The sequence below is a fragment of the Babylonia areolata genome, chromosome 2, assembly GCF_041734735.1.
Source record: "Babylonia areolata isolate BAREFJ2019XMU chromosome 2, ASM4173473v1, whole genome shotgun sequence".
Classification (NCBI taxonomy): domain Eukaryota; kingdom Metazoa; phylum Mollusca; class Gastropoda; order Neogastropoda; family Buccinidae; genus Babylonia; species Babylonia areolata.
The window spans coordinates 31,776,562-31,920,740 of record NC_134877.1 but is presented as its reverse complement, the minus strand read 5'-3'; the positions used below and the strand labels follow the sequence as shown (position 1 = coordinate 31,920,740).

At 41.3% G+C, this 144,179-nt stretch overlaps 4 protein-coding genes across 9 annotated transcripts in view; 1 reads left to right on the top strand and 3 right to left on the bottom strand.

Annotated features, from left to right (window-relative positions):
* The window catches only part of LOC143279399 (uncharacterized), a 15,892-nt gene extending 2,840 nt beyond the window's left edge, over positions 1 to 13,052 (bottom strand). Inside the window, exons 1-3 of the mRNA XM_076583440.1 lie at positions 12,839 to 13,052; positions 5,078 to 5,584; positions 1 to 156 (exon numbers count right to left, since the gene is read on the bottom strand). The exon at positions 1 to 156 is cut by the window's left edge and continues 30 nt beyond it. Coding sequence (XP_076439555.1) covers positions 1 to 156; positions 5,078 to 5,584; positions 12,839 to 12,980 — 805 coding nt within the window. The 5' untranslated portion in view covers positions 12,981 to 13,052. The remainder of the gene's footprint in view (positions 157 to 5,077; positions 5,585 to 12,838) is intronic.
* A 32,808-nt stretch (positions 13,053 to 45,860) lies between these two features.
* On the bottom strand, positions 45,861 to 92,220 carry LOC143300392 (uncharacterized). The gene is made up of 19 exons (XM_076614024.1): positions 92,188 to 92,220; positions 86,166 to 86,263; positions 85,624 to 85,669; positions 84,677 to 84,775; positions 82,836 to 83,016; positions 81,969 to 82,072; positions 81,220 to 81,370; positions 79,098 to 79,623; positions 77,521 to 77,701; positions 76,711 to 76,798; positions 76,051 to 76,155; positions 74,630 to 74,727; positions 73,547 to 73,794; positions 72,609 to 72,783; positions 71,055 to 71,193; positions 68,103 to 69,178; positions 66,362 to 66,478; positions 64,393 to 64,481; positions 45,861 to 50,206 (listed from the first exon to the last, which is right to left on the bottom strand). The coding sequence occupies exons 2-19, from the start codon at positions 86,177 to 86,179 to the stop codon at positions 50,161 to 50,163; spliced, it is 3,483 nt and encodes a 1,160-aa protein (XP_076470139.1). The 5' UTR covers positions 86,180 to 86,263; positions 92,188 to 92,220; the 3' UTR covers positions 45,861 to 50,160.
* A 3,336-nt stretch (positions 92,221 to 95,556) lies between these two features.
* On the top strand, positions 95,557 to 120,261 carry LOC143300358 (uncharacterized). 6 transcript variants are annotated; one of them, XM_076613970.1, is made up of 26 exons: positions 95,557 to 95,696; positions 99,210 to 99,299; positions 99,712 to 99,811; positions 102,044 to 102,106; positions 102,525 to 102,590; positions 103,050 to 103,091; positions 103,777 to 103,818; positions 104,126 to 104,191; positions 105,513 to 105,554; positions 105,953 to 105,994; positions 106,481 to 106,528; positions 106,851 to 106,892; positions 107,601 to 107,636; positions 108,183 to 108,227; positions 109,046 to 109,154; positions 109,867 to 109,994; positions 110,988 to 111,029; positions 112,029 to 112,160; positions 112,522 to 112,639; positions 113,076 to 113,251; positions 114,809 to 114,929; positions 115,585 to 115,763; positions 117,255 to 117,390; positions 118,407 to 118,516; positions 119,245 to 119,439; positions 119,813 to 120,261. In XM_076613970.1, the coding sequence occupies exons 1-26, from the start codon at positions 95,667 to 95,669 to the stop codon at positions 119,878 to 119,880; spliced, it is 2,268 nt and encodes a 755-aa protein (XP_076470085.1). In that variant the 5' UTR covers positions 95,557 to 95,666; the 3' UTR covers positions 119,881 to 120,261. The 6 variants fall into 6 exon arrangements, with proteins under 6 accessions (XP_076470085.1, XP_076470093.1, XP_076470109.1 ...); XM_076613978.1 differs by lacking the exon at positions 103,777 to 103,818; XM_076613994.1 differs by lacking the exon at positions 104,126 to 104,191.
* Positions 120,262 to 130,111: 9,850 nt separating this feature from the next.
* The window catches only part of LOC143300350 (uncharacterized), a 77,262-nt gene continuing 63,194 nt past the window's right edge, over positions 130,112 to 144,179 (bottom strand). Inside the window, exons 10-14 of the mRNA XM_076613959.1 lie at positions 143,611 to 143,706; positions 142,208 to 142,366; positions 140,472 to 140,567; positions 139,059 to 139,473; positions 130,112 to 138,451 (exon numbers count right to left, since the gene is read on the bottom strand). Coding sequence (XP_076470074.1) covers positions 138,423 to 138,451; positions 139,059 to 139,473; positions 140,472 to 140,567; positions 142,208 to 142,366; positions 143,611 to 143,706 — 795 coding nt within the window. The 3' untranslated portion in view covers positions 130,112 to 138,422. The remainder of the gene's footprint in view (positions 138,452 to 139,058; positions 139,474 to 140,471; positions 140,568 to 142,207; positions 142,367 to 143,610; positions 143,707 to 144,179) is intronic.

Sequence of the window (144,179 nt, the reverse complement as noted above, 5' to 3'; positions counted from 1 at the left end):
GTGTGGAGACTGCCTGGTCGTTGACCTTGACCAGCGAGGTGCCGGTACTGTTGCACGTGCTCTCTGCCTGGTCCCAAAACGAGGGCACGGAGTAGTACTTGTAGCACAGCGCTAAGGGTCGGTACAACACGTAGCCCTCCGTGGTCGGACAGTCGGCTGTGAAGGAGTTAATGAGTAACTGCATGAACAAGCACAGCAGCTTACTTTTTTTTTTTTTAAAGGTATTTATCAGAACGAACGAATGAAGTGTGCGTTGTCATTTATTGTTACATAAACCATTGCTGAATGAATGGAAGGACAGGTACACGGATGGATGGATGGATGACTGAATGAATGAATGCCACACGACATTTTCTTCATCATTGTCATATCATATGACATGTGGATTGAACGAACGAATGAATAAATGAACGAATTAATAAATAAATGAATGGAAGAGGAAAGGAAAAAAATGAACAAAGGAAAAAAGTAATGAATGACGATTGAATGAATTTAGTAAATGAGTGAATGAATAGCATAGACAATTCTTACTTATTGTCAGGTTATATTCAATGATATCTGAACGAATGATCCAACGAGTGAATGAATGAACGAACGAGGGAACCAATGACTTAGTGAACGTATGGGTAGTAGACTGTGCGCTTGCCATTTATTTTCAAACTAATGTTGTTGAATGAATGAATGAATGAAAATGAATTGGTGAATTAATGGAAGCATTAGCAGTATATAATGTTGTTTGCTTGTTGTTGTTGTTTTTTCTGATTATCTATAATTTTGTTTAAATGAAGAAACGAAAAAATGAATGAATCAGTGAACAAACGGCATTGTGCAGTTGCCATCTATTGTCACACAAACAATGATGTACAAATGAATGACTTGATAGATGGGTGGAAGCACAGATGGATGAATAAATGGATCAACTGATGAGTGAATGAATACCACAACACATCGTTCAATCACTATCTGGTTATATCCAGTGTTATCTGACTGACAGGACGAATCAGTGACTGAACAGTACATTCTGTTCTTTCTATTAATTTTCATATTTCATACGAGAGGCGCTCATTGTTTACCCGAACAGAAAAAAGTACGGGAATAATAGAATCATAAATTACGCTGTCAAATAGAACAATGACATTAAAGCCATGATGTCGAATATCATTGTTCCTAGATCCTGTTCTGCCCAGGAGGCAAAATATGGAGTAACGGAGATGTCCCTCCTTCATGTAACGTGGTTCTTTTACAGCGTGATTTTCGTGCCATGATCCATCATGACTGCTACCAAGAAACATCGTTCAGTGAAAGCTTTTTTCACTCTGTTACATTGCTTTAGCATGAAATCTCTGCTGTTTGAACTGATTCAAAGAATTCAAGTTTGGAATTTCAACGCTCGAAGATGATGACCGTTGTGGTCGTTCAGTAACCGTCATCACTTCACAGAAGGTATCCAAAGTAAGGTCAGTGGTTGAGGAGAATCCAAGAATTACCCATGATAGAGCAGAGAATACACTGAACATTTCATCGAGAAGTGTCTACATCATTTTCTATGATCACCATGGCTTTGGGAACAGTTGTGCCCGTTGGGTCCCTCATAAATGGAATGATGAACAAAAGAAAGTAAGTTTTTATTGGAGCACACACATACAAAAAGAAAAAAAAAAGACTGAGGAAGATGGAATCGCGTTTGCGGGAACATCGTAAACAGAGGCGAGGTGTGGGTATTTCAGTGTGATCCCGAAACAAAGCAACAGTTAGCTGTCTGGGTATTTCCGGGTAAGATTCCACACTTAAAACTTACAAAAATCAAGGAGCGCAGACAAACAAATGGTGGTGTACTTCTTATTCAAAAACCGACCACGTAGCCACCAAACCTCTTCAGGACAGAAAGACAAACTGATAGATAAACCACTGCCTACCTACAGTATCTATGGCATGATACAGACAAACTGTTAGATCAACCACTGCCTACCTAAAGTATCTAAGGCATGATACAGACAGACTGGTATGTCAACCACTGCCTACCCAAAGTATCTATGGCATGATAATAACAGACTGGTATGTCAACCACTGCCTACCTAAAGTATCTATGGCATGATACATACAGACTGGTATGTCAACCACTGCCTACCCAAAGTATCTATGGCATGATACAGACAGACTGGTATGTCAACCACTGCCCTACCCGAAGTATCTAAGGCATGATACAGACAGACTGGTATGTCAACCACTGCCTACCTAATGCATCTAAGGCATGATCCAGACAGACTGGTATGCCAACCACTGCCTACCTAAAGTATCTAAGGCATGATACAGACAGACTGGTATGTCAACCACTGCCTACCTAAAGTATCTATGGCATGATACATACAGACTGGTATGTCAACCACTGCCTACCCAAAGTATCTATGGCATGATACAGACAGACTGGTATGTCAACCACTGCCTACCTAAAGTATCTATGGCATGATACAGACAGACTGGTATGCCAACCACTGCCTACCTAAAGTATCTAAGGCATGATACATACAGACTGGTATGCCAACCACTGCCTACCTAAAGTATCTAAGGCATGATACAGACAGACTGGTATGCCAACCACTGCCTACCTAAAGTATCTAAGGCATGATACAGACTGGTATGTCAACCACTGCCTACCTAAAGTATCTAAGGCATGATACATACAGACTGGTATGTCAACCACTGCCTACCTAAAGTATCTAAGGCATGATACAGACTGGTATGTCAACCACTGCCTACCTAAAGTATCTATGGCATGATAATAACAGACTGGTATGCCAACCACTGCATACCTAAAGTATCTAAGGCATGATACAGACAGACTGGTATGTCAACCACTGCCTACCTAAAGTATCTAAGGCATGATACAGACAGACTGGTATGTCAACCACTGCCTACCTAAAGTATCTAAGGCATGATACAGACAGACTGGTATGCCAACCACTGCCTACCTAAAGTATCTAAGGCATGATACATACAGACTGGTATGCCAACCACTGCCTACCTAAAGTATCTAAGGCATGATAATAACAGACTGGTATGCCAACCACTGCATACCTAAAGTATCTAAGGCATGATACAGACTGGTATGTCAACCACTGTCTACCTAAAGTATCTAAGGCATGATACATACAGACTGGTATGCCAACCACTGCCTACCTAAAGTATCTAAGGCATGATACAGACAGACTGGTATGTCAACCACTGCATACCTAAAGTATCTAAGGCATGATACAGACTGGTATGTCAACCACTGTCTACCTAAAGTATCTAAGGCATGATACAGACAGACTGGTATGTCAACCACTGCCTACCCAAAGTATCTATGGCATGATACAGACAGACTGGTATGCCAACCACTGCCTACCTAAAGTATCTAAGGCATGATAATAACAGACTGGTATGCCAACCACTGCATACCTAAAGTATCTAAGGCATGATACAGACTGGTATGTCAACCACTGTCTACCTAAAGTATCTAAGGCATGATACAGACAGACTGGTATGCCAACCACTGCCTACCTAAAGTATCTAAGGCATGATACAGACAGACTGGTATGTCAACCACTGCCTACCTAAAGTATCTAAGGCATGATACAGACAGACTGGTATGTCAACCACTGCCTTCCTGAAGTATCTATGGCATGATACAGACAGACTGGTATGTCAACCACTGCCTACCTAAAGTATCTATGGCATGATACAGACAGACTGGTATGTCAAACGCTGCCTTCCTGAAGTATCTAAGGCATGATACAGACAGACTGGTATGTCAACCACTGCCTTCCTGAAGTATCTAAGGCATGATACAGACAGACTGGTATGTCAACCACTGCCTTCCTGAAGTATCTATGGCATGATACAGACGGCGTCCCCGCATCAGAAACCTGGTGTCACCTACTGCATCATGACAATACCAGTGCACACACTGCAGCAGCAAGAATTGACTTTCTGATGGAAAACAGTGTACTGTTGTTATCGTTATCCCCAATATTCCCTCGATTTGTCCCTTTGTGATTGGTTCCTATTCCCTTTTGTCAAGCAACAGCAAAGAAGAAGGCAGTTCCAGAGCGCCCAAGATGCTTGAACTTTCATCGAGGTTATTTTGGGGATAACTTAACTGATCAGCTTCGTTGGATGCCATGGACACGTGGTAGGATACCTTGATAAGGAGGAATACTGATTTCATGTAACTACGCCTTCATGGCTGCGTTCAGTTGTTTATCGAGCGTCCCTCAATGTTCTACCGAACAAAGGAACAAAGGAAGTGTTGATCTTCTGTACAGCTGCCATTTATTGCTAGACAAATTAAAGTTAAATGATTATTATCACTATCATCATTATCATTACTACCACAACCATTATCAGCATTATCATTAGCCTCATAATCATCGTATTGACGGGCGCAATAGCCGAATGGTGAAAGCGTTGGACTTTCAATCTGAGGGTCCCGGGTTCGAATCTCGGTGATGGCGCCTGGTGGGTAAAGGGTGGAGATTTTTCCGATCTCCCAGGTCAACATGTGTGCAGAGCTGCTGGTGCCTGAACCCCTTTCGTGTGTATATGCACGCAGAAGATCAAATACGCACGTTAAAGATCCTGTTATCCATGACAGCGTTCGGTGGGTTATGGAAACAACAACATACCCAGCATGCACACCCCCGAAAATGGTGTATGGCTGCCTATATGGCGGGGCAAATAAGCAAAACGGTCATGCACATAAAAAGTTACATGTCTGTCTGAGAGTGTATGTGTGCGTGCCTGAAATCTGACTGAATGACACAGAAAACGAACGATGAGCGCTCAGTGGCAGCCGTCAGTCGGCTCTACCCATGTTGGCAGACTGTTGTGCAAAAGACCCCGTATTTGTAAAGTGTTCAGAGCTTGGTCTCTGACCGAGGATAGGCGTTATATAAGTATCCATATCAATCAATCAATCATAATGATCGTCAGCATCAACAACAACAACGTCATCATCATTATCATGATCATCACCACCATCATCAAAACTAGCATCATTCTTTGTTTCGTCCGCTTCTTCCTCCTCCTCCACCTTCACCTTGACTGATGACCCAGTAGGTGGTCCCGGGCAGGGCGGAGGCCTCCTCGGGTCCCGGGAAGACGATGGAGTGCATGAGGCACTGCTGGCCCCTCTGGTCGTGGAAGAAGGAGGAGCAGGTCTCCAGGTCCACACAGGCCAGGGCGCATTCGGTGGGGGTCCTCACCGGGCTCTTCTGTCTCACCAGCGTGTTCTCCATGGGGCCTGCGTCCGTCTTCACCACCTTGTCGTCCATGAACGACTTCCGGTGGAACTTGAAGTGGCGAGTCCCTCCTGATGCTGCTGCTGATGAAGTCGCTGGGAGAAGGAGTGGGACGATGAGGAAGGCTGCCCAGCATGGGAAGAGGAGGAAGAGAGGGCTGTGGATGGGGAGGAGGGAGAACTGGGTGGTGGTGGCGGGGGCTTTAGGCATGACTGCTTGATGCTGGTTGAGAAGCGGGTCTTCTTGAACGTCTCTTTCCTCTCGAGGTTCTTTGACAGCTGTGGTTATGGTAGTGGCTGTTGCGGCTGTTTTGGGAATGGAAATGATAGAATCAGCGACAAAGGCAGCAACGGTTAAAGCACGTAGAATAGTAGTAGTAATATGAATAGCAGTAGCAGTGGTGGTAGAATATGTAGGAGAGGAGGAGTAGCAGCATTAACAGTAAAAACTGCAGCAGTATCGTCAAAACTATGTGATATAGTAGTAGTGGCAGTATTAACAGTAGTAGTAATTGTAAAAGGAAGAGAAGAAGCACCACCACCAGCAAAATTACGTTGTAATAGTAGTAGTAGTAGTAGTAGTAGCAGTAGTTACAGCAGCAGCAAAAGTACGTAGTAGTAATTGTTGTAGTAGTAGTTGTTGTAGCAACAGAAGCAGCAGCAGCAGCAAAAATACGCGTAGTTTTGTAGGAGTGGCAGAAGTAGTAGGGATAAGTGGAGTCTGGTCTGGAGAAGGCGGTGCAAAAGTAATGGGTCTCTAGTTGTTGACCTCTTTTGGGAAAGCGCTGCTTGGAGAGGGCCCAGAAAAGCTGGTCGAATGTAGACGGTTGGGCAGGGTTCTCTCACCACATCAGTACAGGTTCTTTTCAAGTCTTTATTGAGGACGGGGAACGTATCGGGACATGGGTAACGGGAACAGGAGAGCGGGGAGGGTTAAAGGGCAAGGGACTGTACTCGTACAAAGGGGGAAATAAATAAATAAGTAAATGGATACCCCTATCAAGTTGACAGAGGCCCACACACAATGCTGTTGCCTTTTCCCTTTTCCAGCGAACTGAGAACTGATGAAATTACCGTTACTGGTTCTACAAGGAAAGGTAGGAGAACTCACTTCGTAAAAACATACCAAGATGCAGCATGTCCACCCAACATGAATATTATTTTGCACGTAAAGTAATCACGCTAAAGCTAACACGGACCCGAACGTGCATACTCTCTCTCTCTCTCTCTCTCTCTCTCTCTCTCTCTCTCTCTTCTCTTCTCTCTGCGGGGCAAAGAGAACGTGCATACTCTTCTCTCTCTCTCTCTCTCTCTCTCTCTCCCCTCTCTCTCTCTCTGCGGGGCAAAGAGAACGTGCATACACTCTCTCTCTCTCTCTCTCTCTCTCTCTCTCTCTCTCTCTCCTCCCTCTCTCTCTCTCTCTCTCTCCTCTCTCTCTCTCTCTCTCTCTCTCTGCGGGGCAAAGAGAACGTGCATACTCTCTCTCTCTCTCTCTCTCTCTCTCTCTCTCTCTCTCTCTCTCTCTCTTTGCGGGGCAAAGAGAACAATTTCACCCTGTTACACGAACACCGCTTGTCTCACCCTCACCTGGTTCGATAGTCGCGCCCATCGGGTCTCTCACTCAAGAGAGAGAGAGAGAAAAAAAACAGAACAAAGAAAACAAAAATGCTTAAAAAGTAGCAAGCTGGAACGTTTGCACATTGCAAGACCGACGACAGCGAATGACCACAGAGACGCACAGCTCTTGTGGCCAGAGAGCTCGCCAGGCTTGATATTGACATCGCACCCCTTGGTGAAGCGCGATTTGCTGATCAAGGCTCCCTTTCAGAGCATTAGTTGGTAACACCCTTCACTGGTCTGGAAAAAAGGAGGGGGGTGAAGGGAAGGTGGGTACGGGGAGGGAGGTGTGGGGGGAGCAGACTTTCAGATGTGGGCTTCATGATAAAGAACTGCATTGCCAGCAAACTCCAAAGCCTCCAGTTGGACATTCTGACGGGCCTCATGTCTCTACGATTCCCGTCACGTGAGGACCAGTCTGTCACAGTCAAAGTGTATATGTTCCTACATTACAAACGGATCCTTCTATGAAAGAAGCTTTCTGTACATATATGCGTTGTTTTTTCATGTGCAGGTGTATGTTATTACGCACTGTTGTGCATGAATTGTTTCATTTGAGGTGTTTTGAGCCCATTATATGGGGAGTCTGCGCTACGTAAGTACTAACTATTAGTTTTGGTATTATTACAGGGTTGAAACTCCTTCTTCAGAAAGGCAAGCAGAGAAGTTCCTTATTATAGGCGACTTCAATGCCAGGGCAGGCACATTCTTAAATGTATGGCCAAGTGTCTTTGGCCCTCATGGGGTGGGCAACTGAAATGAAAATGGAAGGCTGCTCCTAGAGCTGTGTGCAGAGATAGGACTGAGCATCACCAACCCCTTTTTCCACAAGAAAGTTCGGTTTAAAACAACATGGCGATACCCACGCTCCGAACATTCTCACAGGCTGGATTAAATCCTTGTGCGCCAAAAGGATGCGTCAAATGTCCCACAAACTCGTGTCATGCCTAGACCACCGGCTGGTCAGAGCCAAACTACGACTGATCGTCAAGCCACCACCAAAAATGAAAGGGCCTCAAATCAAGAAACTGAAGGTGGGGAGACTCGTTGGGCTGAAGGAGGTGTTTCAGAACAAACTAGAAGAGTATCTGAACAACACTAGTGTTGACATGTTAGAGGAGGATTGACATCTTGAGTCACAATGACAGCAGTTGTAGAGCGTTCTCCAGGAGACAACTGCCGTAGTATCAGGTTACACAACAACGAAGAATAAAGACTGGTTTGATGGAAATGATTCTCAGATTCAGGACCTACCCCAAAGGAAACGCGCCATGAAAGAACTCTCGCCAAGCCAGATGATCAGGCGGTCATAGGCGCTTACAGGAATGCATACCATACTGTGCAGCACAAGCTGAGACAAATGCTAACAAGTGGTGGGTATCACTAGCAGAGCAATATGTAGACACTGTCAACACCTTTCCTTGCTATGAGGCGCTGCGCTGAGTATATGGCCCAGCCCATCAAGTGCAGGCACCTGTCCGATCATTCAACAGCACTGGCCTTCTTCTTGACAAGAAAGCTGTCCACCACCGTTGGACAGAGCACTACGTAAACCTCTTGGGGGACAAACGCCAGATGCAAAAAGTATGCTGAGAGAGTCTGTTTTCTGTGCGTGTTGAATGTATCGTTCGCACGAAGCTGGTAAAAATAGACGTGCGACTGTTTGCCATTTGAAAATGTTGTAATGTGACAAGAGCAGGGCGATGGACAAGCAGCATGCCGCAAAGGAAAACGGGACCGTTCATCAACTGACCTTGACCCGGAAGTTGATGCTATGCGCTCAGTTTATGGGAATGGAAGCCACCTCAAACTTCCACCAAATATACACTGTGCCCGTTCTACAGACCCTGGGGATGCCACTAAGCTTGTCGTTTATCGCAGGCCTGGTTTCTGGACCCTTCTCCATCCTCATCCTCCCTGTCCTCAGCTGGCTCATCGACTTTTGGCAACCGGTATCCAAACAGACCCTGGGGATGCTGTGTCTCCTTGTGGCCAATGGTGTGCACCTGATACACCTGATGAACTACAACGGTACTGTTCGCAACGAAACTGGCTCTGACGATGCACCGACGCTTGCTGTCTGCCAGTGAACTCGGGAAGGAGCTGGGTGGTTCTGGCCAGGACTGGAACAACTACGTCGTCTTCACAGAGTCTGAAGGAACAAGCTCCACAGCGAATGGTTCAGGGGATGCGTTTGACTCTGACGGTCCAACAGTACCTGCCAAGGCAGGACTTGGAATGCATGGATCTCAGCTTCGATTTTTCCAACTGCTTCGTCAAGGCCCTCCTGGTCACGTGCAGTGCGCGCGCGGAGCACACGTCCTTGATGACGACGGCGGTGGTGATGGGGGCAGTAGGGGGAGTGATCAATGCAGCTCTGGGGGCTGTGAATCTTCCCCTGCTGCTGGGCCTGAGTTCTATACACGGGGCCAAGCTGACCATACAGATCAGTGTCCAGGGTATTGTGCTCGTCCTGTTGGTCGTCCTCGGGTTTCTCTCTGCTCTGATCAGCAGCCGTAAACAACTTAGCCAGCTCCAGGTAAACCAGAGTGAAAGCATCTCCACAAAACACTGCGAAACGACCAAGAATCATACAGGCGTAAAGGGACTCCCAGAAAATGGCACTGCCACTTACGAAGACATCGTGTCTTCAGCGCCTGATGGTGCTCCAAACACCAACCACCCCATGGGTGATATATCTAAGAACAGACTCCGACCTTTCGCAGGAGGCAGCAACTGTCTGGGTCAATCTGTCAATCTGGAGGAGGAGGAGGTGGAAGAGGATCTGTCGTCCATGACTGAAGATCGTCCTCTCCTGGAAGACGACATTGTGGACAAGGAAGAGGTGGATGGAGACCACGGGACATCACTGCCTGATTACGGCGCAACAGAATCTGCTGCCCACGGTCACAGGAGAACATCCGTTGAAAAACCCGCTGGAGATGCTGGAGGTCTGATTAACTCTGGAAAGGCTGAGTCAGGGTGTCTGTCCTGGCTGCAGAACCCAAATGTCAGGATCGCCTTCGTCTGCATCACGACGTTCTTCAATGCTGATGTCGTGATGATGTATGCGATGACCGTGTCTGACTGTGGGTAAAACGATGTATGGGGGAGACCCGAGAGCAGCGCCTGTGTCGGACAGTGTCAGCAGATACCACGAAAGAATGAAGACGGCATCCTGGGCCCCGCTGCTCCATTTCTGCACCTACCTCGTCAGCAGCATCCTTCATCCCAGAATCCTGGCCTGTCTGGGTTTCCGTGCGGAGTTCCTGTTCCTGCAGTTGCTGATGGTGATCGCCATGGTAACGGTGGCTTTGACCTCTCGACTAGAGGCCGTCTTTGTGCTGAGCACGGTGGCCGGAGTGCATCGCACGTGCTCTTTTAGCATGCCCTATGCCGTCACCAACGACATCGCTCAGAGCATAGTCAGCAAAGGTACCGGCAAGAGTCCCGTGGGCCTGGCCCTGTCCCTGGTGGCCTCCTGCACGCCCCTGTCCTACTGCCTGCTCTTCACCTGGGTGGGCGCCGTGGAGGACCTCACCAGGGACGTCTCCGCCCCGCTGTGGCCGGGGACCGGATTCGCTTTCCTCAGCGTTGTCGCCTTCCTTTTCGTTGGCAAAGTGTAGAATTGTTGGGGGGGCGGGCGGGGGAGGGCTTTTAAGTTCCGATACAATGGGGAGGTTGTGCACACGCTTTCGTCGGGAACATTTCGTAGGGACTCCCCGCGGGTTATTTTTAGCGAGAACCGCGTGAGTATGCGCGTCTCCATTGCCGGTTTTTCTTGGCCACAGAAATACTAAAATATCTCAGCGGAAATTGCTTGACGATGTGATCGAACTCTGCCGAAAAGTTGTCCGAAGAAAGGCACCTCACACCCAAAAAAGTTATTTACGGTGATGGGATGCCCATGACGTCACATGACCTTTTTTTTGTCTCTCTGCAAGCGACGAAATGCTCCCGGCGCGGGCGTGAGCACAGCCTCCCTTTTTCGTTGGCAAAGTGTAGAATTGTTAATTGGGAGGCTGATAAGTTTTAAAAAGGAAAAAAAGATTTGGAGATACACACACACACACACACACACACACACACACACACACAGATGTATATATATATATATATAGAGAGAGAGAGAGAGAGAATATGGTAAAAACTTAATCATGTCCAATGTTATCACTGAATAACGTAGATCTGGAATGCGAACCTCACCATACATGACTGTGTTGGAATGGTTTGAATGGGCAAAGGTACAGATTGCTTTTGTTGTTGTTGTTGTTTTTCAAATTTTGAAATGTAAATTACACAATGATGAGAGAGGGACAGAGAGATTTGTTATCAGCAGTTGTTGACATTAACAAGTTTGATCTATCGTGGTGGCTGCCCAATTGAATTACTGATTTATTGATTAGGTGGGTTGTCTGTTGAACAGAATAAATGATTTGGTCCATTTGAATTACTGATTTATTAATTAGGTGGGTTGTCTGTTGAAACATAATAAACGGTTTTGTTCATTATCATAAAAAAATATAAATAAATAAATAAATAAATAAATAAAGTATGCTGAAAGAGAGAGAGAGAGAGAGAGAGAGGACTTGTTCTACAAGATTTCCGCGACGTTGTCACTGTATTGTATTGTATTGTATTGTATTACTCTTTTTTGTCATAAAATATTTCTCTATGTGAAATACGGGCTGCTCTCCCCAGGAAAAGCGCGTCGCTACACCGAGAGCGCCACCCTTTTTTTTTTTTTTTTTTTTTTTCTTTTTTTCTTTTTTTTTCTTTGTTTCTGCCTGCAATTTTGTTTGTTTTGTTATCGAAGTGGATTTTTCTACATAATTTTGCCAGGGACAATCCTTTTGTTGCCGTGGGTTCTTTTACGTGCGCTAAGTGCATGCTGCACACTGGACCTCGGTTTATCGTCTCATCCGAATGACGAGCGTCCAGACCACCACTCAAGGTCTAGTGGAGGGGGAGAAAATACTGGTGACTATGGGATTCGAATCAGTGCACTCAGATTCTCTCGCTTCGTAGGCGGACGCGTTATCACTATGCCAAAACTTTCTATGTACAAAAACAAAGGAAAGAAATCAGTCCACTCAAATTAAAGAGGGGCACATTGCTGTCTGTAGCAGGGAAGAAACTTGCCAGAGTCATCTTGGACAGAGTCCTGCCCACGGTTGCTAAGGAAAACCTTGAAAACCACTATGGCTTTAGAGCAAACTGGGGAATAGCAGATGTGATCTTTGTTTTGGGACAAATAGTAGTAATCTAAATCTTTATCCCCGACATATTTGTGAACGAATAGATCTCATTTAACGTGTGTTCACCAAGTATGCATAAAACTTATATAACAACACCGCAATTGCAAGAAAATATAATAACAATTTACTACATCCAGTAGGTATATCACACAAATTTTGCGATTGACCGGTTAATGATTAAATAAGAAGAAGAAGCTTAAAACGGGAGATTTATCTCGAAAGTCTCAACTTATTTTTCTGTTGAACGGGAAGATATCCAGAAACAGGCAGTTAGAAGAAAAAAAAAAGGAAATTTCTTCTGCATCAGGCTGACGAATTAACATTTTTTTGTTGTTCTATATTTTTTCTCCTTAGTTTTAAATCTCACTCGGTGTATCAAACTTACAATATGTCTTGCTCTAACAAAACGATCGCACAGTCACCACAAATAACACTTAAAAAAGAAACCTACATACAGAGAGAGAGAGAGAGAAGAACTCAATTATGTTGAACAACCAACATGTAACACCAATACAAAGGAAACCAACAACCGAAGAAAATAAGCCAGTTATCCTTGTCCAACCAAAATATTGCTAAAAACAGAGAGAGACAGAGAGAGAGAGAGAAAGAGAGAGAGAAGAAAGAAACGAATTCAATAACAACGATCGTTTCATCATACAAGTTTTGAGATCGTAACAATACTAACCGTTGACAATGCCACACAACCGGAACTCCCGGAGAAAAGAAGCAGACTGGAAGCTATGTGACACAAATCTCTCAGACCTGTCAGCAGTGTTTCTGTGAGTGGTGCCAGACCAGACCTGCACAGACTGGGTGTCTGTGGGCATCAGACTGTTCTCTTCTTCTCGTGACCACCCGGCCCACCACCCGTATCGCCTCAGAACCGCTGATTGGTGGAGACACGCACCCACCACACAAGCACAAGGTGTTCAGATATATTGCAACGATACGCACCAGAGAAAGGACAAGAAATTGTGGACACGCCACTCTCTCTCTCTCTCTTGAAAAATCAATTTCCCGTGCCCTGTTGTCAGCCAAGCGTTTGTGACGTCGTTTTTCGGAAGGAAAGTTGATTCCATTTTCAGCATTTGATAGAAGGCTATAACTGCTGCTGTTCTGGAATTTCAGATTGGTTCTCATGTCGCGAGAGTGTCAGTTTCGATTTCTCAAAGGGGCGTCACTGCGTTCGGACAAATCCATATGCGCTACACTACATCTGCTAGGCGGAAACCTGACAGCAGCATAACCCGACACGCTAGTCAGGCCTTAAGTGTATGCATAAATATTTCTATTTACCTACCAATCAGAGTGGATTTTTTTCTACATATTTTTACCAGAGGAGAGAACTTTTATTGTCATGGGTTCCTTCTCCTGAGCGCGCCAAGTGTGTGGTGCACATGGGACTTCGGTTTATCACCTCATCCGAATGGCTAGACGCTCAGTTTGTTTTTTCCAGTCAAACTTTGGAGAAAAGGCGAATGCAGGGTTCGAACTCAGACCCTCAGGGCCACTGTAATGGCAGATTAGCGTCTTTCCCATTCTGCCACCACCTTCCTCCCTCGTAGAAAACAAAAGGTCATAATTTATGGACAAATGGTTAATCTCCTCACTCTTTTTCTCCCCCCCCCCCTGCCCCCCCCCCCCCCCCCCCCCCTCATCCTTCCTATTCCTTTATCTTCGCTTTTTTTCCGTTTCTGTCTCTTTTTTTTCTTCTTCTTCTTTCTCTTTCTTGGGGATGCCGGTGGCTCCTTTGGTGTAAATAGTATCCACACCTGAATATTCTGTGCCAGAAATTTCTGAGCTATCACCCTCTTTATCTCTGGCTTTTTCCTTTTCTTTCTGTCGTCTCTTTCTTTTCTGTTTTGCTCGTGTGTGTTTGATTGTTTTGTGGGTTTTTTGTGTTTTTTTGTTTGTTTGTTTGTTTTTTTGTTTTTTTATCATTCAGTTCTTTTGGGGTTATATTTTGAAATTTGTCCCTTTGTATTTGGAACATTGGGTTTGTTCCTCTGGGTTAATTTGTTTCTGTGGATTTGTTCCCCTCTGCCTGTTCCTCTGGGTTTGTTTTATTGGATCTGTTCCTCTGGATTTGATTCTGTGTGTGTGTGTGTGTGTGTGTGTGTGTGTGTGTGTGTGTGCATATAAACTGTGTGTCTGTAGTGTAAATACTCTTAAAGATCGCGCGCGCGCGCGCGTGTGTGTGTGTGTGTGTGTGTGTGTGTGTGTGTGCTTCAAATGCGCTCTTGAGATTCTTTATGCCGACAAGGTAATCATGCGTGTGAGCGTGTATACGTGCATTGGGTTGGTTTGTAATCTGGATCTCTTTGTTCACTTTCTTTCCTATTCACTTTTCGTGTGTGACAGCCTGATGTTGCGTATTCAATGCTACTGGCTTGTGTTCATCCTTGTGCACATGTACCCTGTTGTTCACCTTCGGGTTCACTGGTTGGGTCTGAGGGTGGGTGGGGCAGGGAGGGGGTTTTAGTGGAAGGGGGGGAGGTCATGAACGGACTGTGATGAGAGAGAGACAGAGAGAGAGAGAGAGAGAGAGAGAGAATTGTACGGACAGTTCATTATTGGATATTGGATACCTGGATGGGTAGGCTACGTGTGCTTTGCCGGCCCCGACATTTCCAAACAAAGGCTGGCTTATCTATCGACTGTGTAGCGTGATCCTTTGCCTGCCGCATCTAACGGAGGTGTTATTAGATGATTCTTATCCCTCACTCCCTGCTGATCGATTTGGAGAAATCAGTCCGGCCACTGCTGCCGTTGCCTGCCGCATTGATCAGCAAGAAAGAGAGAGACACTTTTGTGGCGTTGTTTGTTGCGGTGTGGTTGATTAAAATCAGAGAGAAAGGGGGTGAGGGGGGAGGTGGGGGGAGGTCTGGGAAAAAGACAAAGAAAGAGAGATGGGGGATATCGGGAGAGAGAGAGAGAGAGAGAGAGAGAGAGAGAGAGAGAGAGAGCAGACATACATACGGACAGGCAGACAGTTGTATTTGTTCAGTTTGCTGGTCTTGCTCCTTGCCCCCGCACCCCCCTCCTCCCCCTCCCCCTTTCTGTCTTTCTTTTCTTTCTTTTTCTTGTACCTTAAGTTTTCTTCTTCTTTTTCTTCTTCTTGTGCTTGTTACTGGTGTAGGTGTTGTTGTTTCTGTCATTACTTTTACTGTTACGGTTGTTACAATAGTTACTGCTTGATGAAGCAGAGTCTGCACATCAGTTCAACAAACCTCATTCACTCACAGTCTTCTTTCAAGTCACATCAATGTCTGTTATTCATACCCAGGCGCAAGGCACACCGATTTCTTCCGGAAGCGGTCATGGTGTTTTCCCTCGGATATCCGGCAGCTCGGGGGCATGCGCAGCCATTTACCATCGACCCCCACCCCCCACCCCCACTCCCGAAAGCCAGTCCCGCTATTGATTTCAATGACACAGAGAATGATTTGGGAAGGAGAGGGTGAGTGGAAATGGGGGAAACGGGGAGGAAGGGCGGGGAAGGAAGGCTGGGGAACATTATTGTCTGACCAATTATTGTCGTCGTCGTCGTCGTCGTCATCATCATCAGTCTTCATCATCATTATCAGTAGTAGTAGTAGTAGTAGTTGTAGAAATTGTTGTTGTTGTTGTTGTTATTGTAATGCCAGCAGCAACAACAGCATCGCTATTGTTATTGAAGGTGGCAGAATGGTTAAGACGCTCATCTGCCAATACAGCGAGTCCGTGAGGGTCTGGGTTCGAATCCCGCTTTCGCCCTTCCTCCCAAGTTTGACTGGAAAATCAAACTGAGCGTTTAGTCATTCGGGTCAGACAAGACAAAACAAGACAAAATTCTTTATTTTCGAGGATAATAGATAAGCACTGGCGCGCTTATTTTCATCCAGTCCGAGCCCTGAAACAGGGTTTATCAGACAATAAACCGAGGTCGCGTATGCAGCAAGCACTTGGCGCACAGAAAAAGAACCCATGGCAACAAGAGCGTTGTCCTCTGGCAAAATTCTGTTGAAGAAATCCACCCTGATAGGTACACAAATATATAAGCATGCACTCAAGGCCTGACTAACTGCGTTGGGTTATGCTGCTGGTCAGGCATTTGCCAAGCAGATGTGGTGTAGCGCATATGGATTTGTCCGAACGCAGTGCCGCCTCCTTGAGAAACTGAAACTGCTGTTTGTTGTTGTTGTTCTTGCTATTATCATTTGTTGTTGCTGTCATGTGATGCTTGTCGTCATTAGTCACACCACACATGTTGCTTCAGATCCGACCCCACTGACGTCCAGGTGCGAGGTCCGCGACAAAGAACAGAACCCCGACAAGGTACAGAACTGGACTCTCCAGCCTTCCAAGATGGATGCAGCTGTTCAAGATCCACGCTGCGTGTGTAATTCCAACAGGCGTCAATTATTGCAGACAGAACACTTGTCACGCGTGCTAAAGCGGACGTGCACCCGCCCCAAGATACCCCACTACAGACGCCACAACACAACAAGCCCACGCAGAGATGAAATTATGTAATGCATTTAATGATTGTGTGTATATATCTATAGATGTATGTGATAATAATTTAAAAAAAGATTATCAAGAGCAAACAAACAAAACAACAACAAAAAACCGGCAGCAGAACAACAGCCTTATTCTTCCCACTTTGTACCACAAGGGCACTGATTAGTGAGATCACACAGTCATTCTAAACCACCATCAGGTCCACTTGGAGGCACTGCATCTCTGTTTCACTCTCACCAATATCAAACAGGCATGTGGGTTGTTATTTTCAGTCCAACTTTCTCTCACTCTCTCCGCAGGTAAGTGTAATGGAAAAAAAGAAAAGAAGACAAACGTCAGGAACGACAACTGACCGGGAGGCTTTAGAAAATAAAATAAAATAAAATAAACTGGAAGCACAGGATAGTCTGTTCACATTAGAACTTCAGACACATGAATAATTATAGAACTGTTGCTGACGCTAGCGGACTGAAGACAGGCCCTCAGTAAGGAATGTCAGTGGAGTCCTCGGAGGATCCGTCGCCGGCACCGAGAGGGGGGTGGTCTGGAACCACCATGTTACAACTAAAATTTCAACCAAACTAGCGGCAACCAGCGAGGAGCGCATCGAAAGACACATTGGCAACCCAAAACCATTGATGAATAATGATATTTCAATCGGTATCAAATTTCTGACAACTATTAAGAAAAACATAGGCTTACAGTTGCTATTTTATCAATGGTTGCCCGCATCTTCCCGCGCGCCTCACCGCTTCGACGCCGTAAAAATAGACCAACAATTATCTCCCTTTCTTTCCAATGTTTCACATGTCATAAATACAAATCATTTACCATATTCAGCAGTATTGTTTTTTCCACAAGCATGAACTTACTACCAATATTAACTCATGGCGTCTAGTTGGACGCGCTCCTTAAACCTTAAAATATCCAATAAAATTGTCGTGAACATGTGAAAATCAAGATATATTCCCCCCTTCCATTGAAAAAACTACCACTTGGGCAGACAATGTCATAAAAATGTAGCTCCTCCCCAATTCTCAAATTTCAATATTTATTCCTTACATTTCCATTCATATTATATAAAGATAACATTTAAGCAAAACGTGACAATTCATCGCCACTTCACAAGCTCATAACTTTCACAATAAATAACCATTGCAGAAATGACCAAAGGTAGGTCACGACATATTAATAGGCGACAGAGAATACTAATGTAACAAAGAAACACGAGGAAAAACAATACATAGACAACAGGTCAGGAACACAAGCTCCTACCTAGAGCGATGTGACGTTGCACCACGACTGGAACAGAGGCACCAACACCTCGAAGACGCGCGCCAGGCAGAACCCCAGACCACGATGCTGTCAACTGTGGAGACTCACTGACGGGACTAAGGACAAAACCACCCACTGGCCAACGCACAGTGTTCTGTAGATGAACGAACGGCTGCTAACACAGAAACAGAGAAACGAAGAACAGTCTCATCTGGCGGACATGAAGTCGTTTACAGAGGGTAGAACGAATCGCAGCCGCTAAGCGGTGGTTCCATCACCGTCCTTCTCCAAGAACTGACTCCCTTCCAGTGAAGATAGGGAAAACCGGCGAGGAGCATTGGAAGTACTAGAACTCCGCACACTCTGCTCACTCAGCTTCCTATATATTTTTTTTTCTCGTTCAGTTGCACGAGACACTTATGAAAGAAAACATGACACAACAACACGATCTCTCTCTACGCTCGAACGCCCAACCACCATATATAGTAGTTACACTAATTACGTCGCTGAGGAAGGTCCAAGACCGAAAATTTCTTTCTTTTACAAAAATCTTGTTTGTTTTTCTTTTTATTTCTAGTTAGAGAAGAACTATGAGCATTATCGGTTCACAAACGTCGATACATCGAATTAACAAAGGAGCAAATGGCAACTACTGCATGTATACAAACTACATTTGATAGAGAGAAAGGAAAGAAACGAAGATAAGAAGCAAACAGAAGTAATATGCATTACAAACGAACGAAATATTATAAAATGATACTTCAATTTACTCAAATAAACAGGAGAGCAATATGATGGTGTGGGGGAGTGGGGGGTCTTGGGCAACTGTACACAGCAAGAGTCTATCAGTATCAACTAGGTGGACGTACATTACACTGGCATGAGGTGGGAAAGGTAATGTTGTTTTTTGTTTGGTTGGTTGGTTGGTTGGGTTTTTTTGTTTTTGTGTTTTGGGGTTTTTTTTCGTGTGTTTTTTTTTTAAGGTAGATGGGCAGTGGTGGTGTTTAATTGTTTCTAGGCGTGAGTTCCCCAGAGTGGCGCCTGAGTAAACCAAACTAGATTTGAACAAATCAATTCTTGGGATTGGGATGTGGACGTTTGGGGGATTCATTGATGAATTTACAGAAAATTAATTTGTTTATTACTGTTGGTGGTGCATTTCCTGCCATAATCCTGTGCATTATCGTTCCTTTGTTGTACTCAAATCTACGGATCAGAGGGAGAATATTCGCTTCTTTATAGTCTGAGTCCAAAAGGGAAGCCTTTTTAGGAGTACCAGCTTGAGCCCCGTTAATGAAGATTTAGTCGTGGATTCATGGTGTTCGCACTTGTCCCGTAGTGTTGATGCGTAATCTATTGTAGACTGGGTATGTGCTTGAAAAAACAATTTCCGTGAGTGGGGGTCAAGGAAGTGCTTAATTTTGGACAGTTGATAGGTTTTCTGGGCTGTCTTTTTGCAAAGGGAAGTAATGTGAGGAATCCAAGTGAGAATGTTATTGATTATGACTCCCAGAACCTTATTATCACTAACCTGTTCAATAGGCTCTTTAGTTGGATGAAAAGAAATGTATCGAAAGTGTTTTGCCTCTTTTGTCAGGTGGTGATCAACATGCATATTGTTTTTTGTGGATGAAGACACATGTGGTCAAGTTCATTCCATTGAACGAGTTCGTCAGTACTTTCTTGCAAGTCTTTTGCAAGAGCGCTGATATAAGTATGGGATGTGTGGATTGTAGTATCATCCGCAAAGAGTTCGCACACGGATTTTATATGGCGAGGCAGGTCATTTATATATATTGAGAATAGTATATGGCCTAAAACAGACCCCTGAGGAATGCCATAGTCAAATGTTGCTAGTGCGGAGACTGATGAACCCATTGTTACGCATTATTGCCTGTTTGTGAGATATGATTCAAGCAAACCAAGACTACTGGTTGCCAGTCCATATAGTTCGAGTTGTTTAGTTTAGTTAAGAGCTTATGGCCTGTCACATCAAATCCTTTTTATGAAATCAACAAATAGAACACCACAATATCTGTTGCTATTGATATTTGCAAGCCAGTCATCTGTAAGATTGACAAATGCTGTGTGGCATGAATGTTTTTGTCTGAAGCCAAACTGAGCTGTATGTAAAAGCTCATTGACATGTAAGTGATGAGAAATATGTTTGTTTATGTGCTTTTCTAGTGGCTTCGAAAGAACAGAAATAATGGAAAATGGCCAATAGTGTGAACGATCGTGTGTCCCCTGGTTTGTAAATGGGAATAACTTGCTTTCTTAAATGTGTTCGAAAAGTAGTTTTTTGTCGATACACAGATTATAAATGTACGTTAATGTATCCGTAATAACTGGAGCGGCTAGTTTAAGAATTCTGTTGTTGCCATCCAGTCCGCGGTCTCCTGTCTGTTTTAGATGGATAAGGTAGTTATAAACTTCAAATACTGTTATGGGTGGAATATTCGTCTTGACTGAGGTGTTTTTATCACAACAGTATAATTCTGACTTTTCAAGGTGATTCAATTTTGTATGATCTGTAGTAATAACTTTCTTGGCTTTTGTGGACAAGTGTGTATTTGGCTGATTCACCGAAATGCCTTTCATCACGGCTGATGTTGGCGAAGATTGTTTGTTCTTGAGTTGATTTATAGCTTGCCACACTGATTTGGGGTGAAGATTGTTTGTTCGTGAGTTGATTTATAGCTTGCCACACTGATTTGGGGTTTTCTTTTGAGGATGATAAGTCTCGGTAATATTTCTTCTTTTCTTTGCGCATATGTGAGTTTATTGCTTTTCTCTATTGTCTTGATTCTTCGTGTTCTTTAAGAAAGTCTCAAATGTATCCTGCTTCTTCCAACTCTTTGGAATACCAAGCTGGTTTCGGATTGTGTTTCACTCTGAAAGTTTTCAGCGGAACATTTTATTATATATTCCTGTAAATATTTCAATCCATGCAATATTCAGTTGCTGAATCGGGATATGTCGTATGTAGAAGAAAGCTTGGAGTTTTTCATGTCATCTATGAATAGCTGTTCATTGAATTTTGAGAAGCATCAATAGGTTATCGTTTTGTAACCTGGTTTGGGATTTTTTACTCCTTTTTCCCCCATGTGACACAAATTGGATAGTGATCACTTGAGTTAAAGACAGGAACACGAGTTTCTAAAATGTTGATTTTACTGGAAGTGTATATGTGATCTATGAGCGTATGTGAGTTGGGTGTATTGATTAACTGGTGTAGATTATGATTAAAGAAACTCATTGTTTGATTCCACTGCTTATTTACCTTGATAAGGTCAGTATTGAAGTCACCAAGCAAGATAATTTCCTTTGACTCTAAAGTGACAGCAGTGAATCTGTCTGACCAGTTTACCCGTTCTGTGGGATTTCTATAACAGAAACCAGTTAAAATGGAGGGGTTGTTCTTCAGCTCGACTTCTATCCACAATGATTCTACATCATGTTGTTCAAGATATGGAAGACGCTTGAAGGTGAGGGATTCGCTGAAAAAGACAAGGAGACAGTGTCTCTGGCTTTCGTGGGGTCATTTCTGATTATATTATAACCTGATTTGTAAATGTCAGCATCACTGATATGTTAGGGAAGTCTTGATTCTGAAAGCCCGAGTACATGAAACGGCTTTCCATTGTAAGTAGGGAGAATATTTCAGCAGTTTTAGTAACTGCATTGTTGATATCTAAATGGGCGATCCGTAGACCTTTTGATGGCCATATTTTAAGTTTGTGATCAATCTTATGTGCATTATGGGGGATTACAGGTAATTGTCAATGGAAGGGTGAAAACTGAAATAAACAGAAGAAAAAAAATTAAAGAGCAAGCGGAAACGCAATCAATGTGATAATAAACAAAATAGTTCAATCCAAAAGCGAGAAGATGTGATAATAAACAATTGTTCAATTCAAGAAGCGAAGCGAGAAGAGAGAGAGAGAGAGAGAGAGAGAGAGAGAAAGTAATGCGACAGACAGGGAAACAGACAGAGAGGTAGACAAACAAATGAAGGTGTGCTCACTGAAGGACAGACAGAGCATGTGGACGTCCCTGTTTTAACTCTGAGATTTATTCATAAAGGGGTACCAACAGTGTTGAGAGCAATAAAGCGTTTATCATCTGACATAATGATGATTATGATGATGTCAGTAAGGATAACGATGATGGTGATTCTACTACTACTACTACTATTAATGATACGATGATGATGATATTGATTATGATGATGATGTTGATGACGATTTTGTTTCACGTATTCGTTCTATACAAACGGCAAACTGAAGTAATAATCATCGCATTCATAATGCTCAGCGTCATCATACTGCTCTCTACATCAGATCGTGCGCTGACTTTTTGACTCACTTGCTCGGGAACTGAACATGCATGGTTCCATCCCGCTGGTACGTGGAGTGTGTGTGTGTGTGTGTGTGTGTGTGTGTGTGTGTGTGTGTGTGTGTGTGTGTGTGTGTGTTGTTTGTTTTTTTTCTACCAAGCTTATTTTATATATCATATTTAATACAGAGCACTTTTCAACGTTTTTTTAAAATCTCTTCTGTTGTTTTTTTGTTTGTTTTTTTTTTGTTTTTTTTTGTTGTTTTTTCTCATCGTGATTCCTTTACTAAATAAATCGGGAAAAACAAGTGAGTCTTGAACGCTTTGCCTCTTGCTGTGCAATATTGTTTCCTCGTCGCATCTCTTGATGAAGTATGTTTGATTTCCTTTGTTTTGTTTTCATAAATGGATATAATTAGTCAAGAAGACAAAAGCACAAACTGAGATGGAAATGTACACCTTTCCCCGCTCTCACCCACTTTCCAAACATCTCTCTCTCTCTCTCTCTCTCTCTCTCTCTCTCTCTCCCCCCGCTCTCTCTCTCTCTCTCTCTCTGTATTGCAATGAAGAGAACAAATAGGTACAAATCGAATCAACTCGAAAATGTACACCCCTCTCATCTTTTCTCTCCACCCCCACTCCTACTTTCTGTCACATTGATTCTATCTCTCTCTCTCTCTCTCTCGTTCTCCTTTCACAGAGTGCTATGAATGTTTTAACCTATTCATATGTTTTGATTTCATTATGCCGTGTTGTTTTTTCCTCATTGATTTTCTTTCTTCTTCTTCTTCCTTGTTCTTTTTTTCTCCGAGAGATGACTGGGAAAGTAACGCGTGCATGAAAAAATTAAGTTTTTTTCTTTCTTTCTTTCTTTCCAATATACTGTAGAGAGAGACAGCTCTCGTGTGTGTGTGTGTGTTTCTGTGTGTGCGTGCGTGTTTGTGTGGTGTGGAGAGGGGCGTGCGAGCGTGTTTTGTGACAGACCGACCACCCTACAGACAGGCAATTATCGTTTATCCAGTGCACCGGATATCAGCCAGAAACAGGGGAGATCACAGACGCAGATCAAAGCAGTAAGCGGAAGTAATCGGCCTTGTCCCAGAGCTGTTCTGCCCGAACAGCTTCAGCACCTGATAATGATCAGACACACTTGCAACTGTAGCAGCAGCCAGCTTTGGATACAAGGATATCATGTACAGGATGTTGACACTGTCGTCTGCTTAGTAAACCACCGACATGTCCAATGAGGGTGTTTATAAATAATAAATGTGAATTACTTTTCTGTATGAACAGATGTGTGTCTGTGAATAGAATACAATATTTTATTGTGATATACAACCTTAAGGTTTATAGGACACAATAAAACGTGTGTGTGTGTGAAATAATTCTGTATTCCATTTGTACTTCTAAGTTCATCTTCTCCCCTGTACAGTGCTCAAATACTTTTTTTGCTCTGCAGAAAAAAAAGGAAGACAAGAAAGGAAACACTGAGTTTTGACTGAATGGTGTGTCTTGGTGGCAGCTAGACTGGCAATGTATGTGGAGGGATCTTGTGAGAGGAGACCCAGAAAGACTGTGTGGTGTGTCTTGGTGGCAGCAAGACTGGCAATGTATGTGGAGGGATCTTGTGAGAGGAGACCCAAAAAGACTGTGTGGTGTGTCTTGGTGGCAGCAAGACTGGCAATACAAATACTTTTTTTTTTCGCTGACTGGTAGGCCCCCCTTTCATAACAGCGACATAAGAATCAGAGGGTTGATTGTGGTCGCTCAATGGAAGAAGAAGAAGAAGAAACAAAGAATAAAGACAGAAAAATAAAGTCACATGTGTGTATGTTCTTTGAAATAAAATGAAGTGTGTGTGTGTGTGAGAGAGAGAGCAAGAGAGAGAGAAAGCAAGAGAGATCAGGAGAGGGAGAGAGAGCAAGAGATACTCCTTTTCAAACTCCAAAAATATGTCTTTTGTTTTTTGTTATTTATATATATTTCAATGCTGCCTTCACATCTGACATCCAACACACCACCAAAAAACTGATCATGACAATCACATTTTTAAAAGTATTCTCATATCTTAAAAAAAATAAAATAATAATAATAATAATAATTACAGAACACACTCGGAGACAAAAATAATTTCATTCAAACAGAAGCAACTGAATTACAGATCCTGAAATGGAAACCCAAAAGACCTTTTGTTCAAACAATCAAAAAATAATGAAATAAAATAAAAAGGAAACATTAAAAACATCTCAAATTACCTCGAATTAAACAAACCAAGGCTATGGAACAAGAGAATATAATATGTGTGTCTGATATATTTATAATATAAGGAAAGAAGTGAAAATATCCTGAAAAAACAACAAAGGAACGTCACCTGAAAAAAACAAAGGGGTGAGTGGGGAAACAATCAACCTGTGGACAAAATCCATCAAGCTGAAAAGAAAATCTCAAAATCCAGTTAACCTGAAAGATAAAAACATCCGATTTATTCGTAAATAAAATCAGAGCAAGAAATACAAAGACATATAACCTCAGATTAGAACAAAAATCTGGATCCCATCTTTGGTGGAAGGCAAACTCAGGCAACCTGGAAACATCCCTTGTGTTCTTGTAATTAATCCGATCATGTTTATTTCCACTATCAATCAACCTGGAAGAAGTCACATCTAAAAGAAAGCAAACTTCAAACCATTTGAAGGAACAGCATGTATTCACTGCACAAACACACATACAAATTTACAAAAGAGCATCACACCTCATCAGAACGAGGATTACAAAAATCAAAACAAAAACTGACAGCAGTGTAGAGGGCTGCTTGGGACGGGAGAGAATGAAGCAGTTATGTTTACTTAACAGAAAAATAATAACAATGATGTCTGGAAGGAAACACAAATATAAACAAGCTGAACAACACAATCAGACAGACAGACGTATTCTGTGTAACTGAACAAGATGAATTATAAAATTGTAAACTGAATTAAAACAAAACTGATATGTGCTACCTGATGAATGCAGTGAAAAAATAACCAGTGTTCTAAAATCCGTATTTGAAAGACAGTGTGAAGTTTTACAACTCCTCTTCACATCCCCACACTCCCACAAGAAAACAACCAAACCACAAACATATCTATTCAATACAAACACACTAAAGCCAAATCAGTAAAATGGTGGAGAGATTTGAGAACTGGTGGGAAAAGAAACAAAAAAGAAAGACAAATACCAAACACACGACTTGGGGGGAAAAAAAAAAAAAAAAAAAAACAACCAAAGAAACAAAAATTCAAACACCACACGTCCCATACTTACCAATTACAATCAACTCAAAATAATTTGGATCTTCAGCATAAAAGATAGTCTGTAACAGGAACACACACACACACACACATTCCTCCACACATCAAGATGCAGAACTGGAACATTGTCTGCAAGGCTGTGAAACAGAATCCAACATCAGCAACAAGAGGTCTTTCTAGTTTGGAATGAAAAGAAAAATATGACTCCCTCTAATGGTTCATAATAAAATGATGAGAAAAAAATATCAACGTTGCTTAAAACCCAGCCAACAGCACCAGGCCATATCAGGACAGCAAAACTAAATAATAAATTCAACCATGTTAAACACAAAACTCTGTCAACTCAGCCAACTAAAATCAAGACCTATCAACAAAAACTGAAAATATTCTTTTTAAAGTAAACTACATCTTGCCCATCCACATTAATAAGTGTGTTGTGAAGGAATCATAAATTATCTGCAAAAGAATAAAAATGGTATACTCAATATGATTTGCACTATGAACAGTGTGTATTATTTTTCTTTTTTCACTGCAGGCTATGTGCTTCAACAGTATACATTTCAAGTGACTGTACTGATTTTTCCTGACTTATGCATGCCATAAAGATCTTCATTCTTTAAATTCAAATTCAGCAGAGAGAAACAGAGGGAATGAGGGGGCTGTAGAATATAAATAACAAAAGCAGTGTAAATAGTTGCTACCTGAACACTTTTCATTTTATTAAAAAGAAACATGATAAGAACAAGCAACAACAACAAAACAAACAACAGCCACACAAGAATAATAACATAAACAGCTGCCTGCAAATTGTTTGGATTAAAAGAAAAATGAAAGCTTCAGATACTGGAGTAAACAAGGCACTGCAAGTATAAAAGATCTGCCTGTAAAAAAACAACAGCAACAAAAAGCACAAAAACTAAATCAGTCATGCTATTTGGGGCACTGCTGACAGTAAAATTTCTGCTGGCATAACACAGGCTGCAGATCCAAAACTAAAAAACTACTTCACAAATCTTAATGGTAAGGAGAGACGAGGGGGAAATGGTAGTTGAAGGAGAGAGAGAGAATGTAAATCATAAGTATAAATCTGTTTATCCTTTACTGAAACAAATTATCCTTTACTGAAACAAAGGAAAAAATACAGCTGGTCACGTCCTGCTCAGTAGAAAATGTGAGTATCAGAACACCTTGTAAAGGTGAAAAAGAAACAACAACAGTAACAATAAACAAAAGAATGACAACAACAAAAAAGGTGGGCTTGATAAATAATCAAAAAAGAATTAATGACGATCATTTACCCTGAAAATTAATCTGAAGAAAATTGTCTGCAGGGTGCCTGCAGGGAATACCACTCAGCATAATGGCATAATGGTTTAGAATGCACAATTCAAGGAAAGAAACACGTTCCTTTTCAAAGTGGACCCTCTCCAAAAAGGTCAATGATCTGGGGCAGTTTAGCAGACACAGATGAATAGAATCGTTTCTCAGGTTCTTCACATCACTGACAAAACAACCGTGTTTATTCTTTAGCTTAGAATTGCAAGTTGGATTTGATTATGACCTGACTGCATCCGAAATATGATTTTTTTTAAATGTAAGCCTGACTGGTTCTGAATCTGAAACTCCATTCTGAACCATTAATGCATATGCTGAATGATGATCATAATAACAACTTATAACAATAATAAGTAGTAGTAGTAATAGAAGGAGTATTATGGTAGTAGTAGGAGTATTATGGTGATCATCATGTCTGCATTCAGCTGACCTGCAGAGGTGGTGGAACCTGAAACAGTGAAAATGCCTGTTATTATTTCACCATGGCTGCTGCACATCCTTTCCAGTGAGTTATGAAAATGCTTCCCTCAGTGAATAAGCAACTTGCATTTTTTCCCCATAAATACAAAACTTAAAACCATTTGCTAGGCTGGCGCTGCATATATAAGAAAAAAAATTATCTATTATTGTCAGAGAATTAATGTGAAATGTGAACAAATCCAAGACATAATACTGCTTCTACTGTATCTAAGTATGTAAAAATGTATTTTCATACTTCTGCATTTATTATCATATGCAGATATGATTTCCTGGTTTCCTTATGAGTAGAAAACAGCGTTAAGAAATCAGATAATTTATTGCTGGAGTAAAAGGAAAAAAACCTAACTTATTTACAGACAGAAAGCTCCCATCTGAACACAACATTAGTACATTGAGCAACTGCATAGGTCTTTTTTTTTTTCCCTGTTCATCAAACTTCCTATCACCATCATGCAAATCCACTGACAAACACAAAAATGAATCCACAACCCACTTCACAGGTATTCACTCCAACAAGATCCATGCTAAAAGCAGCAAGAACATAGACGACCAAACAGTTCACATTCTCTGCAGGGCAAATTTTGTGCTGTCAAGATGAGATCAAACCTTTTATAGGCTAACAACTGCAAGCAACAACAGCATCCAAGAAGCTTTTTTCTTTCTCTCTTCTTTTTTTTTTTTTTTTTTTTTAATTTTTTTTTAAAACAAAGTAATGCTCTGACGTGAGGCATGACAGAAAAAATAAAGACACATCACAGATTTCAATATTGTTAACAATAAGCAGAAGCTTAAAAAAAGAAATTTACATATATATATATATATATATATATATGTGTGTGTGTGTGTGTGTGTGTGTGTGTGTGTGTGTGTGTGTGTGTGTGTGTGTGTTGTGTATCTTCACACTGAAATTTAAATAACATGACCGAGGAAGCATGAGAGGAAAACTTACAGGTGCATCACAGAGAGCAATACAGTTGACAGATCAACAGAAGCTGCAAAAACTCCTCTGGCTTTTGTTGGCACCCATTTAACTTTTCCTCATCAACCACAGAAGCAGGAATCAATTTGCCAGCTACGACCACAGCATTGTTTCATAGGCCTGTAGGATCTAAAGGCAATTTATCTCTGCTGCTTGATCAGCACACTGAGACCACCTGCCATGGACACGGGGACACTTTCCATTCATCAATGCTGCTGCTAATTTCTATAATGTTATAATAATATTGATTCTAGTATTCCTGCATGTGAAGCACATAGAAAACCTAGAAGCATCAAACAACTCATTGCCTCTCAGCACAACAAAGAACTCTTTCAACACTGCAGCCAGTTTCTTGAAGCTCCCTTGAATGGAATAAGTTAGCTGAGTTCCCATCTTTCACATCCACTAGAACAACCTCAGACACAACCGTAGGTTAGAATGCAATTAAGGACAGAACAACACACCAGAATCAAACACAGACTACAAACTGATGACCTGTCTCCATAAAACACGAAAGTATGTTTTTTTTCTGTTATCAACTTTCTTTCTTTTTTTAAGCAGATGTGGTGTAGCATATAGTTGTGGATCAGTCTTTTAACGCCTCCTTGAAACTAAACGTGAAACCAATGGTGGCTTCTTGCTGAACTAAACAAAGCAGCCAAGATAAATGTCAACACAGCTGCCCCATAATGGGAACATCAACCCAGTTACCATGGGTTGGTGGTGTGAGGGTAAAAGTCTTATTATATCATCATCATCATCATTATTATCATATCACTATCATCATCCTTGCTTATAGCCCAGCTGATCAGATAGAGCAAATAAAGTCTCATAACATCAAGGAGGAAGGTGGCAGAATGGTTAAGACGCTCAGCTGCCAATACAGAGAGTCCGTGAGGGTGTGGGTTCGAATCCCGCTCTCGCCCTTTCTCCTAAGTTTGACTGGAAAATCAAACTGAGCGTCTAGTCTTTCGGATGAGACGATAAACCGAGGTCCCGTGTGCAGCACGCACTTGGCGCACTGAAAAAGAACCCATGGCAACGAGAGTGTTGTCCTCTGGTGAAATTACGTAAAATGAAATCCACTTTCATAGGTACACAAATATGTAAGCATGCACTCAAGGCCTGACTAAGCGCGTTGGGTTATGCTGCTGGTCAGGCATCTGCTCAACAGATGTGGTGTAGCGTGTATGGATTTGTCCGAACGCAGTGACGCCTCCTTGAGAAAGTGAAACTGAAACATAACATCAATATCGACAGTGCTGTTTCAACGATGATTATCAACATGGTTTCTGAATCCCTAAATGCACATGCCACTGCCCCGCTTTCTTATCATTATGAGACGCAGACTTTTTCTTTTTTACTTCACAACATACCTCCGTAATTTAAAAGAGGTCAGTGACCAATTAAAATGAGAGAAAAATGTCAGATGCCACATTATTTTTTCAAAAGTCTGGAAAAAGATAGTGAAATGAAGTGGAGATTGGAGGATGACTTCAATTTTGTTCTACGATATTTTGTTTTCATAATTCAGACTAATGACTTTTTAATGGCACAATTCATGATTTGCTCATGAATCAGTGGGGTTTGGTATCCCCTGTCCACAGCAAAGATGATCTCATCTCAAGCAGGCCACAAAGATGACTACAGATTCTGACTTACTTATGTAATTACTACACACAGATTACAGTACCCTTTTCCCTTCACGTGCCAACTAAACCAGAAAAAACAACCAACAACAAAATACTGCACAAAACAAACTACAGAAGTACTACAAACATTAATAAGGAAATTATAACTGTATACTGACTTCTAATATAACACCACATTTATCACTATCACATCAGCGATTCTGCACATTAACAAACAAATTTATTTTTTTTAAACAAATTAATCGCAAGATTTGAAAGAGTCAGACAAAACAAATTTGTATCTGCTCTTCAAAGGCACGCATGATTCTGCCTGTGGAAGCAACATTTCACATCACTTCAAGAAGCACATCACAAAAGACACACACATCAGCCACACCAGCGCACATGAGTCAGTGAAATGAACCACTGTGAGCTGACTGAGAAACATCTACATTCATGACTAGATTAACGTGTGGAACGATTCATGATGTACTTATTTTTATTTCTCTAGCCCTGCTATTTCTTCAGGTTTCTTTCACCAAAGCCATCTGTTACACCCACTGCTCACAATTTATCCCAAGAACTAGAAGCACCTGTTCACAAACACTTTGTAGAAAGGCTGAATATATAACAAAAAAAGCTGATGGGAGAATAAAGACAAGAATCATTCAACAGGCAGTTTTCTTTACGTCCCCCATTTGAAGGTATGTTCCACAATGCCTCTTTGGTACTCATAAAGGGTGCTTAAAAAATAATGCTGGTGGACTTGGGAGAGAGCATCTGACTACACTTTCTGCCCACAGTTGGACTTGCCTCTATAACTTCTACAAACATGTATGTTTCATTTGCAATGGAAGATGGCAAGAAAGAAGGCGCAAGCATCTTAGTCAGCTCACAGGTTGGTTCGCATAATAATGAACCACATACTTTAAACTTTCCTGAGGGATGGGTATCTACACAGAAGGTTCATTGCTATGAAATCTTACCCGCAAAATTTAAAGGCTTTTCCTGAGAACTAAAAAAAAGAGACAATAAATGTACATTACGAACAACACTGCAGGAATCCCTGAGCAAAATAATACATTAAAATGCATAAAGCGGAGATCCAAAAACATTGCATGTAATCATATGACCATAGTAATATATACAAATACCAAATATAATCATCTGGCTTATCTTGCAACCAACTGCAGTTGCAGTTTTTGGGCTGTTGTAGCTACATGATAAGTAAATTGTCAATAGAAAAGTATCATTTGCCACAAAAACCATGGCATTCAAATAAGAACGTTGTACAATGGCACATACATGAAAACAGAATGATTAAAATCTTGCACTATGGCACATACATTAAAACAGAACTGTTTTGGGGTAACAGGTGCTGTTTAAAAAGCCTGAACAGACCCAACAAATGATATGATCACATTCAATGATCTAACATTTTTGTTTATTTGTTTAACATGAATAAGCCTTGGGTAAAGTCCTTGGCAACATTTTATCTTACATGATTAAAATAATCTCTGAAATAAAATATATCACAGATCACAAATGAAAGACAGCGCATTTCCACCTCTAAAAACATTATGCGAGTACCCTAAAAAAAAAAAAAGAGAACAAAACATTCAACAATTTTCAATAATCGTCAACAAACAGCATGTCCTCATTTCATGATCGAAAGTCAAATGGGTCTCAAGAACATATATCAGCTGTCACACACACACACACCTTCCTCCCCCCCCCTCCCTGCAACAAGTGAAGTACATACTTCCCACAAAGAAAAAGACATTTCACATTTTCCAACAATACAACTGTCATATACCAGGGGGTAAGGGGAAGGGGTATTGGGAGGGGTAATATTCCAAACATCTACAAAAACATACATGCCAGTAAATCTAATGGAACAAAGTCATATCACAAATAACAACAAAATCAAACATATATCATTACATGCCTGTGAATCCATCCTGGTTCAGAACATTCAATGACCCGCTTAATAAAGGTCAACCTCTTCCAAGCCTGTCTCACCAGAATATTTCTTGAAAAGTTTTTTTTTTACTAGCATATAACACATTAAACACATTCAACATAACACACCCAACAACTCCTGTCACATCATATTACCTTCAAACATGTTCTTACCACAATACAAACCTTTCCCTCTAGTTCAGAAATAACTTCAGGATTATCCCACACAGCTGTACCAATGCTGGTACACGTGGAAACCATGTTGTCAACCTTGCCATGCCTGCTCTCTCTCTTGTCTTCCCTGAAATGCTGGATCTTCAATATTTGCTTCATTCAGACATTAAATGTACCAAGTTTATTTGTGAAAGTTAAGAGACTCTCACAAGACTACAGGTAAAAAATTTTAAAAAATTTAATTTTAAATTTAAAAGAAAAGAAAAAATTAAAGACTATTCTTCAATCGGTGACACCATCATCACCACACAAGTAAAGCAAATACAAGTCTGTATGTCACTGTTGACAGTTTTGTTATTTGCTTGTTTCTCTTCTAATCTATGCTCAAAGTAAAATTTCTACCCACCAAAAATTCACACACACACACATACTTTCACAAACAACACTCCAAAAGAAGAAAATGTTTATCCCAACAGGTGAACAAAAATGAGATTTTGGATCAAAAACAGCCAACGCTGGTTCCTTAATTAACCACCTTCCCTGTGCATTCAGTGATTCCCAAAGCCTGGTTGTGTTTAACTTCAAACCAAAGGATGAGTCAGAAAAATAGTATTTGATACAAACAAAACTGCCCATGTTCTATGCAGGCTTTACCATCCCATAGACCATCACAGTTCTGACCCAGCCCTCCACACACAAGGGGCCTCAAAGTAGATTTTCAAGTCCTGAACTGGTAAGTAAGCAAATTATATGTTCCTCTGTGATAATTGTTTTCCCTTCCTGCTACACCATCAAATTCTTGTCTTAACAGCCAAAAAAGAAGTGGAAGCACAAATGCTTTAGCACAAATTGGAAACATTCTATTGCACAGCAGACTAAATATCATGCACACACATCCTCGCTTTATATCACCACAGACAAAAGAAGACTGAAGCACAAATATAGAGAAAGTACTATGCTCATCTCTTCATACTTTAAAACACCAAATTAACAATAGCAAAAAAAAAAAAAAAAAAAAAAGAAAAAAGAAAAAAGAAAAAAAAACTCAGTACATAATCAAGATTGATATATGTTCTGTCCTGGCTGCGAGTTGGGTGTCTTATTTTGTATGTGAGTATGTGCACATGCATGTGCGTCACTGCATGCAAACAAGTACATAGTCACCAATCACTCCACACAGGCGTTTTCACAGTTACATACAAAATACACAAACGGAAGTCTTTCCACACCATACAAAGGACACTTGTAACACACCATTCATCTCTGCTTCCACCATCAGCTCTGTGTTGACTCATTCTAAACTGTTCTTTCCTATTAAAAAAATAAATAAATAAATAAATTATAAAAAATAAAAAATAAACAACTCACACACAGACACACAAAAACCAGAGCTGAAAACAAAACCAAAAACAAAAAACAAAAAAAAAATTTTTTAATACAAGTAAATAAATAAAAAGTTGGTGTGGGATAGGGCAGGGGATGGAGAATAAGCTGAAATACAACAATTCAGGTATCTATCCATCCTCCATGCCAGAGAGAAGATACCAAAGAATGTTTCAAAGAGTGAGGGAGATAGGAGAGAGAAAGAGAGGAGGAAGAGAGAGAGCGGGAGAGGAAAAGAGAGAAAGGAGAGAGTGGGGATGAGGTGGGATGTAAAGAAAGAAATATGGAGGGGTGGTCTTTGAGGGATTCTAGAAAAATGAAGGAAAAGGTGGGTGTGGACGGGGAGTTGGCTGTGTAAAACATGACCCACAAAATAAACAGAACAGGTCCAATGATGATTCGTACTATATAACTTATATAGCTCAGGACACTCACTGACAATATGTGCATGAAACATGCCAAGGTTTTAACCAGTCACTTGTTCAGACAGGTTTTGCAAACCAACTATAATAAATTATTTGCGACTGTTTGCGCCATGTGTGCTACTTCTTTTGTTGTTTTTTTGTTGTTGTTTTTCAGTTTTACTTTTTTCAAATGGGAAATTAAAACTTCAAAGGCTATATTATGTTGTCAAAGATAGCTCCGAGAAATGGCAAAACACACACACAGAGACACACACACACACACTCACACACACACACAAATGCTAGTGGAGTCTATTGTAAAAAGGAAAAAGAATGAGAAGAGACAAAGTCACCTGCCTCTCTGCATGCTTATCTATCACATTGCTATATATCACAATTAAGTATTTTGATTGCACAGCACTCGGAAGAATGACAATCTGCCCTACTTTCCTCAGTTTTGACTATGGGCAATGTTCTCTGATCCACATCCTGTTGGCAAGTCACAACAAAAACCAGACAGAAGGGTCCACTGAATGCACAACGTCAGCTGTCTACACACATCTATATATATACAAAAAACACAAACTGAAGTGGTAAAAAAATATATTTTCAATTAAAAAGTTTTCTAATTTCCATTTTGAATACAACAATCGAGCAAAATTTGCACTCATACTGAGTGACAGTGCTTGACAATGTTGTGTTTCATGAACAAATTGCTTGGTGGGGAAAAAAAAAGCGTTCACCTTAACAATAGACACCCTTTTCATAATTGTACATTTGTGTAACAGACATCATGGTGACATGTCTCCAATGCTGTGACTGACCGATCATCAGTGTACAAAACCCAAAACAATGCTCCAAAACATGTTCTTAACTCTATCTATACTCCACAGTTTCTTTTCATACGTAACATTCCCGTCAGATTTGACAGCAAATTCCAAACTTTTCCAGACAAAAAGCAAACTGTTTCCAAGACAAATGTTTTCAAATAAGGAAGAGTATACAGGCTATTCATTCATTCATTCTTTCTTTTTTTCCCCCAATTAACTCATCTCTTGACTAGCATTTGAATGAGCCTAAAGATAATTTTCTGTTTTAGTCTTCAGTGCCGGCTGATTCATGGGGGACTGTCGTTGGAGGGACGTCGTGGCGATCTCCACTCTTGGGGAGACGTTCAGTCTGGCTCCACGATTAAGCCATTATTGTTGTCAGTGGAGGGCTTAGTAGGTGGTGTCCTAACTACGTTTAATCAGAACAGGCTACTATGGAACACCACCGAAGTGACTCAGCAGCAATGCAGGGTCTCCTCTGGTGTGTGGCCTCCTGGCAACCTAACATCAATGATTCCCTGTGAACTGCCGACACTGGGACTGCAACAGATGAGCCCAGGTGTGGCTGTGTATGGGGCACTCAGAACGAGCGGCGTGGGAGTAATGCCACTGAAACGGTGAAGATGATGGGACAGCAAAAAAAAATTTTTTTTAAAATCTGTTTTTATTGTTTAAAGCAGAAATTATAGTCTTTTGAATTGAACTAAAACTATGGACTCCATCTCTGAGACTTTTCAGCCTGCTCAAACCAAGAACTGAAGACGGTCTTGTCTCAGGACATGATCTGCCCTGTATGAAGAGAACTGGTGTCCTTACATTCCTCTTTCTCATCCTTTCCTTTCTAATCACCTTTTCCTCAGTCACCCATTGGTTTGAGCAAATGGAAAAGACTTGAGCGACAGAGTTGATAGCTGCTGAGGACAAGTCAAGTGCTACAGATCCTGAAGGATAAGTTTCTTAATTTTCTTGTATACTGTAGACTATGGGAAAGCGTCATTTTTCTTAACAGTCAACTTTGTTTGTTTTTTGGCTTTTGGGGGGTTTTTTGTTTGTTTTGTTTTGTTTGTTTCTTTATATTCTTCTATAAGGTGGGGTGTGGAAAAACACATTTTTGCTTGCATTTCATCTTTGTTAAAATCAAGTCCTCTTGAATGCGATGTACCTTATCAACAAAAATGGATCAAAGTTCTGAATCTGTCAGACCATCTTTTTTTGTGATCAAATTCTCCTCATAATTTGTTTTTGTCTCTCTAAACATTTGGACAAGTACCAGTTTTGCTTGAGTTCAAATATTTCCTCTCATTGCATTAACTTTTCCCCAAGTGTCTGAAAGTTGAAAGTTATTGAAGCAAATCCTGTCTGATATATTTCTGCTGCTGAAAAACACATTATCTGATTTTGTATTTGAAAGTGAAACTATGAAGGCAGAAAATTATTTTTATTTTTTAAATCTAAAGACCAAAAGTGAGATGCATAAATAATATATTATAATGGAAATCACTTTGTTGGTTTTAAAGTATGATGGAAAGCAGTGCTGAGATAATGCACCAAACTTGCAAGTTTCTATCACTGCCTTTCAGATACAGTCTCTATTCACTGTTTTCATTTGACCCAATTTCCCTCAGATGCAGACAAGCATCCAAATTCTGAAATGTGTATTCCATACTTTTCAACAGTGATATTCTTCAGTTGCAGTTTTTACACACTAGTGGTAGACTTGGAAAACACTATAAAAAGAAATCTTACCTGATTTTACTGCTTCTGTAATCTGAATTTTGCCAACATGGACTGTTCTGGTTGGGTTTTTCTTTTTAAAGCATTGAAATTGCTATAGAACCTGGCTAGGGCTGAGTTGCACAAGCTATCTTAAAGCACTAATTTTGCTTTGTGTTATGAATTTCCCTAAATCTACGGAATGAGCGTAAACTGAAGACAATTCTCAATGCATAGCAAACCAGCATTCTGTATGAAGCCACAAATACCACAATGCCATACTGATCCCCCCACCCTGACTGTCTTTTAACATGGCATAGTCCAGGGTTCATTCAGGTTTGTCAGGAATTACCACCGTCTTCCAGTACCAAGGAATTGATTCAATCAGCCTCCTCCCCCTTTAAAAACAAAACATTAGAAAAAAAAGAAAAAAAGAAAAAGAAATAAACAGAAAAAGAGAAAAGCACACTGAAACCTGCTTGCTGAAACACAAATACAAAATCAAAGAAAGACATACACACACAATAATACAAAATATGTATACACATATACTGACAGAAAAAAGAACCAAAACAAAACATGTTTTGACCCAATGATCTTCATAAAACATGTTTTGACCCAATGATCTTCACAAAACATGTTATGACCCAATGATCTTCACAAAACATGTTTTGACCCAATGATATTCAACAGACTGATAATGGATTCCTTTCACCTTCAAAACAACAGCTTTCAGATAAGACAGCTGAGTGTTCTATTTCATTCTGTTTGTTCCTTTTTTTCAGTTTAGCTTATAATTATAATCATGTTCAACTTCGTATCAGATTATACAGGGTCAAAGTGGTGTGTGTGTGTGTGTGTGTGTGTGTGTGTGTGTCTGTCTGTATCTCTGTGCCTGTGTCTGTGTGTGTGTATGTGTGTGTGTGATACAGACAGAGTGTCTATGTTCTTCTCTTCCGCAGAGCTGCTGAGTGCAACAATGTTCTTTTTAAAGATTTTCTCTTGAAATAAATTATGTGGTCAATATCTTCAACAGATTCCAATGTTTTCAATCAACCGTTTTCATCAAATGTCCGCGAGGAACACAGGACATAATTGTGCTGTTTGGAAAATGTTGTACTGGGGTGAACAGGTTATTATGGCAAGAGATGTTTTTAAGGCACTAATTTATAGTTAGTGAATATGGAAAGAAAATTTATATATTAGCTTTTACTTTACACACCTACCACACCCAACTGTGGCAAATTAGGTAGATGACACCAACTCTTTGCTGAAAGAATGCATGGCAATGAGAAATGTCCCTTGCAAAATTCTGTTGTAAAAATCCACCCTGATATACATGTGTGTGCGTGTGTGTGTGTGCACACACACACACATGACTGAAGCCTGACTGAATGACATAACAAATGAATACTAAGCCCTAAAGGCAGCCATCAGTTGGCTTTACCCAGATAGTCACCCTTTTAAGCATGTGACTCCTTGTTTCAAAAGCGTTTAGAGCTTAGTCTCTGACTAAAGATAGTCACCATAAAATCAAAAGTATGAATAATAAATTGAAACTATCAGAAAACTTAGGTCAGCTGTCCCTGCCCAATGCCTCAATCCAAGAAGTATTGGTCCAGCTTTCTGCTTTTCTCCCAGCACCATGTAAGCCAATGTATGTCTTTTTAAATTTATGTTGGAAATGTTACGACAATATTGATTTCACAAGTCAACTGCAGAGACCTAGACTTTGACACAAAACTGGCAGACCTGAAGGAATCTGGAGAACAGTTCTTCAGTTCAATGCTCCAATGACTTCAAGATTTATGGGTGAAGAAGATGATAATTCATTACACTGATTTTGTGCAATTTCAAAATGGCACCAACCTTCATCAGTTCATGGGAACAATTGTTATTGTAAATGAAAAATATTTAAGGCACAGACCATTGTCTACCCACATCAGCTGCCCTTCTAAAATCCCTGAAAATGAAGTATGGCTGCCAACAAAGCGGAGTAAAGATGGTCTTACCAATAAAAGTGACTGGTTTACTACAGCACAGAAGCAACTGTTTGAAACTTTCCATACTTCAACCAACAACACTGAATTAACAGTCACACTGGCATCATGACAAATGCCTGAACTGGACACAGTACCTGTTCCCTGATGACTAAGGTGGGAAAACTTTCCAGCTGACACAGACGGCCACTCAGTTTGTGGGTAACAGGACAAATGCCTGAACTGGACACATGTTCCCTGCTGACTAAGGTGGGAAAACTTCCCAGCTGACAGAGATGGCCACTCTATGGGTAACAGGACAAATGCCTGAACTGGACACATGTTCCCTGCTGACCAAGGTGGGAAAACTTTCAAAGCTGACATTGATGACCACTCAGTTTGTGGGTAACAGTCAGATGCTACCTGGACATCCAGCCAGCCCCTTCTGGCTATCACCGTGGAAGATGACAACTGGAGTTCTTGTTGACTGAACTTTGGAATAAAATCAAAAACAAAGAGGCAAAGGCTTCGTGACTCACGTGTGATTCCCACTGAACGAAACTGAGGGCTGTTCAAGTGGAGAGATGACTACCCCCTCTGAACCATTTTCTGAAGCAATTTGCCAATTTTGGGGAGGGGGAGGGGAAGCTAAGGGAAACATTACTTTTTTTTTTCTTTTTTTTTTTTTAATAATATTCAGACCCTCAGAATACAATGTTTTACACAGCATACATACAATGCTTACCTGCAACAAAGTTGAGCAGCTCACAACAAAGAAGGATGGTGACCCTTGCGAGCTGAAAATGAACTCCTCAGAACAATTTTCACATCTGCACAACATTGCAACAAGCTGCATTTGTATTTGTAACAAAATAATGGCAGAGTCATTGACACATCTTCCAAGATTTGGAAGAAGCAAGCACCAAACTGCAGCTGTTCTTCTGTTTCCACAACCATGATGATGTTACCAATCCCCACCCCCCCACCCCACCCCCCAACCCTTTCTCTCCCCCTAGAACACTATGTCTGCCTAAACGGCATAGTACAAATGGTCACTCATAGAAGTCCACTGAATCAATACATGAGTGATCATGAGCGGTACAGCCCACAAATACAGTAGACTGTTTTTTGATAACCAGCTGGTTAATGTGGCTTCAGACATCTTCACTGAGCACTAAGTCATCAATCCCAGTTGCTGCTCAAAGCAAAAAAGTATGGCTGACTGACACTAGCGGTTAACATGGTTCGCATACTAGCACTCACAGCCTTGATCCATAAAACTGTGTGATGAGGGGTGAAGTGCAAAGGAAGGGGTGCTTGGAGGTGGGGGGGGGGGGAGGAGTACAGATCGGGTCCATAAAATATGGAACAGAATGCATCAAGAACAACATACATTCCCTTATATACCCTGGAGCAGTAAGAGCTGTGAAATTACACTGTCACAGCAATGGAGACACATCACCATCATTAGCAAAGGTCAAAGCCACTTTGCATAACCATTCACAGAATCACAATGGAAAAAACCTGGTTATGTACAGCAAAATAATTTTTGACCAGTTACACATCAATCATGTACAATTTCAAGTTGACAATCATCACATCTTTTAAAGTCTGCATTACACAAGCTTTACAATTACAAAAAGGATGTACAATCGTAAATCAGATCAACATTTTCTTCTTTGATGAACATGACACACTCTGGACAGAATGACTCAAAAAAATGTTCCTGTGCACTTGAAACGTTTGGTTTATTTCTCTCTGCTTTAATTGCAAGGAAACAATCATAGCACAATAACACTCTACATATATCCATGACAATCTTTTGGAAAACTTCAACTTTCAAGTCGTTGGTATCTACTACCAAAATTCAACTTCCCAAATAAAATAAAAACAAAACAGAACATGAATACTTAAACATTTAAGAATACAACAATGTGTTTTCAAAGCAACACTTAATTTGTTCAACGTCTTGTTGCAAAATGTTCAGAAAATTATAATGGAGAGAGAGAGAGACAGAGAGCGAAAGAGAGAGAACCTGCTTCACCCCATGAATATATTTATAAAATAATAACAATTATGATAATAATGATAATGGATAATTTACTTGTCGCGCATAATCTTGCAGGAATGCAACTTTACACTGTGAACCAAAACATATATATATATGTATATTTTTTTCACCCATCACTAAATATCCAAACTGCAACATACCACATGACAGGGAATGACGATGAACGCAGAGAGAGGATCAATGGGGGAAGAAAGGAAGGTGTTCCCTCCAACAAGAAAGCAGAGGCGAGGGAACACATGAAGCGAGTTTCATGGAGAGCGTCTTCTGGAGGGACAAAATTATAATAGCCACCTATAAGTCTATTGTAGGTCTACTTTGAGAAAAGATATGAGAGGGCATCAAGAAAGGATGGCTCGTGTTCTCTGTCAACTGTCAATGCACAGTTAACCCACCTATGAGTAATATATTATGATTTTCTAGAGAACATGATTACAAATTGTCTGATATTGTAATCCACGCTTCATGACTCGTCATCTACTTTCAACTATAGGTCCTCCACACAGAACAATTATTCATCTGCTTGTATCTTTATGCATGTCTTCCACAGCCCCAAATCAATTTTTTTTTTTTTTTTTTTTTTTTTACAATGCTTATGATGCAGTACTGGAACTGAAAATTTCTGCAACATCCTTCTGAACCAGCAATCTGTATTGCTGTTTCACAGTAAAAGTAACTATTATGAGTGCATGCCACCTGTTACATAACTGTGACATGTCATACTGATGTTTATGATATATGACTCCCATAACAAATATAAAGTAAGATCCCCACAATAACAGATGAGTTGAATTCAAACCACTCTCCCAACCCCCCCCCCCCCCTCCTCACCCCCTCCCCTCCTCCACCACCCCCCAACCCCCCCAAAAAAAATCAGGACATGATCAATTTGACTATATTCCCACCCCTTAATGAAAAGCTAAAGAAAACAACAACAAAAAAAAGAAAAGAAAGGAAAGTTAATTGGGGGGTGTGAGGGAAGAAGGGGGGAGTGAAATAGGTGAAGGGCAAAAAGAGGTATGAGTGGACATACTCCCAAAGCCTATACTTCAAATCTTCGTTTAAAATCACTGACCCATTTGACATTACTGATGAAGGTCTTTTGGGGGTGGGGATGGGGGTGGGGCGAATAATAGGAAAAAGTTGAATTCTAGTGATTTGATTTTTTTCTTCTTTTTAATTCAATCCATGAAGAAGCCTCACCAAAAAAAAAAAAAAAAAAAAAAACAACCACACTTGTTTACCCAGCAGTTCCCATTTTCAAATGTCCTATAACAAATACAGAAATATTCCTAAGTAAAAAATAAAAATAAAAATAAAATTAAGATTAACATTGAAAATAAATCTAAAATCTGATTTTTAAAAAGGTGTATAAAAATACTGAAAGACCCCCGTCACACCCCATACCCCTGCACATCACACCCCCTAAAAAAACAAAAACAAAAACAAAAAAAAACCAGTCAAGCTACACAGTGGGACTGATATCAGTAGATTCATCAAAAGCCACAACCCCCACCACATACAATGATTTTACACTCTCGTCACAGTTTATCATCATTGCTTATTGCCCAGACGACCACACAAGCCGTATCAGGGTATACTGATACTGACTGGGTCACTGCAGTAAAAGAAACATATTCTCACTCATACGGCTTTTGTTAAAATGATGACTTCCTGCAGTTCTGTAATGCGGTAACAATGCACTGATGATGTTACAAGCTTCCTCCCATCCACAACTCTTATGTTAAGTCCCTACTCACCCCCCAGAATATTCAATTTCTGTTCATATCGGATCTCCTTTGTTTTTCAATCTCTACCTCACAATCTAATTTAATAAATAAATAAAAAGTCAGCACTGTCATATTTCATAAGCAATATTCCACTCCTTGATAAATCCTCATTTTACTGATTTTCAAATGGTTGAAGAAGTGGACAAGAACCACCTCAGCATAACTATGCTGTGATATTTTTATTGAGTGCATGGCTGCTCAATGATACTGGACTGGCAAGTCTATTGATCATGTGAGTCTATCGAGTATATAAGCAACACTTCAGGAAGCATATCAAATTATGTTAAAATTAATTCTATATCTATCAGCTTTCAGTCGTCAAAAAGAAAGTCAGCCTTTTAACAATTCATTTAATCAATGAAAATACAAATATGATTTTTTTCAAAGGGTACCACTCATTAGAAATGTTAGGAATTGTTTATAAAAGATGTTCACACTAAAAAAAAAATTCTTACTAAAAAAAAAAAAAAAAGTTCAGATATTAAGATCTTAGATGGTCAAACTGCATTTGACATTATTACTAAGCTAGAGCCTTCTGATACTGACAAACGAACAGTGGTAAAACATAGAAGTATCAGAACAAAAGGTGACCTTCCCCCACCTGAAGAAAAAAAAAGGAAAACCTTATTTCAAAGGACGAAATTAAAATAAAAACTACCTGAAACTGATGTTATTGGCTTATTCCCATTAAAATAATAAATACCTTAACTTTCAGCCTAAAAGGCGCTATGTTTTAAAATAAGGTACAAAAAGACTGGTAGACTAATGCCTTATGGCAACTGCAGTTACAAAAATGTGTGTGTGTGTATGTGTCTGCATCTGCACGCACTTGTGCGTGTGAGTGTGCGTGTATGCATGTTTTTGTGCATTTACTCCCATGTGAGTGCCTAAGAGTGTCCGTTCAATATTTAGTAATACCAACCTAGTGCATCTGTGCACTGATCCTTTCATACTGCTAGCATAACTGAACACAGATTATGTGTGGAACTATATTACCGATGAATTAATATAGATAGTCTTAAAAGATATTTACCAAGTCTAAGATATCCTCCCAAATTTTCTTCTATTCACGTTCCATAGTTAACAGTCAAAATTACTGTGAAGCTACTGGTATGATGGGTCAACCATGAAGGTACAAATATGAAAGAGGTGATGCAAGTCTGGGGAGAGAGAAAAGGGAGATCAAGAAGAATCATCTTTGAAAAAATCAAAATAAAGGTTCTACTAGTTACAAAACAGTAACACTGTCATGAACAATGAACATGGGTGGAAATACTGGAATCTTAAGAAAGCGATTAACAAAGTGTCAGAATAAAGACACAAAAAACATGTTGTTGTCAACAACAATCAAAACAAAATCTTATCTATGTTTTTCAGTGAAATTTAAAACACTGTCAATGACAACTAATACCAATTGTATCCATAGCCAAAAATGTGAATCAATGTATTCCCATGCTAATATATTACGTTGATCATATGCAAACAACTTGCAGAACCTTTCTTTCCCCCTTTTTTGGTGCACCAATGTATTAAACTCATACATTAATAAAATGTCTTCAACAAGCACAACACTTGTTCAGTTGCAGGGATTTCAGTCTCAACTACCTTCACTCTGTAAGACATCGCCACCAAGGTTTCTTCTGATTTTTATCCTTGGAGAACTAGCCACTCATCTGCTTGCAACATGGGTCTTTTCCAGTCCTACTGGTTACTGACAACAAAACTTACTCTTCAAAAATGGTCTACCAAAATACTGTCTAAATCTACCACAGTTAAAACCATAAGTATGAGCATGAGTGTGAGAGTATGTAAGTACTTGCATGTTTGTGTTGTGTGTGTTTATGTATTCGTGTGTGCACTACTTATTTGCATATAGTATTTCCATGTCCAAGTACGTGTGTGTGTACCAGCTTCTTTGTGTATAGTATTTCATGCATGTCTAATTATCAGGTATTACTTTCATTGTAAACCTACAGGCTACCTGACTGGGAGTGGGCGGTGTGAGGATTAGCCTGTATTATTATCATCATTATGTGTGAGCCCGTTTCGTACAAACTGCTCGTTTCAAAATGCTCCTTTGCTTCTGTTTTGTTGCTTCCTTCTCATATACTCTAATACTGCCTTGTGGAAGCATGCTTGTAACACCATGACTGACAAGACTACAATGCAATGTGATGATACTCTTTCATCAAAATGATTGAAAACTTACTGGCTTTGACCGTAAAGTGTGTGTGTGTGTGTGTGTGTGTGTGTGTGTGTGTGTGTGTTTGCATATATGCTAAAGCATGTGGATGTTCTAGGAACACATCATGTCTCATAATCTTGCATGGTAAAATAATGTGCCCAATCACATAAATAACCATCAACAAAATTATCTTTCAATAAAGACATATCGCTGCATTAACTGTTTCCCTTTGCCATCACTGCCATGAGAATGACTGATATCCATTGCTACCATCAGCAGGAAAAATGACTAATTGAATACAATTGCTATCATTACCATAAGAATGACTCATTGTTTACGACTGCTATCATATTGATGAGAATCCTAAAGTAACTGTTTACCACTGTTAAAATTACTTGAGAATGACAAAATAACTGCCTACCATTGCTGGCATTAATGAAATAATCAAAAACATTCACCACTGTTAACATACCATGACTGAGAATGAGTAAATAATTGTTTATCATTGCTATCATACCAATAAGTAACATTATCATGTGATTAACTAAACAACTGCCTACCACTGCTATTAATGAAATAATGAAAAGCATTAACAGCTGTTAACTATACCATCAGGATGACTAAATAACTGCCTAGTATCACTCTTACAATATTGTTCATGAATTATTGAATAGCAAATAGGAACCAAACAAATGACAAGCAAATAGCAAGCAAACAAATGACACCTGCTTGAATGTGAGGCTGGCCTCCTGTAGCTTAAACAATAAAGAGTAACACGTCTACCATGTGATCACAATGAAATGCTCTATGTGCTTGCTGCCACAAACTCACCAATACTCTGCCGCACTCACAATCAATTAATTACAACACTTAATTAAGAGGAATATTTCCTTTCAAAAAGCCAACAGGTTTCATTGACAAACGACCACCAACAAGCACCAAGCAGACCAAGCAAGTTCGGCAGTTCTTAAGACCAACTCTCACACAGTTATAAACAGGTGTTTTCAACACATAATGTAACTGTCTGCTTTTCTGTGGATGCACAACTGTTTATACTACAACTGCAAATTAAACATGATGTGAAACAGTGCAATAAAAGCCTGGTAAGCACTGGCTGAAAAATATACTAAAAAATAAATAAATAAATAAACAAAAGAGACACGGAGAGTTTTTCAAGCAGGATGTGGTAAGGTGGATGTCTATCAGATGTATCGTGGGATAGGAGAAAGGGGAGGAAAGCAAAGAACAGGAGAGAGCGAAACACTCTTAAAGATGTGGTCTGAGAGAGAGGAGACAGAGAAGAGAGAGAGAGAGAGAGAGACACACACACACACACACACACACACACACACACACACACAGAAGAAAGACAGGGGAGACGGAGAGAGAGAGAGAGAGAGAGAGACAGACAGACAGAGTGAGATAGAAAGAGAGAGAGAGTGAGAGAGAAGAAAGAGAGACGCAGGAGAGATGGAGAAAGAGACAGGGGAGACGGAGAGAGGTAGGGGAGACAGAGAGAGAGATATGGCAGCTATATCAAACTGGAAGCAAATTCTGCTTTGTCATAACTCTACTTCACACAACAGTGTTTTTCTCTTGTGGTAAATTTTCATGATCTCTACATAACAAATCTACTTTGTCTTATTTACTGATAAAATGCTTCTTCGTTTTAAGATCATCCCAAACAGAATATAAAAAAAAGGAAAAAGGGTAACAGATCCCTGGCAGTTTAAATAGTGAACCGACAATCTGTGAATTACGTTTAATATAAGGTTTAGGCATTTTGCACTTCAAGCTTAAAAAAAGTGTCAAAAATGATCCCTGACCCATCTTTAGTCTTTGTGGCTGAGTGTACAATCTATGTTGTTATGTGTGTGTGTGTGTGTGTGTGTGTGTGTGTTGTACGTGTGTGCGTGAGTGCATGTGTGCATATGTGTGTGTGTGTGTGTGTGTGTGCATGTATGTGTGCATGTGCACATGTGCAAGTACATTTTTGAGCAAGTGTTTGTATTGAGTGTGGTCTGTATACATTTTCACTGATTGTGCATGAGTGTATACATATGTGTGTTTCTTTTCAAAACTGTTCTTCAGTTCAGGTAAGCACTCTTGGTGTGACTCCAATGGAGTTGTCATCCAGTAAACTTAGCTACAAAAGAAACAATGCACAAAACGCAGCAAACTGACAAATCTGATTTTCAAAACTATTCGAGTTAATCGCTTTATATGAATTAAAACATAATTTTCTCTCGCTTTTTGCTGGCTGTTTTCCAGTAGACAACACATTGCTCTGGCATAGTTCTTAAGAATAAAACTAAAGTCACGGGTCACGGAAATTTACCATGAAATCTTGTGAAAAAGACACAAAAAAAGCTGTTTGCATTTCCATAACAGGAGTGAAAATGGGAAAACTACCTGGAAATTCTATTTCATAATGTTTTGCTGTCCTAACCGCTATCAATAAAAACCAAAAAACAATACTGAATACCTAAACAGTATTGATGTCACCAAAGTGGTCTGTGTTATTAACAACTCTGCCTATAGGAAGAGATATTGGAAGACTGGAAACCAAAATTCTGGTGTGTGTGTGTGTGTGTGTAAAACCCTAAACATCATTCTAGAGATTCGTCTGAAATGAAAATACATCACAAGTGCTAACAGATCTTAAACTCCTACAGTCCTACCTACACACAGGTCTTAGCCGTGTGATCTTCATAAAGATCATGGTCAATTTGCCAGAGATTGCTGTTCAGCTGGACAGAGAGGACATCCACCACTGTGACCTTGGCCTTTCATCAAAGGAACTAGATTGGCTCTGATTTCGGGTACTGACCTTTCTGGCAAATGTACCTACTGCAGGCTTTATGACGGTTCAATAAAAAAAAAAATTGTTTAAAACAAAACACCACTGATAGTTTCTTTCACTTTAAATGAAGGTACAGGTCTAAATTGATCTTGTTTAAAGATATTCAAACTCGGTATTATTCACACACACACACACACACACACACACACACACACACACACACACACACACACACACACACACACGCACGCCACTATGTTAAAAAGTAGCAAACTAAAGAATACGACCAGACTGCGCGCACACACACAACACAAACACGCACAGAGTCACAAACACTGACATGGCAATATGTTAAAAAGGAAAGTGGCAGACAACAGTACGACAACAGAATGCACACTTAAACACACACACTCACTCATGCCACAATATCAAAAAGTAAAGTGGCTGATATATACAAACAGATTGCACACATACACACACACTGACACACACACATACCACTATGGCAAATAGAAAAGTGGCAAACAGCCTGCCAACAGTATACTTAAAGACTTCTGTGTGGGCTGATACCCCTACATTCACTCACATGTACACAAGTTGGCTTTTACGTGTATGACCATGACTCACGACAGAGTACTAATTAATGACACTATGTGGGTCAGACAAACTTTATAATGATGTACACATCAAAACTATTAATATGATTAAGCTCTGCCAGCTAGCGTATCGGAGACCAGCCTCAGTTAAATCTTTAATCATTTGTATAATTACAATCCTACAACAAACAAGAAAAACTAACCAAAAAACATAGACAATCGATTAACTGTTACCTGCAGTTGAAATAGTGTACTAACACTACATACTGATCTTGGTCAGCTCAGCGTTCTCTATCCTTCATCACTGCGACAAGCTGAAGGTTGAATCAAAAACAAGTCTGACATTAAGGAATGACACCAAATCCCTCTCTCCCTTTACACAATATACTAGACTGCAAATCATCAGGCTGACAGTCACCTGGTCTGGAACATTTTCAAATCAAGGAATGGAGGAAAAAAACTGAAGCCAGACCCATATCATTGCTTTTAGCCCAGCCGACCACACTGTGCCATATCAGGGCTAACCCACGCATTGTAACTGCTATTAGGGTAACTCCACTGCACTGGAGACACAAGCAGTACCTCTGACCACAGCAGATGGATACTTCTGATTCACCTATCTACTTGGCATCCTCTTAGTATTTCTACTTATCTAAAATCAGTTCTCATCTATGTATCTTCAGAGTGCAAAAATTGCTATCCCATGCGCAAGCAGTGAGCAGTTTCTGTAAAACCCATCCAGAGTTGTATTTTGATGCATCAGCATTTAGTGACTATCTGGCGTTAAAGATCAGTGTCCAAACACATCGTGGTCCTTGTGGAAGCCGTCTAGATGTCTGACAATCCACCAGTTGCCCCTTGAAGAACCTCAGCAAGCTGGGATGTCTATGATGAACACAGGTCTTGGTGTGAACAGCAGACAGAAGAATCTTTGATGAACAGCCGTATCAGATGAAAGATGATTTCTCCCAGCACTATGATAATGAAGGCATGAATCCTGCAGCATTTCAAACAGGCTGACTACACAATTTCCCTGCAAACACACAGCTCTTGCTGAATGGAACAGACACACAGGTCAGGGAGAGTCTCTGATAAAATAAAAAAATTGAAAAAAAAATTGTTCACACAAAGTCAGCAGACTAGATGTCTTTGCTGGATGAACAGACATAGTCTTCACCAGACAGCAAAACAGGAGGGTCTTGATAACAGAGGAATACATGTCTCCATCATACATTTCAAGGAGATAATGAATGGTCTTGATAATGAACATATGTCAACTCTTTTCAGATATCACCATCAAATAGTGATAACAAAAATAAAATAAATGCATTCATTTCAGAACAAACATCCTTATATAACATGACAAAGCACTCAGTAACAATGCAAACGAGGGATATAAACTATTTGGAAACATCACTGATCAAAGGCGCAGGAGCGTTGGAAGGCAGAAGAACATCTTTTTACAACTGCCCACTGCACTCTTTTAAAACAATCAAATAAAAAAAAAAAAAAATCAAGAACCACCATCAACATGTTCATGCCTTCTTCTGTAGCAACATCTCTCATTTCAGATTCTGGCAAGCAATGACAAACTGAACATGTAATAGTGTAGTGTTGCTCCTTCTGTCAGTACGGTGTTGATGACAAACATGATGCACAGCTGAAAACTCCGTCTATAAAAACCATCATCTTCATAAGATTTCTTCAGTCCATGCCTTTTTTGCCATGACAAATACAAAATGTCTAACAGTTTTCCTGGCATGAAGAAGCTATACTTCACTCCCTTAATAAGAATTACACACAACAGGTGACAACTCTATTCACCTGTGCTGTCACTTAAAATTGGTTAAACATAAACACCATGACTTGTACACTGATCCCACCCAACAAAAAAGCAAGCAGTGTCCTTAAACAATACAACCATAGCACTCTGATACCAATCACACTGACTGGTTTCCATTGAGTGTGAAACTATGGCAACATCCTGACAAAGTATTATAAAATAATCACCAAAAAAAACCAACCAAACATGAATCAATTATAACCTCAATGTCCAACTGAAGGGCAGAACTAGATACATGCTATATGCACATCAGAGGTTTCCCTCTAGCAGAAAGTCTGGTGGGAAAACATAGTAGAAAGCCAGCAAAAGCCTCACTCATCATGCCTCTGTAAGTGACCATTATCTGCACATCCCCACTGCTGCAGAACAATGTGAAGGGAAGCTGCTGGGGAATAATGTTGGACCATGGGGAAGAGCAGGGGCGTCCACAGCATGCACTGACCGTTTCAAGGTAAGATGGTGACTATCACCATTGACATGTTCACCATTCGTCTGAAACAATCACAAACACCATCCGCAACTTTTAGGGCTTATCTTGGGCATCCCTGGTTGTATTTTTCTTAAAATATTGAATTATTACAAACAAGCAAACAACAACAACAAAAACAAAACAAAACAAACAAACAAAAAAAACGAAAAGAAAATCCCCTTCCAATCAAAACCAAACAAATCAAGAACAACCATCCTCATTACATTACAATAATTATTCTTACACAACATACAAACATGTATATGGGCACACACATGTGCACACACAAAAAAAAAGAAAGTATAAGAATGCAAAACCACACACAGCTTCCATGTAATAATAATAAACAAAAAAACACACACACACACACACATATATATATATATATATATATACACAAATGTACATAAACAAGCACATCATGATGCCCAATAACTTCACTTAGTTTCGTTCTAGCAATAATAGATAGTGGCCATTTTGCAATCTTGTTCTAACTCCATCACAACACTCTGCAAACCTGCCAGAATAATGTAGTCACAAGAGCTCTGCCAACATGTCAACAAGAGAACTGGAAACAATGGGGGTCACAGCTCAAGCAAGCTTACTGAGAGTGTTGGTGGCAAATAAAACTTTGAAAGTCATAAGAAGAGAGGTTACTTTTAATATTCAACAAGCCAGTATCGTAGAAGAAAGAACGAAGAGAGAAAGGGTGAAGATGTAAAAGATGGAGATAAGAAATGAAAGGAGGCAGGAAGACAGAAAAATTACAGAGATTGAAAGACAACAGAAAAGCCCTGAAACAGAAAGCTAACTTGAATCTGCAAGTCAAAGTGAAGTATTTCGGTTAACAGGTGAATAAAGCACTGGGAGGGGGCTGGGGGGAGGGGGGGAAGCAATTTTCAACCCCTCATGTATGCCAGCCATTGGTCAATCATCTTACATCTGACTTTCTCAAGATATGAACTATAAAAACATCTGACTCTCTCAAGATATGAACTATAAAAATGGACAGTCTCAGTGGCAACATATACAAATGTCGGGTCCGTGCAACCACTAAGCCAGACACAAGCATATGTCAGAAATATGAGAACTTCTAAGCATAACATTCTGATACGTCGACTGCATTAGTACACATGCAAATGAAACAGCAGCTTAAATAAGTGAGTAAAATTAACAAGCAAACAAACAACCATGCAAGTTAAGTAACTTCTGGAGAGAAAAAAAGAAAAGAAAACCAGTACCCTACAGCCTCTCTTTCCTGCTATTTGTGGGCATCAATGTAGGAGGGGGAAAGTGGGGCACAGAGTACAAGGTCAAACTCTGCCACCAAAAGAACCTCCTTTGTTGTTGTTGCACACTGTCTTTACCATGACAACACCGCTGTCCCCATGGTTCGTTTTACAGGTGCTGGGTTCTCTCCACTCTGTCAAAGAATCTTCATCCCCATCTCAAGCTCTTTTGTGTTTGTAAGCCATGGCCTGTTTTCAGCTATGCTGTGCTAATTTAACTGAAGCTGGCCAATGGAGCTTGAAAACACAACAGCCACATCCATGATTCTCTTTTTTTACTTCTGATTTTTGTCAACTCGGTGATGGAGTGTGGGAGGGGCAAAGTGGGGCACAGAGTACACGGCAAACTCTGCCACCAAAAGAACCTCCCTTGTTGTTGTTGCACACTGCCTTTACCATGACAACACCAATGTCCTCATGGTTCGTTTTACTGGTGCTGGATTCTCTCTGATCCATCACAAGATTTCACCTCTTCTCACACAGTTTTATCTGCAAACCATGACCTGTTTTAAGCTGTGGTACCCTAATTTAATTATTTTGCTGCCTTGGAAACAAGATTTAAGTGAAATCCAATTGCCAGTTATTGTTGGGGTTGTTTTTTTTCCACAAAAAGAGGGTATATATTTTCAAAAAATTCTGAGGTCTTTGCTATTGCAGACCCATAAAAGTGTATATTTTCTGAAAGGTAAATGAATAAAGAATCAAAAGACATTATGTTTTCCAATTTTGCATTTTTGTCAAATTCAATTGTTCCGAAGTATTTTGTTTTTGGTCAGATTTTCAACTTGTTTATTGCAAACATATTTTCTGGACAAATGGATCATAACTGTACGCACAAATTTTACTGGAACAACCACAATAAAAAAAAATTTTTAAAGCAACATATACTTGATTCAATGTGACTGCCCTTACTGATAGCAACATAAATGTGATTGTCCAATCCTTTCAGTCAAATCAGTTTTCCTGTTTAAAAAAAAAATAAATAAATAAATAAAAAAAGATATAAAACAAAATATATATATATAAATCATTATGCCTATTAGTAGACCCAAGAACTGTTTCATTTCAAACACATTAATTTTGTACTGGTCTATGCTGATAGTCTGGAGTACTTTTTTTTCTGCCTGCCTGGATTTGCCTATATGTTAGTGTCTGTTGTGCATATATATTGGTTTCCTCAACTAATTTCTGATTTAGATTATCATCTGCAAAAAGAGAGAAAAAGTCAATGCAGTCTGTGCTGTGTGGGTCTTTTTTTCAGTCCACCAGTAAAGTCAAGAATAACAGGCTGAACATTTTTGATGGCTCTACATTGATCCCCTCGAACACACTACGACCACGCCCCCTCCTCTTCCCCTCTCTGACCTGCTACAGTATCCAGTTCCCCTCTGCCTCACCTCACCCTACTTCTACACCTACCCCTCTCCTGCATTGGCTCAGAGCTATCTCCGTCAGCATCACTGTCAGTGATGTGGTCAGAGTCTCTGCTCTGCTCGAGTCGCTATTTGCTTGTCGATTGTGCCAATCTCTTTATTGCTCCATTCATCTTCTATCAAATCGTCTGATAATGGTTCATTACTATCTTATTCTTTGAGTTAACACTCGAAGTCTTTCTGAGCATTAGCTAAAGAAAACAATTTAGGTCGTTCAGGTGCACCTCAATCACAGAGCTTGGGCCAGGTGTCAACATTTTGCTGAGCGTGTGATGAGTGAGTCAAAACACAGCCAGTAACTCGAATCATGTGAATAAAGGACTACCTCATGATGTAGATGGGATTATCAATAAAATCTAAAAGTAGAAAGATTCCCCAAGCTAAAGCTACTAGTGTTTTGTTAATGAACTCAATACAAACCAGGGAAAAGTGAATATTTCAGTGATAACTTATCACTATGGCAAAGAAGAATACACATCTGTACTGATGAGTTATCTCATCAGCCATGTGGCCATGGGGTTGGGATGGCCAATCAAACTCCTGGAAAGAGCTAATATCTGGTATCTGAATCAAAGGAGACACTGCTAAAAGGAAATTTTCTATCTAAAATTATGTTTAAATAACATACTTACCGTGACCCAACTAGTGCAGACTCCGGCAGGGGTCTGACATTCCTGTCCTGTGCAACCTACTATCTGCCTATGCGGAGAAAACGAAAGCAACTACGGCTGATAACCTCCCGGAAGTAGGTAACCTCCCCTTTGTCCTGCTGGCTAACACCCTCTTTTGACGGCAGCCATCATGACTCCTGTTCACTGTGCTCTTCGTACAGCTAAGTTTTTTCTTATTTTCTGTCTGTCTGTCGATTCTCTGGTGTTCTTGTTTTTTGTCCAATTATGTCTCCAACCAGGTCACATAATTATGTAGCTCGATTGGGCGATCGGGCTAAAATTAAGGCGCGATCGCAATCGATTCTCTGACACTCTGGGCCCTCTACTCCTGGCCCTCTCAACAACGCCAACCCACCGCCTCCTCCACTTCCTCTGCTCCCTCCGGTCGACTCCAGACCTCCACCACCTCCTACACCTCCTCTGGTGACTTCTAGAGGTTTGTTGCCACACACTCAGGTCAGTGTTGCCTTTAATGTCATTTTTATCGATCCGCGAATGCACTCAACGCGATCCGCGCTTTCACACCCTGCCAGCTGGCAGTGTACGAGTCGACCTCCTCTATCTCTTTACCCATACCCACAGTTGCACCAATGGAATGTGCCACAATCCCTTTGGGAAAACAACACCAAAAAAAAAAAATGCTTGTTTTGGATCCGCACACTAGACTGGGCCCTATGTGCGATGCGTCCGTGGTGGCGGCCGTAACATCGGATCACGCGACCCCCCACGCGGCATGCCTCAACTGTCTCGGATCCAATGGCGACCGAGGCGCATAGGGATGCCCTCCCCTGGTGTAGGGAGAAAGGTGGACCACTAGGGGACACGCTCGCCCATACGCGTGCACCCCTCTCCTTGTCCGGAGCGCCCGATCCAAGGGAGGCAACCCCTGCTTCAGCACCCTTGCCAGTATTTTTCTTGTTTTTTGTTAAATTTTCATGGAGTGTTGGAGGGGGAAAGTGGGGAAAAGAGTACAAGGTCAAACTCTGCCACCAAAAAAACCTCCCTTTTTGTTGTTGCACACTGTCTTTACCATGACAACACCACTGTCCCCATGGTTCGTTTTGCAGGTGCTGGATTCCCTTAGCTTTCATCCACTACCAAAGCCAAGCAAACGTGTTTTTGCAAGTCATGGCCTGTTTTAAGCTGTGTTATTTTGATTTAAAGCGAGCTGACTTATTTTGTTGCTATGGCAGCAAAGCATGCATGTCTGTGCCAATAAGTTATCTCATCAGCCAGGTGGCATAGGGGTTAACCCTTTCGCTGCCAGGAAAATGAAATTTAATTGAAATGTATTTGCCAGGGTTTTTTCACAAAAAACGGGTATAAATTTTCAAAAATTCTGTGCTCTGGACACAATCCCTTTGGGAAAACAACACCAAAAAAAAAAAATGCTTGTTTTGGATCCGCACACTAGACTGGGCCCTATGTGCGATGCGTCCGTCTGTACAGCCGGCATCACTCACTGACAGTCGCATCTTGGCCACTCTCTTGATTGCTCCCTTTATTTTCTATCAGATCGTCCTATAAATGTTCATCACTATCTACCCATAAAAGTATATGTTTTCTGAAAGGTAAATGAATAAAGAATACAAAACACATGCTGTTTTCCCATTTTACGTATTTTTAGTGTCATGCTGTTGTTTTGAAATTAGTGTTTTGTTTTTTGTCACATTTTCAACTTGTTCATTACAAACATTTGTCAGGTAATTTGCACAAAAACATCATATTTTCTGGACAAAGGGATATCTGCAAACACAAAATCATACTAGAACGACCACAATATATATATAAGAGATAGATACACAATACATTGTGACTTCTCCAAGTGATACGATGGATGTGAGGCCACGCCCCCTCAGTCTTCACCCCCTCCTCCTCACCCCTCTCACACGGTCACTTGATTCAGTTCTCATCAGACCGCGTTGGCTGCGTGCCAAGAATATCGCTCTGCTGCTAATTCGGTCATCTGTCGACTGCTAACATCTGTACAGCCGGCATCACTCACTGACAGTCGCATCTTGGCCACTCTCTTGATTGCTCCCTTTATTTTCTATCAGATCGTCCTATAAATGTTCATCACTATCTTCTCCTTCGAATTTACGCTTCAATTCTTTCTGAGCATCAGCTAAAGAAAGAAATCTTGGTTGATTTAGTTCGTCACGATCGCATGTCTTGAGCACAGCGTCAGTCCGACATTTTGTTCAGCGAGCGAGGAGAGAAGTCAGGCAAACACTTGGACAGTGACCCAACCAAAACGTTCAAATAAAGGACTGCTTCATGACGTAGATGGGGTTTCTAGCTATGAATAGAATCTAGAGAGATTCCCCAGGCTAAAGCTACCACTATTTTTGTCAACGAAGTGAATGCAAACCAGGGAAAAGTCAGAATATTTCGATGACGAGTTATCTCGTCATTGTGGCAGCGAAACATACATGCTTGCCATGACGAGTTATCTCGTCATGCAGGCAGCCTAGGGGTTAAGATGGCAGCTGAAACTCCTACTCAAAGACAGAGGTAATAGCTGGTAAGATTATCAAAAGATAGACAACCAGAATTCTTTCTTTTTTCCCCCTTGTTTTTTTTGTTTTGTTTTGTTTTGTTTTTTGTCAAATTGTCACGGAGTGTAGGAGGGGGAAAGTGGGGAAAAGAGTACAAGTTCAAAACTCTGCCACCAAAAGAACCTCCCTTCTTGTTGTTGCACACTGTCTTTACCATGACAACACCGCTGTCCCCATGGTTCGTTTTGAAGGTGCCATATTCACTTAGCTTTCATCCACTACCCAAGTCAAGCACATGCGTTTTTGCAAGTCATGGCCTGTTGAAGCTGCGCTGTGACACTCCACTTTAAGCCAGCTGACGAAAATCCTAGACAAGAGATAATAGCTGATGAGATTATCACAAGAGATACTGTCATGGAGTCAGAATTCTTTTCTTTTTTTGTCCTCTTGCTGTGATGGAGTGTGGGAGGGGGAAAGTGGGGCACAGAGTACACGGCAAACTCTGCCACCAAAAGAACCTCCCTTGTTGTTGCAAACTGCTTTTACCATGACAACACCAATGTCCTCATGGTTCATTTCACAGGTGCTGGGTAACTACAGTAATGCTATTACAGGACTATCAGTCATCTGCTGCCACCCCTTCTCAACTCTGCAAGGACTGATACATGAGGACAGTAGTACTAAGTAGTCTTACACTACTACAGGACACCCTCTTCTGCTGCTAATAAACAGTCATGCTTTAAGCAGAGAACTTTTTTTTTCCACACACTCTGCTTGCAAAGCTTGACAACCTAGCAAATAGTAAATGGGGACAGAAAAATGGTGAAATACTAACATCAAGATACTCTGCTGTTGCTTTTAAGGAGCCAAAGAAACAAAAGAAAAACCTAGGGGCCCCATGTAAGGTTCCTTTCAGACTCACAGAATGGCCAAAGAAACCGTAAAATATAAATTTCCAGAGCAAGCACTTCTCTGAAAATAACTACTGAACAGTTTCAGTTTCAAGGTGTCAGGGCTTGTGGACAAATCCATATCCGCTGCACATCCGCTGTTTTAAAGAAAAAGAAAAAAATAACTAATAAAATAAACAAGGCAGATGCCTGACCATTGCAAAAACCCAACACGCTGAGAGGCCTTCAGTGCCCATCCCAGTAATAAGTATATCACATATAACTCAGAGCATTCATGCTGTACCCATTCCTGCACCAACAATTGACACTGGCAAAACCACCATTTTTGAATGTCATGATCCAGGATGGGCATCCTGTTGTGTAACAATGAGGAGCTCCATCTCATGGGTGTCAAACACACAGACACCAATGGACACACCGATAACTTGGGTGATTTCAAGGACTTCACTTCTTCCACATCAGTTAAGAAAAAATCAAAATCAAATGCTCCATGAAGCTGAGCATTCTTACAGGTTATAAAAACATTCCGCCCCAAAGACCCACCTCAAACACATCTCTCTTTTTCTTATTTGAAGTATTCAAACACACCATTTCCTCGGACATTTGACTTTCAATTTCACTCCTCGATTTGAGCTGGTTTTCAATACTCCAATAGAATGTGAGACTTCACACCACAGTCTGCAGATCCCCCTTCTCTTCCTCCTCCTTCCTGCCTTTTTCGTTTTCATAATCTGGCAAATAAGGACATGACCTTTTTTATCACAGAACTTTCATGAAGTGTGGGAAGGGGAAAGTGGAGCACAGAGTACAAGAGTCAAACTCTGCCACCAAAAGAACATCCCTTGTTGTTGCACGCTGTCTTTACCATGACAACACTACTGTCCCCATGGTTCATTTTAAAGGTGCTGGGTTAAGACACTAACACTGTTATGGGCCCCTCATACAATGATACATCTATTAACAACCGTCACGCCCGCACATAAATTTGTTCACACTCCCTGTGAAGACTAAGAGTCACAGCCCACTAAAGAGAATAATGAGAATAACAGACAGAAAGATAAAACAGAGCTTAGTTCTCCATCTTGCTTCCAGGAGGGTCCAAACAGCCATGTGAAAAAACAAAAAAACAAACAAAAGTCCCTTCAGGCTTATGAAAGGACAAAACAAAAATGATATTAGCAAAACCAAACAAACAAAACAAAATGAATCGAGAAGCATACACTTATTTTTTACCTGTGATATGAGATGTGATTAATCCAAATTACTGTGAGGAAAAAAAAATCCCTAGAACAGTAAAATACTTTCATTTTTTTCAAAATCAGACATCAATAAATCACAGTACTAAAATTTCCCCCAGCAAAACACCACTCTCAAACTTTCCTCAATCTGTTAAGTCTACATCAGTTTTATCTTTGCAATGGTCATCCACTCTCTGCCTCTTTATCTCACTGAGCAGAACACCAGCTAAAGCAAACTTAATCCTGAATCAGTCACAAATATGGAAAAACCTGACCGACAGTCCCAATTCATCAATAAATAAAAAAGACAAAACACTGACTTGTTGAAACAGAAGTAAAATACAAGACATAAAAATTCAAAACATGCATTTCATTTTGAATTTGAGCAAATGGTCTGCCTACCTTATTCAAATATGCACATTGGTCAGTGTCTATACAATTCAAAAACACTTATCAGTTTAATCTGTACATAATCAACAGACCTATAGGGAGTCTGAAATAAAAAGACACCAATAACTGAATGAATTTGCCAGACCTTTTCTTTTTTTCATGTGGAAGGTAGGTAAGCTGACCTGTCATCATTCTAAACAATGAAGCAGAATTTACACAACAGACACAGCCTGGAAGCAACATGAATGCTCTCTCCCAGACTCAAACCACAGATCTGAACGAACCACGAGTTTGGATCAGGCTGACCCACCCCTCTCCCTCCAGAAAAGCAGACTGAGGGCTACTGTTTTCATTTCTCTTTGATTAGTTATCAAAATTTAGATGTTTTCAACCCTAAAGTGGCCCTTTTGCAGTCAGCTAGGCTACAAGAACATGATTTGGTATAGAAGGATGGATGCAATTATGTTCCATGCCCCATCACACATACTGGTGATTTTAGACATCTAACCAAGGTACTAGTTTTTGCATTTGAATGTTGCTATCAAAGAAAAAATACATAAAAAGGTAGGAAAGGAGAGGAGAGCCGTATGGTCAGTTGCGGGAAACAGGACAGACAAAAAAGTGGAATAAAAATATGAACATTTGAAATACAGATAAACAATTAAACAAAATTACTGAACAGACTTCATAAAAGGGAAATTGTTAATTCAACAACAGAAACAACTGATATGAGTAAAAAAAAAAAAAAAAATTTATAACAAAAAAATTAAGTATACAAACAAATTATGTTCCTGTTCATAGTGACTGCAGATGACACAAATTCATATAAGTTAAAACTTTATCAACTCAACTCAAAAATGAAATGCACCATGCTGAACTAAGACACAACTTAACTCACTCGATACTAACAGCGGGTATTTCCGTTGTCCGTTTCCAACCGGTTTTATACGAACAACGAGTACTGCCGTTCCGACCTTCAAAAATTTCCACAAGTGACGTCGTAACCCGGTGTCACAGACACAGCCATCCAGGTTACAGCCTAATTAGCATAGGTCAACCTCTGACCACTGGAGTGGCTGGCACGTCGCTTGTTGCTGTGCTGTTGAGCTATTTTTGTCGTCACCCAGGCCTTTGTGTTCAGACAAACAACAATGGCGTCGCAACCCAGCACGAGTGGTACACAGAGCAGACAAGGAAGGCGTGTTTATACCCTAAGAGAAGCCGTAGAACTGGTCCAAACTGAAGGATCAGATGTCGAAGATGGTGAAGAAGACGAGGAGAGTGATTTTTTAGCATCCGAGGCGAGTGAAAATGAAAGTTTGTCGGACATCGAACCTGAAGTGGAAGAGCAGAGAGGCGTGGCAAGCGATGCAGGCAGTGACAGTGAAAGAGAGGCAGGCGCACACGGCCTACTGGCTGACCAGAGCATGGACACTTTTCTGAAATTTATGAGCAAAGAGTGGCATGAGGATTTTAGTTTTTTCCCTGCCATACCACCTTACACTGACCAAGAACTGCACGGACTGCAATTACAAGGGATGACTGGCCACACCCCTATAGACTTTTATGACGCGATATTCGACAACGCGATCATGACGCATATCGTTGAAGAAACGAACCGATATGCCGCTCAGTCCCTTCAACAGAAAGGTGTTCTGCCACCCCACAGTCTCTTTAGGAAGTGGAAGAACACCACAGAGAATGAAATGACTGGATTCTTGGCGATACTTATACACATGGGTCTCGCCCATAAACCACAAGTGGCTGACTACTGGTCAACTAACCCTATCCTGGTATCACCATTTGCTGCCAACATCATGTCCAGGGATAGATTCAATCTACTTCTGGCCATGCTGCATGTCTCGAACAATGAAGAATATATTCCTCGGGGAGAAGAAAACCACAATCCTCTCCACAAAATCCAGCCTGTCTACACCCATCTGCGAGACAGATTCAAGGCCCTCTACATCCCAGAGGAGAACATCTGCCTTGATGAGGCAATGTGCCCATGGAGGGGGAAGCTGAGCTTCAGGGTGTACATGAAGGACAAGCCTGTCAAATGGGGGATCAAACTATACGAGCTGTGTGAGTCGTCATCAGCTTATGTGTTTGATTTCGAAATTTTTGGTAACGTCCCCAACATCAGCAACAAACCGGTGGATGTGGTAATGAGAATAGCAGAGCCCCTCCTGAATAAAGGCCGGACAGTCTATGTAGACAACTATTACTGCTGCCCTGAGCTGGCGGAGAAGCTGGTGATGCAGGATACTCACTGTGTTGGGACTGTGCGGCCGAACAGGAAGGGTATGCCCAGACAGCTGGTTTCTGCAGCCCCACCACGCGGCCATGTATACGCTTTACGCCAAGGTATGTAGTAATTTTATTTATCATGAGTTTGTTTCCCTATCATAATATGTTCACACAATAATTTATAAATCATACATCCTCCAGGATATACTTTTTTCCACATATGGTTGTGTTACAACTGATATTATGAATATGATCTGTTCATTTGTACTTCATCTACATCACATATACAAATACTGTTGACACATCTGTGGTGTGTGTAAAGGTACACAGGCATTGTTGAGTTTGTGTGTGTGTGTGTATGCATTTGTGTGTGTGTGTGTGCATTTGTGTGTGTGTGTGTGTGTTTGTGTGCATTTATGTGTGTTGTGTGTGTGTGTGTGTGTGCATTTGTGTGTGTGTGTGTGTGTGTGTGTGTGTGTTTGTGTGCATTTATGTGTGTTGTGTGTGTGTGTGTGTGTGCATTTGTGTGTGTGTGTGTGTGTGTGTGTGTGTGTGCACATGACTGTGTGTGTGTGCATTTATGTGTGTGTGTGTGTGTGTGTGTGTGTGTGTGTGTGTGTGTGCACATGACTGTGTGTGTGTGTGTGTAAGTGTGCATTAGTGGTTGTGGTGGTGGTAGTGGTGTGCGTGGTGTGTGTGTGTTTTCTTTTCCACTGCAACTGTTTCCCTAATTCTCTGTGTACATGTGCTATAGGTGCAGTAGGTGTCCTGAAGTGGATGGACAAGAAGGCAGTGCACCTGATCACCACCAAGATGGACCCAGCTGAGATGGAGGAGGTCACCACAAGGACAGGCAGGAAACTGAAGCCTAAAGCTGTCCAAGACTACATAGTCAACATGGCTGGAGTTGACCGCAGTGACCAGCTCATGGCCTACATGCCGCTCAATCGGAAGACAATGAAGTGGTGGAAAAAATTATTTTTTCACCTCTTCACTCTCTCTCTTATCCAGGCATCCATCCTCCATGACAAGTACCAGAGGAGTCAAGGAGGATCTAGGATGTCCCTGAAAAAGTTCATTGTCATAATTGGCAATGAACTCAATGCCAGATATCAAGCTGGTGTTGCTGCTGACCAAGCCACTGCCCAGGCCGTTGCCCAGGCTGCTGCCCAGGTCATCGCCCAGCCCATTGCCCAGCCTGTTGCCCAGCCTGCTGCCCAGCCCCGTCCTCCAGGACTTGTGCCCACCCCACAGGCTCGCCTTCAAGGTGCACACTTTTCCACTGTTCTTCCTCCACGACCCAGTGGAAAGAAGAACTTCAGGAAATGCCATGTTTGTACTGCACGGCGCAAACGCTATCCTGAGGTCAAATTTCGGGAAAGCCCAAACTGGTGCGCCAAATGTGGTGTAACTTTGTGTGATAAGCTGTGCCAGGGAAGAGACATCACTTGTTTTCAAGTGTATCACACCATTGCAGATTATGCAAATTATTAGAAGAGATTATGTGCTTTTTTTTTTTTTTTTTTTGTTGCTTTTTTTTTTTTCCATGTGTAGACAGCGGCTGTTTTGGATATCAAATAGTGAGGTTTTTGGCCCTATGATTAATGTTAGTGTATTCTTACAGTACAGAAACTTTCAAATGATTACCAGTGTGATGTGTGTGAAAAATTTTTTTTTTTCAAGAACAATATGGATTACCTAGACAAGAAAGATCATCGTAAAGGATACCCCATCTCCATCCAACTACAGAGAGAGTACCACAGACTGAAGAGCTGCTTACTGTGCTTATTCACTATATCAGTAATCATGTCTCCAAATTTCAAGACTGTGTGACATCTCTTTTTCTTTTTTTTCTTTTTTTTTCCAGACCATACTTATACCTACTGTTTTGAAGAATGCCACTTGACAAATTACCAATTAGCAACTTTTATGATATTTATTTTAACTCATTTGTATGATGCAGAAACTCTCAAACAGCCATTTTTTTACACTCTACAGGGTTTGACAATGCAGTTTATGTGGAAAATAACCCTTTTTTCAACAATGCTGTGAATTTCATCACTATGATGTGCAACCACCCTCAATTTTGTTGTCGTAAAAAAGGTAATCCTATTTATCTCTGGCTACAAAAGGTGAACCATAACAGTAAGAGCTTTGAAAAATTGTGCTCTTCTTATTCACTTTATCTGTAATAATGTCTCCAAATTTCAAAATCATGTGTCTTTTATTTTTTTTTTAATGAATTGTTTTCAAACCATACTGATGCCTTGTGTACTAAAGAATGCCGTATGACAAATTGCCAATTGGCCACTTGCATGTTATTTATTTTTGCTCATTTGTATGATGCAGAAACTCTCAAATAGCCATTTTTTTACATTCTACAGGGTTTCTCAAAGTGATTTATGTGGAAAATAACCCTTCTTTCAACAATGCTGTGAATTTCATCACTATGATGTGCAACCACCCTCAATTTTGTTATCGTAAAAAAGGTAATATTATTTATCTCTGGCTACAAAAGGTGAACCATAACAGTAAGAGCTTTGAAAAATTGTGCTCTTCTTATTCACTTTATCTGTAATAATGTCTCCAAATTTCAAAACCATGTGTCTTTTATTTTTTTTTTATGAATTGTTTTCAAACCATGCTGATGCCTTATGTACTAAAGAATGCCGTATGACAAATTGCCAATTGGCCACTTGCATGTTATTTATTTTTGCTCATTTGTATGATGCAGAAACTCTCAAATAGCCATTTTTTTACATTCTACAGGGTTTCTCAATGTGATTTATGTGGAAAATAACCCTTCTTTCAACAATGCTGAAAATTTTCCTTCTATGCATTTGGAACCACCCTCAATTTCGTTGTTGTAAAAAAACTATGTTTTATCACTCCAGCTACAAAAAATGAACCATGAAAGTAAGGGCTACGAAACTTAGCACCATGCTTATTCCATTTATCAATAAACATGTCTCAAAATTTCAAGTCATTGTGTTTTGTCATTATTTTTTGGTGATTTTTTAAAAAACCTATACAAACGCCCAGTATCCACAGGAACACGTGATTACAAAAAGCCCAGTATCGAGTGAGTTAAACAAGTTTTGGTATGAACTGAATGAAAGGACTCATTCCCAGTTCCATCCTATGGGTGTGGGAAGGGCAGGAGAAGCAGCACGGCATACAGCAACCCATGTCACTTCAACGCCTTCCGGCTGATGTGGCACACTGTTCTTTACCATGATAACATGTCACATTACCATGGTTTAGTTCAGGTGCTGTGTGCATGTGTGTGTGTGTGCGTGTGTGCATGTATGTGTGTGTGCGAGTATAAATTTCAAGAAATGTGCAGAACCTGTTTCAGGTAATATAACACAACCCCCAACAGCCGCTCCACCCCCCATTACCCCCCAAAAAATCAATAGTGTACCACCCCCAAAAAGTGCAGCACAAATTTACAAGGAGAAACCCAACCTCACTATCACCATCCTTCTGCAAATCATACATGCACAATGTCACAAGCACACACCCTCACCTGTTCCACTGTTTCGCAAACAGCACTGCGTGCATTTTGTTGGCAAAGGTCACAATCGCCTTCCGCTGTGATTCTATCATGACAATGCCCTGCAACAGCATCAGGTGAACAAATAAAAAGCCAGTCAAATTTTATCTCAATGCTTCATTCACCAAAGTTGCCTTATATCAGGGTTGATGCATACAATTTTTAAATGACCTATCGATGTGGCAGCAAGATGGTCACTTATTAGTTTTTCATAAAATCAGTCAAGCCAAAGAGTTTTTGCAGATTTCTCTTATTCTCCAGCAAAAAAAAAAATAAAATAAATATATATATATATATATATAATATATATACATAAATATATATATATTATATATATATTAAAAAAAATATATATATACATACATATATATATATATATATATATATATATATATAATATATTTATATATATTATACATATATATATATATATTTTTTTTTTTTTTTTTTTTTTTTAATACTTTTAATCTACACAGCAAAACACACACATTTTCTTTATCGCTAAAATATATATATATATATATATATATATATATATATATATATATCCAGGCGTTGCAAAATTTTATTGAACACGTTACTGATGAATTACATGCAGCAGTAAGACAGAAAATCAGAGAGAGATGACAAAACAAAAAAGGAAAAAAATTGTTTACAAAAAAAAGAGACAAGAATGAAACTAAAGAGAATTTAAGCCTATACTGAGACAAAGAGAATGACAGAAAAGAGGAAACTAAATAATAATAGCAGAAAGAAAAAGGATAAAGGGGGTGGGGGCGGGAGGCAGAAAAAAAGAGAATGATAGAAAACAAGAAAAATTCACAGCACAACAATTTTCAGACAGTAGAGATACTGTTGGTCCTCAACAAAAAAAACCTGGGCATCCCTACAGTCACAGACCTACAGATACCCCCACCCACAAGGCACAGCTTCTGTTTCAGTTTCAAGGAGGTGTCAAAATGGTCACAGTGATCCAATGCTACATACCTGCTGTAACAAAAGAAAAAAAAAAGTATTGCATCATATAACTCTTTGTCACAACAGACTTCTGTGTGTGAAATTCTGGCTGCTCTCCCAAGGGAAAGCATGTCCTCTCTGTGCAAAATTCTGGCTGCTCTCCCCAGGGAAAGCGTGTCCTCTCTGTGTGAAATTCTGACTGCTCTCCCAAGGGAAAGTGTCCTCTCTCAGTCTCTGTGTGAAATTCTGGCTGCTCTCCCCAGGGAAAGCGTGTCCCTACAGTGCAGCACCACCCTTTTTCTTTTTTCCTGCCTGCAAGTATATTTGTTTTCCCATCGAAGCAGATTTTTCTACAGAATTTTGCCAGGTACAAACCCTATGGTTGCTGTGGGTTCTTTGACATGCTGTAAGTGCATGCTACACACAGGACCTTGGTTTATCGTCTTTTCCGAATGACTAGCTCCCAGACCAACATTCAAGATCAAATAGAGGGGGGCAAATACTCATGAGTGTGGGGTTCCATTCAGTGCACTCAGACTTTCGCGCTTCGTAGGTGGACACATTACCACTAGGCCAAAATTTCAACCCAAGTCCAAAGTACAAGCAGCAGATGCCTTTTCGCATCCAATACACTGATCAGGTCTTGAGAGCTTACGCATGTTTGTATAAAACATTAACATAGAATGATTTTTTTTTTTTTAAATACAGGCTGTCCCGAAAGTCTGGAATCATGGTGATTTCCTTATTTTCATTTTCTTTTCAGGGTGATAAAAATGTCTCTGAGTACGGAGGACTGTATCACAGTCTTAAGGGAAGGGCAGTATCGGCTGGAACTGTAAAAAAACAATAATAATGCGGGTAATTTCAAGTATGTTCTTTCATAATGTTATTAATAAATGTTCATTCTTACTAATATTCCAGACTTTTGGGACTATACTATAAAGTGAAAGCTACATAGGGCACAACACAGAGGATTTCAGCTCACCAGAATGGGTCCCACAGCCTCACAGCCCTGCCGAATCTGCATCTCTGTGGTGCCAGCTGCCAGGTTGTCAATGGACACTTTCTGCACTCCTCCTCCTGCACCAGCCTGGCGCTGCGGCTGGGGGCAAAACACTGGGCATGGATTTTCAGTTCTAACATCCACCAGTACAAAGAGATAGAAAAGCTAAACACTTGGCATGGACTTTCAGTCTAACAACCACCAGTACAAAGAGAAAGAAAAGCTAAACAACTGGGCATGGATTTTCAGTTCTAACATCCACCAGTACAAAGAGAGAGAAGGGCACAGTGCTAATACCCATCAGTACAGACTCAAAAGAGAAAGAATGGTAAAACACTGGGCATGGACTTTCAGTCTAACAACCACCACACAAAGAGAAAGAAAAGCTTAACACTGGATACAGATTTTCAGCTCTAACATCTGCCAGTACAAAGACCAGAGAGAAAGAAAGGCAAGACATTGGGAATGGATTTTCAGCTCTAAAATCCATCAGTACAAAGAAGAAAGAAGAGCAAAACACTGGACATGGCCTTTCAGCGCTAATATCCATCAAAACAAAGAGAAAGGTACCAAACTGGGCACAGATTTTCAATCTAACATCCACCAGTACAAAGAGATAAGGGCACAGTGCTAACGCCCATCAGTACAAAGACTCAACAGAGAAAAAATGGTAAAACAGTGGGCACAGATTTTCAATCTAACACCCACTAGTACAAACAGATAGAACAGAAGGGCAAGACACTGGGCAAAGACTTTCAGCTCAAACATCCATCAGTACACAGACACAGATATCATCAAAGTAGATAGGCATGTACCGTAAAGTTCGGTCTATAAGCCGCAACTTTTTACTCCAGCTTCAACTTCTGCGGTTTATACAATGATGCGGCTTATTTGAGGATTTTAATGATCCCGGGAGTGTCACATTCTCGTCTATTCTTAGCTGCCCTTCAACTCACCAAAATCATGATTTCTGTCCATGAAGTTTTGGATGAGCTTCAGGATAGTGTGCTAACTGTTCACATTTTATAAATCAAATCCGCACACATTAATTGATTAAAGCCTTCAGATCAGTATTCAGTTCTACTCTGCTCAAGCGTACACCCTCATCATGCCAAAAACGCGACGTTATGCCTATCATGCAGCCTTCAAATTGAAGGCGATCGACCTAGCAGACAACAGTGCAAGCGACGAACCAGCAGCGACCTCCACCTTCATGTTTATGAAGTGAAAGCGAGGCTGAAGTCAGTGACAAGATGGCTGGGGAAGCTGTGCTGGTTCTCTTCAACTCAGACACTGAAGATGAAGATTTCAGTGGATTCAGTGAGCAGGATGACGTTGAATAAATGTGACTATCCCTAAATTATGGATCTTATTTTCGTTGTGTTTATTTATTATTTTTTTGTGGCACTAGCAGTATTTTCGCTTGCTTTTCTTTCTGTTGTTCCCGCTTGTGTTTATTTCATAACCTACAGTATTGACAGCTTTTCTGTAGTATCAGTATGTGTTCCGGTACCGGAAATAAGTGCGGCTTATGTATAAAGTTCAATTTTTTCCAAAATTTAGTGGGTGCGGCTTATATACCGGTGCGCTCAATAGACCGAACTTTACGGTACTTTTTTTGACACACACCCACACACATACACACACAAAAACTTCAAGCATGCACACACACACGCAAAAAACACGCACACGCACACAGAATACACATGAAACACACACTGACCTTGGCTGACCCGGGCGCAGCATGGGCCATCACCTGCCTCTGTACCACAGTACGACCCCCCCGCATGGGGGTTGTGGGGGTGGCAGGGGCACCCCCCCTCATCACCACCCTGCCCCTCCCCACAGGGAGCACTGTCCTGTTGCTGCTGGGGCTCAGGGCCACAGGGGAGGGAGAGGAGGATGCCACCACAGAAGGTGGGGGGCTGGTCAGGCCTGCCCCTCCTCTCCCCATCACCTGACCTCTGCCCCTTCCACCAACCCCTCGACCTCTCATCTGACCCCGCCCCTGCACCATCTGAACCTGTCCCCCTCCTCGTGCCATGGCCAGGGCCGCCCCCCGGCCCATGCCGGCCGCTGCCTGGCCATTGTTTGTCTGCTGCACCTGACGCGTGCCCGTGACAGCGTTCCCCAATGAGCGTTGAGCGAGCTGCTGACGGGGAAGGTTTGGAGGGGGAGCATGGTGGTTGGGAGGCATTGCCTGTCTAACAGCCTGTTGTTTTGGAGTCTGGAAGGTGGTAGCACCAGTGGGGTGTTGGGGCTGGCCCCCCCATGACTGGGGTGCCCCACTGGGGGAAATCTGGGGGCCCGGTGCCATGTGTCCGGGCGGTGGCACTGACAATCGAGGAGGTGGGAACTGTGGGTTGAACCCTGCACTGCTCACTACCCTAGGACTCGGCTGCTGCCGTTGCTGCTGCTGTTGCTGCTGTGCTGGCTGGAGCTGTTGACGTGGGGGAGGGGAGGTGAACATGGGTGGTGGATGCTGGGGGGCAGGCTGACCTTGGAACTGACCAGGGTGTCCTGAGGGTGATGGGTGATGACCCTGACCCTGACCCTGCTGCTGGAACTGCTGCTGCTGCTGAAACTGTTGTTGCTGCTGCTGCTGCTGCTGTTGCTTGATGCGCATCAGCTGGGCTCGGCGGGAGGCGGTCACCAGCTGTTTCTTGTTCCCCCGGGTGACAACGGTTTTGATCCTCTGAGCCCCTTGCTGCGTGGCCAGGGTGGTTGTTCCAGGGCTGACTGACTTTGTCTGCTGGCTGTCCTCTGGCTCCTGGCCCTCCATGTCCTCCAGACTCGCGCCTGTCACAAGTCAGTGCTACTGGTCATGCCTGTCACAAGTCAGTGCTACTGGTCATGCCTGTCACAAGTCAGTGCTACTGGTCATGCCTGTCATGAGTCAGTGCTACTGCTCATGCCTGTCACAAGTCAGTGCTACTGGTCATGCCTGTCATGAGTCAGTGCTGCTGCTCATGCCTGTCATGAGTCAGTGCTGCTGCTCATGCCTGTCACAAGTCAGTGCTACTGGTCATGCCTGTCACGAGTCAATGCTACTGGTCATGCCTGTCATGAGTCAGTGCTACTGGTCATGCCTGTCACGAGTCAATGCTACTGGTCATGCCTGTCATGAGTCAGTGCTACTGGTCATGCCTGTCACGAGTCAATGCTACTTGTCATGCCTGTCATGAGTCAGTGCTACTGGTCATGCCTGTCACTGGTAATGCCTGTCACAAGTCAGTGCTACTGGTCATGCCTGTCACTGGTAATGCCTGTCACAAGTCAGTGCTACTGGTCATGCCTGTCACTGGTAATGCCTGCCACAAGTCAGTGCTACTGGTCATGCCTGTCACTGGTAATGCCTGTCACAAGTCAGTGCTACTGGTCATGCCTGTCACTGGTAATGCCTGTCACAAGTCAGTGCTACTGATCATGCCTGTCACTGGTAATGCCTGTCACAAGTCAGTGCTACTGGTCATGCCTGTCACAAGTCAGTGCTACTGGTCATGCCTGTCACTGGTAATGCGTGTCACAAGTCAGTGCTACTGATCATGCCGGTCACTGGTAATGCCTGTCACAAGTCAGTGCTACTGATCATGCCGGTCACTGGTAATGCCTGTCACAAGTCAGTGCTACTGGTCATGCCTGTCACAAGTCAGTGCTGCTGGTCATGCCTGTCACTGGTAATGCCTGTCACAAGTCAGTGCTACTGGTCATGCCTGTCACAAGTCAGTGCTACTGGTCTGACAGGCATGAAATGACGTGCTGTGCAGGTGGGTGGCTTGGACTGAGGTCACATGGTGGGTGGTGACTGCGTGCACTTCAGTGAGAGAAAGACAATTTGCAGTGTGTGTTTGCACACACGAGTGTGCTGGAGGGAGAGAGAGAGAGAGAGAGAGAGAGAGAGAGACTGTGTGTGTGTGTATGCATATTTGTGCATGCATGACAAATCTGGACTTTGAGCAAGCATGCATTCATTGCTAATATTAAACTATACCATAACATTACATTTCTATTACAACAGCATTCCATTCAGTGCTATGTTCACACTGCTCTTTGTAAAGTGGCAGACATTAATGTCAAACCGCAGCGTCTTCCCATTCTTCAGTTTTGCGATTATATTTTCATATGAGCACTAAGCGTCCATCGTGGCAGAATGCTCTAGTATGTTTCAACAGTTTGTAGCTGAGTGGAGTCAAGTCTTCACTCATGGCAATCTTTTCCTTGATGCCCTTCATTTTAACTGTGAGGACAGCATTTTCTGAAGCTTGGCTGAGCATGCTACTCTCAAGACGTAACAGCTGGCAGGTTGGGTAGACAAGACATCAAAAAAACGAAATTTTCTTCCAAAAATTACGTTTAAGTAACATACTTACCATGACCCACTAGTGCACACTCCAGCAGGGGTCTGATTCCAGTCCTGTGCAAACTACTACCCGCCTATGCAGAGAAAACGAAAGTAGATACGACCGATAACCTCCCGAAGTAGGTTACCCCCCCTGTGTATCCCTGACTAGTGCCCTTTAGACAATTCCCTGCAATTAGAGGAGACAAACAACCCTCCTGACCCAACACACACACACACACACAGAGGACAATCCCTCTGGAAGACAGAGGAGACAAAACAGATGCCTGACCCAACACACACACATGCACACAAACACACAGAATGATCCCTCACCCTGCTCTTTGAGCCTGGACTCCAGGTCACGACGCCGTTCCTCAGCCTGCCGACGGCGGGCCTCTTCCTTCCGCTTCCGGATCATCTCCCGCAACCGCTTCTGTTCCTCCAGGCCTCGCTTCAGCTCCATGTCGTCTTCCTGTGGCATCACAGGCTGTGCTGGTCATGTCAGGTTCACACTCAGGGTGGGAGGGGAGTAGTGAGAGTAACAATGAGAAAGTGTGAGAGTGAGAGTGTGTGCATGTGTGTTGGTGTGAACATACGAAAGAGGCAAGTGACAAGCAAAAATCTGCACAAACATACACACATATCCAACTGACACAGTTCATAAGCAGAAGGCAAGAATATAAATGAAAAGTAAAAAGAGCAGAAAAGAAAAAGTCAAATAAGATCTAATAGTTTGACTGCAAAAGAAGATATCCTTTTCCAATCCCACCTCTCCCCCTCAACCCCCTCCCCCTCTAGCAACCCATCATTCTATCAAATATTCAAGCCTATTCAATTGAAATCTTTTATCTTATGTCTGTTTATCAGCACTTTCAGATATGTCTTGGCATTTCATTATACTGTACTGTTATGAACCATACCATAATTAACTTACGTCAGACAGAAACACTTAAAAATATAAAGGGGAGGTAACAAACAGTACATCTTTTTCAAAATAAAATTTCCCAACTCCTTGATCAACCAGGAAACGCTACTCAACAGGAATAACTGATTTTAGGTAAATTTTCAAGCAGATCCTCTGGTTTCCCTTTTATCAATAGCAGCAACAGAGAAAGAAAAAGGAGACAAAGAGAGACAGATATTCAGACATCAAATGAAAGATTGAGAGAGCCTGTGTTCATGTGCATGCCAGTATGCATTGTGTGTGTGTGTGTGTGTGTGTGTGTGTGTGTGTGTGTGTGTGTGTGTGTGTGTGAGTGAGTGAGTGAGTGAGTGAGTGAGTGAGTGAGTGTGTGTGTGTGAGTGAGTGAGTGAGTGTGCGTGTGTGTGAGTGTGTGTGTGTGTGTGAGTGTGCGTGAGAGTGAGTGATTTCTGTGAGTCTTCAAGCGTAGTCTTCAATTTTATGCTTTTCTACTCCAAGTGATATTAGACAAAGTGTATCTTTGTGTGTGTTTTTGCATTTATAAGTGCATTTCGATGCACATAAATACATAAGCATGTGAATATATGCACCAGCGGGACAAAGGGGAGGTTACCTACTTCCGGGAGGTTATCGGCCGTAGTTTCATTTTCTCCGCATAGGCGGATAGTAGTTTGCACAGGCAGGAATGTCAGACCCCTGCCGGAGTCTGCACTAGTTGGGTCACGGTTAAGTATGTGTAATTAAAGTGCAATGATATGGACGCCCAATCCTTCAGAGGCTGAGTTGTTTTTTAACCTTTCCCACCCCCTTTTTTCCCCTATAAGAAATCCCTCCCCCTCTTTTTCCCCTTTGAAAAGTCTTTTTTTTTCATCTATCAATCATCATCTATTGTGTGGTGGTTGCTGTTTTTCTTTTAATTCATTTCATTTATCTATCATTATCTATTTTTCTTCAGAGTAACATACGGTCAAGACAGTGTTATCGTCCAACTTGGCGGCCTTGACCGGGGAGGCTCCACTGTCCCCCTCCCCTGTGGATTGCCGCTTCAAGGGGACCACCGTGATGTTCCTGTTGGTGGTCGGGGCTGTGGGGTTCACTCTGCTCTTCTGCTGCAAGGTCCTCGCCTGCTGGGTCAGTTTTCTGTGCACAGGGACAAGTCAAGTCAACCGTGACCTTACAGCCCAAGTCCACAATAATCTTTTGTGCCCTTCCCTGAAGTGCATTGTTATCATAAGTAGAATGTGTGGAAAGAACTGATATATATATATATATATTATATATATACATACACACACGCGCACACACACACACACAATTTTAAGCCAAATTTGGTGTTGACAAACAAAAGAATATCCAGTGAAAAAAATGATTTATTAAAGTTTACCACAGGTACACACACACACACAATGCATATAGACTTTCAGACAACTGAAACTCTGTACATTACTCATGCTGAGTTCAAGAAATGCACACATGAGCCAAAAACAGTAAATTACAAACACACGAACACGAATAAAATACATTCCTGACAAGGAAAACTTGTCTCTATTTCACCAGCAGGAGACAAGCAACACTGGCAGATTGACCAAACTTACTTGGCCAGATTTACAGATGCGATGTAATTTCTTCCCATCTTTTTTGTTTCTGTTATTGCTGTTGTTTTTCTTAATTTCCATGAGCAAACTCCTTATGAGCTGTTGCAATGAATCAAAACATTAAAGAATAAATATAAATTCAAAAGCATCAACAACAACAACCAAAAAAATAATAGTAATCATAAAAAAATTAATAAATAAATGAAATAAAATACATATGCATGCACGCACGCACGCACGCGCACGCGCACACACACACACACACACACACACACACACACACACACACACACAAACAAACAACTCACTTGGCCAACAAAGTGCTGCGGTTCTGTGGAGTGACCCCCCTCTGTTGCTGCGCCCCACCGACCCTCCGCTGGAACTGCCCAGGGCCTGGCGCCTGTGCCTGCTGCTGCTGCAGCTGCTGCTGTGCTGAGGGGCCGCGGTAGAGGCCCTGTTGGGGGGCGAAGCGCTGGGCAGTGGGGATAGGAGGCTGGTGAGGCATGGACAGGGAGGTGGAGGGCGGATTATTGAAACCTGAGAAACTGGGAGGGTTCTGGAAAAAAAAAAAAAAAAAAAGAAGGAAAATATATATATATTATATAAAAATATATATACACTATAGTATTTTAACATTTCACACACAAACTCTTCCTAATGTTTGGCTCTGACTGGAGTGAGGGTTTAAACATGCCTTCTGGAAGTCTTACACACAAAATGCACCTGTTTTTCTGTTCAATGCTGTGTGTTCACATACCTCTCATTTGTGACATCCCCACCAAGCGTCTATTACATTGCTGTACTTCTGGATGATTAAAATAAACAAAAATCCTTAAAAAAAAAAAAATAATAATATATATATATATATATATATATATGTATAAAGAAGAGAAATTTCAGGCTGGCATTGATCAACAAAGATTTAGCCAGCTTTTCTTTATGTCTGGAAATGTTGGCAGTAATTTCTCAGCATATTTGTTCATCTGAGCAAAACCATTACATGAGAATTTTCTGTTTTTGTTGAAGCAGACAAAGTATCAGGGATGCAGAGGGGAGGTAACCTACTTCCAGGAGATTATCGGCCGTAGCTACTTTCATTTTCTCCGCATAGGTGGGTAGTAGTTTGTACAGGACAGGAATCCGACTCCCTGCCGGAGTCTGCACTAGTGGGTCACAGGAAAGTATGTGGAGTTAAATAAAGTATTTTGAATTGAATTGAACTGAAATGATTAAGTGTTTTGAGCTCGTTTCCAGGTGAAGCTTTCAACACATTCTATAGGATCAGTTTAAAATAAGTTACCTTGTGAACAAATAGCCTTACAACAGTGTCAAAAACAGCACAGACTGCCACTCCTGTTTTGATTTGCAACTCTCTCACACACACAGCTTACCTGTAGCTGTGGACGGGGCAGTCGCTGGCCAGGAAATCCTGCTGTTGAGGATGGGGGATGTCGACCAGGGGAACCCAGTACACCACCCTGACCCATACCTGACCACACAGCATGGGAACACATAAAGAATCAGTCAACTGAGTAACAAACTCCCCCACACCCCCTCTCCCCCTACAACTTACTTATTATAGTTTTCCATCTTCATGCATACTTCTTGCGTCCATTTAGTTTCAACTTTTATGTTTCAAAGACAAAGAGAAAACAAACTACTGCTATGAGCTACTTATCTCAAAAACACTCACACACTCCACCCCTAAAGGGTAACTAATAAACATCGAAGAAATACCATAAACACAACTGGCGCGTCACCCAAATAATTACTTCCTCTCTCAGAGCCACCTCTTCCACCTTATCTTTAGCATTCAAAGTCTGCAACTCCTCTGTTAATCATTACACATATGAACTTTTCTTACACAGCCAATTTCTCAGCAGTCATATTTGTTGCAGGAGGCTGGTTCTAATGATTATGTTCATACTTCCACACCCAGCTGAATTCTGGCAACTCTTACTAGATGTTGAAAACAAAGAGTTTCAGCATGCAAAGCTCCAGAAAATGGATCATGTGAGTCAGGGCAAAAAGGCTCAATGAAGTATGGCTGCTTTTAACAGCAGGGGAAGAAAGTCAAGCAATGATGCATATAAAAGCACACTTGTAGAAACAATTGTTAATCAAAGTTGCAGCTCAAGTTCACAGAAGAAGAAAAGAGAGTTCCTTTGCATACTGTTTGGATAGCATATTCATATTATCTTCTTCTTCTTCTTCTGCGTTCACTCGTATGCACACGAGTGGGCTTTTACGTGTATGACCGTTTTTACCCCGCCATGTAGGCAGCCATACTCCGTTTTCGGGGGTGTGCATGCTGGGTATGTTCTTGTTTCCGTAACCCACCGAACGCTGACATGGATTACAGGATCTTTAACGTGCATATTTGATCTTCTGCTTGCATATACACACGAAGGGGGTTCAGGCACTAGCAGGTCTGCACACATGTTGACCTGGGAGATCGTAAAAATCTCCACCCTTTACCCACCAGGCGCCGTCACCGTGATTCGAACCCGGGACCCTCAGATTGACAGTCCAACGCTTTAACCACTCGGCTATTGCGCCCGTCATATTCATATTATCAGACTCAACACTCATCACATTAAATCAATAATTCAATCAATTAAATGTTTTTCATTCCCTTTCTACTTCCTTTCTGTCTCTGTGTGTATACATACATATACATCTCTGCTTGAGTGCACATGTGCATACATACATGTATTTGTGTAAAAAGAGATACTTTGTCAACTGATTAACCAATGCGCAACAAGTGCATCCACTGCACAGCTTCTCCCACAGACAGAAGCAGACAACTAACCTGGACTTGGAGACCCCATCCTAGGCCTCTGCTGCTGCTGCTGTTGCTGAACATTCATACCAGGCTGGTTCGGGGCCACACCCATACGAGGCCCATGTGGAAAACCTATGCAGAATCACACAAACATTAAAAGGGGAAAAAAGTCAAGCCCACAGATACCCAACAGATCAACATGAAAAACACCAAGAAAATCCATGACAATGCAGACCCTTTGGAGAAACAACAAAAAATCACACAAACATAAAAAAAAACAACCCACATCAAATCCACAGATACTTAACTCACATTATGACAAATGTTTCTATACCGTAACATTCTTCCATCAGCAAACACTTGTGATTAGTGTTACAGTTACTTTCATACAGTTAGTGTTCCAATCACCAAAGGAATTTACACTTCAATTTACATGCAAAAAGAACAAATGTAATTTCATATCAACAATAATCAGACATTAAGTTTAGCAGGTCAAATCAAATCAGACACACACACACACACACACACACACACACACACCACTAACACACACACACACACACACACCACTAACACACACACACAAACCATTAACACACACACACACACACAGAGGACTGTAACCCTGACAAATAAAATACACATCCACAGTTACTACTGCCACAGTGATGAACTGGGGCCAGTTACCTTGAGGCTGACCATAGGGCGGAAGTTGTCCCTTCATCAGAGGGCGGCCAGGGCCCTGGGTCATCACTGGATGCTGCTCTCCCCCTGCCTGCAATACATCACAGGAATGTCATAATGCATCATTATATCACTGTATACAAATACTTGCGTGCATGCGAGACTGAAGCCTGACAGACACAGGAAACGAATGATGAACATATAAACGCAGCTCTCTGTAAAAGTATACTTATCCATCAATCAATCAATTACAGCCCAGCTGACCACACAGGGCCACATCAGGACTGAAAACACTGTCAATGTTGATACCATAAAAATGCAGGAATAAAAAGAAAATCAAAGGGAAAAAAACCTGGGAAAGAAAGTAAGGATTTATATTCAAATCCATGAATATAAATCTAGGACATGCCTCTGACATGGGACTTTTTATTTTTATGTCAATTTTTCACCAGAGGATTAAAAAAAAAAAAAAAAAAAAAAGACCAGAACACAAACATATAGAAACTACACAAAATTATATATACAACAACAGGCAAAACCAAAAAAATGCAAACAGAAAACTCATCTATCCTAGGTGATGACTACTATATAGTAAGAATTACCACAGTCCATAAAAAAATCCTAATCCTTATTAGACAGTTTAAATCCAGCAACAAATTAATCATCCAGCCAGATAGAACACACCCAAAACAATATGAATTCAAGTCGACACTCCCAAAAGGAACTAATTTTCCCCATGCACACTCAAGGCTGAGGATGGAAAATCCAAACAGGAGCTCCACAAAAGAAACTGGTATACTTCCTACCACTCACCATAACCGGAGGCCCAGTGGACATTCTGACAACAGCTTGAGAGACAGAGGTGGGCTGAGGGAAAGGGGGTCGGGCCTGGCCAACTGAAGATATGGTAGACACAGTGGTTGGGACGTTGCCGCGGAAGTTCGGGTTGATGTGGATGTTGTGCGGTCTGACACTGGACATGGGAACCGGGGGTCTGCAGAAAATAAAGTAACTTTTTTTTTTCAATCTGAAGATCTTTCCCCCTTAAAAATGTGTCATACAAACACATTTACTAGTGCATTATATAGGAAATAAAATAACTGATTGATTTGTCCAAAGTCTGGTAATGTCTTGTACAAGAAATGTCTTTGTTTTTTAAATCTGAAGATCTTTCCCCCTTAAAAATGTGTTCATTAAACACATTTACTGTGACTCACTAGTACATTACGGACACTCAACATAAAATTTTTGCTGTCCAACTTCATATGTTGTTGCTCTGGTGGCATCCGAGTATAATGTTAGGACAGGTACCCCCAGCTACCGCTTTCTTTGGATAATTATACCACTGACTTTATCACTGGAGGTGAGTGTTGACGCTAAACCCATCCACATGAAATCAACAAATCCCCCACCCTTTAATCCCAGTTATTATAAGTGAACATCTATACAGAGTCATTCTCAAAATGACAAAAAGCTTAAAACTGGCGTATATTTTTCACCACTACTGTGTTGTTCAAATCATGCCTCACAGTACAGGGCTCTATACCCAGCTATCCCATTTTTTGGCAAAACTAAACCTGGCAGACAAAGAGGGAATGCTCTCTTCAGTTGTCTGTTGGGTCAACAAGTTTTTACTGTCACTGAAAGGGACACTGGGAAGTCCTCTTCAGTGCAAACCAGTCACACTTCCTTCCTTCACTTTCCATTACACCACCATCCCCACCCAAGGTATTTTTATTAACTGTCTCTTTATCTAAGAAGGGCATACAGAAATTAGAGGGGACAACCAATTTTCCTGCCTCACCCCCACCCCCAAACTCCCCCTAGAAAAAAAACACCATCAGACCCCTCTTCCATCCCAATCAACAGATTTCCCCACAGCAGCATTTGTTTTTTTTACAGGGGTTCATTATCATATTACTATCAGTACTATGCTCATTATCTCCTCTCTTCCGAATCATCTGAATAATGACTTATTCACACCTCAGTCACCTAAGACCACAGGTTTTATCTCTCCCTCTGACAATGTCCAGCTTATGCCAGGGGTTGTTTCTCCCTGTGTATCAAATGTGTCTATGTGAAATTCCTTCATTTGGAAAGTTCATCAATTTGCAAACCCCAAGGGATTTTGCTATCTTTCATTCAATCCATGTTGCACATGATGTGCAGCCTTCTTGTCTTGATGTCAACATTGGTGCACTGCTTGTCAATACTGCTGTACCACATTACAATACAACACCAAGGTGACAGGAAGGCTGCATATCATACAGCCTATGCAGAACAAAGCCCTATGAGTAAGCCATGACAAAACAGACATGTATCTCACACATTCACACACACATACATACCGAACTGTTCCTCCTGCAGTCACTACCACCACCACCACTTACCTCAGAATAGAAGGCTGAGAATGTGTGGGCGGCTGCTGGAACACTGGACGAGAGGGGCCACTGAGCCCTGGCATGGACAAGGGAACTGAACCCATCATTCCCTGGGCGGGGCCTCCCTGCTGAGGAGGAGGACGCGCCATATTGAACGCCCCGCCCACCTGGTTCGGCACCCCCATCCGGCTGCCTATCAATGGCTGTGGTGCCCCCATGGGCCTCACAGGGGGCCTCATAAGGCCTCCCTGAGATGCATCCCTGAACCCTGGCATGCGGTTCATGGGGCCCCCTTGCTGCCCTCCGAACGGACGGGAGGGGCCCATTGGGTTGTGGCGAAAGTTGCCTCCCTGCTGATGCATGTGACCCACGTTTACACGGATCGGTCCCCCTGCCTGTTGGTCATTGTTGTTGCGGTTGCCACGGAAACCTCTGCGCTGCTGATCCCGTCCCCGCCCCCGGTCCATGCGGTTCCTGTCCCGCTGTCGTCTGTCAGGGAACTGGTCAATCTGGGCCTGCTGCTCGGCTGACACTTCTGTGACAAGACACAGAAAGACTAAAATGAGTTAAAGTGAAAGGCCAACACCCCTGTAACAGACATACACAGAGGAAGGTCAAGGTTTGTTTAAGTGAAAGGTCAATACATCTGTAATAAGACACACAGAGAAAGCCCAAGTTATGTTAAAGTGAAAGTTCAACACCCCTGTGACACACACACACAAACAACAAGCTGTGTTGAAGTGAAACAACTAACAAGCTGATGGAATTTATCACCACACAAGAAAAGGGTGTAGAAAAAATGCAAATACTGAAATTTCTTACTAACAGTGAAAAATACTGCCTTTTATCTATGTATTCGTTCATTTATCTATAACTGGAAAGAGGACTGGGGGTGATTCGTGTTTGAGAACAATCATCTGAAAATTCACAGGTGACAACTGCAGAAAGTAAGTTGATGGAAACCATTCCTTCTCTCCCCCTTTCCATTCTGTAAACAGAAACAGGCCTTAGGGAACAACGGGGGAAAAAAACTGAAAACTTTTAACACAAGCCAAGAATATCCCTCTGAAAACTAAACTGTAAAATGCCCAGTATCAAGTACCCATTTTTAAACTGTGCATATGGTAAAATACCTTGTAAACACCCACAACCCCACTTTGAAAAAAAAGAAGAAAACTGACATGAAGTAATGAAAATTCAGCTTACTATTTGTAATCATATTGCTTTGCAAAGCAGTGCAGATTTAGATCTTGAAATAAAGAACAGAAGACCTGCAGAAGTCGTCAATGTGTCACTGAAAAAGCTGGTAACAACACAACGTTACTCCATGACACAGTGTCTTGTTTCAGTGGCTAGTGTTTTGTTCTCACTCCCAGCCCAGCCAGTGCTGCATGGTGACACTAAGTACAGGAATGAACTCCCGCAAAGGACCAAGCATCCAGTAAACTCAAGCCCCAACTTCTGGGTGAAATTTGTGCAAGCCCCGTTTGGGAGTTTACAAGGTTGTTTACAGTAGTAGTATCCATGCTGACCTCTGCTCATCTTGATTCTGGTCTGAAAGTGCAGCTGTTACACAATCAACAGTACTGAAAGCATTTGTAAAGATGATCACAAAAATAATAAAACAATAAAACCATGCAAGAGTACAGGCTAATATACAGCTGTAAACATGCATAGATGCACAACACAAATCACACAGACTCTTTCACTCTCAATTTACAAACCACACACACACACAAAGACACAAATAATCTCTCACCCTTTTTTCAGCCACTTCTCCAGTATCATAAACTATCTAGTCACAAGTACACATATTATGTTAGGCAGATAATACGAAACCACAAGCTGTCACAAACAACACATACTAAATATTCACAACCTAGTTTGTTTTATTCTCATCCAATATCAAACCTTAAAACAGACATTAAACTAAACATGCACATATGCAATATATCCAATCCCTTTCTTGATCGAAATGTTTTTTAAAAAATGCAATATTTGTGTTCAAACTTCCGGTAATTACACACATGGAATCGAACACATCTCTGTATGATTATGACAGAAGAAATGTTCTGAGCCTGATTCTCACACACACACACACACACACACACACACAGACAAAACAACATACCGAGAGTGTCAGGGATATCGGTTCTTGACTTGGCCTTGCCAATGGTGATGATATTAGGTCGCTCACTCTTGAAGCGCCCTCTGCCAGTTTTCTCCCCGTCACTGTCCTCACTTTCGCTCTCACTCTCTTTGCTCTCATTGGCTGTCGCGATCTGCTTACAACAGAGCACACAAAGCATGTGTGTGTGTGAGTCATGATCAAACATTTTGACAAGATCAGAGAAAGGGAGACAAGACAAGACAAAGACAAGACAAAATCTTTATTATCGAGGGTAACAGATACACAAGTAACATGCTTTTTTACATCCAGCCCTCGCCCTAAAGAGGGAGGAAAGAGGGAGGGAATAAAGCTAAAGAAGCGAAAATGAGCAAAAAAGAAAAAAATCAAAATACAATCAAAACATACCATTATTCCACCATTCACAGCCATTCCACACACACACGCACAAAAAATCATGAAACGCACACACGCACACAAGAAAAAAACAAAAACAAAAAACAACGGAGAAAACAACAGTCCTTCTGTTGCAATCAAACACCATCCCACCAGTTCACACACACACACAGAAATGCAAAAAGTGTTTGGGTTTTTTTAAGTTATAAAAAAAAAAAAGGGTACCACCATAAATTGTTTTTATCCCATAACGCATGGTAATTTTTACAATTTTCCGTGACAAATACAGCCCTTCTGGAATGGCAGGCATGTCTGCTTCAAGAACAATGCACTGCAACAAGACAATGTGTGCCTACCTGGGTGGGTGTGTCACTGAAGGACGACTGGGTGACCGACCTCTGGTGACCCTCCTCCTGGGACAGGTCGGCCTCCTCTGACACAGTGCTCTCCTCAAAGTTTTCTGCAGCAACACATGCACACACATATGAAGCAAGCATGTACACAGATACACAAACCAACCATGTAAATGCACACAAACCAACCACACACACACACATACACACAAAAGAACCATTTTACACACGTTCTTGGACTTATCTATATTGAGCAAATGTTTTGAATACATAAACAGCCACAGCTCTCACCATCACAACAAACATGCAACGGCTTTAAACTCAGTCCATTTCAAAATATTCAAACAACTGCAACTGAAATAAAAAATAGTAATAAATATTTGAGCCCCTGACTACTTCAAAATACTGCTTGTCCCTATAATGTAAGATCTCAGGGATCATGCCTCATGACAGCATGACAGCTGAGTGCTTTGTGCACTGGACTTTCAATCTGAAGGTCCTAAGTTGGATTCCTGGCTGCCCCTGGTGGGTTAAGGCTTAAGATTTTTCTGATCTTCCAGGTCAACAAATGCACAGATCTGCTAGTGCCAGAACTCCCTTCAATGGTATACACATGTGGAACATCAGAAATGCATATCAAAGATCCTGTCATCCATGCTGGATTTAAATGGGTTGAGGAAACATACCCAACATGCACACCCCCTAAAACAAGAGCACTGTTGCCTTAACGGCAGGGTAAAAACATTTAGTACGAACAACCTCAACTCACACACATGCAAGTGAACAGGGAAGTTGCAAGAAGCCCCAAACCCACCCCCACCTACACCCCACAAATGCAGACAGACAGACAATCAGAAACCAAGCCCTCACCATCATACTCCACTTGCACCTCCTGCTCATCTGGCATGGGGAGGTCATCTACATAGTCCAGTTGCTCCACTTCCTCCTCCTCCCCCACCTCAGTAGAGGTTTTCTGGACTCCGAAACTCTCCTCCTCCCCTGCCAGCTCATTGATCTCCTCCTCATCCACCCCTATGTCCAACAGCTCCTCCTGATCCAACCACACAAACAGACAGTATCTCCAGTTTAGTATGCTCATTTTTTGTCTGGATGGTTTTAGGAACAGTAAATTTCTTTAACCCTCAAAGTGCTGGATATAATAAAACATACTTACAGAAATCATGCTTAAAACAAAGGGATAGTTTGCCTCCGCTACCTGTGCTCTGATTTGGGGCATTTGTATGCTTATCAGTAAGAATAAATAGGTAAACCTATACATTTTTGGAAAGTAGAGTGAATGAAGAATCAGATAAAAGTAAGAAAAAGGCTGTACCTTGTAAGTAGTTGGAGATATTCCACTGGATATAAACAACAAATTTTGCAAACTTGTTTTCCAAAAACGTCAACCACAATGTTTATAGGTATTTTCACATCTTTTACAGAGTCAAAATCTCAAAATTGGCATTAAACTGTGCAGAAAATGTTCTGGCTGCAGAATCATGAAATGAATATAACTGAAACAATGAAATTATAAGCACTGTATTATTTGTTTGAGACACACCCACCGACGCCATGCACGCGCACATCTACAATACTTTATGCAATCACAGGCAAAAACAGAAATAAATGTTTTCTTTTAGCTCATGTTGCTTTCAAAAGCAGCAAGAATGCTTTAAATCAAAATAATTTCCAGTTTTCTAGCTTGATTTGGTCAAGAAATCGCAATAGACCCATGCCTAACCCACTTTACCACCCCTCCCCACCCCCCAGTTTTTGTGGCTGGAGACACAAAACTGAATGAACAAAAAACAAGCCAGCATGCCCAAGTGTCAAAATAACAAAGCCGTATTCACCAGAATCCCTGTCAGCAAATGAATCATCACTAGTGACAAGGTCACTCATTTCCTGAGCTTTGTCAACTTCAGTGTCACTCATTGTTTTCAAAAAATACGAAGATCTGGACTTATAAACTCAGTCAAAGTTTGTGCAAACACAAGCAGGGAGGCAGTAACACCAGAACGAGGCAGTTTTACGAAGGCTGCCGAGCATAGCCGTACGATGTCGGACATTATGTAAACAGAGCCACGATCGTGGCCCATCGCACTTTACCGGGAAAGCCACGATCGTGGCTCATCGCGCTCTCCGGGTTAACATTGAAAAAATCATTTTAATACCATATAACCCATATAACTGTACTAGACCAATCAAGTGGAAACACGACAAACAAAAAAAAAACAATAAGGAAAAGACATTCACTATCAAAGTTGCTTTTTGTATTTTTTAGATACATTGACTTTGTATATTCCTGGCTAAGACTATGCCAAAAAAAAAGTTTTTTTTTTCTAGCCACATCTTATTTCATGCTTCAAGAAAGGTACATTGTATGCCTAACGAAGGTACTAAAAAAAAAAATCATAAATAAAAATATGTTTAAAAAAAAAACACATATAATATGCAGTTAATTGGACAAGTGAAAACAGAAAGTACCACACCAGACACAAATATCCAAGTCACCATTATAGCTTAAGAAAATGAAGCAAAGTCTGCATTAACCCCATGCCTGTTGTTGAATATCAAAGAATAAAGACTATACTGACAACACACACACACACACGCACACACACACACACACACACACACACACACATACACACAAAATAATAATAATAATAATAACACAGGACAACAGAAAGGAAAGGACAGAGATTTACCTGCTGTTCCCCAAATGCACCGTGCAGGTAGGCAGCATCTCCCCCATCATCATCTCCAAGACCCAGCAAAGCTTCCTCATCAATCTCATCATCTTCCACCTGTTGAAAAAATCAATCTTCAAGTAACATTTTTGCTTCTTTTTCTTCTTCTTCTTCTTCTTGAGAAGTGTCATTCTGTTTGAAAGTGACTGTCATCTGTGGTCTATTCTTCATCATTCATGGCATCATGGTCATCCATCTTTCAAAAAAAAAAAGAAAAAAAATGACATGTTCACAATTAAACCAAAATGACAGAAAGAGCATTAACATTTTATTCAACTAAAATATGCTTTTCATTCTGTGCACTTGGAGTAAAAAAAATTTTTTTTTCTTTTCTGTAAAGTGAAAGTATTCATGAATGAAATTTTAAGCTTGTCATGTAAGAATCAGAATGACAAGACTCATATCATCAGTAATATTATGCAATATTATTTTTGGTTCTTTATTCTAGTCAAAACAAATTAAGTCAAATGTCAATGACATTGAATTTGAGCAATGTGATTACTTTGCCTATCGGCTTCACATATTTATTTTTGTAATTATTTAAGTGTAGAAACTAGTATACATGTTGAATTCTTCTCCTTATTTCTTCCAAACATACTTAAAAAAAAAATCTTAACAGAATAATGAATGGGAAGTCTGACCCACTGGTACTTTTTTTTAAGTTTCATATTTTCTAACCATTTCTAATTTTAGTCTTCAGTTTCCATGACCAAACTTGAAGAATGATCCATATTATTTCTTCCCCTCTCTCTCTCCTGCAACCACAAAGTTTCTTTTTATTCACATAACATAATTTATATCAAAATAAGTAAAACAATGAAATGCCAAGCACAGCAAGAAAAATAACAATCACACCTAAGATAAACATATTCCGTCAGTTTCTAGTGTTTAACACTCATACTGACCTTAAAAGCGCTGATTCCGCCATCATTCAACAGGTTTTCTTCATCACTGTCAATCACAAACACCAGAACATTCTTCATAATATGGAAAATAGTGGAAAAACACAATCACTCGTGTTCATAAATGAATTAATTCATCATAGATAAATGCAAACAAAGGAAGAAAGCCAGGAAAGCTTTATTTTAGTATAACTATAAGGTGCAATGAAAATACAACTAACCATACTTAATTAGTTAACTGATGCATTCAGCAATTTCAAGAATGTCGTGGACAAAGACAAAATACGTACAACACCCTTCCAATTCCACAGCAAAGGTCAGTCAAAGGTACATGTTCCCAAATAACCACACCCTTCCCAATTTGACTACTGGATGTTCTCTGTCACAAACATATCATCAGACATGCCAAAACATTGGTAACAAGATCCATAAACACCTAACTCACCACAGAAAATGATGAAACTGATGACAAGTTCTTACGAACAAGACTTGAAAAAAAAAAGGATCAACTGAAACAACCATTAATGGAATTATATGATTATCACCTGTTATGAGCCATGATGTGGGCTGCAGGTCAAGAACACAGGAACACTCAGCAAACAGTGGCTTCTATTTCGAAGGTATCACCAGGAAAAAATGGACTCTGAAACAAACCCAAACCAAAATGACTGATAATGGTTGCATTTACACATACTGGCATGTTTATCTAAACCAACTTTTTTTCTTTTTTTTTTACTCAGGTTAACCAGTAGAATGCCTTTAAGACGTCCACTGACATCCTGCATGTGTTCCAATTTTTTCCTTCATTGGAGTTTGGTTCAATTCACATAAACAGACTGAACAGTAAGTTTGATGTGTCTGGATTATAAAAATACTATTTAAATGAACATTCATCAGGTAGACAACCCCTTTCTACTTGATAATAATTTGCTAACTGACCACATGATACACATGTGGAAAAAGGGGTTGCATCATGTGCAAAAAAATGCATTGAAAACTGTGTCCAGTAAAGCAAATAGTCACAGTCAGCGGATTTACACAATTCTGAAAGCTCTGCTTGTGGTTATGGACAGCTTTCGCAATGTAGAAGAATCTCTCTTGTCTGATGATTGGTTTGAAAATGAAGGTCATTGACAAAAGCAGTGACGAAATTGACAGCCCATTTGATGGTAATTCAGTCCATCTATCCAATCAGACAGCGTTTTTGAACAAGTGGCTATGACTGACAAAATACATGCAGCAAGCGTTGGAAGAAGGGGAGGAGAGGGAGATGAGTGATGTAAGACGATAGGTCGAATGTCAACCAGAGTTCATTAACCCCTAGGCTGCCTGCATGACGAGATAACTCGTCATGGCAAGCATGATGCTTCGCTGCCTGCATGACGAGATAACTCGTCATCGAAATATTCTGACTTTTCCCTGGTTTGCATTCACTTCCTTGGCAAAAATAGTGGTAGCTTTAGCCTGGGGAATCTCTCTAGATTCTATTCATAGCTAGAAACCCCATCTACGTCATGAAGCAGTCCTTTATTTGAACGTTTTGGTTGGGTCACTGTCCAAGTGTTTGCCTGACTTCTCTCCTCGCTCGCTCAACAAAATGTCGGACTGACGCCGTGCTCAAGACATGCGATCGTGACGAACTAAATCAACCAAGATTTCTTTCTTTAGCTGATGCTCAGAAAGAATTGAAGCGTAAATTCGAAGGAGAAGATAGTGATGAACATTTATAGGACGATCTGATAGAAAATAAAGGGAGCAATCAAGAGAGTGGCCAAGATGTGACTGTCAGTGAGTGATGCCAGCTGTACAGATGTTAGCAGTCGACAGATGACCGAATTAGCAGCAGAGCGATATTCTTGGCACGCAGCCAACACGGTCTGATGAGAACTGAATCAAGTGACCGTGTGAGAGGGGTGAGGATGAGGGGGATGGAGACTGAGGGGGCGTGGCCTCACATCCATCTTATCACTTGGAGAAGTCACAATGTATTGTGTATCTATCTCTTAAAAAATATATATATATTGTGGTTGTTCTAGTATGATTTTGTGTTTGCAGATATCCATTTGTCCAGAAAATATGATGTTTTTGTGCAAATTACCTGACTAATGTTTGTAATGAACAAGTTGAAAATGTGACAAAAAACAAAACACTGATTTCAAAACAACAGCATGTCACTAAAAATATATAAAATGGGAAAACAGCATGTGTTTTGTATTCTTTATTCATTTACCTTTCAGAAAATATATACTTTTATGGGTCTTTCTCCAATAACAAAGAGCACAGAATTTTTGGAAAATTTATACCCGTTTTTTGTGGAAAAAACCCTGGCAAATAGATTTCACTTAAATCTTATTTTCCTGGCAGCGAAAGGGTTAAGGGGGCGTGGCTTTTAGGAATGAGTATGCTCACATTTCAATGCAGACTGTAGGATGACAACCGCCAATGCTCCACAATTTTCACGAAACACAGTGTAGGACCTGCACTGTATGTGAAACACATGCTTTTTGTTTTTCACGCTTTTTTTCGCTGAATCAGATGGTTGACTTGTCTGAAGAGGTGGCAAGCTGGATGCACAGCAGACACTTTAATCAGCCCACATGCAATTTGAAAGGAGTGATTGTCATCAAGGAACTTCACCCTCTCACTCCCGAACACTCTTAACTGTCAAAAAGCTTGCCAGCTCAGTTTCTGAGACGGTGATTGACCTTTTATGTTGCCCTTAACCACCTTTGTCATTGTTGGGACAGTGATTTACTTACTTGTCTGCATGAGCTGTGATTTGTTTTCATAAACGTATAGCCTGTTTTAATTTCCTCTACAGGTATAATCTGACAATAGGCATGTTATTTCTAGCTGTATTTTGTTTCTTTTCCTTATGGATGTTATCATGTAGAGGTGGAAATAGACTTTTTTGCTGCACAAAAATTATTGACTTCACATGCCTGAACAGTTATCTACAATCAACCTAATTGGGTAAAAGAGCCCAGAAGCAGAATCTGCACTCATTTTCCATCACAAAAATGTTTACTTTCTTTCTGTATCACGCATAGCTTTTGTGTTAGAATATTTTGTGATTTATTACCCCCAAATCATCGAAATTCCCTGGCAAGGGGAGAGCACTTTTTACAAAATTCTCTCGCACTGATTATGGTCAAATATCCTTCTAAGAGCATCACAGCAGTGAACTGAATCAATACCCACTGTGTCTTGGACTCAGCACATGAAAGCAGGGCCCAATCTTCTTCAAATTTCAATACACCAGACGAGTTCTTGTTTCCTGAAAGTCAAACTACAACATTTGCTAACAACTCAATGAATGCCAGTGCTTGACAAATTATTTGCAGCACTTGTTCTACTCAAGGCTGTAGTGTTAACATTTTAGTATGGTACTGTATACTTGTGTACAGTGCAGCAGCCCTTTGTTTTGGGATTATTCATGGAAACTGGAACAAAGAGATAGACAAACATTAAAACAGAGGGAATTACAGTTTTTAATATCTCATTTACCACTTTATTACATTAAATGGACCCCTTGAATAGTTTAAGCAGCAGTATTTGTTTTTACTGGGGGATTTTCCTTGTGACATGGAATTAATGTATTACTATAAGAAAAGGTTTTCACTTCAGTATGACTGAGTATCTTTCACTACTCGTTTCAGTAACAAACCAATAAATACTAAAATAGTTTATTTTCAAGAATGATTTGATTGTATAGAAGCCTGAGTTGCACTGTTATCTGCAGAGATGATGTGCATGTCTGCAGGGGGGCCACTGGATCCAAGTCCAGAAATGTACAAACCTGAATATCAACCTTGAGTTTAATTAAATCTGATGAAAATTGGACCACAAAACTTGCTGGTGTATTCAAAATCACCAAACCCGGACACAGTGATAGGATGAAATATGTCTTCTGGATCCATGATCAAAGTATCAAATTTCGTTCAGAGTGGTCTGGCGTTCACTGCCAAAGTACATGCCTGTCAGTGTCACAGCTGGTATTGCAGGTAATCCAGGACCAAAAACAACACATTATTTGGTGTTTCTGAATTGACTTGGGTGAAAACAATATTACATTGTCATTAGTCAATAGCAAAACCAGCAGAAACTTTTCTGTGTGCTAAGCTGGATAAAGATTGTACTACTTATCATTAACTTAAGCTAGAATGATGTGTGGTCATTCATCTGGGTCAGTTTCAGTTTCTCAAGGAGGCGTCACTGCGTTCAGACAAATCCATATACACTACAACACATCTGCTTGGCAGATGCCTGACACCAGCATAACCCTACTCAAAACATGGACTTGGCACAGCCATTCTTAACTGTCACCACGACGAGAGAACACGGTCACATGGTGATAGTTATAAAATATGTGTATATGTTGATAGTTTGCTGTGGTTCACATACATATTTTGTGTTCGTGTGAATGTTATTGTTAACATTACCCCTTTGAATTTTTTCTATCTAATCAAGGACTGAGGAGTGAAAACTACTGGGGTGGGCCCAAACATCCACCATGACACAAGCTGCCATAAGCGTAAATAGAACAGAATAGAATAGAATAGAATATGTCTTGATTACCAAGTGTACCAGGATCACAAGGAATATTGGGGGGGATAGTACATAACAAGATACGAACATAAATCGAAAATCATACACAAACACAGATACAGTAGAAATTAGGATACATACAAGTGCATATCAATATAAAAACTTGTGCATAGTCTCACACACACACACACATTTGTACAGAAGCTGCATATAACATGTGGATGGGGCTGATGACTAGATCTTTCAGTAGATAGTTGTTTGTTGCACAATTCTATTTATCACACTGGATTTGTTTGTGAGACGGGCATTTACTGCTATGGGGAAAAAGCTATTGGCAAAGCGATTGGTTTTCGTCGTTATACTTCTGCACCATCAACCAGAGGGGAGCATCTCGAAAATCCGAAAAGCTGGATGTGACTTGTCCTGGCCGATTGATTTTGCTTTTTTGAGTAGCTGCTTATAATATATGTCTTCTAGAGAAGGTAGATCAGCCCAGTAATCTTGGTGGCAGTTTTTACAATTCTGTTATGGGCTGCAACTTCTGCCTTGGAAATGTTTCCGTACCAAACCGTAATCGTGAAGGTTAGCATACTTTCAATGACTGCACACTTTTAATTCCTAACTTTTTGCGGCGCTGAAGAAAGTACAGGCGCTATTGTGCTTTCTTAACAATTTTTTCCATATTTTTCTCCCATTTGAAATCGTTGGAAATGATCAGTCCGAGAAATTTGAAGTCGCTGGTGATCTCTACTTGCTTCTCTTCAATGACAAGTGGTAAGGGGTCAGATCTGGTCTTCCTGAAATCTAGAATTGATTCTTTGGTTTTTGATACATTGAGTTCTGAGTTGTTTTGATCACACCAGCTGACAAGTTCATGTATTTCTTCCCTATATTTTGACTCATCACTGTTCGTAATCAGCCCTTGTAGAGTAGTATTGTCAGCAAACTTGACCATGGTGTTACATTCATTTTGAGATGCACAGTCATGTGTAAATAGCGAGTACAACAGTGGGGATAGAACACATCCCTGTGGGGTGCCTATGTTGAGAATGCATGTGGGGGAAGTGAGGCCACCAACTTTAACAACTTGCGGTCTGCATCTTAAAAAATTTAGGATCCATGCACAAACTGATTCAGGCAGCGAGAGATCATTCAATTTAAAATATAGTTTTGATGGCACTATTGTGTTGAATGCAGAGCTGTAGTCAATGAAAGGATCCTGGCATAGCTGTTAGGATTTTCAACATGTTTGAGGATGTGGTAGAGACCTATGCTAATGGCATCTTCAACTGATCTGTTAGCTCTACAGGCGAACTGAAAGGGATCAAAAGATGGAAGAATGCAGGTTTTTAGGAATTGTAGAACCAAGCATACAAATGTTTTCATTACGACTGATGTTAAGGCTACGGGAAGATAATCATTAAGACAACTTGGCTGTACTTTTTTTTTGGAACAGGAATGATCGTTGATTTCTTAAAGCAGTGTGGCACCACACAAGACTGAAGGGACATGTTAAATATGTCAGTGAAGACACTAGATAGTTGGACTGCACACTTCATCAAAAGGCCTGGTGAGATGTTGTCAGGGCCAGCGGCTTTTCTCATTTTCAGACGACTGAAGTGGCGTCTGACTTAATTCTCTTGGACTATGAAAGGGGGAGTGGGGGTGATTTTGGGTGCAGCCACGTCAAAAGAAGACAATGGTTGTTGTTGTTGTTGATGTTTAACTTTCCAGTATGCGTCCTTGACTGCTTATTGTAAAGACTTTCCATTACAGCTCAATTCTTTTGTGATAGATTTGTAAAAATATTTATACAGGCACAATGTCATGATCATCTCAATGCCTTCCACTTTTGGACAAAAACTTGAAACCTGAATACGCATGTATGCAGAAAAACAATTTGCAATAGAATGCGTACTATCTTTTAACAGCAGAACAACAATAAACAAGGCCACCTTTCTACGATTAGAAAATACGAGTGCAACAGTTAATATGTAAACAACAAAATTTTGCTCTTACATCGTGGCGGCATCGTATTCTGACAAAAATGGCGTCGGAAGGACAAGAGTGTTTTCCCTTTATTGGCACACGCCAAAGTTTGGGCACATTCGCGTAAAGATTGAAAATTTGGTAGAGTCATAAAAAATATATGAAATAAAAATGATAAACACTGTCACGAGATCAACGTGACGTGTATGATATGTCTGACGGAAGAAACTAATTATTGCTAATGAGGGCTGAGAACGAGTGTTTGAATATCGTTCTCAGATCACGGGGATTTTCAGACTGACAGCTGGTAGAGTTGAGTTTAACTCACTCAGTACGGCCAGTCCTCTCTTCTCCTCTACACAGACCCCTCGGATGTCCAGTGGGTGTCTGAATGACCCAACCTTTAACTTCCGTCGTCAGAATTGTGGTATTCTTTGTCAACATTCACCTCTTCAGTATAAGAGCCTTCTGCTTGCAATATTTTGATGATGGTAATTGGGGTGAAACGCTGTTAACGTCGTCTCTTTCGCCGTTCGTATGGAGAGAGTTAAAAGAGTTGAGTAAAAGAGCAGGTATTTGTGTGTTCCCATCTGCATTAACCATTACACTACCGTCAGTAAAAGGGCACCGCTAAAACAAACAAATCATTCTACATATACACTGAAGAAGCCAATAAGCATATATATATATATATATATATATATATTTACGTGTGTGTGTGTGTGTGTCGGTGTGTGTGCGTGTGTGTGTTTATGTGTGTGTGTGTGTGTGTGTGTGTGTGTGTGTGTGTGTGTGTGTAATTATAGCCTGGTACCCCTTATCCTGACCCTGACATTCTTACCATAGACGTTAATGGAGTAGCTACGCTACCGCGGCCACCTCTTCCTCAGTGCTATACTGCCAACCACTCGTACTCAGTGTGATCGACTACGGACTTGGGCTAACAACACCATCTCAGCCTCAAAGCAACCTCCTAAAATCAGTAGAAAGAGTTCAAAATAAAGCTATGAGGCTGATCCTTGGAACAACAAAAGACACGTCCACGGGCACCATGCGATACCTGCTTGACATTCCTTCAGTGCAGGCCAGAAACAAATTAGAGCAGGTTAAGACCTACTTCAAAGCATTGGAAAACCCTCCAGCAAAACCCACTGCATGACGCAGTCAAAGAACCAAAAGGCAGCCGTCTAGGACGAGGAAGATCATGGATGGGGCAAGCAGAAGACACAATCCAGCTAGTATGCCGACTACAAGACCTGAAAGAAACAACGGGGAGAAAAACCCCGAAAACCTCAACCATCTATTCAACTTGACACAGCCATTTCACCCACTTTAGGAAGACATTGTCGGGAATGGCCAGAGGGCAAAGCTAATGCGGAAGTGAAGCTACTCGGCATAGAAGAAAACAGTAAAGAAGAGGACATCATCATATACACAGATGGCTCAGTCACCAAAAACCAATCCGGCCCGTTGGGGATTCACTGTGAAACAAAATGGAAAAACAATTAGGGAAGAGAATGCTGCCTACAAAGTCACAACCTCCAGCCTAACGATGGAAGTTGAAGCTGTGACACACGCCCTCCAGTGACTATCGTCCATCCATTTGCCCGGAAACCAACATGCCATGATTCTAACCGACTCGATGAACCTCATACAGAAAACTTGAAAATGGAATGGGAAGCCCAGAGTGGCATAAGGCAATGCGCAACTTTCAGATTTAAAAACTTACATGGTCATACTGCCCGGGATATACAGGTAAAGGGAAATGAGCGAGCTGACAGACTTGCTGGTAACGCAACAACAACGAGCAGCCTACACCTAGGAAAATCGGAAATCCTCAGAAAAATCAAAGAATATCAAAAAGAACAGGTACAAGGCCATCACACCATCGATCGCCTCAAAGAAATAAAGGCAGCGAGAGGGAGCGGCCGAAAGTCTAGCATGAAAGGTAGAGCACGATGCTTTGCAAATCAATCAAATATCGGTATCATTTCCAAACCAACATTGCGCAAATTTCTTCAAAACGGAACAGAGTCTCTGTGGGCTTTTCCAAATGCAATAGACTGAGCAACACACTAGACGCCACTTTCTTGACATCAGAGATCTTTTCCCATCCCTCTTGCGGCCAGTCAGTGGCAGCCTCTGTGCGTGTGTGTATGTGTGTGTTTGTGTATGTGTGGGTCTGTGTGTTTGAGTGCGTTTGTGCATGCGAGAGGGTGTAAGTGTACGCAAGTGTCAGGAGAGTTATGTGCACGTGCGTATGTGTGCGTGGGGGGGAGGGGGGCGAGGGGGGTGCGGAGGTGGGGTAGATGATGAGGTATGTGTGTGTATGCATGCCTACACGGTGGGAGCAACGGAATATTGGAACGTGCGAGTGTGTATATCTCTGCATATATGTGTGTGGGGGTGGAGGTGGGTGATATGGGCGTATGTGTGTGTGCTTGCACAAGTAAGGGTTCATCTGTATGTGTGTGTGTGTGTGTGTGTGTGTGTGTGTGTGTGTGTGTGTGTGTGTCGTGGAACTGAAGCTGCAATACGTAGCCTAGAAATGAGTGTGTGGAGAAGGGGGGTAGAGGAGTTGCAGGGTAATGTGTGTGTATGTGTGTGTGCGTGTGTGTGTGTGGTGGGGCTCATGTACGTTTATGCCGTGTGTATTTGACTCAGTGTGCTTTCGTATCTGTGAAACTGCATGTTTGGTGCATATCTGTTATGCATATGTGGGTGTATGCGTGAATGTGTGTCTCCATGTTTTACATTTATTTCCTTATTTATCATAATTGTTGTCTTTTTTATTTATTTATTTTATTGTTATTATTATTTTTATTATTATTATTGCCACTACTACTACTACTTTCTTTTTTTAATTAAAAAAATATTTATTTGTTTATTTATGTATGCTTATAGTTGACTTCATCAAGTTTTTGCGCCTTATACATATTATTATTAGTTCTCTCTCTCTTTAAAAAAAATGTATTTATCTATTATTTATTCACCCTTTCTTTTTTCTCAAGGCCTGACTAAGCGCGTTGGGTTACGCTGCTGGTCAGGCATCTGCTTGGCAGATGTGGTATAGCGTTTCTGGATTTGTCCGAACGCAGTGACGCCTCCTTGAGCTACTGAAACTGAAACTGACAACGCAGAAGCATTTTACGGAAAGAGATAGTGCGTAAGTTTCGTAAACCGGAAATAAAGTCAGTAATGATTTTTATTATTTTCGATCTCGCATTAGTTTAACTAATCCCAATAAAAACACAACATTAGCTTACACAAGAGTTGCAATTCGTTTTTAGGAAGTATGAACGTAGTATAAGCTTCACAGAAATAATAGCGACAAAAGCATTAATACGAAACTATATTTAGATGGGCCCCTGAGACTGGGCATGCGCACCGATCTCATTACACATGCGTCCTTTCCTGTAGGTTTCACTGTGAGTGCCGCATTGCGAGGAAGAACTCGGAACGAGCTGTACGAAGTCAGACGATCACTGTTAATATTTTTACTTTGAAACATGCCTACCAAAACCGCAAAGAAGAACAAGGTGCGTATAAGTCTTTATGTCACGGTAAAGAATCGAATCTATGTCTCAAAAGAAATTTTATGTTTTCTCTCCATTTCGTACTTGAAACACGCTTGGAGTACCGACCACGTGGTGACCATGAGGTAGATGATAGATCTGTAACTGAGGTAGTGAGTACTTTATTTAAAATTTGTGCTGTACGCAAATCGTAAGTGGGGCTTTGGTAAAAGTTTGTAACTTTGTGAACCGTCTTTTTAATCGTTTTTACATTTTTTTCGGATTTTGTAAAACCTGAATAGAAAATAGAATGAAGACGGGTATCGACGATGTTTTAAACAGCTTTTTCTTCACACGTCCTGGTGACCATGTGATTTCTCTACAGCATATTTGTTTAGATGTAAGACAAATGAAGGCCCAAAAGAATTGTAAAAAGAACAGTTTAAGAAGCAAACCTCCAGATGATCATGTTGAGTTAACTTTTGTGTATATGTTCTCTAGACTTCAATTTTACTTTAGTTTGAGCCTTTTAATAAATAATAGTTTGATGGTTAGTTAATGCTTTCATTTGTTCAGTTTTTGGAACAAAGATGGAACTGCCACAATTTAAAGTGATATTGATGATTTCTAAAACATGCTTGCTTTAAATTAAAGATTTAAACTCGGTTCAAACAAGGAAGGTGTAACTTATCATCTTCTGTGTATACATTCAGCCAGTCTCTGTAGTTAGGTTTAGAAGAATGGACAGTTGACCAACAAAATAAAAAATAAAAATGAAAAAAAAGTGAGTTTTCAAACAGACTAACTGCTGTATCATGTAGCTGTATGTTAAGTGGGTGCTAATCAGTGAAGGCACTGTTGTCAATGTTAGAAGATGATTGTAGTGAAAGCAGAGTTCACACTATCATGACAGTGGTTGATGGTGAGATCCGTCATGGAGGGCAGTGGGAAAGAGGTTGTAGCTCTGGCGGCAGGGCCAAGAGTGGACAAAGTGTGGATGTGAGAAGCCCTGGCGGCAGGGCTGAGAACGAACAGGGTACCGACTCTGGCGTCAGAGTCTTTGAGAAAAGCGATAAGAGAAACGGGAAAGAGTCCTGGGCCCAGGGCTAAGGCCGTCCCTGGCGGCAGGGACGGAAGGTGACTCGTATTGATGGACAGTCCGGGCAGTGACTGTGTGTACAGGCAGACTCCATTGGCTGACTTGGGTTGGCTGACCTTTGTTACGCCATTTGGTGACCTTGGTGATCATGTAAAACGTCTGTTGTACCATTGGGGTGGACTACATGTCTGGATATTTGTGGCAGTGTCCATATGTGCTCATCCTGTTGGCTATGGGTCTTGTGATTTTCAGCTTATTTATGTCCTGAAGCTAGGTCAGATGCTAAATTAGTGAATGCATCTGTTGAAAAGAGAAAGAAAAAAAGGGGGTGGTGTGTGTGTATATATATATATATATATATATAAATATATAATGTCCATGGATGCTTATTCTAATCCTTATATACATTGCTCGATGTGTGCACTATTGTTAAACCTTGTGGTCACAAGTCACAGCTTGATAATTTCCAGTTGGTAGTCTGAAGGTAGAGATTTAACAAAGAGACTGGTGCAAGAACTTGAAGAAGGGAAATTTTCAATGTGGATATGACTTAAAAGCAAAATATAATTAATCTTGCTTAAAGGTAAATCAGAGCTGCTAAATTTTCTGCATTATTTCACAAGACCTAAACCTTCAGTGTGGAAGAGCACATGTTCGATGACAGCCGCTACTTGGACAGAGGCCTGCGGGCCAGCCTTGATGTTGAACACAACGTGAACATGATCACTTTGAGGTGGACTGAATGCCTGAGACCCATGATAAGGCAGCAGCCACATTGATGCGTGGCTGTCCTGGGTGTCTCGCTCTGGCCTTGCTGACATCTGCCACAGGGACTCTGTGCCTGTCAGGCAGCAGCTCACAGCTGATTGTGGTGGATGTTGGGAGGGCGTGGACTCCAGGAGGACTCAATGCCTGATGACTGAGTTGCGGCAGCGGCTTCCACCCTGTGGGGCTGACCTTGGCCATAGTTTCTCTAGCTCTGTCTGAGGATCAGGCCAAGGGGGACTTAATGCCGGCACACATGCGCTTCTCTTGCAGCTCACTCGGTACTTCTGGTATCTGCGAGCCTGCTGCCCTGGTCTCTTCACCTTGCAGCTGTGGTAAGACCCCAAATTAGGTGTCGTTCAGTTCAACTTCAAGTGAATCATTGATCATGCACAACAAAGAATGCATCAGAATAAAAGTTTAATGAACAAAACAAGATGGATACAGTTATCAGCCCTGTCCTTTATTTAGCTTGAATCCATTTGGAGATATATGTTTTTGTGTTTTCCTAGCATCAGTGCACAAAATTAAAAAATCTTTTGATTGGTGTCTGTGGCATCAGTGGCTAATGGAAAAAATCATACTGATGCTTGGCAGATATTTTACAACTTCCATTGAAATATTGAAACTTGAAATATGTACATCGCCAGTGCTGTTAATGACTTTTGTATGCAGATCACACCCATTCTCCCTTTCTAACCCAGTCCACGTCTCAACCCTGCCACCCCATACTTCCGCCATCAGAAAAGTTGCAGAACAAAGTGCAGCTACATATCAACCTGTAGTGATTTCACTTTTTCAGTGTGTTTTTTTAGGTTGTACAGAACGGCCCCCAGCACTGCCTTGTGCTGTGCCCAGACTCGCTAACAGCAGCTCCTGTCAACCTGCCTTTGTTGACATGATTGAGTTGTACAAGAATCTTCAGTCTTTTTTGTGCAAGGCATTTGTTGATGCATCTGAAGCATTAAATAATTATAATTTTGCATCCATAATTGTTCAGATAGGCTGACAAATGATCTTATTTTGTTCATTAAACTGTTCTGAACTGTTGGTTGTGTGTGGTTGCTGGACTTCATTGTCTTTCCATTCATCCTCAGACAGTTGGATTTTCTCAGATTTCATTTTCAGATTGAAGAGGAATTTTTTTTCAGCATCATTCATTTTGCTTTTGTTGCTGATATTTCAAACTGCATTTTGTAATAAATGCATTGAATCACAGTTTAGTACGTAACTTGAGAAGTCTCATCACTGTTTCCCTTTCCAGGATTTTACAATTGTCTTCAAATGATCTCCTGATTTTTATCATTTCCATACTTTTGAATACCAGTGATGGACCTTTTCCAGACCTAAATAGATGCCATGGTCATCAAAGTTTAATTAGTATTAGTTTATTTTTGAAGGTATAAGAATTCTGTTTGTAATTTATCTTGAAAGCATACTGATGAAAATTTGTACCAGATTTATTTTATCCTGAAAGTAATTCTTGGGGAGGAGGATGTACAGAAAAGACCTACCCCTCCTCAGTCCATCTCATCTGCAATGTGACCATGATTTCCAAATTTTGACTTTGAGGTGTTGGCATCTGTGTGTGTAGTTGTAGCACACAGGATGAATGGTCAGGAGCATGCATACTCAGAATAGTCATGGATCTGAATGAAGAGGTGTGGTTTCAGGGCGGACAGGTGACCCCTGTCAAGGCCAAGCCAGTCAAGGCCAAGGAGCCAGAGAGTGACAGCTCTGAGGAGTCCAGCGAGGAGGAGGAGGTACCACATTGGGTTTTTTTTTTTCTAAATTTTATTTTGTGTGTGTGTTCTCTGACACGTTTTGTGTATCATATTGATTGTTCTCTGACCCATTACAGCAAAAACACAGCGCAATAATTAAGTGGATAATTTTTAGTTGTCATGGGTATAAGGATAATCTTATCCCTATGTATTTCATATTGCCCATTGAGTAATTTTATGCTGGATAATATGTAACAAATAATACATGTAGTTGCATACTGTTTCTGCTGCGACCAACTAAGTTCACTTGCATTATGCTGTGATGGTAGTGACCTTACTTGTGTTGTTTTCTGACATGGCATGCAGTATTTGATGGACCTGAGTGGTTTTGGAGCTCTGATATGTATTTGGAATTGACAAATTCTGCTTTTTTTCTTTTCTTTTTCCATAGGTACCAGTGAAAGCAGCTGCGAAAACCAAGTCACCTGCCAAGCCAGTAAAGCCTGCTCCTGCTAAGGACTCCGACAGTGACAGCAGTGAGGATGACAGTGGTATGTTATTTTTAAATCAACAAAACTGAGCACCCAAAAATTAGTTTCACGTTGCTCATAGCCCAGCTAACCATGAAGGGGCAATTTTAGGAATGAACACTTGTGAGTTCCCAAAAAAGGTTGAAGAGAATTCAAAATAATGACAAAAAGGTAAGTAAAAACAACACTAAATTAAAAGACCAATTCATCCAGGTCTTGATCAGTCTATGTTAAATTGAAATCAGTTTAAAACTAATGAAAATAACTTGGGAAGATTGAATTGCCCAGTCAGCAGGGATTTTTAGGTTTTGGTATTAGTGTATCTTGTTTTTATTTCTGCAATATTTGTGGTGGTGATATATTTGATATTAAGCAAAAAATTAAAGATATGAACAGTGGTTTGTGATGAGCAAAGATGACGAGTCAGACATTAACGTGTTGACAAATCGAGGCATTTGTCTGAGACCACTTGTTCACTTGTTTTTGTTTTTCCACATTAACGGGAGCTGTTTTGAGGGTGGAATGTTAGGAGACCAAGAGAAATGTTCAGGTGAAAATTAAGAGGGGGGTATTTGATTTACTGATATGCTTTGAATGATAAGTCTTCCCCCCAGACACCCCCTTAACCTGTCACCCCTAAACACACCGTTTTACAATTTTTTATCTTTACACAGGAATTTGTCATTGTTAGAATATATTTTATTGTATACCTCAATTTTGCATTTATAATTGAGTCTGACATTTATTTTTTTTAATTCAGGCAACAATAGCATTTTGGAAGTGGCAGCAAAGTATATGGAAATTTATAAAAATGTTTAATGTGGACTCTCTTGTCAACTAATTTGACAGTACCAAGAGAATATTCTAATCATGTATGTTAAGGAATTTATGTGTATCATATTATACTTTTCCCAATATTTGTACCCACACTATATTACTCAGAGAAAAAGAAAGGGATATGAAGAGTGGTTTATGATGAGCAGCATGAGGCCACTTGATTGTTTTATTTTCCTGTGGAAAGTTGAGTTCTGAGTTGAAATGAAGAAACGGAAGTGTGAGGAATACTGATTAGTTTGAACACCCCCCACCCTGGACCCTCTCCCTCAAAAGAAATTAAAAAAAAAAAATCCCTCAAATATCAAAAGTAATCGGGGATTATTGTTGTTCAAGTAACTGAATTATTGGATCTTTTCTGTTTTCACGTTTCTGCTTTTTACCTGTTTTAGAGTAGGTTTCGGTCGTATTACTATAATGACCAATGTACTGTGATATCTGCTAATCCTTTTTGTTAGTGAGCAAGCAAATTTTTGATTAACTTTGGTTTGTGTTTGGAAAGTTTTCATTCTGGTCTTGAAAATTATTGAAATTTGTTTGTCCTTATCTGTGGGGACCCTAGGTGTATTGCGTTAAGTATTGTGTTTTTAAGTATTGTGATATTGCATTATTTAGGCATATTTGTATGATATGTACGGTGAGTGTGTATAGTCTGTGATGATTGTGTGTGTGTGTGTGTGTGTGTACATAAATTTGTGCTTGAGTGTTATGTTGGCCGGCCGTAAAGGGTTGTGCATCAGTGTTTTTTTCACTAAAGTATTTAAATGCATGTTTTTTAAACATTAGCTTCTACATTGTACAGCACAATTGAGCATGTTTAACATGGAAAGGCAATTTGTAAATCAAATTCTTATCATTATTCTTTGGCTTTCTCGGCAGACTCAATACCAGAAGTAGACCAGTCTCTCCACTTGTAGTAATGGTTAGAATTGTCCATGGAAATGAAGCATTTTCCAAAGCACTGCGGCCAGTGATGAGTGATGATGACGAGTCAGACATGTCATGTTGACAAAACGAGGCATTTGTCTGAGGCTGCCCTGACTACTAACAGTTTGTCCTGTAGCCAGTGAAGAAGAGAATCGGAAGAGAGAAGTTGAAAGAAAAGCTTACCCAAAATGTATACGGAATACATAGGCTTGGAAATTCCAAAGCTTGTAAAAGACACACAAATTAATCCTTTTGTTGACTGATACAGATCTTATGTGATCCTTTTCTCTGAGCAGAACGGAATCTACTGTTTCGGAAGAAAGCTGCAAAGTTGGTGTCGGAAGTTGATAAATGAATTGCTGTTGTCTTTAAGCTGCTTTTTTGTTGTTGTTGTTTTTTTTGTTCCCTGTATGTGGATAGTGAATGTAAATGTACAATGTTGAAAATGTTGCACTCAGTGTTGCTGATGTTGATTTTCTTGTGTCTCAACAGATGCTGCCCCACCAAAGAACGGAAATGCAAATAAGAATGCTGCGAAAAAGGCTGTCCCAAAAGGTAAAGAATTTGTCTTTGATATCTGGAATTTTTGTTAGGTTTTTGACTCACTTGAGTTAACAGTGCGAAAAATGTTATCACCTCAAATACTGTGATCAGTTTATCACATACAAAAAAAGAAGTTGAAATAGATACTTCATTTATCTGGAGAAAGGTTTGTCATGTTGGAGGTTAGTGGTTGAGATTCATTTTCGTGCGACATTGGGCAATTTTCTGTAAGATCTTCACTTTGGATGGATTGATAACATAGGAATAGGAAATACGTACTTGGCACAGGAGTTCATTTGAGATTTTATTGCCCTGTTCACCTGCAGTTGTACTGTGATGTGATTGAACTAAAAACACTGTTAAAAAAACAGAGGAAACATTTGAAATGGCACTGTATCTTGTTTGGTAAATATATTTTTTAATTCCACAGAGGAAAGCAGTGATGAGGACAGCAGCGATGAAGAGAGCGAGGAGGATGAGAAACCAGCTGTGAAAGGTAACCGCTGATTGCTTTCTGTCGGAAGTTGTTGGAATTCAGTCACACTAACAGCAGATCATTAAATCACTTGATTAGGAAGATTTTGAATTGCCAGGATCCATTCTTCTTATCACTGTCCAGGCTTGTTACTCTCATTTTGCAGTAAACTTTTGATTGTAGGTTTTTGATTATTATTGTAAATATATTATGTATATTTATTTTAGTTCTGTTCTTGATTGAAACACATAAATTGAATTTTAGCAACAAAAAGTGTGGCATTGTAACCAATACTTTGCACCCCTACATGCATTCTTGTAAGTTTCTGTTTTTGATTGCTTCTATAAAGCCAGTAGTTTGTGTATTTAGCAGTTTAATTATAGCATTGACTACAAGCGCATATTCTTTATTTTATTAATTCTTTTTAAGGGAATGAGATTTCATGTGCATCAAATTATTTTTGGTTATTTCTTTCTACAGCTGCTGCTAAGCCTGCTGCTCAGAAGAAACCAGCACAGAAAGGTAAGGAAGAGTACTGTGATTATACACACACATACACGCATGCACAGAAGCCCAAATACATTTGTGCATCCTGACCTGTGAGTTAGTTCTGTCTGATCTCAGTGGGATGACAGCCCTTCACTGACGAGCGTACTGGTCAGCAGCAGTTGATGGGTTAGGAAGTTGTCAGGCTTGTCTTTGAACAGATTGACTCTGTGTGCATGTGAGTGTGCGTGCACCTGCGTGTGTATGTTCCTGCATGTGGGTATCACAGCACCCAGATGTCTGCCTGATGCTAGGCAGGGGTTCGGTGCTGGGTACAACATGAAACTGAAGTCGTGAGACCTCCTGGCCACAGTGCAGCCTGGGGGTTCGAACTCCTTCACACAGCTAATTTTATCACGTAATTGTGTAAATCTAGTAATTGTGGTGAGCCATGTAATTGCTTTTATTAAAATGAGCATGGATGAAAAACACTTCTTGGTGAAAAAACCTACGTATGGAAATATTTGCAAAGAGATCATAAAGAAGAAATAAGATGATACACATCAGGTTTGCTATGGGCGAGTGTGTACTGTTTTGCATGTCATTGGTTTATGATTTGCCATGTTAGTAATATTTTCTCTTGTTTTATTTTAATGTCTCAGTCCTTTTGCATGGTTTACATGTGATTTTCTTTCTCTCCCTTTCTGTCTCTGGTGGATAGCTCCTGCTAAGCCAGTTGCTCAGAAAAAGCCAGCACCCAAAGGTAATAGTCTTTTCTCTTTGTGTGTTTTGAAGAGAAAGCTATTGCTGCTGCATGTGCAAAGGCAGAGGGCGACTTATTATTTGTAACAATGCTTGTCATATATATATAATGTTAATAGTAGCAATACTATTGTTACAGATTCCTTCATTTCAAATAATTGAACAATTTTTATACTTAAAGCTTAGTGCAAGATGGAAAGTCATAGACTCAGATTTCAATGTGAGGTTTGCAAGAGAAACGAAATTTACAGAAAGGCACAGCAAATTACAAGTTGATGATATTGAAAAAAAGAAATTTGATTCCACAGAGGAGAGCAGTGATGAGGACAGCAGCGATGAAGAAAGCGAGGAGGATGAGAAACCAGCTGTGAAAGGTAGCCACTCACTTCTTTCTGCAGACCTGACTATACTAAAAAAATTTCCATAATTTCTATGGAAATCGGTAAAAAAAAAAAAGTACCTGATTATGTCACAGGTTTAAAAATACGGTTTTCATTTGATGGAAAATAATTTCTTCAGTGTATTGTGCGGTCCGACTTCAGCATGGCTGCGCTGTATATAACTTTCATTCATTACTGCTGACAAAATGACTTGAGGCACTCTAGTTTATTTTTTGTTCTTGACCTCTTGCACATAGGTTTGTGACACTGCAACTAAATTATGAATTACCTCTCCTTCCCTCTCTTTCTGTCTTCTGCAGTGTTTGTGTGTACGTGAGTGCATGCATATGTAGCTTATGCTGAGATATGCACACTTCGAAATGGGCATTCATTGATCGCCGTTGGAAAAATGTAGCGCAAGTTAAGTACTACTGATTGAAGTCCAAAGACTACTGATAATTGGCAGAAGTCCAAAGACTACTGATAATTGGCATTTGTGTGATTGAAAACTACTGAAGGGCATTTTAGGGCACAGGCTGGTCTGTTTCAGTGGGAGTGTGGTTGTAATTCAGTTACAGTTACAGTTGATCATTGATTCAGAAAATTTTTAATTGCAGGGATGAATTCTTCTCATTGTCACTGTCCAGACTTGTTACTGTCATTTTGCAGTAAACTTTTGATTGTAGGTTTTGATATATCATTCTTCTTCTTACCATTATTATTATTATGCAATATTTTTTTTAGTTATTTGTTTGAAACACGAAAACTTAATTTTAGCACAAACAGTGTGGCTTTATAACCAGTACTGTACACCCTTGCATGCATTTCTATTAGAATTGTTTTTGATTGCTTCTGTGAAGCCAGCAGTTTGTATGTTAGCAGTTTACTTACAGCAGTGACTACAAGCACATATTTCTCTCTCTCTCTCTCTTTTATTTTATTTTTTAAATTTTTATTTTATTTGTTTATTTTTTTATACTCTTTCACCGCCAAGTTTCTGTGTGAAACATGTATAGACTCAACACTCTCAGTCACACAATTAGGTTCATGTCAAAACAACACATTGGACTTGTTCCCTTCAAACTTCGTCAGTGGACTAACATTAGTCATTGTTCTATTGCATGGGAAACTGGTTGCAGCTGTCAAGCTTTGTTACAACGTGATAAATGGTCCTTTTAACACGAACCCTTGGTATCCACTTAAAGTTGTCTATGGCAGTGAACTGTCTGGTTGACTACTGTAACATATGGCAGTGAAAGAGTTGAAAGCAATGAAATTTCATGTGCATGTAATTTTTGTCTTTTTTCTTTTGCAGCTGCTGCTAAGCCTGCTTCTCAGAAGAAACCAGCACAGAAAGGTAAGATGGGAACTATGATTGTTACTAACAAAAAAAGAAAAGAAAAGAGAACAGAAAACCACCTCTGTTAGAACGCTTTCAGATAGCTGATTTTATCATATAAGTGATTGTATAGATCAGGTGATTAATCATATTAGACTGAGCATAGGTGAAATAATTTTCTTGTTGAAAAGAATTTGTCGATTTTCACAGAAAAATGTTTTGTTTCAGCTGAAGGATAAAACCTAGTTTACACGCATGGAAATATTTGCAAAGCCATCATAAAGAAGTAGATAATACAGAGCTTGTTATTGATTATTGAGCTGTCATGTTAGTGATATTTTCTCTTGTTTGAAGCTCTCAGTGAATGGCTCACATATGATTTTTTTTCTCTCTCTCTTCCTGTCTCTGGTGGATAGCTCCTGCTAAGCCAGTTGCTCAGAAAAAGCCAGCACCCAAAGGTAATAGTCTCTTCTCTTTGTGTGTTTTGAAGAGAAAGCTATTGCTGCTGCATGTGCAAAGGCAGAGGGCAACTTATTATTTGTGACATACATGTCATATATATGTAGATAGAGTTAATACAACAGTTACTGTTGTAATAGGTTGTTGTATAGGTTTTTCGTTTCAAATAATTGAACAATTTTAAAGCTTAGTGCTAGATGAAAAAAAAAAAAGAAGAAAAAAAGAGAGATTTCAGTGTGATGTTTGCAGATTATAGATGTTTCTTGTGACGGATTGTAGAACAGAACAGAATGATCCGAGAAGGGATGCCACTGTGTGTGTCCGTGACTGATAAGGTTTTCTTTTGTAGTTTCTAGCACACCTTATAGGCTGTGCATCTTCTTAATTAACACTAAATACATCAAAATGATATAGTCATTGTCTCCTGTTGCTGTCCAGTCATTGACTTCAGATTGAAAATAAAATCCACTTCTTTTTGTTTTCAGAAGAGAGCAGTGATGAAGATGATAGTGAAGAAGAAAAACCAGCCAAAGGTATGGTGCCGAGCGTGTGTAGAACCATTTCGTCTCTTTGTGACATAGTTATTTAAAAAAAACAAATAAATGTAAAGCTGCAGGGAAGTTCATGATAGGGGCTAAACCTCGTGTGTATTGTATTGGGAGATGCTGCCCAGAATATAGATCAAATTGTTTAGTTTTGGTGAACTTTGTTTTCTAAACCATGTATGGTTTTGAAAGAATTCATGTTTTTTTGAACAGATTTATTGTGAATACTATTTGTTTGTGATGTGTAATAATTTGTGATTTTTGTGTTTGTGTAGATAATTATTATTTTTTTTTTTTTGTCTTGTTTCAGCTCCTGCCAAGGCGGCTGCACAGAAGAAGGCAGCAGCCAAAGGTGAGGAATGATGGCAGTGGTCAGACAGAAATGTTATCCAGGGGAAATGCTGTGAACACTGATTCAGTGTCATGATTGTTGACTGTTTGACCCCTTGGATTGTTAATTCTTTAAACCCTTGGCCTGCTACTGAGTACGCTAGTTGGTGAAAGCTGTCATCTCACAGTCACAGTGATAAAATCGACCTCATGGGTCAGGATATCAGTCATTATTCTTTATCTGGACTTCTCCCTTGTAGGACTGTGTTATTTTTGTTGTGTACTGCTTTTATTGCAGTCATTTGTAAGTTGACATAGATGTGCATATTCTTTGTCTCTTATAATGTATCCAGTTATACACACATTGATGCACATGCACTCGCATGTCTGCACACATCACATTTGCTGAGTTATGACTGAAATGTGCAGCGTGACCTAAAACAGAAGTCCTAACATTGACATGATTGTTAAAGTGAAAATAAATGATTAAGTTAAAATATAAACAGTAATGTTGGTTAACCTTCTCCCCCCCACCCCCTAAAAAAAAAGAAGAAAAAACAAAAACAAACATAAAAAACCCCTGATAATTTAAGTCATAAAAATGTGTCAGCAAATACAGTTGTAATTGATTTTTGTAGATAAAAGAATCAAACTGATTATTTAAATCATTGGAAAATGTATCCAGCTCACAGATATTTAATTTTAATTTTCGTTTATTTTTCTGATGCAGAAGAGAGCAGTGACGAAGAAAGCAGCGAGGAAGAAGGTGAGTTTCACTGTTGTAATGTTTGACAGGTAGTGAATTGAAATTCTTTTTATCAATGTTTTATATTGGAGCAAGAAATGGGTCTAGGCATGCACAACTTCCAGTCATGATCCAGATTTTGGTGAGTTCTCCCTAAAGGGATGTGCTGTGGCCTAATCAGTCAGGTGCTGCACTCATGGCCCAGAGATCAGGGTTCAAGGCCCTGTTTCAGGGTGGTGGTGTGTTCTTTAGAAAGACACTTTTCTCTGATTTTCCTCACCCCACCCAGGTGTGACTTGGGTCAGTGAGGGTTAAAGCAGGTTACAGAAAGTGATGTGGTGTTTGTGTTACAGAAAGTGATGTATTGTGGTGTTTTTGTTGCGGAAAGTGATGAATGGTGGTGTCTTTGTTGCAGAAAGTGATGTGTTTGTGTTACAGAAACCGAGAAAGTGATGTATTGTGTTTTTGTTGCAGAAAGGGATGTATTGTGGTGGTTGTGTTACAGAAAGTGATGCATGGTGGTGGTTTTAAAACAGAAAGTGATGTATTGTGGTGGTTGTGTTGCAGAAAGTGACGATAGTGAGGAAGACATGGAGGAAGAACCTGCTCCAGGTATGTAACTGTGCGACTTTATTATATCATTATATGTGCATTTATATAGCGCTCACCCTGTGGCTTTAAGCACATTTAACAATACATGTGGTACGAATGATTCAGGAATATAAAAAATGTTAAGATACAAACTCGCTAAAAATACCATTCTAAAAATGGTGCAGAATCACTCTCATCTTACATAACACTGGAACTGGGTGTCTCCTGTGGAAATGACTTGTTAAAACACACAAGTGTTAATAGGATTTGAGGTGATGTCTGTGTTTTTCGTGAGGCATAGAGACATTTTCCACTTTTTTTCTTTTTTTTTCCTTTTTTTTTTTGTTGGATGAAAATTAAGCATGAAAATAGATTTAACGTCAGTGGATACTCTGGTGACGAGACTGGCAGACAAAGTCAGCTATCTGGTCCATAGCTCCTAATGCAGGCAATGATTCCTGCTCTGAAGCCAGTTGTGAAGGTATAGAAATCAGGCTTCTCTGAGCAATGTCCAGGTGTACAATGGCATGTATAAACAAAAGGGAGCTAATGAATGAATGAATATTCTTTATTTTCTGAGGGTAGTAGATAGTGTACATGCTGTTTTTCATCCAGCCATGGAAAACAAACGAACAACAACAGAAAAGGATGATAATAATAACGATAATAAAAATGATAGTATACACAAGGGTGGCTACTTGCTGCAGCTGCTTTTGATTTCTCTGCATGGACAGAGTAGTTTTTTGCAGTGGGCATGAATCGGAATGAAGGGTGACACTGTGGTCTCTAGTGTGTCTGCATGCTGTAGAAATGGAGTTGTGTGTGTTCTGTGGTGTCAGTGCTGTCGGTGACGGTGACCAACGCCAAGGGAGTGAAGGAGAAGCAGCTGAAGAAGTTCTTCAAATCCAAAGGCATCACTGTCAAAGCCATTCAGCAGCAAGACAAGAAGTGAGTGAAACTTCTGAATCATCACTCTCAAAAAAGTATTTAAAAAAAAAAAAATTTAAGTTTTTCACTTCTGCCTTCTGTAATGCTCACTTCTTCAGACTATATCTGAAATCAAGACTGAAGGAAGATTTTGGAAAGTTTCAAATTTTAACATAATGGTGGAGGTGATGCTGTGATTTCAGATTGAAATTCTTGTGTTATATGCACAGAGAACGTTCCCTTATGTGTGTTGTAGCTGTTTACAGAATTAGTGCAGTTGGTCTGTCAGTGACAGCAGTTTGAGTGACTGGTTAATGGTTCTGTTTACACATTTCTGACATCATTTCACAAATTAATGCTACAGTGAAATTCTGCCAATGGATTGCTGGTCTTGACAGTACTTTTAATATTGGCGGTTGTCATAAGCAGCAGAGGAAGGTACTATTTTGCCATGGTGTGTCAGGGGTAAACTGGTCTGAATTTCCTGTGATGGCATTGTTTCAAATTACGTATGAAGTCATGGCAAAGCAAGCTTTTTACGCTGATCAGCTTGTACCGTCGACTGCTGCGGTCAAAATTGCTTGGTCCATGGGCAGTAACTCTGGACATTTTGCTTGGTCAGAAATGTGTTTCCCTTTTTTTCCCTGAAGATGAGTTATTTAAAGCATTGAGAGCACTGTACTTGATAGGTGTGTGGCCATGCTGAATGGAGTGGGCTGGCTGTATGTTTCAGGTCGTTCACAGTGGACTTTGAGTCGGCAGAAGACACCACGAAGGCTGTTGGTCTGTCAGGTCAGGAGGTCGGAGATCGTGCTGTAACCATCGCTGCTGTCGCTCCGGCTGCCCCTGCCCCAAAGAAAGGTATTTGATTGGTCTTGTTGGCTGTGTGTCTGCTTTTGATTGGTTTTGTTGACTGTGTGTCTGCTTTTGGTTGATCATGTCTGTGTGTCTTGTTTTTGATTGATCATGTTGTCTGTTTGTCTTGTTTTTGATTGTCTTGTTAGCTGTGTGTCTTGTGTTTGATTGTCTTGTTAGCTGTGTGTCTTGCATTTGATTGGCCATTTTAGCTGCCAGTCAGCATGATAAGCATCTGTGTTGGTAACCTGTGCTGACAGTATTGCCAGTAGACATGATAAACATCTATGTCGGTATACTGTGCTGATGGCGATGATGAATGGAACTTGCCCTCTCTGACCTCAGTTTGTGCTGAGAGACGTTGTCCTGTTCATTATGTACTCAACAGATCTGAGCCATCAGTGCAGACACAGGGGAGACAGTGCAACATTTCAAATGTTTTCATGACTGTATTCGTGCTGCTGGTGGGGTTCAGATTTTAGGGTGCCAGGGACTGTCAAGGGGGTCCCACCCTACCTTCAGAGGGTTGTACTGATGTGGCACATTGTGATCAGAAGCAAACCTTATAGCCCCGGACATATAAATTTCTGGACCAAGAAGTGTCCAAGGGAAACAAATCTTCTTTGAGGCAGACGACCCAGGCATCAGGCTATGAAGCTGACATTCAGGATTTTCACTCTTTTGTGGTGTTTGTTCAAACGAAATGAAACGAAACGAAATTTTATTTTACCAGGGTAATGAGATAAGCAAAACATATGCTTTTTTCCACCCAGCCCTAGGGTATGAAATGAGTAGAACACCACAAGGATCTTGATGAACATGCAGTATATTTTTCCATCTTCAAAGCCTCAGGGACACATAGGTAGACATTATCAGGAGCCCAGTGCATTGCATGTTTCATTGTTGAGGGTATGGATTGATCTGACAGATGGGTGTGTGAGAGATTTCAGGGAAGATCAGTACCAGGTACTCACGATTTTCTCTGTTTTTTCCTTACAGAAGCTTCTCCCAAGAAAGCCGCAAAGAGACCTGCACCTGCTGGTAAGTGAAGTATTTGTTGGTTTCTCATTTGTGATTTTTACCCACTGATTTGGGGATGTGGGGTTATTTTTGTGATGATTTGTTTTCATTTGAAGCATTGTGCATAGTTCAATTCTGTTTGTTGTTTTTTTCTTCACGCCTACTTCCTTGCTTAATCTTCTTTGCTCCGGTTGGAGCATAAGGCACCAACAAATCTTCTCCAGTCAGTTTGGTCTTGAGCAAGCCAGCTGATTTTGTTCAGGTCTTGCCTTCTGTCTCAGTTTCTTCTTTCCCAGTTCTCCTTGTGCCTGGTTTATCTGCCCCTTCGTCTTTTCCCTGGTGGTGCCCATCGGAGGGCAGTGTAAGGTTGCCTGGTTTTCGTCATCCTCAGAACATGGCCCATCCATTTCCAGCATCTCTGTTTCACCTCATCCACTATGTTGTTGATGCCTGTGCATCTGCTCACTTTGCTTGTGACATGCAGTTCCCAGTGAAGGATTCAGTAGAGACACAGGCTTTCATTTTTCTTGTTTGTTTTCTCCAGATTTCTGAGGCATGTATTCATCCATATTTGCTTCTTAATCATAGGAACCCTGTACTGTTATTTGCAGTGAGATTTCTGTTAATCATAACATTCGTTTTGTATGCAAAACACACTGATTCTTGACATGCAACAATCTTAAAATGATAACTTCATGTTTAATTACACATACTTAACCGTGACCCAACTAGTGCAGACTCCGGCAGGGGTCTGACATTCCTGTCCTGTGCAAACTACTATCCGCCTATGCGGAGAAAGTAACTACAGCCGATAACCTCCCGGAAGTAGGTAACCTCCCCTTTGTCCTGCTGGCTAGTTCATGTTCTGCATGTGTTTATTGTGAAACTCTTCTTCAGAACTGGAAATTTGTCATGTACTGTGTCAAACTTGTTTACTCTGTTGATCATGTTTTGTGGGAAGTACAGTGCTAGTTTACCCACATTTTCTATAGCAGTTTTTTTGTTTTGTTTTACCTTCAGATGAGGATGAAAGTGACGAGGAAGACGGTGATGAGGAGGAACAGGAAGAAGTGACAGAAAGTGGAAAGAGGAAGAAGGGAGGCGACAAGGGCGCTGACTCCAAGAGACAGAAACTGGACGAGAGTGTGGGAGGTAGGAACGTGGATCAGTTTGGTTGTCTTCATCTTGTCTGTCTGATCGGCTTCGTCCTTTCTGTCTGGTCGTGGTTGACAATATCCATCTGTCAGGAAATCCTTGTGTTTTGTGTTCTGTGTGTGTGTCCGTGTACATGCTATTTTGTGTGTCTCCTTACTATTATTGTCTCAACTCTTGTTGATTTCTTACTGTCTTGCCATGCTTCCTGTTCACACCCTTCCTGTGTTCCTGTTGTTTGTCACCCGACATATAAAACTAATGTATTTTGACAGAATGTACCAGCACTGATGGATTTTTATGTGTACTCTGTGTTTGATTGAGAGGCCTACAGTTACAGCTGTTTGATACATGTGTGCAGAAGCGGTGACCCTGTTCGTGGGTCAGCTGAATGTGGAAACCACACCGGAGGCTGTCAAAAAGTTCTTCAAAAAGAATGGTGTGAAGGTGGCGGAGGTTCGCAAGCCTGAAAGGAAGAGGTGAGTTCAGTGCTGTTTGTCACTGATCCCTGAATGATTTTGTACTTGTGTTTGACTGTTACCACCAGAACAGCAGAGGAGCCAACTGCTGTCCCAACTGTCTGGGCTGGAATTTGGTTAGTGTGGTTTGGAGAGTGGTTTGCCCAAGTTAAACCCCTAAAGGCCAACAAGGCCCCCAGGGCTGCTGCATCAAGAGCCAGTGCAGTCTTGCCTCCTAGTTTGAGAGTCATAGTCCTTCACAAGACTCAGTTGTAAATTAATTCTCATAAGAGTGGAGAGACATTGATCATACAGCTCTCACTTTGCTTTTGATCATACAGCTCTCACTTTGCTTTGACCCAGCTGTTAGCTTATGTCAGTCTCTGATATAAGCCAAGCGTTTGGCCGTGCATGATCTCAAGTTGGAAAAATGACATCTCCTGGTTGTATGTGTCAGGTTTGGGTACGTGGATCTGGCGGATGCGGGTGACCTGGACAAGGCGATCGCTCTGTCGGGCACAGAGTTTGAGGGCGGCAACATCAAGGTGGAGCAGGCCAAGCCGAAGAACACCTTTGAGAAACCTGCACCCAACAGCGCCCAGAAGGGGGCGTGGCAGCAGAGAGACTCGTCAGGTAAGGATGACTTGCATGGACATGAGTTCAGTGTTTGTACAAATAAAGCGCACACACACACACACACACACACACACATGAAAAAAAGCAATAATACACTAAAGAAATATCTTGTATATTATTATTATATTTTGTAAATGCTCAGGTGGATAGAAAAAATGGGATCATTCCACTACCAATATTTTCTGTTCATATATGTTATAAGTGCCTCTAGCCCTTGAAAATCCTTTAGTGATATTTCTAGACTCAGCGTTTGTATATGTGCCTCTGGGTCTATGTGTGAGTAAGTGAAGTCTGTTATGCTCCAGTTACTCTTAAAATGAAAAAAAAAATCTATTCTATCTTACTACTGTGGAAAAAGTTCATGTTTGTGTTTTCTGATGTGAAATGAGGCGATGATGAATGGAACTTGCCCTCTCTGAACAGCACAGTGCTGAGACCAGTTTCCATTTGTGTACTCAAAAGTTCTGAGCCTTCATTCCAAACTTAATTGCTTGGTCTTGACGTGTTCACTCTGCTAGTGTGCATATGTATTAAGTTAGCCTGAAGTTTGGATTCAGGCAGTTTCATGAACATTCAGGTGGCTGTGTTATACATGTAGGTGTGGTTGTTGTTGTTTTTGTCTTACCAGTGGGGCATTATACATATATGTGTTTATGTCTTACCAGTGGGGCGTTATACATGTATGTGTGTTTCTGTCTCACCAGTGGAGTGTTATACATGTATGTGTGTTTCTGTCTCACCAGTGGGGCGTTATACATGTATGTGTGTTTCTGTGTTATACATGTATGTGTGTTTCTGTCTCACCAGTGGAGTGTTATACATGTATGTGTGTTTCTGTCTTACCAGTGGGGCGTTATACATGTATGTGTGTTTCTGTCTCACCAGTGGGGCGTTATACATGTATGTGTGTTTCTGTGTTATACATGTATGTGTGTTTGTCTCACCAGTGGGGCGTTATACATGTATGTGTGTTTCTGTCTTACCAGTGGGGCTTTATACATGTATGTGTGTTTGTCTCACCAGTGGGGCGTTATACATGTATGTGTGTTTCTGTCTCACCAGTGGAGTGTTATACATGTATGTGTGTTTCTGTCTTACCAGTGGGGCTTTATACATGTATGTGTGTTTGTCTCACCAGTGGGGCGTTATACATGTATGTGTGTTTCTGTGTTATACATGTATGTGTGTTTCTGTCTCACCAGTGGGGCGTTATACATGTACGTGTTTTTCTGTGTTATACATGTATGTGTGTTTCTTTCTCACCAGTGGAGTATTATACATGTATGTGTGTTTCTGTCTCACTAGTGGGGCGTTATACATGTATGTGTGTTTCTGTCTCACTAGTGGGGTGTTATACATGTATGTGTGTTTCTATCTCACCAGTAGGGCGTTATACATGTGTGTGTGGAGTTTGTCACAGGAGTGTAATGCATGTACGTGTGGTGTTTTTGTCTCACCAGTGGAGCGTTGTACATGTATTTGAGGTGATTGTTTTTGTCTCACCAATGTAAAAAGAGTGTAATGTATGTATGTGCGGTGTTTTTCTCTGTGCAGCGGATGAACGGACACTGTTTGTGAAGGGTCTTGCTGAGTCTGTGGATGAATCCAAGCTGCAGGAATTCTTCTCAAACGCCACAGAGGTTCGCCTGCCACAGAAGGATGGCTACCACAAAGGGTACGGAACACTTTTTTTTGTTTTATTTTATTTAAGTCCTGGGATGATCCATTTCCTCACTGAAAAAGTACATGAACTGGAGTCACTGCAGTTAACACTGCCAAAGTGATATTTTACTAAGTTTCTGCAGTCAACGGATTATATTTAGCTCACACATGTATACAAGTAATGTCATTTTCATTTTTTGTTTTGTTTTGTAAGACAATTTTGTCTTCATTCTTACTTTTGCTGCACTGCTGCATTGCAACAATTTTCCTGATGGGGGGCGGGAAGGCTCAACTGTCTGAATATGCCTCTGTTTGAAATGTATAAAAGATAAGATGTGATGATAATGATAATAATGATAATGATGGTAATAATAATAACAGAATTTGTAAAGTGCATTTCTCTAAGATTTAGACTTGGTGCGCTGGCTATCACCAATTCACATGCAGCCACACCCATAATGGCAAACCACACTCAGCCATGCACACCCACACGCACACAAACATGTGCGCACACACACACACATGCGCGCGTGGGCAAGCATGCATCATGCACTCACACACACACACAAACACACACACACACACACACACACGCACACACACACATGCCTGCACTGTGTTCCCTGACATGGTGAGTTGTGTCTGATGGTGGTGTTACTGTCTGACAGGTTTGCCTACATCGTGTTCCCTGACACAGAGACGGCCAACAAGGTGCTGGAGGACAAGCAGGGGGCGGACCTGGAGGGCAACGCTCTCTACCTGGACCGCACAGGGTCCAAGAGCTCCTTTAAACCTCGTGAACGCTCCTGGGGGGGTGACGGTGATCGCTCCAGATCCTCAAATTCAGGTAGTGTGCGCTGTTTGGGATTCCAGGTGTTCAGGAACAACAAAAAAAACAAACTTTTTAATGGGTGCACAAGAAAGAAAAACAACAGACAGGTCACCAAGGTAAATCATGCAGCAGAAACAGTGTAAATCTTCAGTATGATTGTCTGTCGTGTCTGACTATGACCATCAGAACTGCAGAGGAGGCATCCTCTGTCCTGACTATCTGGGTTAGAAGTTGATGGTAGTGGAGAGCGTCTTGCCCAAGCTACATCCCTGCTCTCTCAGCCGGAAGGGTTTCAGGACAGTTGGCACTGGGATGGTTCCTAAAGGCAAACTAGACCCAAAGCTTCAGCACAAAGAGCCAGTGCAATCTTGCTTCCTAGTTTGAGAGTCAATAGTCCTTCACAAAAGACTAAGCTGTAGATGACTTTCCATTGCAATGCCTTCTTCAGTACACATACATGACTAACAATGTTAGCAGCAGGACATAGTCACACATACCGAGGTGTAAAATCAAGTACAGGTACATTTCCTTACTATAGCTTATGTGAAAAACAAAAAGTTGCGTCCAACTAAGCTTTTGGTATGGACACAATTTTCCAGGTGTGTTGTATTTATTCATAAAAAAGTTTTTCCTTCACCCTTCTGCTTATCTCCCCCCCCCCCCCATCCCCCACCCCCTCCACTCTACCTGAATCTATATACATTTTAACTCACTCTGGATGATGGAACGCTATAGCGGTTTTGTCAACTAAAAATTTGTCCACTTTTCCTCATGGAGTAGCATAAAAATCACAGCAACACCGGGCATTGTGAACGTGTCAAGGGTTGAGTGGAAAGTTTCTTTGTGAGGTTCCCGTGACTATACACTCGTTGGCCAGCTGTTGACCTTGGTACCCCACATGACAAGCTGATCTGAATACGGATTGAAAATGGCGTCACAGGCGATACGAGTAAAAAATTTTGAAGCAAACTAGATCACGACAACGGCTTTTTACTGCTGCTGAAGTGATTGAAATGCTTCAAACTGAAGATTTTGACATCGAAGAGGATGATGAAGACGTTGAATAAATTAGTGAAGAAAGCTACCAGCAAGAAGGTACTGACAGTGACTCAGCTTCTGAAGGCTGTGAAGAGAGGGAGGGGGGTGGGCATACACAGATGTTAGAAGAGGGGCCAGTGGGTCAAGTACAGGGAGTTTCATTCAGTTACTTTGTGTTTTGTATTTTATGTGATTTTTTTTCCTAACCCTAACAAATGGGTCATCTGCATGGGAAAGCAGGGGACAAAACTACTCACTGATCAGTTGAGCATGTTTTACATGGAAAGGGGCTATGTAAATAATTATTGGTGTGATTGTTGTGCACACTGTGTTGTTCAGGTGAGCGAGGGTGGATCAAGGCGATGTTTGTGAAGAACCTGATCTACAGCGTGAATAATATCATTATAGTTATTATTGTTATTGCTGTTGTCATAATTATTGTGATGATTTTGACACTGTGGTGTTCAGGTGAGCGAGGGTCAAGCAGCGTGCTGTTTGTGAAGAACCTGAGCTACAACGTGGATGTTGATGAACTGAAGGGGGCCTTCCCCAACGCCACCACTGCCCGCATCGCCCGCTTCCCCGACACCCAGAAACCCAAGGGGTGAGTGAGGTCAAAGGGAGGGGGGACTACTCTGTGTATTGATTAGTAGGCGTGAGATTCTTCTGACTGGGGTCTGGAATTGGACTGATGCAAGAACATTTGGAAAGTGGCACACTTTTTATAAAATTTTAACATGCAGTTATGGAGGAAATGTGATTGCAGACTGAAGTAGAAATCCTTAATTTGATATCTGCGTTTTTATCTGCAAATAAACTGTTTCATTGCAAATAGTTTGTCATTTACTTAAACTGCTAAAATAAGATACTTTTTTTTTTTTGCATATTAGCTGTGTTGAACTGCAAGTAAGTTGGGTTTTACTGCAAATAATTTGTTTTAATACAAACTGCTGAAAAAAGCCATGTTTTACTGAAAATAAACAGTGTTTCAATACAAACTGGCGATGATGAATGGAACTTGCCCTCTCTTACCTCGCATGGTGCTGAGAACTGTTTTCCTTTCTGTGTACTCAAGTGTCTGAGCCAGTGTGTGTAGCACTGATTGTGAAGTTTGAATTCTTCTCGTCTTTGTTCATTTGTGGGCTGTGACTCCCACGATCACTCGTATACATGAGTGGGCTTTCATGTGTCTGGCTGTTTTTACCCCTGCCATTTAGGCAGTCATTCTCCGTTTTTGAGGGTAGGGGTTGGGCATGCATGACGGGTATGATCTTGTTTCCACAACCCACCGAAAGCTGACATGGATGTAAGGATTTTTAACATGCGTATTTCATCTTCTGCATGCGTATATACATGAACGGAGCTCAGGCACAAGAAGGTCACACATATGTTGACCAGGGAGATCAGAAATATTTCCACCCTTTACCCACCAGGTACCATGATTGGGTTTTGAACCTGGGACTCTCAGATTGAAAGTCCAGTGCCAGTCAAGTTTGAATTCATTATGAAATATCTCTTGCCCTGTGGGTAGCTGCAGGTACAAATTATGATGTGTTTGCTTTGGAACTTTGTTGTTTTTTTTTTCTTCTGATGATATTCATTTATTTTATTTTTTTCCAGATTTGGTTTTGTAGAGTTCAGTACCCCTGATGATGCTGCCAGTGCGTTTGATGAAATGCAGAACACAGAACTTGATGGAAGGCAGATGTTCCTCGACTTTGCTTCTCCTGGTAAGACTGTCTTGTGTGCCTGCGCGCGAGTGTGTGTGTGTGCTCCTGTGCCCGTGACCCTGCATGTCTGTGGAGGTGTACATGCGTGTTTGTATAGATTGTGAGCAGTGTTATAAAAACAGTAAACAGTGAATTAGTATACATGGTAAACAGTGAAACTGTTATATGTTAGTGTACATTGTGAGCAGTAAATCGGTTACATGTATGGTATACATGGTAAACATTGAACCTGTTACATGTTTGGTATACATGATGAACAGTGAAACTGTTACATGTTTGGTATACTTGGTGAACAGTGAAACTGTTACATATTAGTATAGACAGTGATCAGTGGAACTGTTACATGTTTTGTATACTTGGTGAACAGTAAGACTGTTACTTGTTTAGAAAACAAATTGAACAGTGAAACTGTTACATGTTTAGAAAACAAAGTGAACAGTGAGACTGTTACATGTTAGTATAGACAGTGATCAGTGGAACTGTTACATGTTTTGTATACTAAGTGAACAGTGAGACTGTTACATGTTAGCATACATAGTGAACAGTGATACTGTTACATGTTAGCATACGGGCTCGTACATAGTGAATAGTGAGACTGTTACATGTTAGTATACATAAAGAACAGCGAAACTGTTACAGGTTAGTGTACTAAGTGAACAGTAAGACTGTTATATGTTTATTAAACAAAACTGACAGTGATTTAAAATTGTGCCATGTTTGTTCTACAGGAGGAAGGGGGGGAGGCCGCGGAGGCTTCGGTGACCGTGGAGGTCGTGGTCGTGGGGGCTTCGGTGACCGTGGTCGCGGAGGTCGTGGAGGTCGTGGGGGCTTTGGTGACCGTGGAGGTCGCGGAGGTCGTGGTGGCCGTGGAGGTTTCGGTGACCGTGGGGGCCGAGGAGGTCGTGGGGGCAGAGGTCGTGGAGGTCAGTACTGAAGTGTGATTTTCTTATAAGTTAGCAGCTAATATTGTTTTAGGTTCTTGTTCACACACGCACACACACAGGTAGCATATTCCAACAATGTGCTCTGTAAACCTGGAAACAAACTGTAAGATGAGTACAAAGATTACTAAAAGAACAAGATAATACATTCTTTATTATTGATTCCGATTCTAATAAACCGTAGAATGTAAGATTATGTTTCCCTTTTCAATAGACAAGTACATTTTTGCCATATGGTTTGCTTGAGACAGAAAGGAAAAGAAATGATATGTGTTGTTCCATTGCAGTTTGTATTGAGAAGTGTTCAAACAGGACTGTGTTAAAACCTTTTTTTTTCTCCATCTTACCCTGACAGGTTTTGGTGGTGGCATTGGAGGAGAGCCCCAGAACAAGAAGATGAAGTTCGACTCTGACAGCGAGTGAAATGGTGTGCTTTAGTGTGTGTGTGTGTGTGTGGGGGGGGGTGACTGATGGGATGTGTGGGTGGGTAAATCACTGAATGGTGGTGTGGGTCTGTGGGTGAATGGTAGGGTGTTTTGTATGTGTGGGTGTGAAAACTAGATTAAAAATTTGCGCATAAGTAAGATGAATTTGAATTCGAGTTTTTGGGTTTTTACATGTGATACCAGAGCGAACGAAGAATTTTGATGGTGTGTGTGTGTGTTATGAGTGTGTGCGTGTGTGTGTGTTACGAGTGTGTGTGTGTGTTTTACCATCTTACTTTGGATGGAAGGTGGTCAGAGGCAATGCATTCTGAAGTGTTCACACTGGTTCTGTTCTGAATAAAAACACTGAATAAACACATGAAGTCTGTCTGCTGACTGTTGAATGATTTAGGACATATTGGTGTGTCATTGAAATGTGTGTGTGTGTGTGCATATATTTTAAGAGGTTTTGAAATGTACATTATTAAAAAAAAAAAAAAAAAAAATTGGATGAATATCCTCTAGTTCAAGCTTCTTTGTTCCATTTCATTTCCGTTTCTGAAGCATCACCATTCTGTAGAGATATGAATTGGACTTGGCAATCCTTTAACAGGTTTGTTTTTGATAAAGGCCTGCCTGTCCTCGGCACAGGGTGCACTGTCCACTTTAAGGTAAATTCACAAGAAGCTGAGCTAGCTGAAATGGCCACATCACCTATTTCTTCTTGGATGTTACTTGATAACGAAAAAAACCCCATGAGATGTATCTCCTTAGCACTGGGGCTCAAAGCGATAATGACATGAAATGTAGAAAATTTGTTTAAGAAATACCACTTAATCAAGGTTTTGGAAAAGAGAAAATTTGTTTAAGAAATAAATACCACTTAATCAAGGTTTTGGAAAAGAAGACATGAAATGTGTTGACAAAGCACACACACACACACACACATACGCACTCTGTTAATCAGTTGCAGATGAGCATGAGCTCAAGTCATGAAAATATGAAATACACAACATCCACATAGCACACAGTCATACACTGATATGTATATTCCTGAAGGTGCACATGATATATGCGCATGTGTAGTTGTCAAAGCGTGTTGATTTATCCACATACACTACATATGCAACCCTCCACCCGATTTATCCACATTCACTACATATGCAACCCTCCACCCGTTTCCCCCCCCCCTCCACCAAGCCTGACCTACTCGTAAGCCCAAGGCAAGTCAGGCCATAGAGCATACCAAAAGCTTTTAAACTGAGAAGAGAGCTGGGGAGGGGAGGGGGCAGGGTCTGTGACCCTAGAACAGGCAGTTAATGTGAACAGTTCTAACGAAGAGGCCGACACTCTTGCTGACACACAAACAAAAAAGCTGGACAGAGATGGAGACAGGAGACCAAAGAAAAAGACTAAATTGGCAAAACTGATTTTGCTTTCTGTTTAAATCCACACGTGAATGCATGTGCGCATGGATTAAGAATTCAATGTTTTTTAGCACACTGCCTCCCTCCCTTGAGAATAAATATGCTGCTGGTGAAAAAAAAGGTTGTGTGTAAGACAAAAGGAAATCGGGTCGCTCCACCAGGACTCGGGTGTGAAAAAACATCACAACCTGTTGTGCAGAGGGGATGATGTTGCAGGAACACAGCTGTGAACAATATTGTCACTCCACTGGGGAACTGCTTGAACACAGCTATGAACTATATTGTCACTCTGAGTGCATGAACACAGCTATGAACTATATTGCCGCTCAGAGTGAGTGCATGAACATCGCTATGAATTATATCGTCACTCCACAGAGTGCATGAACACAGCTATGAACTATATTGTCACTCCACAGAGAGTGCATGAACACAGCTATGAACTATATTGTTGCTCCACAGGAAGTGAACACAGCTATGAACTATATTGTCAGTCCACTGGAAGTGCATGAACACAGCTATGAACTATATTGTCACTCCACTGGGGGAAGTGCATGAACATAGCAGCTATAAACTACAGTATTATTGTGTTACATTCAGCGCGTCATACTTTACTTTTCCTTTTTCTTTCACACACACACTGGCATGCACATACGTACACGGCATATGACTGCACACTTCGTCTCACACACAAAATCACACACGGCAAGGAAAAGAGCTTTGCACATTTCATTTTCACCTATCTAAATGGCATTACTATGTTACTGGCAACCCGTGGCCAACCCTCACACACACGCACACACAAACACACACACACACACAGAAGACGACGTGCCTTTTAATGCTAGATCACAAACTGACAAAAGCAACAAACAAAAAAAGCAATACCCCACCATTGAGTCAGCGAGGACAAAAGACACCGTTGCTGAGAGCATGAACAGCTGTTGACAGTGTGGGTGAAAGCCAGGCGCTCTGCTATATCCCCCCAGTGTGTATTCAAGCTCTTCGGCGCAGGTTAGGTTATTATACTCAGATCAGACGATACAGCCTGCAAATTATCGCGTCAGGGACAGAAATAACCATAAGGGGCTTCCCCTTAGACTCTTGGGGACCAGCTCACAAGACCGGTTTTAATTCTGTTTCGGACTTGTTTCGATGCAGACAAGGAAGTTTCTGCGAATAATTAAGTTGACAACAGATGCCCCTGTGCCTCTTCTGTGGTTATGTTTGGTTTCTCTGTGTTGTGATAGACCAGAAACTCAGTCAAAGTATGAATATCACCTTCCCTATTTTCTGACCACATCTGTACTGCCGTGAAATGGTTTGCTGGAGATGAAATGGATCAGACTGGAAGTGTATGAGTAGACAGTGGTGTGTTTGGCGTACTCCGTACACACCATTTCACAGAGAATCGTTCGCAGTGGACTTACACAACACTTGCGCAACACGCCACAAAATAATGTCCTTTCGTGGCCGGATTTGTGATGCAGAACCATGCCAGTCATTGTGTCAGCGTGGTTTGTTGTGTCATTTCCTATCAGTTGGAGTGAACAAAGATGCTAAATTGAAGAACAAACAATTTTGTTATGCATGATTAAAAAAAAAAGAAAAAAGAAAAAAAAAAGGATTTCATGGAAACGCATGCAGGCCATATCCAAGTGTTACTTGCCATGGTGTTATGAAGGCGGTGCTGTGTAAAAACGTTACCAGCAGTTTTCTGTTGTGCTGGCTTTGTGTACGCGTATGGTGAGTTAACTGGTTGCTGAATCTGTGACTTACTGCACGCGTGACATTGCGACGAGCTGATGGCCAGATTTTGTGATTGAAACTGTGGACAACTCCGGACTCTGTGTTGCAGGCAGATGGTGTTATTGTAAAAAGCTCAGTGTAACTCAGGAACTATCACACTTCGGAGACGCCGTTCGCAAAACAACAATAGAAAAGTTGAGTTGAGACTGCTAAAGACCTATTGGCATTAGCCCTGAGGTCAAGTTGTTCGCGCTGGGGGGAAAAAACAGCCCAAAACCAAACCAACCAGCCCCCCAAACCACAAAAACACTGCACCACCATCCATAAAAAGCCATCACACGCACCACCACCACCACCGTTTCACCTCAAGCAGAACCAACACCACACACACACCGCCGCCGCCACCACCACCACCACCACCACTTATTACTTAACGCGCAGAAACAGCAGGCAGTTAGAATGGAGATCGCCACAGCCCGGCACAACGCCACGTCATCCAATATGACAACAGACCTGGCCATCATACCACAGGACGAAGACGACACCTCCACTTATTCGTGGTTGTACGTTTTCATCCGCATCCTGATCTGTGTGCTGGTGGTGGCGCTGTACACGTGGCTATACCCTAAATGGACCCGCTATGTCAGAGACTATGACGCACGCAAACGGCAGCAGATGAGGATCCACCAGGCCAGGCCCAAGTCTGAGCGCATAAGGAAGCCCCGACACCGCTACATTCGTCGAAAAAGGATTGAGAAGATGGAAGAGGACGAAGAGCCATTGGGGTCCTACGCTATCGTGCCTTTGGCTGTGCCGGCTTCCGGACTTGTTAAACTTTAATTAATTCATTCCTCGACTGTTTATTGCAGAGAAAAAAAAAATGACTTGATGCCACGCCTGAAGCTTGTTGTTGATGCATCTGTGAATACAGCTTTTGAAAACAACAACAACAAAAACAAAACAAAACATTTTTACACGTGACTCTGGTTGTTGGGTGGCTGGAGAGACCGTAACACAACGCAGGTTGTTGTTTGTTTTTTTGTTGTTGATTGGTTTATATATATATATATATATATATATATATATATATATATATATATATATATTGTTGTTTTTTGTATTTGCTTTTGTTTTGTCAGGGGGTGCTGGTGGGCGGCAGGGATTTTGCAAATAATGTCGGGTTATCACAACGGGATATCTACAATGGGTTTATTTGTCTATTTATGCCTTTGTATGTTAACATATTCTGTTTTAGATATACATTATGTTTGTTTGTTTGTATGTAACTGAGGTATAGATATCAGAGAGAAAGGTAGGGGTGGAGTGGGTGGGGCGAGTTATAGTGGAGTTGTACATGATCTGCACTAGTGCATCCAGATTTCTCTCTATCTTTGTCTTTGATGGGAAAGGGATTTCAGATTGGGAGAATGTGTGTGTGTGCGCGTGCGTGCGTGCGAGCGTGCGTGCGTGCGTGCGTGCGTGTATATGTGTGTGTGCCCGCGCATATGTGTGTGTGTGTGTGTGTGTGTGTGTGTGTGTGTGGTGTTGGTTTATGACGACATGCAACAAAGTGTGCCCTGTTACTATGATGGATAAACAGGAAAAGGGTCCGTGAAAAAAGGTTTACTACGTGTGTGTTTATGTGAGAACGCGTGTGCTTTTTTGATATTACTTGTAATTTGGTAATTCTCTCTCTCTCTCTCTCTCTCTCTCTCTCTCTCTCTCCACACACACACACACACACACACACACACACATATATATATATATATATATATATATATATATCACACACACACATATATATATATATTGTTTTGCTTTTGTTTTGCAAAACGTTCTCAGTCTCTTTTCTGTGTAACTGGTGTATTTAGGCGTGTCTGTGTATGTGCACATGTGTGTGTGTGTGTGTGTGTGTGTGTGTGTGTGTGTGTGTGTGTGTGTGTGTGTGTATGTGTGTGTGTCTGTGTGTTTGTGGCCAACAGATAAATCAAGAAGTTCGAGGACTCACCGCTCACCGTCAGTACGGTTACAGGTGTTGTCTTACACACACACACACCCACACACACACACACACACACACACACACACACACACACACACACACACACACACACACACAGACACCACATTTACTCACACACACACACACACACACACACACACACCACATTCACTCACACACACACACACACACACACCACATTTACACACACACACACACACACACACACACACACACACACACACCATTCACTCACACACACACACACACACACACACCACATTCACTCACACACACATACACACACACCACATTCACTCACACTCACACACACACACACACACACACACACACACACACACACTCCCTGTGTGCCACATGCAATCACAGACATGTTGAATGACAATGATCAGCGACGATCGCTTTCACACAATAAAGGCACAGAAATTTATGTAAGTATGCCGCGGCAAGGGCTTTTGTTGGAATACAGAATGCAGCGCCGGTTAAAGAGAAAAGAAGGAAAGAAAGAAAGAAGAAGAAGAAAAAAAGAGAGGAAAAACTGAAGACCCCAAAACATGTCACCCAGCATGACGTACTGTTCTGGCAGCCGGCCACAGATTATTCACGTGCACTGCGAAACAACTTGGGAAAGTACGGCTCTGGTTTTGGTTTCACTTGTCGTTTCATATGACGTAGGCCCAACACTCGGCTCATATCACATATTGACTAAGTTTACATTTGGGCCAACAGTAAAGTGAGAGCTGTATTATCAATGGTTTCTCCAGTCAATGGGAAACCATTCACAGCTTAGTCTTTTGTGAAGGACTATGACTCTCAAACTAGGAGGCAAAATTGCACTGGCTCTTAGAGCTGAAACCTTGTGGGCTAGTTGGCCTTTGGGAACCATCCCATCGCCGACTGTCCTAAAACCCTATAGGCCGAGAGAGTTGGGATGTACTTGGGCAAGACACTCTCCACTATAATCAAATTCTAGCCCAAATAGTCGGAACAGCAGTTGCCTCCTGATGGTCATAGTCGGACACGACTGACTATCATATATATAGGTAGGTGTACATGACAGGGTCCACAAATGATACGGGAAAACTCGTACTGCAGCGACGGGCACAATAGCCGAGTGGTTAAAGCGTTGGTGCCGGGTTCGAATCTTGGTAACGGCGCCTGGTGGGTAAAAGATGGATATTTTTTTCCGATTTCTGACCTGCTTGTGCCTGAGCCCCCTTCGTGTGTATACGCAAGCAGAAGGTCAGATACGCACGTTAAAGATTGCGATATATGCCAGCGTTTGGTGGATTATGGAAAATAAGAACATACCTAGCATGCACCCCCCCCCCGATAACGGAGTATGGCTGCCTACATGGCTGGGTAAAAACGGTCATACACGAAAAAGTCCACTTGTGTACATACGAGTGAACGTGGAAGTTGCAGCCCACGAACAAAGAAGAAGTACTTCAGCCGAAATCAGGTAAAAACTGTATGGCGATGGCTAGATCAGCACAGGCTCATTCAGGCGTGTCTCATTCTCTCGGACAACCCCTCGCAGCAGATGATGATATGGGTACTAAAACAGCGCCTATCCTCGGTCGGAGACCAAGCTTTAAACGATTTACAAACACGGAGTCATTTTCACAACAGGGTAGAGCTGACTGACAGCTGCCATTGGGCGCTCATCATTCGTTTCTTGTGTCATTCAATAAGATTTCAGTCACGCACACATGCACAGCCATACAATCATGTAACATCTTACGTGTATGACCGTTTTGCTTATTTACCCCGCCTTGTAGGCAGCCATACTCCGTTTTCGAGAGTGTGCATGCTGGGCATGGTCTTGTTTCCATAACCCACCGAACGCTGACATGGATAACAGGATCTTTAACGTGCGTACTTGATCTACGTGCATATATAAACGAAGGGAGGCCAAGCACTAGCAGGTCTGCACATATGTTGACCTGGAAGATTGGAAAAAAATCTCCACCAGGCGCCGTTACCGAGACTCGAACATGTGTACCTTAGGCGAGAAAACGGTTGAGACTAACCTGTAGGTGGTGACTTGTCCTATGAAGAGAGTATCCAGACGTTTCGGGCCCTAGGCCCTTCTTCTTGGGGAGAAAAATAGAGAATGGAGAAGAAAAGAAAGGGCAAAACCAAGACAGAGGTAAAACTAAGAACTGTGAGGAGTAATCAGAGAGAAAAAAAGAAAAGAAAAAAAGAACAGAGAAAAAGGTGAGCAATATTTACAAATGAAAAGAAGGGGGGATGGTTAAACACTGGGGGGGGGGGGGGGGGGGTGGAAAAAGAGGGTTGTGGTTCGCCAAAAGATGAAAAGGTGTAAGAATATGTGTGCTGGTCAGTGTGTGTGTGTGTGTGTGTGTGTGTGTGTGTGCCTGTGCGTGTGAAGGGAGAGAAGAAAATGGAGGGGGGGGGGAGAGAGAGGGAGTGACAGACAGGGAGGGAGGGAGAGAGGGAGTGAGAGACAGGGAGGGAGGAAGAGAGGGAGAGAGAGTGGTGGAGAGGGAGGGGGAGGAGAGAAAAGTGGGGGAGAGAGGAAGGGGGGAGGGAGAGAGAGAGAATGAGTGTGTGTGTGTCTGAAGGTGGATTACAGGGGGACAGGAGCAGTGAAAAGGAAGGGGAAAAGAGAGAGAAGAGGGCCTAGGGCCGCTGGGGGTCCATCACTCCGGTGTTGATGCCTGCAGGCTGGATGGTCCCCAGGCGGCTGATCACGTGGGATTCCATATGTTTGCGATATTCTCTGTTGCTCGGGTTCTGCCATACAGCTGCCACCTTTGCCTGGGTGTAGTTGTGCAATGGGCTGTTGAAGTGTTGACCTATAGGGTCACTGTAGTTCAGCCGCATTGAGCGAAGGTGCTCTGAGAGCTGATGAATGATGTGTACCTTAGATTGAAAGTCCAACGCTTTAAACTGCGTCGCACTTGGCATAATTAATTTAGGTTGAAGGCTACTGAGGAGGAGGGGGTGGGATGGCATGGCTGGAGTTGCATATTTTTGTTCTGGTGTGCCATGATTGATAGTTTTGGTTTCATCATAGACCACCAAGTTTTCGGTCTGTTCCTTCTGGGCTCTTTCCGCTGTGGACGTAACACGTAAAATATTACATGTCTCTATGAGTCCGTGGGTATGCGTGACTGGAACCTGACTGAATGACATTGGAAATGAATGATGAGCGCCCAGTGGTAGGTGTCGGTCGGCTCTGCCCAGGTAGGCAGCCTGTTGTGCAAATGACTCTGTGTTTGTAAAGCGCTTGTAAAGCGCTATATAAGTATCATAAGGTGACATTCTGTACCAAGGTGACATTCTTTATCGCAGTGATATTCTGTACCAGGTGACATGCTGTACCAAGGTGACGTTCTGTACCGGAGTGATATTCTGTACCAGGTGACATGCTGTATCAAGGTAACATTCCGTACCAGAGTGATATTCTGTACCAGGTGACATGCTGTATCAAGGTAACATTCCGTACCAGAGTGATATTCTGTACCAGGTGACATGCTGTACCAAGGTGACGTTCTGTACCGGAGTGATATTCTGTACCAGGTGACATGCTGTACCAAGGTGACATTCTGTATCGGAGTGATATTCTGTACCAGGTGACATGCTGTACCAAGGTGACGTTCTGTACCGGAGTGATATTCTGTACCAGGTGACATGCTGTACCGGGGTATTATTCTACACAGGGGTGACATTCTGTACCTGAGTGTTGTTCTCCACTAGGGTGAAATTCTGTATCTGGGTGACATTCTGTACCAGTGATATTCTGTACCGGGGTGACATTGTGCACCAGTATTACATTCTGCACTTGGGTGACATTCTGTACCTGGGTGTTATTCTCCACTAGGGTGAAATTCTGTATCTGGGTGACATTCTGTACCAGAGTGATATTCTGTACCAAGGTGACATTCTGTACCAGAGTGATATTCTGTACCTGGGTAACATTGTGTACCAGTATTACATTCTGCACTTGGGTGACATTAGATACTGGGATGATATTCTTTACCGGGGTGACATTCTGTACCTGGGTGACATTCTGTAGCACAACAGGGTCCTCATTTCCACACCACTGCTTCAGGAGACAAGAACCCAAACCACCACTGCACAAAAGGCAAGACCATAACACGAAAGCTGGGATTTCAATTCTACTCTCAGTTTACTCTGCACACATTCCAGTGTAAGAACGAGTTCTTCGAATTTCCACATCAGTTGATGATTACGATCTTGAGTCCTTAGGGTGTTACAGGCTCTGCGCTAACTGCAATGTATAATTTACCCCGCCAGAAAAGCAGCCACACTCCGTTTTCGGGGGTGTGTGCATGCTGGGTATGTTCTTGTTTCCACACCCCCCCCCCCCCAGCCCCCCGACCCCCTCCAATTGATCGCCAAGGGATAAGTCCGTTAACGAGCTTTCCTCTGGGCACCAGAAACGTCCGTTGACCGCCATTTACAAACGTGGCCCTGAGCACTGGGAATTTCCATTGACTACTAAACGAGTTAATCCACAAGTTAACAATCATGCTTCCGGACATCTGAAATATAATATCCTACTGACAACCAAGGGAGAAAATGCACAGAGATATGAACATCTGGAATTTTCCATTGAACGCTAAGGGAGTTAATTCATTAAAAATGTATCCCCGGACATAATTATGGACAACTGGAATACGAGTATTTCTATTGACCGCCGAAGGAGTAAACCCACTAATATTCGAGACATCCTTCTGCACCCATTATCTGTATGTGTGGCTAATATGTAAGGACAGATTCCGACTCGCACTCAGGTTGTTGAATTCTACTTATCCTGATTTGTCGCACTTTGTTCCTTGTTCCGCTGTTTTATCACGGAAAAAGAACAATGAGAAGATTACCGACAACAGGTCGTTGCCGATACTCGCAAAGAATACACACACACACACACACACACACACACACACACACACACACACAAATACACACACATATATATACATATATATGAACATATATTGTATTCAGTGAAAAAATGTTTATATAAATGGCTAAAAACAAAACAAAAACACAAGAACAACCTCAAAACAAAACACGAACAAACATTGTTGCGCTTAAAAAAGCTGCGAAGATGGGCATGGAGACAATAGGAAAGATGTAAGAGAATGTGTGTGTGTGTGCGTGTGTGTGTGTGGAGAGAGAGAGAGAGAGAGAGAGAGAGAGAGAGAGAGAGAGAGAGAGAGAGGCAAAGGGTAGACAGACAAGCGTACAATTCAAGCGAGAACCAAATATCAATGTCAGATCAATGTTTGTAAACATATTTACTCCAAGACGCTCTTTGATCGGTAAACAACTCGCATTCTCGCATTGTTAAAAACACATTTTCACGCAAATTGGAAAGAACGACAACAACCAAACAGACACACAAAAAGACACGTTCTGCATCATTCAGTGTGAGGAATGGTCGCAAGTCAAAAACGTCTGATACAATTATAGAAATAATGAATGATAACTGGTCCTTCTCCAAGCGTCAAGGGTGGGTAACTGAAAAGCGATATATCGATCAATCAATGCATAAAATCGAATGGACAACAAGCCATTTTCAAGTGACCGAGTTTCCTCATTGTACGTTGTATGTCTGAAAATCTAAAAGGAAAAACAAGTGAAGGAGAAAATCATTAACCAGTTATGAACATGTCAGTTATGAACAAGTTAATATTTTTTCAATGGCTGATAAACAAGTTAATGTTTTTTTCAATGGCTGATAGTGGGTGTTTATCATTTGAATATTATCTTTTAACTCTTTTTAGCTCTATCATACTCATCTAATGGTGACCAGAAATCCATGGATCCCAGGAAAGTCAGTCCCCCAGTCCCCGCTGTTGAGGGGTTGTGGGGGTGAGTGGGAACTGAGTGGGGGTACACTAACCTCTCAACCTCCCTCCTTCCCGTGATTCCATATTCACTATTCATTTGGTGGAAAGGGGATGTTACTGGTGTTTTTTTTTTTCTTGGCAAAGACCTTCTAGCTAAAAGATGCATGTATACAACACAAAACGCATTGAGATAAAAGCGTGCCAGCACACACACACGCACACACACACACACACAACCATTCAGCCCCCCTCCACCACACACATACCCGAAGAAAAAAACCCAAGAAGCAAATGAATGGTAGGCAAGTTGTAAATACATAGCAAATGCAGACAGTTTCGCGTTAAAAACAACACACACTCAAGAACAATGATTCCTTTGAAAGCTTGGTGACAAACCAATTTATTTCCATATTATCGATATCTCGGTAGCTCTGCAAACAGCTGTTCTAAGTTGCAGAATAATTCCGGAACCAGTCAGGTTTTAAGAGATAAAGCGTGCATATGTCCATTGTTTTCCTTCTCATAAACAGAGCATGTCGAAAAAAAGCAGTTTCACAATGGATGAAAAAATCACTGGATATGTAACACATCACAAAATGCTTTTTGCTTAAAAGAATCTTCCATAGAACAGTAGACGGCTTCATTCAGGGAGCATCAAAAAGAAAAAAAGAAGCCGCCGTGAAAAAAAAAATCAATAGCTCGATATATGTTCTGCATAAAACACATTAAAAAAAAGAAAAGAAAAGAAGCTAACAGTCTTGCGGCAACTATATAGAAATGATGAATACACCTTCACGAGAAACAATATCTAAATACTTACAGGGGCTGGTAGCTACAAAGTTAGAATTGGTATTGTTTAAACACGACAAATGTGACTTTAACACATGATGTGTAACAACGAGCGCTGAATGTATGTCGTTACATCAGCAGCTTTCGAAAAGAAAAGAACACAAACAGAATAAAAACAACGACGAACAAGCAACACCCCTTCCCCTCACAAAAAACTGGTCACAGCAACACCTGAACTTCACCTGCATGGCAGCAGACATTATGCGTGCATGCGGGTAGTTTACTTGGATTTCATGTATCTTAATGTTAATGTACTAATTTTATTGGCGTGACATATGTTATGTGCATGCATACGTGCCTACATCCATGTGTGTGTGTGTGTGTGTGTGTGTGTGTGTGTGTGTGTGTGTGTGTGTGTGTGTGCATTTTACTTATATATACGATTTATTCGCTTGATGTTTTTATTAATGTATTGTTGTACAATACCCTATGGTCTTAACGTGTGTGTGTGTGTGTGTGTGTGTGTGTGTGTGTGTGTGCGTGCGTGTGTGCGTGCGTGCGCGCGCGCATGTCATTCTTAGTAATATATACCCTTTTTTGTTGGATGTTTTCATTTGTAAATATTGTTGTGCAATACTCTGTTGTCTTAACATGAGTGTGTGCGGAGGGGGGTGGGGGTGGGGGGTAGTCTATCGTCAGCTATTGGGAATTCTTATTTGACTAGTTTTAATCTCTTCTTATGTTGCGCATGATGATCTTATGCTAGTGGTTACAACGCGCCTGTGATTGCACAACTTAATTTCCATGTGGATTAATAAAGTGTTTTTGATTTGATTTGATTTGATTTGATTGATTTGTTGTTGCTGATATACAACACACGTGACTTAACCCATTTTGTACAATAATAAATATCATATGCATGTCTCTGCACAAGCGCCCTTTGAAAACTAAAAATTACTGCCTAAATCGCTTTAATTTTAGGCTCTGGCAGTAAAAAAAATGTTAATAAATCATCTTCAAAACTAAAAAAAAAGTAAAGAAAAACAAAAACATTGTGACAGAATTATCATGAACACATAATTTTTTTTTTTATTTGTACACGAGACACTTCATGAAACACATTATGCGTAAAAATACATTTTGAATGTTCGGCGGTACACCAGCAACAAACAACAAGTAAAAATGAAAGCAAAACAAAACTATGCACGAAGGTTTACTGTACACACTTTGCACGTGCAAAGAGATGCAAGCCTTCAACAAAGTGCCACGATAATTATTCCAAAGGTTCCATCCGTGAAATAAAATCTGTCTCTCTCTCTGTACACTGGTATCAGAATCCAGAATAATACCCTTGACCCCTGTTTTGGGTACTGTTATCAGTGGTTTTCTAACGTGAACAAAAACCTTGAATGTTTGCTGTGAATAATATCCAGAATAGTTTGTGTTAATATTCATTTTCAAGTTGCAGTTTTAAATGCATACACCCCGCCTACTCCTAAATCAGTTAGCCTACAAGAATGATAGTGTAAAACTTCCTCCCAACTCTCTTTCTTCAGAACGATCTAGAATTTCAAAGACTGTTCGGGTCTAGGACCCGGTTGCATGAAGCGATCTTTGCAGAGAAAAGTTTGCTTACTGTTATGAATGTTCCTAAGTATATAGAATTTTCCGCGGATTTGGGAACATTCTTAACGACAAGCAAACTTAGTGCTGCTAAGTTCGCTAATGCAACCCACACCAGACTCCTTTTTAGTCCAGACAAGAAATGCCGAAGCGTCCGTTCACATGCAATGCAAGAAAGACCGAAGTGTCCTGATAAAAAGATCGATGTGCCCCCATATGAAAACAATGTAGTTTCATAAAAGAGGTATGCTTAAAATAAAATACAAAGAAACAAAAAAAGAAAAAAAGAAAAAAAAAAGAAACAAGAAAAAAAGTGTATCCCCGTACGAGAAATAAGCCGATGTCTTCAATAAAAAGTCCCCGTGCGAAAACGATGTATTCCCATACAAAGACCCAAATGTGAAAACTTTCAATGATCAGACTAGAAAATCCCCGTTTTATGATAGATGTGGGATGATGGCTTAGAGGTAACGCGTCCGCCTAAGAAATGAAAGAATCTGAGCGCACTGATTCGAATCCTGGCAGAGTCGCCAGTATTTCCCCCCCTCCACTAGACCTTGAGTGGTGGTCTGGACGCTAGTCATTCGGATGAGACGATAAACTGAGGTCCCTTGTGCAGCATGCACTTTAGCGCACGTAAAAGAACCCACGGCAACAAAAGGGTTGTCCCTGGCAAAATTCTGTAGAAAAATCCACTTCGATGGAAAAACTGCATGTAGAGGGAAAAAAGAAGAAACAAGAGAGGCAAGGCCTTCAAGACTCACTTGTGGTACACTTAAAAAATAAAATCTAATCGTTAAAATGTGTTCTGTATTTGTTATTAGAAAGCTTCGGGTTAAAAGAAAAAGAAGAAAGAAAAGTCCTACGGCAGATTCGAACCCCGCGTGTTCGAGTCAGAATAAACTGTCTTACCCATTACACTGTCGTGGCTCCTTAACTGAGATTCAAAAATATAACATTTAAACATGCTTTTTTAAATGGCGATAAATCGATTGCGGTATTCGCAGTGAGAACGCTGTTTAAATCATATTATTCTGGTGTATCTTGAGCATTCAAAAAATCTTTAAGGGCAATCAAAAATTCTTTTTAAGTCCGCGGTAAAGGAGACGTGGCTATCGCCGCAATCACACTGCAACATATAGCCGTTTTCTCTGGATCTATATAGATGTACAAATTTAGTTACACCCTGTTGACACGGTGGATTCAATTTCTCGTTTATGTTCATTCTAGTTTTATAGTTTTAAACTTGATATGGAAATTGAGTATTTTGTTAAACTAATAACATGTAGAGCCAAGTACAAGTACTTCTAAACGTCATATGAAGTGAAAAGGACTTCATTTTGAGAAAAGTCAAGACCGGAAATTTTTACGTTTCATCAATTCAAGGGTATTAACTCTCGTGGTTTATTATTTTTAACTGTGAATTCCGACTGATTCTGTGGATATATTTATGGCAGTTTGGGGCATAATCCAGTTAAGTGATGAGGCGTTCACAAATCTTTCTCTGAATAAATATTTAACGGTCTCCTTCTCCAACTTTCCATCACATGTTATTGTGAATTGTCGATTGAATATAGGACTGAACGGGCAGGTCAACAACTTGAAACAAAATGGCGTCGTTCTCGTTCGCGAAGAATATGAGCACGCGCTTTGAATATGTATAAATATGTGTACGTAATTGATTTTTGCCCATGACCTTCAGGGCTCAGCCAACAGATCTATAAACTCCACTCGTCGTATTTATTTTAGTATTTTCCGAAAAAGACCACTTGGACGAATGAACATAGTGAAAGCCCTGTACACTGAGAGTAAAACACACAAACTTTTTATGTATTGAGTATAATTTCAAAATGTAATGTTTAAGATGAGAAAGATCAGTTTAAAGCAAATTAAGCACCCTAGCATTAATTACAGATTAATTTCCCTTTTTTACTATCTGCACCAAAGACATGCAAAATATATATAACTTCCATGCTTAGCAAAAGAAGTTCCTGTTTGAACAAAAAAATGATAAAAATGACTGCCCTTGTTGTTGTGTCAGAATATCAGATCAAAGTGCCAAGTTTAGAGAATTAAAAAAATATAAACAGTAAATTCAGTTTGCTTATAATTTGGCTTCTTTAAAAAAATTTTTTTTTGTGCCCCTCCCAGAGGTGCAGTATTGTTTTAAACAAGATGACTGGAGAGAACTGAATTTTTCCTATTTTTATGCCAAATTTGGTGTCAACTGACAAAGTATTTGCAGAGAAAATGGCAATGTTAAAGTTTACCACGGACACACAGACACACACACACACACACACAGGCAACCAAACACCGGGTTAAAACATAGACTCACTTTGTTTACACAAGTGAGTCAAAAAAAGGGTGGCGCTCTCAGTGTAGCGACGTGCTGTCCCTGGGGAGAGCAGCCCGGATTCTACACAGAGAAATCTGTTGTGACAAAAAGAGTAATACAATACAATACAAATAAGTACATCGATGCAGATTGACATGAATAGAAAGGGTGATGTGGCTCAGCTATGCGCTGTGTAAACAATCAAGACATTTTATAACCGTTATTTTGTGTGAAAATTAAAACAAGAAACAAACAAAAAAACAAACAAAAAACAAAACAAACAAAAAATCCCCCCAAAACACCACGCTACACCCATTGTCATGCTGTTACAGCTCTCTCTCTCTCTCTCTCTCTCTCTCTGTGTGTATCTCTCTCTCTCTGTCTATATCTCTTGAACCTGACATTCTGAAAATCAGTAAGCTGAACCAAAATTCAAACCAACCACAATATATTCATTTAAGACAAAAATAGATAACAACAACAACAACACCATACGCAAAATACAGAGGACCGAATCCTCCTCAACATTTCTAAGATAACATTTTCTGAAAGACCGACAACACCACAATCAGCTAGCAGAAAACACACGCCATAAAACCAGAAGTGATCAAAAAGTACGGCTGAAAAGTAATCGTGAGGACTATCATCATCTGTGACCGAATACACTCTGCACGTACAATCAGGGATCAAGATTTAGCACCAGTCATTGGACACTATCATCGGCGACCGACCGATCAACATTTTCAACCATTCAAAACCCCTCTCCACCCCCAACTCCCACAAGTAAAAAAGAAAACAGTTAAGTGGACATGCCAAAAATTGCAGATGTCAACAACAAACTAAGAAACAAAACATGATAAAAATAAACACAGAATCATCGTTAAAATCACGGCCCTTGTGATTTTTACTTTTTCAGTTCCAAAGAATTAGTCAGTCACACATGATAGACTAAACCCACAGGCATCTGAAATGTCTACTGAACTGGGTAATTCCAGCTGTGTGTAGCCTGAAACTGAAAAAAAAGCTACAGTGCACCATACCTTCAAACACCATCTTGCAGTCATTTTCTCACAAGGGCTGAAAAGCTTTCACAAAACAACCAGGAAAAAATGTATAAAAAGGGGAAACAATTGGTTAGTTTGGGGAAAAACATCATTGCAAATGTGGTTACCTTTTAAAAGATCATGAATGGCGACAGTTTAAAACTGTTCCTGGTTCTGCAAGCACAATTTATTAACTCCATTCTCTCTCTCTCTCTCTCTCTCACACACACACGTCTATAATATTTGACGCAGGCTTTGTAAATCGAATCGCGGATAAAGCCGAAAAGTAGGCTACACATCATAATTACTCATAACCGTCCAGTTAACATGAGAAATATACACAAAAACTGTACACTCGTAGAAAACTGTTTGGTGCAAATGATGTTTATTTATATACACATGTTTTTGTTCAAACGAAATTTTCTGATAAGGAAACCTTATTGTTATTACTGTCCTCGTTATGTGGCGTTATGTCAGGACAGTGTACGCGGCACGATCAAAAACACTGGGCATCACAAACAACTTCGTGTCATTGGTTGGAAACTCAGCGCGAAAATTTTGTTTGTTCATTTTGTGCTAACACTATTGAATAATGGAATGTTTAGGTGAAATAAAATAGAAAACAGCAAGATAAACAAATAATGGAATGTTCAGGTGAAATAAAATAGAAAACAGCAAGATAAACAAGAGAGAGAGAGAGAGAGAGAGAGAGAACTTCGTAAACAGGAAATCACTGCCATGTTATTGCACGGTTTTCAACAAGGGTCGCTCTTCAGATCAATTTGTGATGTCGTTACGCAACAACTGTCTTGCACAATGGACGAAGTGTAAGTGGGCGGTGCATGCGTGCGTGCGAAACTGCTCCTGTGTGTATGTGTGTGTGAATGCCGGCGCGCGCGCGTGTGTTAGAAAAAGAGAGAGAGAATTAGTGTATGTATGCATGCGTGTGTGTGTGTGTGTGTGTGTGTGTGTGTGCGTGTGTGTGTGCGCGTGCGTGTGTCTGTATGTGAATGAATTTCTGTTCTTTTCCATGTCTGTGTGTTCTAAAATTATCCTTCTTTGACATTTGTGTGTGTCTTGTGTGCGTGCAAGCGTATGTGCGTGGACGCGCTACGAACACACGCTGCAGCGAATCGAGAGCACAAAATAATGGATAAAGATACATTGGCTAGCATGGCATGGTACATAGATCACATAAATCATACACAGCCTGTGTCAACAACACGGGCCCACACTGTGAGCATGCTGTTGGCTGGCCGGTCTTGCAGTGAAGGACTAAAGAAACACGTGAGGCGTGTGGTGGTGTCAAGATGCCCGCCCTCCTCAGCTAGCCATAGTCCGTCGGCTGTTGCTGATGTGTGTGGTGTAAGCTGCTGCTGCTGTTGCTCCAGTTGCTGTTTTGCTGCTGCTGCTGTTGTTGTTGTCGTTGTTTTGTTGTTGTTGTTGTTGCTGTTGAAAAGTTCCCCTTTATAGGAGCCGGTAGGTTGATGTTGTTGTTGTTGTTGTTGGTGGTGGTGGTGGTGATGGCAGTGGGAGTGGGAGGGGAGAGGGGTGGGTGGTAGGATGGGGGGGGGGGGGGAGGGTTGTTTGGTTGTAGGGGTCGTGTGGCCGGTGTCCTGACGGAGACACACCCACACTGACACAGGGCGGAGAGAGTGCAGGGTCTCCGCCGGGAAGGGGCCCGTCAGACAGGTCAGGGTCAGGTCTCCCCCTCCTCTGGGCGTAAAACTGTAATGATGATAATGATAATGATGATGATCATGATGATTATGATGATGATGAAAACAACAACAATATTACTACAACTACGACTACCACTGCCGCCGCTGCTGCAGCTGCTACTGCTATTACTGACACTACAACTAATGATGGCGATGACGATAAAAAAAACAACAGCAATAACAACAACAATACTAATAATGATAATAATAATGATAGTAATAATGATAGTAACAACAATAGCTGTAGTAGTAGTAGTAGTAGTAGTACTCCTCCTCCTCCTCCTACTACTACAGCTACTAATGGTGATGACGCCGACGATTTTTTAATAAAAACAGCAGATCCCTCCAACTATATTAAAACAAAAACGAAAAACAATAACAATTAAAGATAACTAAAACAAACCCCAACATACAGAAAAACCCAAACATAATCTACAAAAACAAACCCCAACATACAGAAAAACCCAAACATAATGTAACACACACACACACAACAACAACAATAACAACAAACTCAGAAACTCAAAACACACATGCACACACACACACACACACACACGTACACCCACCCACCCACCCACCAAAACATCACAAAGATATAGCCATGCACTCACAGGGCGACTTCTCATCGGTCACCACCATCTCGAACACCTCAGACGACAGTCGGTCCCTCCCGCTGTCTTCGGCGAAGGGGAGGAGCCCGCCACTGCCCATATTCGCGCCGATCCCGTTCCACCTCAGCACGGGAGGGGTGGTGGAGAAAGAGTCCCCCCCCTCCTCCTCCTGCTCACCCCCGCCTCCACCCTCCACAACCCCCTGTGAGTGGCCGTTTCCCGTAGCCCTGTCCGTGACGTCAGCAGCTTCCGTGGCGTTGTTAGCCTCGTTCTGATTGGCCGCTGCCCCATCCGTTTCTGTTGGTGACGTTGGCGTGGTGGTAGGGGGCACGCCATTGGCTGGGGGGGTCCGGGCCTGGAGATCTTTGACTGCCGCGTAGTACTTGAGGAAGGCTTCACAGGCCCTGCGTCCTCGCTGTTCCGAGTCGCGGGTGGATGGTGGAAGGGAGGGCACAAAGAGATGTGGACGGTGTTATTATGCTTCTACTACTACTGACAATCAACGGGTCATTTTTTTTTTTTTTTTTTTGGTATAGTATTTGTGTCTCATGGACTCCACTGTCAACTATCTTGTATTTGTGTCTCATGGATTCCACTCCCCCACTCCCCCGCTCCCAACTCCACCGCTTTCCTACCAACCCCATTTTACAAACAGCCAGGATTTCCTCCCCCCTGTAGAACGCTATAATCAAACCTTACCCTGAGGACGGAGAACCAGGATCCAGCTCCGGATAGACCTCACTCTGGAAAGGTCTCAATCCTGAATAGACCTCTACCCGGAATGACCTCCACCCCGGATTAAACATCAACACCAAAAAGAACACCACCCTGAATAGACCCTAAACCCAGATAGACCTAACCCCCGGATAGACCTCAACCCTGACAGACCTCACCCCGGAACAGATCTCAGTCGTGGACAGATCTCAATCACAAGGTCCCCTTCCCCTTAAAGAGAGTCGTTACCTCTGGAAGTCTCTTCCTGACACACGCAGAATCTCAATCATCTTTCTCGCTGTCTCGCGTTCACTCAATCCCACATTCTCTACCTCTCTCACTCTCTGTCTTTCTTTCTCTCTCTCTCTTTGTCTGTCTGTCTTCTTTCCTGTCTCTCTCTGTCTATCCCCCCTCTCTTTTTCTGTGTCTTCTTTGTCTCTCTTTTTAACTCCGTCTGTGTCTGTCTCTCTGTCTTATTCTCTGTCTCTGCCTTTGACTATCTCTGTCTCTCTTTCCCTCTCTCTGTCTGTCTTCTTCTCTGTCTCTCTTTCTCTGAAATCCACTTTTCATTTTTTTTTAATTGATAGTTGTTATAGATAACACACAATATTATTTGATGCAACCCCCACCGACCCACCCCTTCCCATTGCAACGTGACCCAAGGCCGATGTGTACACACAAAATATTCCAAGTTCTGACCTCCACGAGGAAGCTGCGGTCAGCATCCTCCAACACGAAGTCTGACGTGTCCACGTGACCCGTGTTGATGCCCACCGTGCGCTGGATGTCCCGCTCCTGTGGTCACACACACACACACAGACACACACACAGAGAAACACACACACACACACACACAGTATTACACACACACACACACACACAGAGGCACACACACACACAGTGCTTACACACACACACAGACACACCCACAGTGCTTACACACAGTGCTTACACACACACACACACACACACACACACACAGACACACACACACAGTGCTTACACACAGTGCTTACACACACACACACACGCACATACAGACACACACACACGGTGCTCACACACAGACACACACACACACTCACACACACGTGCACACACACAGGAAACAAAAAGGAATATATTCAAACAAGTCACATCTCGACAGACTCCTGTCACATGCCGACTTGTCTTTGGAGAAAACAAACAAACAAAACAAACCCACCACTGTTTTCACCACAAGCCACGAACCTCAGTACACATCCGTCACTTTGCGCAACAAAATGGAAACCAGTGTAAGCAATGCACAATACTTGTTTTTCTTTGCTTTTGTTTTGTTTTTGCTGAATTTGCACAGTACTTGTTTTTCTTTGCTTTTGTTTTTTTTTGTGCTGAATTTTCTGTCAGCCGCTGATGCGGTAAATCGCTTCTTGGCTGCGAGTTAGAATGTAAATGGTTATCAAGACCTGGGAAAGAAATACTTCAATTTGATCCAAATCGAGACAACCGGAAGCAACATAAAGAATCATCCGCATTACGTGCATGAAATGTAACGTGCTGCCGCTTTCTATTATTTGAAATGTCTGTGCGGTATTGTATTGTATTGTATTGTATTGTATTGTGCTGGGCTTTGCTGTGCTGTGCTGTGCTGTGCTGTCACAACATTTCTGTCAGTTCAATTCGAGCTGCTCTCCCTGGGGAGAGCACGTCGGAAACGATGCATTACCCCCCCCCCCCTTTTCTTTCCCACTTTTCTGTCTTCAGGTGTTTTTTATTTTTTTTTATCAAAGTGGAGTTTTCCTCAGAATTTTGTCAGGAACAACAGTTCCTTTGTTGCTGTGATTCTTTTACGTGCACTGCAACGATGCTCACGGGGGCCTCGATTGATCACCTCATCCAAACAAGCACCTAGACCAGCACTCTAGGGGCTGGTGGCTGGGGGGAGGGCGAGTAAACATCTCGGTCCATACACAGGACAGAACAACCCGTGGAAACTTGCAACCTAGTCAGGCGCACTACACTTCACTTCACTTCACTACACTACACTACACTACACCATACTACACTATAATACACTACACCACACCACACTACACTACACTACACCACACTACAATACACTACACCACACCACACTACACTACACACTACACCACACCACACCACACCACACCACACTACACGGCACCACACCACACTACACCACACCACACCACACCACACTACACGGCACCACACCACACCACACCACACTACACTACACTGCACCACACCACACTGCACCACACCACACTACACTACACCACACCACACTACACCACACTGCACTACACTACACCACACTACGCTGCACTACACTACACCACACTACACCACAACGCAAAACAACACAACTCAACAAACTACAGCACAACACAATCCAATCCAGTCCAACAGGAAGCAGTGAAGCTGCAGACCTCCACGAAGAGTTTCTTGACGTTGGTCAGGAGGGTTGACTGGAGGGTGTTGAGGAAGGTGAAGAAGTTGTTCACCTCCCGTCGCTGGTAGCCCAGGAAGCGCAGCTGGATGTTGATGCCCGTCTCCTCCATGAAGAACAGCAGCTCTTGGAACGAGATCTGCACAGTGATGATGATAATAATGGTGACACTAAATATTACTTCTAAATGATAAGTGATATGGGTACTTATATAGCGAATATTACTTCTAAATGATAAATATGGGTACTTATAAAGCGCATATCCTTTGTCGTAGACCAAGCTCCGTCGCAATAAAAGCCAGTCACCTTGATTCTGCGACGTACTTACCAAGATCAAGGTCTCTCTCTCTCTCTCTCTCTCTCTGTGTCTCTCTCTCACACACCCACACACCCACACTGCCCTCTCTGTATCGATCAGTCCCCCAGGCTGATTGCCTTCCAAGTCCCATCAATTAAAGAAAGCTTTCCTCTTGGTAATGAAGCAAAACGCCTCAGTCTCCGCACCCAATAACTCAGTACAGATGACACAAATTAATTAACGAGGGTGCTGTTTTGTATAATGCACACTGGCATTGCATCTAGTAATTCATGAATGACATTTTAAAGAATCATATGTCAAAGTTAACGGCTATTCAACCCCATCCTTCCCCTCCTCACACCCCCACAAAAAAGAGAATAGAAATAATTAAAACAAAAAAAGATGATGCATGCACGGCGAAACAGCTGAAATACACGAAATGGTGGGTAACTGCGCAAACTTGTTATACAGCGGCGATTCATTCAATCCCCAGATGTTCTCCCTAGACCTTGTTATGTTCAAAACTGGAAGACAGTCCACTCAAGTCTAGGGTTTCTGTATCTTGTATCGATTGGCCCCCCCGCCCCCTTCACACCCCACCCCCCCTCTCTCTTTCAATATTTCATCCTCTTAGCACAATGTTCTCGCCTTTCGTAACACGCACAAATATCATTACCGAGCTGCCCACACCACTTGCGTAAACAGAAAACGCGATTCTCTTGTTAATGGAATAGACATCAGAGCCTGGGGCCACGTTGTTTAAATGTATGTTTTGTGGAAACAGTGGGGTTCTTAGGGTGTAGGCTGACACACTCTCCAAGTAGGTTACTACACTGTTCACATAAATACGTTTGTAGTGGAAAAAAAAATCGTCGGTGGTTTTTGTGCGCGCTCTCTTTGTGTGTCTCTCTAGGCCTCTCTCTGTGTCTGTCTGTCTGTCATTCTCTCTCTCGGTCACTCTGTAAGTAAGTCTGTCTGTCTGTTTCTCTCTCTCTCTCTCTCTCTCTCTTGTGTGTGTGTGTGTGTGTGTGTGTGTGTGTGTGTGTGTGTGTGTGCGTGCGCGCGTGCGTGCGTGTGTAACTTACCTGTCCGTTCCTGTCCCTGTCCAGATATTCCAGAATAGTGTCGCTGTCCACGTCGCCAAACAGGTGCAGTCTGTGTTTCCTCTTGAACTCTTTTTCCTGTCAACAAGACACCCACAAACATTGACTCCATGACTCATGATAGCCGATCAATCTTATCATTATATCCTCACAGTATCCTTTACAGCAGGAAGTGCAATGCCCGGCAGTGACTAAATTTCTGGTGCAGTGACTAAATTTCTGGTGCAGTCATCGTCTCTGAGACGGAAGGAGGCCGACGACGATCCCTTACAGTATGCTCAAACCGCAAAAATAAATAAATACACAATACATAAAAGAAAAGAAAAAACAAACAAATAAACAAACAAAATACACCAAAACCACCCCCACCATCACCAACAAAAACAAACACAGACATTTACATATTAAACAAGATTAAACTCACATGCATTCAATATAACATCAAATAAAACACAAAAAAATTCACAGTTACAAACTACATACAAGAGAATTCAGCTCTTGCAATAACCTCGCCCTCCTCTCCCTCTTTCACTCAAATCCACGCATACACT

Excerpts from the sequence above, each read along its gene's own strand:
- LOC143300392 (XM_076614024.1), bottom strand. Across the intron at positions 84,776-85,623 it reads GCGGAATCAGCGCTTTTAAG|GTGGAAGATGATGAGATTGA; the intron begins GTCAGTATGAGT and ends TTTTTTCAACAG. Across the intron at positions 79,624-81,219 it reads CGATATCCCTGACACTCTCG|AAGTGTCAGCCGAGCAGCAG; the intron begins GTATGTTGTTTT and ends GTCTTGTCACAG.
- LOC143300358 (XM_076613970.1), top strand. The coding sequence starts at position 95,667 with ATGCCTACCAAAACCGCAAAGAAGAACAAG. Across the intron at positions 102,107-102,524 it reads GAAAAAGGCTGTCCCAAAAG|AGGAAAGCAGTGATGAGGAC; the intron begins GTAAAGAATTTG and ends TTAATTCCACAG. Across the intron at positions 104,192-105,512 it reads TGAGAAACCAGCTGTGAAAG|CTGCTGCTAAGCCTGCTTCT; the intron begins GTAGCCACTCAC and ends TTTCTTTTGCAG.